We start from the raw sequence: 121,896 nt of genomic DNA on the forward strand, positions 1-121,896 counted from the left end.
ACTGCTAGTAAAAACTACGAGTTGTCCTGAACAAAACCAACCCTTATTCAGCTCTATCGATAGAAAATGTCACGGGTCTACAAAAACATTTTTTTAAAAAAGCAAGTTTGGTATCATTGTAATCAAAACCACCAAAAAAAAACAGTTACACTATATGGACACTGCAGAAAATCAGCCCCGACATCCGCTTGTTACATGTGGATTTTTGTGCAGATTTTGTTGTGGAATCTGATGCAAATCCGCTCAAAACTTGCCACGGGAAATTTGGTGTGTGAACGTAACCTATAAACCAAGAAATAGAAAGCAAAAACAAAAAAATTCTAAAAAAGCTGTGGGGCGAGATGTGGGAGGGGGATCCACGTCACTTGTCCTGGGAGGAATACTGTCAATGGCCAAAAACATTTTTCGCACAACAGGCATTATTGCTAGTTCAATAATTTTAGTAATACGTACGGCAAAATGGTGCCATTAAAAACTACAACCCTCACAAAACAATCCCTGACCTGGCTCTATCAACAGAAAGCTAAAAAATTATATTTGACTATGAAAATGAAAAAAAAAAAACAAAGAAAATAATTTTGCTGCACCAATAAGGCCAAAACTACCTGTTTATTTATATATGTATGATGATTCCACCACATACTGTAAGGCTGGTTCACACGGGGCGGATTTGCCGCGGAAATTCTGTGTGGAATTTCACTGCGGCAGATCCTCCTGCAGCGGCTAATCCCGGGATCAGCCAGCCATGTGGACGAGCTTTGTCAATAATTCTCGCAGCGGGCTGTGACCCCTGCCCCCACAGTGACCCGCGGCTCACTTCCTCCGGGGGCTTCTCTCTGTTCTGCGTTGTGCAATGAGCACAGCAGGCGTGTCAGAGATGACGTTTCTGTGTGGGCGTCTACAAGGCTCGCACAGAAATAGGACATGCAGTGATTTGTTTACCGCACATGGTTTTCACGTGGTCAAATAGCGGCTGATTGCATAAACCAATGCAAGCCTATGGCAGCGTGCACAGGCGGAATTTCCACTCGTCTGCATTCACCCTAAGGCCGAATGTACTCCTATTAGTCCCTGCCAGAAGCAGGTCTATCGTGGTGCCGTTAGTTTTCAATGACAGGCTTAATACACTAAAATAAAAAAGTATTGCTGTGTATTATAGAAGCGATCAAACGATAACAGGCTCAAGTTCAAAGGCAGACTAAGCAAGGATCAATAATGCTTTTTTTTTTAAAGAAAAAATAAAAAACTTTGGAAACGCTTTTTACTACATAAAAAATGCATTATTATGGCTAAAACACATAAAAAACTACACATTTATTGCTCCATCAGTAATGAGCCCGAACTCTAAAATAATTGCTATATATCGCACATGACAAAAACTGAAAAACCACTATAATTGCAGGTTTTTTTGTTGATTCCACCTCCTATGGGTGCATTCAGATGACTGTATCTGGGCTGGGTTTTCATGCCCAGCTGATATATGGCATCTCTCTCTGCAGGGGGCTAGGCTGGAAGAGCCAGGAGCAGTGCTCTGAGCTCCAGCCCCCTCTCTGCCTCCTCTCCACCCCCCTGCACTATTTTCAAGGAGGAGAGGCGGGACAGGGGTGGAGCTAATTCCCGAAACTTAGCCCCGCCCCTCTTCCGCCTCCTCTCATTGCAAATAGTGCAGAGGGGCGGAGGGGGGGTGGAGAGGAGGCAGAAAGGGGGCGGGAGCTCAGAGCACTGCTCCTGACTCTTCCAGGCCCCTCCCCCTGCAGAGAGACGCCATATATCGGCCGGCGTGAATACCTAGCCGATATACGGTCGTCTGAATGCACCCTTAAAAAGGAAAAAAAAAGCTTTTATGTACCCCAAATACTGCTAGTAAAAACTACGAGTTGTCCTGAACAAAACCAACCCTTATTCAGCTCTATCGATAGAAAATGTCACGGGTCTACAAAAACATTTTTTTAAAAAAGCAAGTTTGGTATCATTGTAATCAAAACCACCAAAAAAAAACAGTTACACTATATGGACACTGCAGAAAATCAGCAAATACTCAGTTTGCTGAACGGCATGCTGGGAAGGGCATGGGTGAAATAAAAAGCTGCTCATTTTGTAATAACTATTCATTCATCGGATCGAGCCCTTGTGGGACGGACTGGAGCGATGGGTACGACACGCCACCCACGTCCATCCTCACAACAATCTCTTCTCACAGCCTTGTATGAGGAATGGCGGCTACTCCTGCCCAGACTTACGGAGAACTTATGGAAACTCTGCCTCGCGTGCTGCCGCTGTAATACAAGCAGAAGGAGGGCCAACATGTAACACATGGATACTGATGTGGATTTCACCCCCATGTTTGAAGAGGTGAAAGCCGAATGGAAAATCCACAGCATAACTCTGTACCAAAATTCGCCCCGACATCCGCTTGTTACATGTGGATTTTTGTGCAGATTTTGTTGTGGAATCTGATGCAAATCCGCTCAAAACTTGCCACGGGAAATTTGGTGTGTGAACGTAACCTATAAACCAAGAAATAGAAAGCAAAAACAAAAAAATTCTAAAAAAGCTGTGGGGCGAGATGTGGGAGGGGGATCCACGTCACTTGTCCTGGGAGGAATACTGTCAATGGCCAAAAACATTTTTCGCACAACAGGCATTATTGCTAGTTCAATAATTTTAGTAATACGTACGGCAAAATGGTGCCATTAAAAACTACAACCCTCACAAAACAATCCCTGACCTGGCTCTATCAACAGAAAGCTAAAAAATTATATTTGACTATGAAAATGAAAAAAAAAAAACAAAGAAAATAATTTTGCTGCACCAATAAGGCCAAAACTACCTGTTTATTTATATATGTATGATGATTCCACCACATACTGTAAGGCTGGTTCACACGGGGCGGATTTGCCGCGGAAATTCTGTGTGGAATTTCACTGCGGCAGATCCTCCTGCAGCGGCTAATCCCGGGATCAGCCAGCCATGTGGACGAGCTTTGTCAATAATTCTCGCAGCGGGCTGTGACCCCTGCCCCCACAGTGACCCGCGGCTCACTTCCTCCGGGGGCTTCTCTCTGTTCTGCGTTGTGCAATGAGCACAGCAGGCGTGTCAGAGATGACGTTTCTGTGTGGGCGTCTACAAGGCTCGCACAGAAATAGGACATGCAGTGATTTGTTTACCGCACATGGTTTTCACGTGGTCAAATAGCGGCTGATTGCATAAACCAATGCAAGCCTATGGCAGCGTGCACAGGCGGAATTTCCACTCGTCTGCATTCACCCTAAGGCCGAATGTACACAGCCCGGTCAGATTCTGACTGCGAAATCTCGCAGTGACCCCCACGTACTTGTCATGACGTCCTCTCTGCTCTGCGGATGTGCTGGCTGGCGCGCCGCCACACATGCATAGTGCAGAGAATGACACGCCGTCGATGACATGGATCCGTGGCAACTTGCCATGGAACGGATGGCTTCCATTGACTGCAATGCAAGCTGTCCGTGCGAGGTCCGCATTAGAATAGGACATATTGCAATCCCCCCCCCAGCGAATGCTCACTTCGGATCCCGCAATGCAAATACACCCGTGGGCATTGGGCCTACATGAAAGTCTTGTAATCATTAACACACTTGTTTATATCAGCAATCATTTTAGCAATTCATCTGCCCATGTAACGGAAACCGATGCTTCCCAACAGCCCACATTACTGAACACCAGGAAGCACCAGTAAAAGTATTGGAAGGTGTACATACATGTGGCGTGTATCCCTAAGGGATTCCTGTTGGTGCAGTCACTGTAAAATACAGGCTTGCCCAGTTGCAATCTATTAATGGGTCCATCTTCAAGAAAGGCCATTAATAGTAGATCAGTGGGGCTCCGCTGCCCAGGACTCCCGCTGATCCCCACTGCCGTGGCCAGGCTTGGTAATGCAGGCAAAGTTCTTACTTCAATGGCAACTTGGCCTGCAATCCCGAGCCTGGGGGGGTCATACTCATGAGCGTTTTTTTTGCCTACATTGCACTGCACCATGATGCGAGAAACAGATCACAGCATACTCTATTTTTGGTTGTGCCCTCCAATCACTCATTGTTTTAAATGCTCAAATGCTAATGTTTTAAATGGGGTTGGCGGCAGCATCACACTGCGTGCTAGGTGCATGGAAGTGCCATGTGAGGTCTGGCTACTTCTCTCAAGTGATGCAAGGCTGTTTTGATATAAAAACGCATTGCATCTACAGGGATATCGCATGTTGGCGAGCGCAATATTGGACCGTGATTCATGGCCCGATATCGCACTCACCTGAATGAAGTTAGCCTTAGTGTCCAATGCAGCGTGAGTTATAATGGAAATCATCATGGAAAGCGTCCGCAGCACCATTATTATTGGTTTTGAAATGTAGGTGTGAAAAGAACATGAATATCAGTGTGCTGATGTAGTTCACACGCCTGATACTGTGATCAATGGGGGAATTTAGTAGATTCATCTGCAGACCATGCAAGGAACCAAAATGTAGTGGGACTCACCATTGAGGGAGTACAAAAATACTTGTGGTGAAATCGCACGTTTCTGAGAACGAAATCAGGATGGGTTTTGCAGCCCGATATCACCATACGCACCCTGTAATCCAAGATTATACAAATTATATGTCAAAGGCTGTATTCACACGGCCGTATATCGTGCATTTCAGTCGGGCGCTTTTACACTGCCGCCGGCTGCATAGACTCCTGTAGGAGCCATTGACAGCTGACGGAGAAGGGAGGCGGGAGCGGAACTGCTAAACTCCCACCCTCTTCCCTGCTCCTCTCTGCCCCTTTCTGGCTGTTTGCAATGCCCCCTCCCATTGCTAACTGCGACAGGTGACGGGAGCTTAACACACTAGCTCTCCCCCCGTCCCCTCCCCTTGCACAGAGCTGGTGAGGGGGAGGTAAACTGTCTCACCCCGCCCAACGGCATTCCAGGCTCAGCGTATATGCTCTGGGGCCTTGCCGTCTAAACAGATGCACAAACATTAGCTTTGTGCGCCCGTTCACACATTTTTACAGTGCTGGTGGGCGCACGTAAAAACGCCAACGGCTGTGTGAATAAGCCCAAAACATCAGAAACAAAATGAAGAATCCATTCTGTTACTTTATTTTAGCATAAAAACACTAATTAAAAAAAAACCAACTATAAATAAATAAAAAAATGTTGTTTTTTTAAATTTTTTTTACTCCCAATGAAACTAAAATAGTCAGTGAAAAAAAAGATATAAAAAAATAGACCTATAGGGCACGAAAAAAATGGAGCAAAAATAATTTTGGTAGCTGCAGGAAGAAAAAAAATAGGGCAGTAAAACCATCACATGGGTAAAATCCCTAAAAAGTGTCTGGTCCTTTGGGACAAAAACACCCCGGTCCTTAAGGGGTTAAAATCAATCACAAAACCGTATAACCCTTGCAGCTTTCACATGGATTTTAGTAGTTTTCTTGACTACATAAGGAGAATATACGTCTAACGTTTCCTTCTGGCGGCCGAAGAGTTAACTATTCTGGCGATTATGGCCGTGGTTTCATTCTTTCTAGCGTTTAATCAGGGCAAAGGTTAAAGCAATAGCAAGAAATCCAGTCGCTACTCATTTAATGGACACCAGTAAAAAACACACCTGCCATGTCCCCTTCTGTAGACAATCAAGGATTTATTGGTGTGACTTACGCCCGAGAGGTCAGTGCATTGTCCTGTGATTACAGGCCAGGGGTTCACATGTCAATAAGGATAAAGACTACGGCGCAAGTCCTGCTACTCCGGCTGATCGAGTAGATGTGGTTTCATATATAGTATGGAAGGTGTATCTAAATGCTCGAGTGCATGAACATAAAGGCATCTACTGTAACCCATTCACACTAAGTCATGACAATTACTACATGGGCGATGGCAAAAGGAAAACTAAAAATGAGGAAAATAAAAAATAGACTATCCAAAATCATCACTTCAGTAAATAAAGTGAAAACAAGAATATTCCAATAATCACCTAATTTGAGGGACCGGACCTAATTCGTTTAAATACATTTCTGTGTTGTGGATTGCGCTTAAAATGTTTCGCAAATTTTACCAATGCTGATGTTAATTCTGGGGCAGAAGTTTTCGACAGATGCCGCACCAAACTTAGGATCCATTTACACGGAACGATGATCGCTCAAACGACAGTTTGAGTGACAGTTCTAAGTGATCATCTTTGCATAACTCCAAGTAGCTAATTCGCTACTAAAGAGTTAATGAAGGCAGAGCAGGATACCGCCCCCATAGCTCTGAGAACAAAGCAGCTGTTTTGTATATGCAAACAGCTGCATTGTTCTTGGTGCTTTCAGCTGGTGTCCTGCTGAGAACTGCTAGCGGGATACCAGCTGAAAGAATGCCATCAGCACTGCCTGCTGGGATATCAGCATGTGGCACTGAAAACGCTCATCACTAATTTCTAGCTGGCTGGAAATAAGCAATGAACGAGCAGTGCACAATGGCAGCACGTTTAGACGCAACAATTATCGCTCAAAAGACGGCTTTTGAGTGAATTTCGAGCGATAATTGTTGCGTCTAAATGGACCTTAAAACTGTTCTTGAACTACACAAGTCTAAAGGCGGTTTCAGACGGCCGTATGTACAACTACGCTCGCCGGTATGGCGTGTAGTTGCACATGAACAAGTTTTTTTTATTCTCGTCAGCCATTCAAAAATTCACGCCATAGCGCAGGAGTTTGAAAAAAAAATGGTGGAAAGATAGTTAGTTACTACATGCAGGAAAGATAGGGCAAGTAATATCTTTTCTCGTCCGTACTATTAACGGATGAGAATCCCAGTAGTGAAATCGAAACAACTTAAATCAGTGGTTTCGTTTTGTCCCATCATGAGGCTGTGATTATCATGGCCGCATAATGGAACTAAAAAGCATTCCCTAAAAGCCTAGAACAGGGGTTTCAAACTCATTTTAACTGCGGGCCACATCAGCATTAGGGTTGCCTTCAATGGGCCATCTTTAAGGGGTCATTTATGGGGGCGCAGTTGTGCCATGTATTAGGTGTGTATTTTTTATTACATTGATTTGCATTTGGGTATTCAGACATGCGTTTTCCACGCATGTGGTAAAAAAATCATAGCATGTCCTACTTTGGTCCACATTACAAACTGAAATTCTAAAATTGCCCAATCAAGTCAATGGGATGGCATAAATAGGCGGCGAATGCACAGGATACACGCGCTTTCACATTAATGCAGAAGAAATTTATGGGACTTTTCCCCCCCTATGCATATGAAAAACATGCAAAGAAAACACAAGAAGGTCCAAGTTTGTCTAAAAACACTGCACATTTCACAGACTGAAGTTGCATACACCCGTGTGAATGACCTCCTAATTTAAGTATTCCTTCACATGGCTATGGCGCTCCATGCACTATGATGGCATTTCTCCTCTTCTACTTCTTTAGCACGGAGCTTCCTACCTTGGAGGGTGGCTAAGGTGCCTCGGTAGGGCTGTCAGAGCTGGTCCACCACAAGTGAGTTGCTGAACAGAGTGGTGTGGAGGTACGTGCCAGAGCTGATAATGCAAGATGGCACCCACTCTCTTGGGTGGCACTGCTTTCACTGCCAAGCACGGTCTGGTTTTCCAGGGAAAATAGAGAGCCGCTTCACCTGCATCTGGATCTCATCGTGGGCTACATAAAAAGACATGTAGGGCCAGATTTGGCCTTTGAGTCTGACAGATGGTCTAGAAGATTGCTCAAAAATGATCAACTTCATATGTGATTGATTCATATGAGTTTTCTTCTCTGTCGACGGTGGATGTGTAAGTTCATGGCATCCTATGTAGCGTAATTGCTATAAACATTCCATGATGAGGATGGACTATAGAATGCCTCAGCTCACATGTAGTTCATGGTTTTTGGCCTTTTATGCTTCTCATCGGTCTTGCATCTGCAGTCAAAATTCTTCACTAACATCACCCCCGTACAGACAACCATTGATCAAAGACAGTACATGGTTTGTGTTCTGGTATAAAATGTCTTATACCATGTACATAGAGGTAAACTACCTATACCTTACTGTACCCCGCTGTGGCATCTCCAGAGGCACTGACCATATGTATATCACCAGTGCACTACTAAGGCAGTCATGAAATCACAAGATACTCAGAGTTCTTGAAGTCGGGAGTGGTTTAGACTACTGATCTCTAGTTCCACAGAATGGTGAGAACGATGGGCTTGACCTGGTGGAGGCTGTCCTGGACAGTGATGACTTTACTGAAGAGCGTATGAAGCCAAGTAAACACCTTTGACGCATCTTCTTACACTTATTCTACATAATCAGAGTTGACAACTGTCCATAAAGCACAATCTCAAGAACAGGAAGCAAATATCAAGACACGGCCATTACAGGAGAGCTGGACAGGACTGTAGAGGGGCAGCAACCCAGCATCTGCTCCATTTTGCAAGGAGGAACAGGTGGAGTACCGTCAGAACCCAACATCATGACCTCCAGCGGACGACTGGTCTAAAGGTTTCTGACCAAACCATAAGCAACAGACTACATGAAAGCCCGGTGACATCCTGTAGTGGGACTTGAACTCACATGCCAGCACTGTGCAACTTGATAGCCATTCAGCAGAGAACACCAAAATTGTCAGGTCTACGACTGGCGACCCATTCCTTTTATAGAGGAGTGCAGGTTTACACCGAGCACACGACAGACGTGAGAGTCTAGAGACAATGAAGAGCGTTGAGATCCAATGTGTGATTTAGGCTTCCTTTAATTTTTTTGACCAGTGTATAATAGAGAACGCTACGCCATGTTTATTGGTTGTGACATTCACATCCTGGGGTAAGCATATATTTACATATGAATATCTCATGGCAAAATACTTGTGGAAGGCACAGACAATAAAAACAAAAGGGGCAGGGATAAACTATATAGATGAAGCAGTACTCCCTCATCGATCAGCAGCATGGTAAATACAATGAGGGGAGGCGATAGGTCACTGGTAGAGATGAGCGAGCGTACTCGGCCACGCCCCTTTTTCGCCCGAGTACCGCGATTTTCGAGTACTTCCGTACTCAGGCGAAAAGATTCGGGGGGCGCCGTAGGTGAGTGGGGGGTTGCAGCGGGGAGTGGGGGGGAGAGGGAGAGAGAGGGCTCCCCCCTGTTCCCCGCTGCTACCCCCCGCGCCGCCACGCCTCCCCCGCCCCCCCGAATCTTTTCACCCGAGTACTGAAGTACTCGAAAATAGCGGTACTTGATCGAGTAATTGCTAGAAACGAGTACGTTCGCTCATCTCTAGTCACTGGCTTTTCCTACTTCACTTCCATTAATATTTTTAGCACATCACATTTTAATATGTCTAACCTACATTTCAGGAATTGTACCTTCACTAGTGTTTTTTTGCAGATCTGAAGTGTGTGTGTGTGTGTATATATATATATATATATATATATATATATATATTATATATATACATACACACATATACACATACACACACACAGATTTGATAACTAGAAGTGTATGTGAATTATTTTTTTGTAAAACCCCATTGACACCCCTGGAAGTCCTCGAGTTCAGCACTGCAGGCCGCCTTGTGAATATCTTGAATGTGACCATTGATGGAGTAGTTCATTACTTGGGGCCACACTGTCTCTAAAACCGGGCCCATTTCAAAAAATTGAGGCAAGCTTTCAAAGGAAAACCAAAAACTGACAAATCAGGCGAGCAGACCGGCTGAGAACTTCAGAGTCAGGCTAACTTCACAAGGAGAGTGCGATATCTGGGTGTGAATCACGGCCTGATATTGTGCGTGACGACATGCGATTTCCCCACGGATGCAAGGCGTTTTTATATCAATACCACCTTGCATCACTTCAAGGAAGTAGGATCACGCAGTGTCATCCATTGTGTCCATTGGGGACCCTGCATGGCCTGCACCTAGTACATAGTGCATATTGAAAACAGTGGGTGATGTGAGGGCATGCCCAAAGATTGGAGGTGCTGCGAAAAAGAAAATCACTCGTGTATAACCCCATTCAAAAGAACGGGGTTTATATTAGTGTGAGATTTTCTCAGGCATGTGAAAACGGCCTTAAGACCTGCCAATGTCTGATGTGTATGCCGAACTTGTCATGAGCACTACTGTTCAAAGAGTGCCTCAACACTCGGAAACTACGGGGCACTGCAGATCTGGGGAAAATCTAATTTCAGTTACATTTATGAAATGGAACACATAAAAACGAAACTGATGTGATAAAAGTTGTGTTACTCAAATAGTAGGTGAAATAGGAAACACCAAAGACCTACTAACACCCTCTGGTACACGCGCACACACTACTACTAGCACCCTCTGGTACACGCGCACACACACACACACACACACTACTACTACTAGCACCCTCTGGTACACGCGCACACACATACACACTACTACTAGCACCCTCTTGTACACGCACACACACATACACACTACTACTAGCACCCTCTTGTACATGCACACACACATACACACTACTACTAGCACCCTCTTGTACATGCACACACACATACACACTACTACTAGCACCCTCTTGTACATGCACACACACATACACACTACTACTAGCACCCTCTTGTACATGCACACACACATACACACTACTACTAGCACCCTCTTGTACATGCACACACACATACACACTACTACTAGCACCCTCTTGTACATGCACACACACACATACACACTACTACTAGCACCCTCTTGTACATGCACACACACACACATACACACTACTACTAGCACCCTCTTGTACATACACACACACACACACACATACACACTACTACTAGCACCCTCTTGTACATGCACACACACATACACACTACTACTAGCACCCTCTGGTACACGCGCACACACATACACACTACTACTAGCACCCTCTTGTACACGCACACACACATACACACTACTACTAGCACCCTCTTGTACATGCACACACACATACACACTACTACTAGCACCCTCTTGTACATGCACACACACATACACACTACTACTAGCACCCTCTTGTACATGCACACACACATACACACTACTACTAGCACCCTCTTGTACATGCACACACACATACACACTACTACTAGCACCCTCTTGTACATGCACACACACATACACACTACTACTAGCACCCTCTTGTACATGCACACACACACATACACACTACTACTAGCACCCTCTTGTACATGCACACACACACACATACACACTACTACTAGCACCCTCTTGTACATACACACACACACACACACATACACACTACTACTAGCACCCTCTTGTACATGCACACACACACATACACACTACTACTAGCACCCTCTTGTACATGCACATACACACTACTACTAGCACCCTCTTGTACATGCACACACACATACACACTACTACTAGCACCCTCTTGTACATGCACACACACATACACACTACTACTAGCACCCTCTTGTACATGCACACACACATACACACTACTACTAGCACCCTCTTGTACATGCACACACACATACACACTACTACTAGCACCCTCTTGTACATGCACACACACATACACACTACTACTAGCACCCTCTTGTACATGCACGCACACATACACACTACTACTAGCACCCTCTTGTACATGCACGCACACATACACACTACTACTAGCACCCTCTTGTACATGCACGCACACATACACACTACTACTAGCACCCTCTTGTACATGCACGCACACATACACACTACTACTAGCACCCTCTTGTACTCTTGTACATGCACGCACACATACACACTACTACTAGCACCCTCTTGTACATGCACGCACACATACACACTACTACTAGCACCCTCTTGTACATGCACACACACATACACACTACTACTAGCACCCTCTTGTACATGCACACACACATACACACTACTACTAGCACCCTCTTGTACATGCACACACACATACACACTACTACTAGCACCCTCTTGTACATGCACACACACATACACACTACTACTAGCACCCCTTGTACATGCACACACACATACACACTACTACTAGCACCCTCTTGTACATGCACACACACATACACACTACTACTAGCACCCTCTTGTACATGCACACACACACATACACACTACTACTAGCACCCTCTTGTACATGCACACACACACATACACACTACTACTAGCACCCTCTAGGACATGCACACACACACATACACATACACACTACTACTAGCACCCTCTTGTACATGCACACACACATACACACTACTACTAGCACCCTCTTGTACATGCACACACACATACACATACACACTACTACTAGCACCCTCTTGTACATGCACGCACACATACACACTACTACTAGCACCCTCTTGTACATGCACACACACATACACACTACTACTAGCACCCTCTTGTACATGCACACACACATACACACTACTACTAGCACCCTCTTGTACATGCACACACACACATACACACTACTACTAGCACCATCTTGTACATGCACACACACACATACACACTACTACTAGCACCCTCTTGTACATGCACGCACACATACACACTACTACTAGCACCCTCTTGTACATGCACACACACATACACACTACTACTAGCACCCTCTTGTACATGCACACACACACACAGACTACTACTAGCACCCTCTTGTACCGCTCACTTTCAATCAGCATAAAAATCATTGCTGCTAGGAGCTTTAACAACCCTAACGGGGACATCAGCGCTCATGCGGTCGTTTAGCCGACCGTTGTCCCATGTATATGAATTAGTCTTAAGATGTACCAGATGTATCACATTGGCTCATGCAGGATAATAAATGTGTCTCTAACTTTTATACCACCTATTAGTTGGCTTCGTTTATGCCAGCTTTTGTGCCAAATATCAATCTCTCTGATGAATGGAAAGATTCATTTACGATATCCAGCAGACGGTTTCTATCATGTACATTAGGTGTACACCAACCTATTTTATGGACTGAGGGTTAGTAAAAGGGTAGAAAGAGAGAGTGACATGACAGCAAAACAGGGCTTTAGAACAATGTCTGGGAATTGAGAACCAAGCCAGAACCCATAGACACACTGTCCAACACTATGTCCTCGCTCTACCTAAAACTGAACCTCTCAAAAACTGACCTCCTCCTGATTCCACCCTCCACTAACCGACCTCATCCTGGTTCTCAGCTCATTCTGCTTTAGCTGAAATGTTGTATTATCTGGCACTTCTGCGCTAGAAACACCTACGGTACTTTATTATCATACGTTCCAGATGCCAGAATGAAGGAACTCCGCTATGAATGATGTTATGTATACGGCCACTAGACTGTTGGAACAAAAACGTACAGAACCTGCTTCTTATTAGGGCAGAAGAGGAGCGATTCTACTTGTTTAATATTTCACTAGGCTTCCCTTTGTTCGCTAATCCAAAACACGTCATAACCTTGGAACTGGACCTGCAGATGCGAACACATGGCACATGACAGATTCTTCTGCCTTGGTTCCTTGGGGTCATGTTCTCCGGTCAGCAGTTCCGGCACGGCTCCTGTTCTTTATCCTTGCATCCCTCCCAATGATCAGCCTGCTCCACTGGCGTAACTATAGGCGCGGTTGCACCCGGGCTCAGGAGCCTTGAGAGGCCTTATGGGCCCCCTTTCTCCATATAGGTCCAGTACTATGAATAAAGCATTATAGTTGGGGGCCCCGTTACAGGTTTTGAATTGGGATCCAGGAGCTTCAAGTTACGCCTCTGCGTTAAAGGGTTTAGAGAAACTTTTGCACCCGGGCCCATGAGCCTTTAGCTACGCCCCTGGCCTGCTCATTTAATGTTCTTCACACTCCTTGCACAACATTGCAGGGCGAGCGCCCACTTAGCACACAAATCAATTCCCAAATGAACTGTGAGAAATCAGCACTATGGAGCCTTTATTTTTTTATTTCAACTCTCAAGACAAGTCAATGGTCAGTTATATGGATGTTGAGCGTAAGTGTTTATGTCCAAGTACTGTAGAAGATGATCACCCATCACATCATAGTTTTACTACTGCGAAGGCATCATTCACTTCTAGGTTACGGTAACCAGTAGTCATTGTCAATTTCAACCAGCAACACAATAACTGATATTATGAAGGCAGTTGCCAGTGCATAGCAGCAACCATGTTCTAGAAGAGCCACAAGTTACTCCACCAGTCGTGGATGAGAGCCACTCTTTGTCCTCCCTGTGACGCCATCCATGGAAGTTGCCCAATACGGCAGGATAAAATTACAGTATAAAAAGCGAGCTCCAATTTCACATTTTGATTAGAACAACTGAATGACTTCATCCCACTCATCAACAGGCCACACTCCATTGGGCTGAACATTGGAAGGGGAGGATTTCCAGTCCCAGGATTTAAGGGGAACATCCCAGCTCTTGCCATAATTAGCTTCTATATAGTCGAGAGTTTCACATGGTACCCGGACCTTAAGCTCCAAAAACTCTGTCCAGCAAAGTGTAAATTTTGGGAACAGGTATCTAAGAAACAAAAATCATATATATAAAAATATTAAAATAAAGTATTATATTCGCATTCTGTAAATAGAAGTAACCACAAGTTAGAGCATTTCCCCAAGGAAGACATACTAGTCAAAGCCAAGGACAGTGACAGGGGTCTAAATTGCTTTATAAAAACATAATTAAGAGTTGTGTCGAATGCTAATGTTACCATACAGCGCGGCGCGTCGCTCCGGCGTCGGCTCCGGCGGCCTGGAGCCCTGTGTCGAGGTTATCCCAGCAGCTGTGGGCGGCGGCATGGGCGTGTCCGCCCGTAGGGTGCCGCCCGCCCTCCTCCGTTCTTCTTATACAGCGGTGGGCGGAGTTGCCTCCTCCCACTCTCCGCCCCTGGGCGGAACCTTGTGGTTAAAAGACTGGCAGTGAAGTGAGCTCATTGCCAGTTATTGGTTCTGCATGCACCTAGCCAGTCTGTCTGCGGTTCGCCTCAGCCAGTCCCTAGTTGTCGGTCAGCTTCCTCTGGTCCCCTATTACTCTGTCTGTTTGTGTTGGTTCTGTTTGCCTCTAATCTAGTCTGGCCCAGTCAGTACTAGTTGCTATCCAGCACCCTGCCAGTTTGCCTGTGAGTCCCATCTCCAGCCTTGTAAGTTTTGTTGGTCTGATTCATCTGCCTCCTCTGTCGGCACTCTGTTCCCCCCATTAGGTAGTTTCCTGCTTGTCAGCCGCCAGGTCCCTAGCCAGGGCAGGGACCGCCGTCCAGTTGTCCGCCTGGGGTTAGCCAGGGCCGAGGCAAGTAGGCAGGGACAGTGGGGGTGCGGGAGATCAGGGCACCCCAACTGGCGCTCGGGGGGCAGAGTGCCGTAACATAATAACTGGCCCTTAAAATACTGTTTTTCTTTTCATGGCGGCGATCAGCGCCCTTGCAAACCAGCTGCAAGACCTGGTGCCGGTGATCCGGGATTTGTCAGCTCGCATGGTGGCCCAGGAGCAGTGGGCGTTGTCGCAGGAGCAGAATGCCGTTACCAGTCCCGAACCCAAGTGCCCTCTTCCCGAGGTGTTCTCTGGGGAGAGGAACAAGTTTTTCGTTTTTCAACAGGCGTGTCGCCTGTTTTTCCGGATGCGTCCCCGCTCTTCCGGCTCGGAGGTCCAGAGGGTCGGGCTCATAATGTCCCTGCTGCGGGGCTCTGCCCAGACTTGGGCCTTTTCCATTCCCGAGGGTTCCCCCTCCCTGCATTCGGTGGACTCCTTTTTTCAGGAACTCGGGGGCATCTTCGATGAACTGGACAGAGTGGGGTTGGCGGTTTCACGGTTGCTGGCGCTGCATCAGGGGTCGCTTTGTGTGGAGGATTATTGCTCCAGTTTCAGACGCTATGCGGGTGATACTGCATGGAACGATAGCGCCCTGAAAGACGTTTTTATGCAAGGTCTCTCGGACGCGGTCAAAGAACTGTTGATCTCCCATCCCGTTCCCGGGTCCTTAAAGGAGGCTATGGAGTTAGCAGTGAAGGCAGATAGGAGGCTCAGGGCTGGGAAGCAAGATAGACCGACCCATAGAGTCAGGGAGGTCATTTGTCCTGTCCCTTCCCCGCCCGTACCAGTCTCTGTTCCCGAACCTATGGAACTGGACCTGCTGGACCCCGAGGAGCGACGCCGGATTCGGTTATTACATCATCTCTGTCTCTACTGCGGGAAAGCTGGACATCGGGTGATAACCTGCCCCCGGAGGCCTCAGCGTCCACAGTCTGAATCGGCAGAAAGACTTCCAGTCCTAGGCGATTGCAGGGAGGGTCGCCTAGGACCTCAGGTACGTCCTAGACTTCTGATACCCTGTCAGGTTAGATTCCGGAACTTCTCCCGCCTAGGGCAGGCGTTTATTGATTCCGGAGCAGCTGCTAACCTGATAAGCATGCGTCTCGTTGAGCCCCTGAGGGCTGAATTTGTGGCGCTAAAGACGCCAATTCGTTTTGCTAGCATTGATGATACTCCTCTTGCTTCGGGCTTGGTACGATGGAGGACCCCAGTGTTACAACTCACGGTGGGGGGTCGCCATTCGGAAGGTCTATCGTTCCTGGTAATGGAGAATATGTCGGTAGACATGATACTAGGGATGCCGTGGCTGGCGTTGCACAACCCCCAATTCGATTGGGCCACTGGCGAGCTAACCCAGTGGGGGCCATCCTGCCATAGCCATCACACTTCCCTTCCTCCCTGCCCAGTCGATACCGCACTCAGTCCCCGAGGTCTCACGTACCTTCAAACCCCGCCCGCCCCCCCTGCTGCTGATGTCGCCACCGATGCCCTGCATAGGGGACGGAAGAAAGGGGTGGGGTCTCGTAGGCAGTTACGTTGTGAGGAGAGTCTGTCGGTATTTGAGCCTTACAGGGTGGGACAGAAGGGGTACCGGTCCTCTGGAAATCGCAAAAGGAGGGGTCGCAGGGGGTTCCATAAGTCGTTGTCGAAACCTGTTGTCTCTTCGGTGATGCCCACCTCCGGCCCCCCGCCGCCCACCCTGGTCTGTGATGAAGTTGAACACGAGGCTCAGGAGATCCCGGATTCTCGCCGGGGTACAGGAACCTTACAATATTTGGGGCCCCGGAAGAGTTTTTTGGAGTATGATAGCTCAGATGACAGTGATTTTAAAATTGGAGTTGCCTCATATTTTGAAGACAGCGTCATTGGGAGCGAGGATGGGACAAGAGAGAGTGGTGAACGTTCGGGCATTGACTCGGAAGACGACCTGACTCGGGAGGGTCACATTCTCGGGTTGGTACAGCGTTTTCACAGCCGTTTTTTGGATAAGCCTGGTCGAGTTTCCGGGGGCCCGGAGGTCCCCCGTCAGAGGGGGGGTAATGTTACCATACAGCGCGGCGCGTCGCTCCGGCGGCCTGGAGCCCTGTGTCGAGGTTATCCCAGCAGCTGTGGGCGGCGGCATGGGCGTGTCCGCCCGTAGGGTGCCGCCCGCCCTCCTCCGTTCTTCTTATACAGCGGTGGGCGGAGTTGCCTCCTCCCACTCTCCGCCCCTGGGCGGAACCTTGTGGTTAAAAGACTGGCAGTGAAGTGAGCTCATTGCCAGTTATTGGTTCTGCATGCACCTAGCCAGTCTGTCTGCGGTTCGCCTCAGCCAGTCCCTAGTTGTCGGTCAGCTTCCTCTGGTCCCCTATTACTCTGTCTGTTTGTGTTGGTTCTGTTTGCCTCTAATCTAGTCTGGCCCAGTCAGTACTAGTTGCTATCCAGCACCCTGCCAGTTTGCCTGTGAGTCCCATCTCCAGCCTTGTAAGTTTTGTTGGTCTGATTCATCTGCCTCCTCTGTCGGCACTCTGTTCCCCCCATTAGGTAGTTTCCTGCTTGTCAGCCGCCAGGTCCCTAGCCAGGGCAGGGACCGCCGTCCAGTTGTCCGCCTGGGGTTAGCCAGGGCCGAGGCAAGTAGGCAGGGACAGTGGGGGTGCGGGAGATCAGGGCACCCCAACTGGCGCTCGGGGGGCAGAGTGCCGTAACAGCTAATTTGGTGAAATCCTGGAAACCGGAGTCTATGAAGCATCCAGTAGGAGGGCATCCCTTGTGATGGAGTCCTAGTCAGTTAGGGTGGTTTCACATCTGCGTTGGAACCTGCGGTTGGAGGTTCGATCGCAGGTCTGGCACAAAATACTGGAAAAAAACAGACCCCATCGCTGTTCGGTTCCATCATAAGACTGAGCTGTTCGGCCCTGGGATTCCCCTTTCCTGCTCCCCTAATGGAAAAGGAAACCGGAACCCCCAATGCAGATGGGAAACCACCCTTATAAAACAAGTGTGAGATTTTGTAGCATTATGAAAATCAGTGTCCCCGTGGACATTAACAATAGGGATGCCTTGGTGACCAGGAGGGGGCCAGTATATCCGCATTCTGACATACCTGTTACCAAGGGTGATGTTTTCCATGCCAACAATCAAGAACTGCATGAAGACTACCAGGGAAGAAACCATTTTGGGGAGATACAGAGTGACAGCAGACCAAAGGGATGTTCCAGGAGTGAGTAATTGATGGCTCATCATTAGGATAAGTCATCAATAAGCAGGGATCTGCTGCCCAGGAAGTCTACTGATCAGCTGGTTGTCGGGCTAGCATACAGAGCTAATGTGTTGCCAGAAGTACACAGCTCCGTACACACTGCAAAGGCGCAGGATGGTATTGGTATCACTAAAACGGGAACTGTGCCTGCAGTACCACCATGGACCACTGCTGAGTGTATGGAGCTGTGTGTTTTCAGCCTGGGAAACAGCTGATCAGGAGTCCTGGGTGTCGAACCCCTACCAATTAATTGTTGATGACCTATCCTAGGGATCTTCTTATTGTGGACTACCCTAGAGACTATTTCAATCCTGGAAAACCCCTTTAATAATTAGTCACAAATCTAAATTTTATCCTTCAAGTCGTCCTAAATCATCTACACAGATACATTCTCTATGGCCGGTTTTTTAGTAACATGTTAAGCATCTTTAGCTATTTTGTACTTCAAAATCCTTTAGTGAGATCATTATAATTCCACAATACTTTCATGCATGACCTCCAAACATGCATCTCCCAACACGGTCCATAGACCATTTCGAGGGGTTACCCTACAAAACACGCGACTTTGTTTTTCCCTACTTTGGATCACATGGACAGATGTAATCTTTATGTGGAGCTTCTAACTGAAAAGGTAGACAGCAAACAGGATGTGAAATGATATAAGGTAACAAAGTTATGCTAATTTTGAGGATATACAAAGAAAGCTTCTACCAGAAGAATTACCGTATATACTCGAGTATAAGCCGAGTCAATAAGTTTTACCACAAAAAACTGGTTAAACTTATTGACTCTAGTATAAGCCGAGCTAGACTGAAGTATATACAGATGCTCCCCTACTTGCGAACATGACCCGTTCCAGGAACCTGTTCGCAAGTCCAAACAAATGTTTGTATGGAGCGGGATCGTGGGTGGATCCAGCTCCATACAACGTCGGGTGCCGGCTGTTCTTACAGCGGACACCCGGCGGCTGCAGTTTCGACGAGCCACGCCGCTCGTCTGAACTGTTAACACTTTAAGAGCTGTCAGAGCGGTATTTAAAGTGTTAACAGTTCCGACGAGCGGTGCGGCTCGTCGAAATTGCTGCCGTTGGGTGCCAGCTGTAAGAAACAGCTGGCACCCGACGTTCAGGGCGCCCCTACAGTGTCCTGCGATGAGATCGCGGGACGCTGTGCGGTTGCTAGGCAGCCGGGGACTTCCTGAAAGGCCCCAGAGCTGCCTATGCAGAGTGCCCATCAAGTGCACGGCTTGATAGGCACTCTGCATAGGCAGCCCTGCGGCCTTTCAGAAGGCCCTGGGCTACCTAGCAACCTCACAGTGTCCCGCGATCTGACCGGACAGCTTCTCTCAGGCTTGATAAAAGCCTGCCCGGTCCCTGCACAGTATGATGTAATGCCATAGCATTACATCATACTGTGCAGGACAGATTGTTCGCAACTTGCGAAGTTCGTAAATCGAACGGTCACAAGTCAGGAACTATCTGTACTAGGTTAAAAAAAAACAAAATGCAATAGTCACCTCTCAGTCGGCGTCTGTGTCTCTGGAACGATGATCTCCCCAGCAGTGCAGCAAGCTACTTCAGACTTCTCCTTGCTGACATCTCGCTGCTCGGCTTTGAATTCCCCCACCGTCAGCGCTGTGTAATTAAGCGATGTGGTTGGATCGAGCGCCAGCCAATCACAGCCGGAGCTCGATAAACCAATCACAGCCATTCAGTGATGTCATACACTGAATGGCTGTGAATGATCGAGCACCGGCTAATACTCGAGTATATACGGTAATTGCTCTTCAACACATATAAGACGTCAGTAATGCTAGAAGCATAAGAAAAGTTCATACTTAAATTTCTTGCCACTTTTGGCTTGTGTGCCGCCATTCCACATATAATCGTCTTCTTCATAGAAGAAAAAAATGTCAAGTTTCACATCATCTTCCCCGAGAAAAGAAAGTTCCAAGCTATCCTCAACCTGAAAATCAAAAAAATCAATTATTCCTGAATTGTCCAATCACAGATTTTATCGTCTGTAACATTACTGAAAAGTTAGGCCATCTTCTAATACTTTTTGCTTTAAGTCTTGAGCATCTCTACATTCCGTCCGTGAAAGGGAACGTTCATTGCTTGAGGCCGAAACCTGCACCTACTAAGACTAAGGAGCCTGAAAACTGGATGCATCATGCCGATTCTCCATGACTTATCACAATGCATGTGACCTATGGTTGGAGACAGTAGGTGACCTCATGCAGCCCGTACCACCCTTGGCAGCTCATCCCCTCCTAAACACAATTGGAGACCCAGGTGTTAAAACTGGAAGGGATACGTACTGTGCGATTCTTTGATGTGAAAACCAGCTTTAAAAGGGAGTCCGTCCGCAGTTTTGACCTTTCAGTAGGAGAGAGGAGATATGTTTAACCATACCTTCTTAGTATCAGCTTCACTAACGGGTTTTAATCCAACGTGTGCAGCTCCCAAAAGTGCCCACTAGAGGTGACCTCACACTGAAGTGTCCGGGGCTCTCTGCAATGAGTGATCCACACTCCTTCCCCGCTGCTCTTAAGGGACATTACAGCCTTCATCCAACAGCAGAGGGGAAGGATTGTGGAACACTAACTGCCGAGTCGAGGACACTTCGATGTTAGGGACCACCTAGTGGGCACTTGCGGGAGTGTCACAGATCAAAACGTCTCCTTCTGGGTCTTCCTGATAATGGAAGTGCATACACAGGTATGTTCAAACAGGTTGCCAGGTTTCCCATCCGCACTTCTGGAGGATCTAAACTGCTGACAGATGGCCTTTAACTCTTTATGAAGAGACATTGTATGTTCTTTGGGAATCCCAGAGAGGTAGTTGGAGTCTGATGGCTTTCAATTGGTTCTTCTACTGAGCCTTATTAAATAAAAGTTAGAAATGTAGACCACCAGTCCCTGCAAAATGTTCTAGGGCACAAAACGTTTACGTGTAGATGGGAGTTTGGCACAACTTAGATGAGACAGTCTATTTTTGATACGTTTTCCCATAGTCCTTCATGTCTTTTGTATTGTCTTGAAATCCATCTGCTGGACTCTCTAAGCCCGTTGGGCCTGGACAAAGTTTTCACACAGGGCAGTACAGATGAAGAAACTTTGGTGTCTGCCCCAGTCATTGAATGGACCTTTCAAAAATTCATACTGCAGGAACAAACCCAGTCAGATGAGTGGAGCGTGTCCAGCCCCGGACAATGATTGAAGAATATCATCAGCATGTAAGACATAAGCCCAGCGGCATCTTCAGTGTCTCTGCCCGAGGTACAGCCGAATTTATTAATGACTCGATTTGCTTCTGAAGGGGCTTTGTTTGCTCCCATTGCGGCCTCCAAATGTAAAAAAATTGTCTAAATATCCAAGTGTTGTCATTTTTTAACCCCTTAAAGACGGCACTTTTTTCATTTTTTCCTCCCTACTTTCAATGTAAGATATCGGACGGCTGTTTTTTGCGGGCAGAATTGTATATTTTAGTGGTACTATTTAATGTACTAGAAAATATTCTAAAAAACCCTTAAAAAATTCCAAGTGGAAAAAAATGAGGAAAAAAAAAAGCAGCACAATTCCGCCATCTTTGGGGGAATCCTTGTTTCTACATACTGCAGGAAAAACGACATGATGGCTTTATTCTATGAGTCAGTACGATCACTACGATACCAAATCTATAAAGGTTTTTCAGAACTGAAGGCGGTATTTAAGGGCTTAACAGCCGCAATCAGCGGGAGCGCTGCTGGGAGCTGTTGCCGGTGGGTGTCAGCTGTGGGAAACAGATGATACTTGCTCTGTATGGAGCGGGATCGACACCCACTTGCCCCAGATTCCCCTCCATACAAAACGTCAAACGCACATGATGTTATTGTACATCCTGTGTTGTTAAGGGGTTAAACTCTCCTGATGCAACTACTTTCTATGATTTAATTATGTGACATGCTGTTTAATGCCTGGTGATCCATGTCAAAGTACTAACGACCACTTGTCCGTGAGTGACTGAGTTACATGCTCTGCCCTTGATCACATGACAGGGATGTCATCAAAGTCCTTCATCGAGAGTGAGTTACATGCCCCGCCCCTGATCACATGATGCTGACATCATTACAGGTCCTTCATCTCAGGGAGTAGCTGAATCACTGGCGCTCTGAGCTCCGCCCCTGATCACATGACAGTGATGTCATAACAGGTTTTTCAATATTTCAACCAACTCCAACTGTCATCACAGGTCCTTCAGTGAGTTACATGTGATGATGTCATTCACTATATATCTATATATATATATATATATATAAAGACGAAAGCCCTCACTGACTGACTGACTCGCCAAAAGTTCTCCAACTTCCCGATGTCGTAGAAACATTAAATTTGGCACAAGCATTGATTATCTCCAAAATAGGAAAAGTAATTGGGTCCCAACTCGATTATTCAATTCTATGTGCAAAAGAATTGGCGTCGAAATTTTACGTACATAATCTAAATCTCTCACTTCCCAATGTCACAGAAACTCGAAATTTGGCAGGAGCATTGATTATGTCATAAATAGGAAAAGCTAATGGGTCCCAACTCGATTATTCAATTCTATGCGTAAAAGAATTAGCGTCGAAATTTTACGTACGGAATCTAATTCTCTCACTTCCTGGTGTCATAGAAACTCGAAATTTGGCACGAGCATTGATTATGTCATAAATAGGAAAAGCTAATGGGTCCCAACTCGATTATTCAATTCTAACTGCAAAATAATTAGTGTCCAAATTTTACGTATGAAATCAAATTCTCTCACTTCCTGATGTCATTTTATATAAAGGAAATGTCGCATGGTTACCTCCCGTGGTGTTTCCTGGGTAACGCAAAGAACTATGCAAAATGGAGAACATATGTTTTTCCGGTATCTCTAAAGTAACCACGACTTCATAAGATTTTCCGTGTGAACACCAGATAAATGCCAGTACCAATTAACTCAGGCGAAGCCGGATATATCAGCTAGTCTATATATATATATATATATATATATAATATATATATATATATATATATAAAGACGAAAGCCCTCACTGACTGACTCACCAAAAGTTCTCCAACTTCACGATGTCGTAAAAACATGAAATTTGGCACAAGCATAGATTATCTCCAAAATAGGAAAAGTAATTGGGTCCCAACTTGATTATTCAATTCTAGCGCAAAAGAATTGGCGTCAAAATTTTACGTACATAATCTAAATCTCTCACTTCCCAATGTCATAGAAACTTGAAATTTGGCACGGGCATTGATTATGTCATAAATAGGAAAAGCTAATGGGTCCCAACTCGATTATTCAATTCTATGCGCAAAAGAATTAGCGTCCAAATTTTACGTACGAAATCTAATTCTCTCACTTCCCGATGTCATAGAAACTTGAAATTTGGCACGGGCATTGATTATGTCATAAATAGGAAAAGTCAATAGGTCCCAACTCGATTATTCAATTCTAAGTGCAAAAGAATTAGCGTCCAAATTTTACGTATGGAATCTAATTCTCTCACTTCCTGATGTCATTTTATATAAAGGAAACGTCGCATGGTTACCTCCCCGTGGTGTTTCCTGGGTAACGCAGAGAACTATGCAAAATGGTGAACATGTTTTTCCGGTATCTCTAAAGTAACCACGACTTCATAAGATTTTCCGTGTGAACACCAGATAAACACCAGTACCAAATTAACTCGGGTGAAGCAGAGTATATCAGCTAGTTACATTATAAGTGGTGCATTGCGATACCAGAAACATTTGTACTACAAATAATACCAATAACTAGTCCTTAGTATATGATCTCCTGGTATAATAAAAATAGAATATGCAATGGATACTTGCAAACAACCCATCAGGTACATGTACATACTTCTGTAGTGGCATTTACATTAGACTGTTTGTTACAGAGCTCCTGCTGCTGTTTTTGCAGTAGTGACGGTTTATTTAGATGGATCTGCATAGGACGGGCTTGAATTTTACATTAGGAAAATTAATTGCTGTAAATACGATTGTCTGAGTCAAACTCCCTTTGCTATCAGACGTCTGTTTTTGAGTGATGTCGGCAACATAACTGTTAAATAGCGCTGCCATCTAGTGGGGCTTTTTAGAATACATCCATTCTAGCTGAACTATAGCAATACATTGATGCAAAACTTAAAGGGGTTGTCTCGCGAAATCAAGTGGGGTTATACACTTCTGTATGGCCATATTAATGCACTTTGTAATGTACATCGTGCATTAAATATGAGCCATACAGAAGTTATTCACTTACCTGCTCCGTTGCTAGCTTCCTCGTCGCCATGGTTCCGTCTAATTTCGGGGTCTTCTTGCTTTTTAAGACGCGCTTGCGCTGTGCGGTCTTCTCCCTTCAGCTCTGCTCGGCAGCATCGGCGTTTTGGCTCCGCCCCCTTGAAATCATTGCGTAGCTCCGCCCCCGTCACGTGCCGATTCCAGCCAATCAGGAGGCTGGAACCGCCACACGTCATGGGGCGGAGCTACGCGATGACGCGTACAAGGGGGCGGAGCCAAAAACGCAGATGCTGCCGAAGGGAGAAAACCCATCTGCGCAAGCGCGTCTAAAAAAGCAAGAAGACCCCGAAATTAGACGGAACCATGGCGACGAGGACGCTAGCAACGGAGCAGGTAAGTGAATAACTTCTGTATGGCTCATAATTAATGCACGATGTATATTACAAAGTGCATTAATATGGCCATACAGAAGTGTATGACCCCACTTGATTTCGCGAGACAACCCCTTTAAGTAATGGTCCGCTTAGACGAGCCAATTTCTCATTTGAATGACGTCAGAGTTCACTTGGCTATCCTGTTTATACAGCAGATACATCATTCAAACGAGAAACCGTTCAGTTTGTCACAATCCCTGTATAAGTAACTGAGAGGGAATGAGCAAGCGCCCGTTAAAGTGAATGAGCAATGCTTATTTTTAAGCCTACGAACGAAAAGCGAACAATTATCTTTGATCGTTGGCTGCGATTGGACTGAAGATTGTTGACTTTCGCTAATTTGAACAATTTTTCTACAGTCTGTAGACCTGAGAAGTGTCCCATTCATTAGAACTCTTTTAACTCAAGTCTTAAAGGGGTTGTCTCGCGGCAGCAAGTGGGGTTATACACTTCTGTATGGCCATATTAATGCACTTTGTAATATACATTGTGCATTAAATATGAGCCATACAGAAGTTATTCACTTACGTGCTCCGTTGCTAGCGTTCCCGTCTCCATGGATCCGTCTAATTCTGATGTCTTCTTGCTTTTTTAGACACGCTTGCGCTGTGCGGTCTTCTCCCCTTCTGCTCGGTCCAGGCACGAGCGGCGCTCTGGCTCGCCCCCTTCTACGCATCATCGCGTAGCTCCGCCCCGTCACGTGTGCCGATTCCAGCCAATCAGGAGGCTGGAATCGGCAATGGAACGCACAGAGCCCATGGTGCACCATGGGAGAAGACCCGCGGTGCACCATGGGAGAAAACCGCAGTGCATCCCTGGGAAAGGACCGGCGGCCAGCTTGGGAGAAGATTTTTTAAAGTCCTTATTTCGTCGGATCGGTAAGTAGCAGGCAGCTTAAAAACCACTTTACTTTGCTATTTTATGGCAGGGGGGTGACAGGGGGAATGGGGTAAGGTAAAATTTTGAGGTTTGCCGCGAGACAACCCCTTTAAAAGGGAATCGGTCAGCACCTTTGAGCCCCATAAAATAGAACAGCCGGCAAAGCCAGACCACGAACCTTGCCAAACTTGTGCTTGAGTGGGAGTCCGGCCTTCTGGAATGCTGAAACTAGATCAGGCTTGTAGTTCTGTATAAAGATGCCCAAATCCACATCTTTACTGTAAGGAATAATATTGCACTGCCGATACCAACCTAAAAGAGAATATATATAACGGTTAGTAATAGTGATCTTCAGGCCATTATACACTGATGGATGCTAAACCATTTACGATAGATCTGGCAAACCTCATATGTAATACCGTGTAGAGATATATACAGTATCTATTCAATAGCTTGTATATAGTCATAGAGAAGGTTCATACAAACAAATATAGGGAGGGAGAAAAAACAGAACGATGGGTAATCAATCATATAATGAATAGTAAAAAAAGGCACCCCTTAATGACCAGACACTATTGAGGGATTTTACCCATATGTTTTATATCATTTTTCACTGACTTTAGTCCATTTGTTAGTTTTATTGGGGGTAAAAAAGAGTTTTTTTTAATTTACAGTTTATTTTAGTGCAAATATTCTAATAAAAAAAAAATACAAGTACAAGAATGCGTTCCTCATATTGTTTCAGAAGATATGTATAGTTTTGGATTACAGGGCGCATACAGCGACGGTTTGGGTTGACTTCGGATAATTTTCTGTTTGTATATATTTTTACTTTATTCTGTAATTTTTAAAGTTATTTTTGTAATTTTTTTTTACCATCATATAAGACCTCTGGGGGTCATTCACAAGTTTTCCACTTGAGCTGGGGCATCCATAAGAGCAGCATCCACAGGAGCCCCAGTTACAGGGAAAACATCCCCCTGTAGTGACAATAGTCACTTATAGAGCTGATCTGGGACTGGTAGGACCCTGCAGCCTTACTGTAACAAGGGGCACCCTGCGGTTATGTGATACTTCCACTTTCACTTTTTAGTACATAGCGCTCATTGAATGTAGCTGGGAAAGGAGAAGGCAGAAGCGGTTGAAAACCCAATTCTCCCTTCTCCTCTGGGTCCTCAGCTGTGACTAACATGGCCTGCTGCTGTGTGATCTTCTGTCGGATGTGCATCCATGATTCAACTAGTCTTGGTACACTCATGTTGGCTGTTTCCGAACCACGGCATCAAGTGTGACCCTTTCATAAATGCTGGCACCACTTCCCCAGGCATCAACCATCTGCCTGAAGTCAGCACTCAAGTCTTCAGGTCTTCTTATGACGGTTATATGTTGCCTCCTACTGCGCAGAGGAGGGGTCAGCACATTATGTGAGAGCAGATCGTGATACAGCCATCACCTGGTACCGTGCTACTGGTCACAAGGTGTCATGTGCCAGCTGCTCCTAGTGCAGCGATCGTTCAGCGTATAGAACATATATTACTCTAGGACACCCAAGCTCGTCTTTTCTTAGATAGTTGATGATGTTTCAGCCTATGTGATGACTTGATACGTATCTAATCTTTTTTTTTTCTGAAGGACTCAGAATACATCATTACATTGTCTTGTATGGTAAATCAGTTGGTTTTGATTTAGTTTGTGGGCATTTTCTTTGCCAACCTGGGTAGATTGCCCATTCTTTTGTGTCATGTTGTGGGTAGCAGCAGCACAGGTTATTGTATTACCTAAACATGTCCCACTGCTGATCCAGAAACCCACACCCAACGAGTCCAACGTTGAAGCCGCCAGGTGTAAAAGTGCTTTGGCTTTCTTTCTGAATTCAATACCATCCAGTGAAGTGTCATCAGGATAGAGCTGGGGGAAAATATAAAGCATTTCAATACGTGATCGTTAAGCCTTTGATTCGCCATAAAGAAGTCATTTATTTGACAATCTGACAATAAAAGTAAAGACGACTCACTGCACGGCTCATTCTCATGAAAAGCACTGGTGAGAACACCCCTATCTATATTGTTGAGCTGAGAGCAGATGAATAACAGACTCCCATGTGCCCAAGTCAGTTGGATGCCATGTACAGTATACAGCCTCCCATGTCCAGTCCTGGGAACTGTGTAGTGCAGTGATGGGCAACCTTTTGAGCTCGGTGTGTCAAAATTCGCCAAAAAACGGAGCATAACTCGGGTGGTGTGTCACTTCGAGAAAAAAATCCATAAATTCGCGATATTTATAGTTTAAATAACAAGTATAACTATTTAATAAACCCAAAACACCCATAGCACAGGCCCTCGCCTCTCGCTGCCGCCCCCTCACTTATCTCAGTAATGATGAGCCCCCAGCAGCGACACCGCCACCCAGAGCGGCCCCCCAGCAGCGACACCACCACCCAGAGCGGCCCCCCAGCAGCGACACCACCACCCAGAGCGGCCCCCCAGCAGCGACACCACCACCAAGAGCGGCCCCCCAGCAGCGACAGCACCACCCAAAGTGGCCCCCCAGCAGTATCTGCCCCCCTTACAGCAGCCCCCCCCAGCAGTATCTGCCCCTCTTACAGCAGCCCCCCCAGCAGTATCTGCCCCCCTTACAGTGACCCCCCCTAGCAGTATCTGCCCCCCTTACAGCGGCCCCCCCAGCAGTATCTGCCCCCCCCCCAGCAGTATCTGCCCCCCTTACAGCGGCCCCCCCAGCAGTATCTGCCCCCCCTTACAGCGGCCCCCCCAGCAGTATCTGCCCCCCTTACAGCGGCCCCCCCAGCAGTATCTGCCCCCCTTACAGCGGCCCCCCCCAGCAGTATCTGCCCCCCTTACAGCGCCCCCCCCAGCAGTATCTGCCCCCCTTACAGCGCCCCCCCCAGCAGTATCTGCCCCCCTTACAGCACCCCCCCAGCAGTATCTGCCCCCCTTACAGCGGCCCCCCCAGCAGTATCTGCCCCCCTTACAGCGCCCCCCCAGCAGTATCTGCCCCCCTTACAGCACCCCCCCAGCAGTATCTGCCCCCCTTACAGCGGCCCCCCCAGCAGTATCTGCCCCCCTTACAGCGCCCCCCCAGCAGTATCTTCCCCCCTTACAGCGCCCCCCCAGCAGTATCTGCCCCCCTTACAGCGCCCCCCCCCCCAGCAGTATCTGCCCCCTTACAGCAGCCCCCCCAGCAGTATCTGCCCCCCTTACAGCGCCCCCCCCAGCAGTATCTGCCCCCCTTACAGCACCCCCCCAGCAGTATCTGCCCCCCTTACAGCGCCCCCCCAGCAGTATCTGCCCCCCTTACAGCGCCCCCCCAGCAGTATCTGCCCCCCCTTACAGCGCCCCCCCAGCAGTATCTGCCCCCCTTACAGCGCCCCCCCAGCAGTATCTGCCCCCCTTACAGCACCCCCCCAGCAGTATCTGCCCCCCTTACAGCGGCCCCCCCAGCAGTATCTGCCCCCCTTACAGCGCCCCCCCAGCAGTATCTGCCCCCCTTACAGCGCCCCCCCAGCAGTATCTGCCCCCCTTACAGCACCCCCCCAGCAGTATCTGCCCCCCTTACAGCGGCCCCCCCAGCAGTATCTGCCCCCCTTACAGCGCCCCCCCAGCAGTATCTTTCCCCCTTACAGCACCCCCCCAGCAGTATCTGCCCCCCTTACAGCGCCCCCCCCCCCAGCAGTATCTGCCCCCCTTACAGCGGCCCCCCCCAGCAGTATCTGCCCCCCTTACAGCGGCCCCCCCCAGCAGTATCTGCTTCCCTTACAGCACCCCCCCAGCAGTATCTTCCCCCCTTACAGCGCCCCCCCCAGCAGTATCTGCCCCCCTTACAGCGCCCCCCCCAGCAGTATCTGCCCCCCCTTACAGCGCCCCCCCAGCAGTATCTGCCCCCCTTACAGCGCCCCCCCAGCAGTATCTGCCCCCCTTACAGCGCCCCCCCAGCAGTATCTGCCCCCCCTTACAGCACCCCCCCCAGCAGTATCTGCCCCCCCCTTACAGCGCCCCCCCAGCAGTATCTGCCCCCCTTACAGCGCCCCCCCAGCAGTATCTGCCCCCCTTACAGCGCCCCCCCCCAGCAGTATCTGCCCCCCCTTACAGCGCCCCCCCAGCAGTATCTGCCCCCCTTACAGCGCCCCCCCAGCAGTATCTGCCCCCCCTTACAGCGCCCCCCCAGCAGTATCTGCCCCCCCTTACAGCGCCCCCCCAGCAGTATCTGCCCCCCCTTACAGCACCCCCCCCAGCAGTATCTGCCCCCCCTTACAGCGCCCCCCCAGCAGTATCTGCCCCCCTTACAGTGCCCCCCCCAGCACTACCTGCCCCTCTTACAGCAGCCCCCCAGCGGTGACTGCCCCCCACGAGACCCACGTACTTACCTCGTGGATGCTCCGCTCCTCCTGTGCCCGACGCGCTGCCAGCAGCGATGATCTCCGGCACACACTGTGACGTCAGTGTGTTGCAGGACGCCTCTTCCCCTGGAGGCTCCCGCGGAACCAACAGGCAAGAGACGTCGGGGGAACGGGGGAGGAGGATCCTGGCTGCACACTGACATCACAGTGTGCGCCGGGATCAGCGCTGTTAGTAGTGCTGGTTAGTGAATATCAGCAGGGGAGTCCCGGCCCCTGCCGGTATTCATTAACTGGGTGAGCGGCCGCGTGTCAGCGACTATGGCTACGCGTATCAGTGCTGACACGCGTGTCATAGGTTCGCCATCACGGGTGTAGTGGCTGGTTTTAAGCAACTACTGAATGTCCTGTGTTGCAACGCAGTACCAAAGATGGCCACTGAGGGCTTTCCTGGCAGGTTGCAGTGGGAGATCTTTGGGTGGTTTCCTATTTGCGTTGGGGATTCCGCTTTCCTTTTCCTTTCGGGAAGCATTAAAAAGGAATCCCCGCAGCTGAACGATTCCCTCTCTGGACGGAACCAAACAGCACCGGGCGGACGCCACTGACTATAATGGGGTCCTCCAGCTTTCCGTCTTTTGGGCAGAAGAAAAAGCGCTGCATGCAATGCTCTTTTTTACGCCATTTTCAGCTGAATTGGTGACTGAACCTTCGGCCGGAGGCTCCGACGCAGATAGTAAACCGCCCTCTGGCACGGAAAGTGTTAGTTCTGCCAATTAATCAGCAGACAGCTGTGTCGGTATGTTTATGGATAGAAAAAGTGCAGACTTGCTGTCCATTGGGGTCCATGACATATCAACGCCTGTTCCATTTACTGGTCCACTGTGGTGAGAGACTGCAGAACTCCTGCTGACTGCGGGAGCCACGAGTCTGACAAAGGAGGCTAAACCCTGGATGGGTACGAGTCAGGGACATTTGGTTTGTTATATTTAGGCACTATGCATGGTTAGTTAGGATATAGGGATCCTGCATAGCTTATGGCCAGATTCTGATGGCATGAACACTGTGATGCCTAAACAACAGTGTGAAGATTCCGGTGTGTTGATGTGTAAGTGTTACTTGTCGCACAGGGTTGGGGGAAACCTTGTTTCAGGCCAGGGCGGCTGTAGATTACTCTCCCCACCTCTCTCCATTCACTTTACACAGCGGCCGTTCAGTACTGAACGGCTGCTGTTTACACTGAACTCTCATCCTGCAGGATTTTATCCTGGAAGAGGAGTGTGTATAGACAGTCTCTCCCGGCCCCGCCCCCTCTAAGTACACTTTACAGAAGGAGAACATGCTGTACTGTAGAGGGACTTAGAGGGGGCAGGGAGAGACTGTAGATTAGTTCAATGGAGGTGGGCGTGTCATGTGTGTGTCATGGGCGGGGCCAGGACGGGAGCTGAGCGAGGCCAGGAAACCCTACTTTTTCATGTTTGTGTGTTTTGCTGCCATCGGGAGCACACACACAGAGGGGGTAAGAGCCCAGGGCATTGTGGGAAGACAGCACAACGGCACCATCTTTGAAAACTGCATTGAACATCAGATATCAAAGTAAAAGACAGACATTACAGACGATCTGCCTGCCGGTTTGAGCCCCTGTATGCTGTGTGTTACGATGCTTAGTGAAAGGGAAAAATCAATTTCATAAAAAAATTTCACCCTGCGTGGTGAGACAACCCCTTTAAATGAATTCAAGTCTCAAGGACTAGATGAATTACATCCCAGGATACTAAAAGAAGCAGCAGGGGTAATTGCTGAACCCCTCGCCATAATCTTAGAAAATTCCTGGAGAACAGGAGAAGTCCCAGAAGATTGGAAAAGGACAAATATTGTCTCTATCTTCAAAAAAAGGCAAGAAGGTGGATCCAGGAAACTACAGGCCTGTGAGCCTGACTTCTATACTGGGAAAGATCTTTGAACAAATTATTAAACAGCATGTATGCAAGTACTTGGATGAAAATGGAGTAATTAACCAGAGCCAGCATGGGTTTGTAACAAACAATTCATGCCAGACTAATCTAATTTCCTTCTATAACAGAATCACCGACTGGGTTGATCAAGGAAATGTGGTAGATATAGTATATCTTGACTTAAGAAAAGCATCTGACAAAGTATCTCATACCATACTTATTGAAAAAAATTACCAAATATGGGATTGACAAGTCAACCGTTAGGTGGATTCACAGCTGGCTGAGTGATCGTACTCAAAGAGTAGTTATAAATGGCTACACATCCAAGTGGAAGAATGTATCAAGTGATGGGAAACTGATCAAATTTACAGATGACACAAAGCTAAGAGGGATAGTCAACACTAGAGAAGAGAAAGAGAGAGTATTTAAAAAGAACTAGAAAAGCTTGCACAGTGGGCGGCAACTAACAGAATGGTATTTAACAAGGAGAAATACAAAGTCCTCCATCTGGGCAAGAAAATGAAAAAAGCAGATACAGAATGGGAGGAATTGGGCTAAGCAGCAGAACATGGGAAAAAGATTTAGGTAAACTAATAGATCATAGACTGAACATGAGTCAACAATGTGATGCAGCAGCCAAAAAGGCTAAACACAATTCTGGGATATATTAAGAGAAGCATAGAGTCTAGATCACGTGACGTAATTATTCCCCTCTACTCTTCCTTAATCAGACCTCATCTGGAATACTGTGTTCAGTTCTGGCCCCTCCACTTTAAAAAAGACATAGACAAATGGAGCAAGTTCAGATAAGAGTTACCAGGATGGTAAGCGGTCTGCAAATCATGTCCTATGAGGAACAGTTAAAGGATCTGGAAATGTTTAGCTGTCTACAAATATCTGAAGGCTGAGAGGAGACTTAATAGCTGTCTATAAATATCTGAAGGGCTGTCACAGTGCAGAGGGATCAGCCCTATTCTCATTTGTACAAGGAAAGACTAGAAGCAATGGGATGAAACTAAAAGGGAGGAGATACAAATTAGATATTAGACAGTGAGGGGGATCAATGAGTGGAACAGGTTACCACAGGAGGTGGTGAGTTCTCCTTCAATGGAAGTGTTAAAACAGAGGCTGTACATACATCTGTCTGGGATGATTTAGTGATTCTGCACTGAGCAGGGGGTTGGACCAGATGTCCCTGGAGGTCCTATCCAACTCTACTATTCTATGAAATTATTTTTGTATTTCTACAAAAAAAAAAATGCTCTGTTTACATCTACACTATAGCTTTCATTTATAACAGAAGCCATTACACTGTGCCAAATTCATTATATTGCAGATCCAAATGGTGCCTGAGGAATTCATTTCTTAAGGGTTCCAGCTCTTTCTTTCGGGTTTCTCTTGTTTTAAAGGCAAGAATAGAACCTCCGATGGAAGGACCAGATGCAAACAGAAGAAACCAGGTAAGTGGAATTTCTAAGGCTGCCTGTCCACGGACAGGTTTTCACTGCGTTCCCCGCGGCGATTTGCCGCAATTCTCTGCGGTCAGCCTATCTGTCAGATAGGCTGACCGGCGGAGATCCATCTCCGCTGCGGGATACCGCAACGCCCGGGGACAGGCAGCCTTATCCGGCAACAGATTCTGTTTACGAAAGTCTAATATTAGTCAAATAAGTATTCTTTACATTAATGTAACAACATCCAGAGAACCGACCTTTCTGTATGTAGTAAAATAAACCAACCTTGAAAAATGACCGCGCTTCTTTGTAGCGGCACTCTAAAAACCTTGAATGGGAAATCTCAGATAAAAACTGTGAGGCGTCTCTTGGGATCTTCACCTTTAACCCATCCACAGTAATCTGGACCAGAGCATCACTGGAAAAAAAACATGTAAATTTTGTGTCGTCACCCCAAATTCTAAAATCCCTTTCAATATGGTGACTTAGTTTCCCTACAGCATTTGCATCTCCCGGTAATCATCACACGGCTGACAATACCTGGACTGTGTAACAGAGCAGCTACTTGATGATACAGTGAAGAACATAGAGAGTGATAGGTAGCACAAAGACTAGAGATGAGCGAGCATACCCGCTAAGGGCAATTACTGATCGAGCACTGCCTTTAGCGAGTACCTGCCCGCTCGGAAGAAAAGGTTCGGCTGCCGGCGGCAGGGGAGAGCAGGGAGGAACAGAGGGGAGATCTCTCTCTCCCTCTCTCTCCCCCCCGCTCACTACCACAACTCACCTTTCACCCGCATCGGCAGCCGAAGCTTTTCTTCCGAGCGGGCAGGTACTCGCTAAGGGCAATGCTTGATTGAGTTATTGCCCTTAGCGAGTATGCTCGCTCATCTCTAGCAAAGACTCATATAGAGGTAGGAAACACAGATGCAGCAACAACATCTACACTATTTGGTTATCTCAATCGTTGCCATCGCCGCATTCAAAGACCTTTAACATATTTTCTTTTTTTCCGTCAATAGCGCTGTGTGCGGGACGAGTTTTAATGGTACCCTTTTCAATAGCTTTCTGTTCAGATTTTGCAAAGGCGAGATTTTTTGCAAAGTTACCCATTTTTACCAGTCTTTTGCTGGTAATTTTTATTCATGGCATACAAAGTGCACGTTAAATAACTTTTCGATGTGTCATTATGAACGTGGTGAGATTTGTGAAGTTTTTTTTTTTTTTACATAGCAAAGGGGGAAACATGGGATTCTGACGGTTTTTTTACTATCTATCTATATATATATATATATATATATATATATATATTTTTTTTTTTTTTTTAATACTTCAACTTTTTATTTTTGGCCCAGTATAGCAGTGTATTATACAGCCTATGAAGCTCAACATATGGCATAGGCCATATTTAAGCCTCCAGGTGCCATAGCAACCCATTAGTCACATCGTGCGGGTCCAGTGAGCGACACAGGAAGCCCTTTAGATGCCGCCGTTGTATTGACAGTGGAATGTAAAGGGTTAAACAACAGGGATAGGTGGTTTCTCTGGTACTTGCAGTTTGAGCAAGTGCTAGGCTGTCATCTAATAACAGAGCACCGGCTTCCCTTAGCACGGGAGACCCGTGCCAGGCTTGAGATGCGGCGCTGCAAAAAGGCGCATGCATTGGCATAAGGCCCATTAGCGTCCGCTGTAAAAAGGTGCACGGGCGGTCGTTAAGGGGTTAAAGAGTTTAGAATAATCTCTATCATAACCGAAAACTTCCAGCCTTACCTGCTGTAGGCCCCAGCATATCGGCCAAACTGAAGCTTTCGGAAAGGTGCAAACTTTCTATCCATATTTCTCTTCAATCGTAAAGGACCGTGCCAGAGGTAGTTACCGCTCCTTTCATAGAACACTACCAAATGTATTGTATGAGCCGCCATCTTGAATATGTAATGAAGAGGTATTTCTGTGCCTGAGAGATCATCCATCCCTTCCAGTCGGGGATCTCTTCCATCGTATTTCTGCCACTGGAATCCCAATTTCTCTGCACCTCGAAAAAGATTTCCCTATAATGATAAATAATATGAAATATGTCAAAAAAGGACGAGATCAAAAATCATATTAATGCAGATTCAGAAATGCTGCGGGCGCCACAGTATAACAATGCATGTCTACGCAAAAGCTGCAAACGATCTGTTTATAGACACATATTCCGGTAATCGTTAATAAAAGGAGTCATAGTAAACAATTGGTATGGAGTAATCTGGGGAAGGTGGGTGACAGCCCATGCAGCAGCTGTGATGGAAGCCAAACTAGTAGTCATCGAGCCTTACAAAAGTAGACATCACCAAGTTAAAGAAACTACACTTGCGCAATTCATGTGAGCGACAACATGGCGGCTCTATGGAAGATGAGTACAGTGTATCACGCTGTAACAATACGTTCCTGTGAGCCTGGCCTTTGAGTGTTAAGGCCTCATGTCCACTCAAAAAATACAATCCGTGCAGAATCTGCCACGGATTTCGCGCGGATTTGCTTTAAATAGCATTTTTTTTGCATGCAGATATTCGCACACATTGCTATCAATGTGATAGCAATGCTGGCGATCCGTGCGGATTCCGCGGCAAATGGAGCATGCCGCGTTTTTTTCTCCCGCGCATGAATAACGCAATTCTTTTAAAATACCATCCGCGGGTGCAAAAATCAATTTAATGGACCCGCGGATGGCAATAATTCCCTATGGGCAAAATCCGCTGCGGATTCCATTTACCCAGTGGACATGAGGCCTTCGAGTCAAGTTAAGTTTGATGACTTGTACTGCCAGGGAAGGGTTTGTAGACTGCTGTCCTGTTGTAGGAATCAGTAGGGGTCCCAGACCCCCCCCCCCCCCCCCCCGATCAAAACTTTTGACTTGTCCCTTAAAAGTTTGTGCAAAGTACAGTTACTATACCAAGGATATACAAGACATTATCTGTCAAGAACCTGTTGTCAGAGCTGAGGCCGATTGATGGAAGAGGTCGAGGCATCCTCCCCAATAGTGCCCATTATCACTAACAAATCAGGTGCGCCAACATTCCACAGTGTATGCCAATAACATACATTGTGCAGAACACCCAAAGCCAACCCTACAGCCACTGCCATTATAAAGCAGGGACTAAAAAGGGTTTGAAGACCTTGATTTAATATCACCAGCATAGGCCATCAATGTCTTATTGGTGGGGGACGGACCGTTGTGACCTTCGCTGATCGCTACAATGAAGTGGCAGTGGTACTAGCAAAGCAATAACCCCCTTAGGCTCTACTGGTTTTTCTCTTACATGGCTGTTACTTACTGTCAATTTAGAGAGCAGATACACCTTTAATGAACTTATTCTAGTATATACGGTGATTACAGAAACTCCTAAGTAATTGTTAGTATTATACCAAGCTGTCTCTCAACTATCTATGTGCAATGGCAAACCACCCCGCAAAAACACTCTGCCAAGGTGATGTCACCCTAGGAGTCAGTCCTGACTCGGTGCTTGTACCAGGGGACGTTACCCTTTTTTACCTTCAGGGATTCTTCAGCCTCCACTGCACTCGTGAAGCATAAATATATTTTCACATGACTTTTCAGAATAAGCTGCCCAGTACAGTATATGTACATGAGGAGGAACAGGATTTCTGGGCATCATACGACTTGTATCCTGCATGTTTTTCTAGCGGTTTTCACACAGTAGGCTCAATAAATACAAAGTTCCTTAACTTTGCTTCTACTATTGATTTATGGGAAAAATGTAAAGCTTAGTTTCTCTTTAAAGGCCCTTTTACATGCAACAATTATCACTCAAAAGTCATCCAAACAGCCGAAAACGAGTGATAATCATTACATGTAAACGCCGGCATCGCGCACTTGTCGTCTGAACGATGGATTTTAGTTTACTTAAAATCCATCTTTCAGCTGCTGAAAGACAGAGCAGATATTCTGCATGCTGCATGTTTACACTAGTCGCGAGGAGAACAGTGGAACGCTGCGGCAGCCGCCAGGAGAGCAACGTCATGTGCTGCGGCAGCCGCCAGGAGAGCAACGTCATGTGCTGCGGCAGCCGCCAGGAGAGCAACGTCATGTGCTGCGGCAGCCGCCAGGAGAGCAACGTCATGTGCTGCGGCAGCCGCCAGGAGAGCAACGACATGTGCTGCGGCAGCCGCCAGGAGAGCAACGACATGTGTTGCGGCAGCCGCCAGGAGAGCAACGACATGTGCTGCGGCAGCCGCCAGGAGAGCAACGACATGTGCTGCGGCAGCCGCCAGGAGAGCAACGACATGTGCTGCGGCAGCCGCCAGGAGAGCAACGACATGTGCTGCGGCAGCCGCCAGGAGAGCAACGACATGTGCTGCGGCAGCCGCCAGGAGAGCAACGACATGTTTTGCCACCACCGCCTGCAGAGCAGTGCAACCTGGCGGCGGCTGCCTGGAGAGCAGTGCAACCTGGCGGCGGCTGCCTGGAGAGCAGTGCAACCTGGCGGCGGCCGCCTGGAGAGCAGTGCAACCTGGCGGCGGCCGCCTGGAGAGCAGTGCAACCTGGTGGCCGCCGCAAGGAGAACAATGAAATCTGTCGGTGCTACACTGATTGGTTCTTGAGCACAGCTGCTCAGCCAATCAGAGCTATCGGTTGCTGGCGGTGGGGTTTACGAACCGTTACCAGCAAGTGATCTGTCGCGGCTGAGGACTAAAGCAAGAGCGTAGGAGCTCCGCAAACCAGTGTGAGGGACCCGGACGGAGTCTGCTAGCTAAGTATAAGACATCCCCTGAAAATAAGTCCCTGTGCATCTTTTAGGGCAAAAAATGAATAAAAGTTAGGGTCTTATTTTCAGGGAAACACGGTAGTAATTCTATAATTAAGTTGTAAAATGGTGTTCAAAAAGGTAAACGTACATTAGAGGGGGTTTTCCAGGCAGTGCCAGCTGTTACTGCCAGGCTACACCGCGGTTGGAACAGAAGCGGCTATAGCCTGACCCCTGTGTAATGGCTGGTGCTCGTAACTGCAGGCACAGTTTCCATTGATTACAATAAGAGTCTACAATTATGAGCGCCGACCACTACACAGGGGTCAGAGCAGCGGCTTCCGTTCCAACCCTGGTGTAGCCTGGCACTGACAGCCGGTGCTGCCTGCAAAACCCCTTCAAGTATTAAAGGAACTGCTGTTACTTTTTCACACTTGTTTACAAACTTTTCATACAGACTTTACGATGAAGCTATTATTTCTATAATGAAGCGTCCTTACTTTATGCTCCCATATCCTGTCTAGTAGCCCGAAAGTGGTGATGTCTCTCTGCTTGCAGAAATACTGACACCCGGGTGGCATGCTTTCTGGCGAGCTTCTCAGCTGTTCTACATTTTTACTTAGAAGTCCCAAAACCTGAGAATCCACTAAAAAAACTGGTACATTGTGGTTGGAAACCAGATTTAAGAAGGTCTTCAGCACTCTCTGTTGGGAAGGAAAGAGAAAAGAGACATTTAACTCATTACATTCAGAAATTAGATTTTCTTCATAAACCTGCCACCAGGTGTATGCTGGCCGAACCATGGGGAGCGTGAACCTGGGGCAGGTATGTACAGCGCACTCATCCAGGTCTTATTCTGAACTACTGCTGCTGCGTTTCAGAAGACGCTGCCCAAAGTCAGAGCCATGGGGTGGCGCCGCGCAGCTTCTCCCTGCCCACATCATATAGAGCGACAGCTTCTCCCTGGCTGTGTATTGGGAGAGAGCTGTCACCCTAGATAAGTTTTTCTCCAACTCCAGTCCTCAGGGTCCCCCAACAGGTGATATTTTCAGGATTCCCTCAGTATTGCACAGGTGGCGTAATTATTATCAGTGCCTCAGACATTGCTACAGGTGTTCTTACTATAGGACTGTGGTCGCAAACCTACAGCACACGTGCCAGAGGCGGCACACAAAGCCCTCCCTGCTGGCACGCGTCGCCGCCGGCCGCTCACCACATCAGTGAATACCGGCAGGGGCCGTGGCTCCCCTGCCGGTATTCCCTCACTGTGCTGCTAGCGGCGCTGATCCCGGACACACTGTGACGTCAGTGTGCAGCTGGGATCCTCCTCCCCCCTCCCCCAATGTCTCCTCCTAGGTTCCGCGAGAGCAGGGAAGGAGGCGTCCGGCAGCACACTGACGTCACAGTGTGTGCCGGGATCAGCGCAGAGCAGCAATGCCAGACAAAAGAGGGGCGGACCTTCCACGAGGAGGAGCGGGTAAGTATGTGGGTCTCGGGCGAAAGGAAGGGGGGGTCACTATCATAGTGGGGGCCGCCGGGAAAGGTGTCACTATCATAGTGGGGGCCGCCGGGGGGTGTCACTATCATTATGGGGGCCGCCGGGTGGGGGGGGGGTGTTACTACCATACTGGGAGACACCGGGGGTGTCACACTTGCCGCAGATCCAGAGAGGCGAGTATGGGGTTATTGGGGGTGCCATGTCGGATTCCACTAGTGGAATCCGACACGGGCGTGGGCATGAGGCCTAAATCAGACATGTTGTTGCTTTTAGCTTACCTATATTCCTCAACTTGAAGAGCGCCATTAAGGTATATGCAGGCTACCACGGGACAATAGTCTACTGAAGCTCACCGCTCCATGAACATCTCAATAACATTTTTTTTCTGTTTTTTGACACATTTCCTAACACTGGTGTATCACTCAATGTGGGGGACTGAAGAGCCAATCAGTACTCGTCACTGATCACCAACACTTTTGAACAGATAATAATGCCCTTACCAATAAACGCACATAATGTGAGTCTGCCCCCTCCCTTTCCTGATAAAAATCGAATTTCTCGTGTCCACTGAGGTGACCTAATTGTGGCAGAGCAAGCTTATAGGGGTTAACCAGGCAGCGCTCAGTGGGGTCAGAGCAGAAGCGACTGCTCCAACCCCTGTGTGGTGTCCGGCACTTGTAATTGCTAACGCAGGACTCATTGAAATCAATGGGAGATGCTCTTGTAATCGCAGGTTGGGGTCCTATTGATTTCAACAACAGCTGTGCCTGCAGTTACAAGCGCCGGCCACTACACTTTTTTTTTTTTTTACAGGCCAAGTTGTATATTTTAATGGTACTGCTTGATGTATTGCAAAGATTTAAAAATAAACAAACAAAAAAAAGAATTGTGCAGTTTTTTTTTCTTGGCCGGGGGGGTGGGGGGGGGTGGCACACTTTCATGACGTCTAAATTGCTTTATACTGTGGGTCAGTACAATTATAGTGATATCAGATATATCGGGTTTTTAATGTTTTACTAGTTTTTAATAGTAAAGTAACTTGTAAAAAAATTGCTGTCCACTGCCAGATTCTGACACCTATTTTTTGTCGATAGTGCTGTGTTAGGGCTTGTTTTTGGTGAAGCAAGCTATAGTTTTGTTATTGGTCCTATTTTGGGGTACATAACTGTTTTTGATCACTTCTTATTCAGTATTTTGGGAGACGAGGTAACATGAACATATTGTAGATTGGGGTCAGGACCACGATCTTTTCTTCTTAGGGAGAGCACCTAGAAGGTGAGTGAGGAGACTTATAAGGCCATTCATGCTCCTCTGGGTAATATGCAAATAAGGGAGATGGAATAATACCTCCACAGCGCCATCTATTGGAAGACAGCATTTCTGCAAGTCAAAGGTAGACTATACAAGCCTTGTAACAATGACTGGGAATTGTAGATTAAAACGTATAGACCTCCATGGAACATCCAAGAACTTGACTAGAACCTTCAAAGAACCACGCCATCTACTTACCCAGTGTGTATTGTCTTGTGCCGACGAACCTCCTTTCAGCTTGGAGAAGGCAGAGCCGTTCTAGACCAAAGATACATTACATAAAGAGATTAACGGCAAAATATAAACTGTCTGGCAAGAAAGTTCTAAGACTGCGCTTGTGAACAGAAAATGATGCAATGAAATCCACAAAGAGAACATCTGGAAGTACATCAAGATTTTATGGCAGACCTGCAGCAGATTTCACCTCTCTTAGGCCAGATTCACACGGGCGAGCACAATATGGGGCTGAGAACTCGCCCCGCTATCGAACTTGTCAACGTGCTTTTCTCACGGTGTGACATGGCGATGTGAAAGGATCACAAGTGTTTCCCATTGACTTCAATAGGAAACATCACACAGCATGCAAGTGCCATGAGATGGCTTTTCAGGTCCCAATGAAAATAATGGGTGAGGCGTTCCGAGGGACACCCAATGACAGAGTATGCTTTTATGAATAAATCCATCCAAAGGAATGGATTTCATATTTGCATCACGTTGCACAAAACTTGCCCGAAAATATATCACCCAGGTGAACAAACCCTTAACATTCCGCAGCAACATGCAGGGAAGAAAAATAATCCATAGTTCTTCTGGATTATGAAGTGCGCAGTGCACTGATTGGGTTTTCCAAAACACACAACAAGCAGCACTTGTGCAAGTATCCGAACACAACTTCTAATCCATGACAGATTTAGCTGATATTGGAGATATATATTTTTACTACTCATTTAATTAAAGGGGTTATCCCAAGATAGACTCATCACCTAACCACAAGATTAAGGCCCCTTTACACACAACGATTATCGCTAAAACGGCCGCAAGACGGAACGAACTCTCGACTTTTTTGAATAAAATTAATGGCTTTTAATCATCTCCATTTCCTCCACTGGCTAAAGTAAACTCAGTAGCTGCCGTCTGCTCAGCTTGGCGTGTGTTTATGCGAGGGATTATCTGGGCGGCAGATTTCATTGTCTTCTCTGGACATTAGTAAACAGTATACTCATTATGTATGCCAGGCAAACACAAACCATCCTGCAGCTGCTCAAAAGACTGGACGAATTAAGTGGTCAAGTGATGGTTTTTATGCAGGCTAAAAACCAGCGCTAGACGACAATCGAACGAATAGTGCACGACTGCCCGTGTTTACACGTAACGATTATCGCTCACTTTCTGCCATTTAAATGAATTTTGAGCGATAATCGTTGCGTGTAAAAGGGCCTTAAGTGGTACAAGTCTGATGAATGGGGGTCTCACCACTGAGACGCTTATTGACCCTGATAAGATAGGTGCCATGTCCTCCTTACTGCAGGCTTGTGGCACCCCACCTCCCCATAGTAAGGAGCAGATTGAATGGAGAGGCTATCATGTATACGTGATACTGCTCCATTCATCTTCAATGGGACTGTCGGAGATAGCTGAGCGCTTGTACTTCTGCCAGCCCCCTTGAAACGAATGTAGAGGCACCATGCAATGCGAGACTGCAGCTCCATTCACCATCCACGTCACTGTCAGTGGGTGCAGTGTGCCTGCAGTGAGGTGGGACAAGACACCCATGTTCAGGATCAGTCTGGGTCACAGCAGTGAGACCCTCACCGATCAGACTTTTACCACCTATCCTATGGATAGGTGATATCTTTGGATAATGGTGGCTTCACATCTGCCTTTGGGGTTCCCCTACCTGCTTCGTTCGGGGAGCAAGAAATGGGAATCCCCTCGACCGAATGGCTCCGTCTCTGGATTGAATATAATGGGGTCTGTCCAGCTTTTGGACAGAAGAAAATGTGCTGCATGCAGGGTTTTTGAGCCGGATCTGTGATGGAATCTCCGGCACAGAAGTGAAGTAAAAAAAAAGATAAAATAGGTCAACACTACCCAATGGAAATATATCTCAATAGAAATATATAGGTGCACGTTAAACCATGACTGCAACCTACAGTAGAGGTAGGAACCCAACTTTCCCAGGTTGAGATTTACTACCTGGTGTTAGCGTTAGGACTAGAGATGAGCGAGCATACTCGCTAAGGACAATTACTCGATCGAGCATTGTCCTTAGCGAGTACCTGCCAGCTCGGAAGAAAAGGTTCGGCTGCCGCCGGCGGGCGGGGAGATCTCTCTCTCCCCCCCGCTCACTGCCGCAACTCACCTCTCACTCGCGCCGGCAGCCGAACCTTTTCTTCTGAGCGGGGAGATAAGGACAATGCTCGATCGAGTAATTGTCCTTAGCGAGTATGCTCGCTCCTCTCTAGTTAGGACCCATTTGGGCTTGGTCACCTGAACGTTGGTAGATAGGCCAATGTAATTTGATCGAATTATATACCAAGAGCCTTGCATTATTTAATGTGGTTAGAGTATTGATTGCAGGTATGTAGACCTCTGATAGTAAATTAATTTTGCGTGCTGTTGCCATTTTTGGTTTCTGCAGAAGTGAAGTCAGTCTCACCCCTTTAAGATCATGCTGGAATGAGAATAGACAATGTAATGGCGCCAAAACACATCTCATACTCTCTGCCCCATACTACATGGTGTTATTGTATAGGATAGGTTATTAGGTATTACCTTTGCTGATATGTAGTATCGGTAGTAGTACAGCTGGAAGAGAAGAAACAAGGTACTTGCAGCCGTCAGCACAGCCAGCACCACATTCTTGTTGACTCGTTGCATTATCCTGGACTTGCAGAGGTGTGATGGCAAATCATATCAACCGCGGTCATCATCGTCCCGTTACATGAAGCACGCAGCCACAGCTGTAATAGGACTAGTCCTGTAATGGCATCAAATACACACAGACAGGTAAGCATATGTTTTATCTATATAGCAGAGGCCACAAATATAAACCAAGACTGAGTATACAAAGCGGAGCAAGACAGCAAAACGACATCAGGAGGAACAGAACTACTGAAATCAGTCAGGGAGGGTATTGATTTTCCTTAAGGAGACACCTAGGAGGTGTGAGGGGACTTATAAGGCCATTCATGCGGCTCTGGGAAATATGCTAATAAGGGAGATGGAACAATACCTCTGCAGCGCCACCTAGTGGAATACAAAGCATTCCTGCAAGTCCATGTTAGACTCTTTAGACAAGACTTATAAAATGACTGGGAATTGTAAGCAATCCAAGAATCTATACACAGACAACTGTTTCGGGATCTTTTCCCCTCATCAGTGTGCAGTTGGTTTCTGGCTTAGCTAGCGAGAGGCCTGTGATGTGGGACAGAAATGCTATCTTTTCTCCTTAGAGGGAGCACCTAGAAGGTGAGTGAGGAGACGTATAAGGCCATTCATTCTCCTCTGGGTAATATGCAAATAAGGGAGATGGAACAATACCTCTGCAGCGCCACCTAGTGGAATGGAAAGTATTCATGCAAGTCAATGTTAGACTCTTTATATGAGCCTTGTAACAATGGCTGGGAATTGTAAGCCAAGCCAGATATGACCCCCGCTGGAGGAGGATACACCTCATGTATTACATGCTGTAATACATTTGGTATGCCCAAAACACTATGGCAGTTCTAAGCTGAAGTAGATTTCTGCTATAACTTTCGCCAACTTCTGCCAGGCTGGACTGCCACAAAAAACAACCCCGATCAGACGAACGGAACGGATCTTCAAGTAGCAGAAGCTTCTATGCCAAATCTGCGGTTTGTGACCCTCCAGATTCTGCACGTCTCATCCAGCTGCATCTGTAGCAACAACAACATTCTACAAACAAATCCCAGGCCAGTTATAGTAATGTCACACAGATATAATAGAGGAGATCACAGCTCGTCCTCCTGACTGTATACTGACGGTTTGTAGCTTATTTAGGTGGATGTAGCAGGTAATGATAATTAAACTGTTCCTCCAGCAGGCAGAAATGGTATAACCTCTATAGCTAATGCAGTGCTGATGCATCATGGGATTGATGTGAATCTGAAAGTTAGTGGTGCGTCAGACATGGGGGGGGGCTGTACTGCATGGTAACTGGACAGAGTGTGACAGGGGAGGGGGCAGGGATGGAAAATTTGTGTTTTTGCAGGAGTGGCCCGTTAACCGATAACAAAGACCCGGAGGAGAAGGCAGAAGCAGTTTTTAACCACTTCTCACTACACTGTTGTGTGTTACACTTAATGAGCGCTATGTAGGGAACAGAGAAAGCAGAAGTGCTGCTTCTACTATTGGACCTGGCGATAACGTGACCACTGCGTGCCCCCTGCCACGGCAGAGCTGCAGGGTGCGAGCAGACCTAGATCAGCTCTGTCAGTGACTAATGTCACTACTGAGGGATGTTTCTCCCCTGTAACTCGCGCTCCCACGGATGCGGCTCCCATGGACGCCCCAGCAACAGGGGGAACGTATCAAATTTTAAAAAATAAATAAATAATGAAATACAATGTGAATGACCCCCAGAGGTCTTACATGACATCACAGGGGACAGAGATGGTAAAAAAGTGAAGTACAAACAAAAAATTACAGGATAAAAAAAAAATACATATTTAAAAACGACCCACCGCTGACGCCAACCTAAACCGGCGCCGTATGGGCCCTGCAATCCGAGACTATACAAATTATATATCAAAACATCCGAAACAAAAGGAGGAGCGCGGTCCGGGGCTTTATTTTAGCGTAAATATACTAATTAAAAAAATAAACAAACATCTTCGCTTTTTACCTCTAATAAAACAAAAAGATGGGGAAAAAAATCTGTGAAAAAAAAACAAACAAGATGTTTAAAAAAAAAAAACGGCCCTGAACGGCACGGGGGAAAAAATGCTGCAAAGAAAAAAAAAAGAAAAAAAGAAATCGTGCAGTAAAACCACCAGATGGGTAAAATCCCTAAAAAGTGTCTGATCTAGAGATGAGCGAGCATACTCGTCTGAGCTTGATGCTCGTTACAGTATTAGGGTGCTCGAGATGCTCGTTACTCGAGACGAGCACCACGCGGTACTCATCTCAATTAAACGAGCACTGACCATTGAATTCAATGGAGCCGGCAATACAGCCGGCTCTATTGAAAGCAATGGGCTGCCGGCGAGCGCGGGATGAATTGTCGGGAAGGGCTTAAAAATATAAGCCCTTCCCTGAAATTCATCCAGAAATGTGTAAAAAGTAAAAAAAAATATATACTCACCTTGTCCCGGCAGCCGGAGTTCAGCCGCGTCTGGCCGGCAGTTCTCCTGAGCTGCTGTGAGTAGTATTCAGCAGCCGGGGATTTAAAATCCCCACCTGCTGAATGAGCTGCCTCTGATTGGTCACAGCCTCACCAATCAGAGGCAGCTCTCACTCACCCATTCATGAATTCATGAATGGGTGAGTGAGTGCTGCCTCTGATTGGCTCAGCGCAGGGACCAATCAGGGGCAGCTCTCAGCTGAATGACGGCTGTATTGCCGGCTCCATTGAATTCAATGGGCTAACATCGTTCTTCTCTGCCACAGCTGTTACAGCTGTGGCAGAGGAGAACGATCTTTACGCTGACAGTGGGGGGGGGGGGGCACTCTTGCCGCAATTGTGGCTTAATAGTGGGACCTGGGAACTTGAGATGCAGCCCAACATGTAGCCCCTCGCCTGCCCTATCCGTTTCTGTGTCGTTCCCGTCACTTTCTTGAATTACCTGATTTTCACAAATGGAAACCTTAGCGAGTATCGGCGAAATACAAAAATGCTCTGGTCGCCCATTGACTTCAATGGGGTTCGTTACTCAAAACGAACTCTCGAGCATCACTGAAAGTTCGACTCGAGTAACGAGCACCCGAGCATTTTGGTGCTCGCTCATCTGTAGTCTGCTCCTTTAGGACTGAAACACCCTGGTCACTAAGGGGTTAATGCGGTATGGCAGCGACTCTCAGGCTACAGTCACGCGGCTGCGGATAATATTGCGCCGAGTGCGATTGTCACGACGATGCGAAGCGGTCTTTATTAAAAGCGGCATGGCTGCTGTGAGACTGCGCCGCACACGCATCAGGGGAGCGTACGGGTTTCCGGTTGACTTCAATGGGAAATATCGCACGGCGAGCGGGCGCCATGGCTTTTAAACATCCCATTGAAATGAACAGGCGAGGCGGTCCGAGGGAACATCCGTACATAGAGCGTGCGCCAATTTATGAATGAATGGATTTCATATCCGAGCGCATCGCATCACACAGAAATACTGCTCATGTGAATAAGCCCCTAGCGGGCATCTATCAGGGCAGCCTGCAGTCCTTAATACCACCCAGTCCCGGCACTTTACCTGCGGTCGTAAAGCAGAGAGCCGTAAAGATAAACACTCTGCTTCTCCTAACGGTATCCTAGTGAGGGCAAGGACCTGTGATGACGTCACGAGCACATGACCAGTCACGTGTGTGGGCAGAGTCAGCGGCTCCTCCTGCTTTCTGCTTGTCTTGGCCGTGCATGCTGCCGTGAGCTGCATGTAGCAGAGCTGCCTATGTGATGTCGGTGCAGCAGAGCTGTGTGTGTCACAGTCCCAGTCATTGGGAAGGCCAATTAGTGTAATTAGTTCAATTAGTGTAAAATTTTCCTGGGAAATGGTTTTTATCATAGGGATCCCCTACCAAAAAGGGGGTGTGGCTAGATGTGTATTGCAGTGCCCCTATAGTAATAGCGCCCCCTCTCTGTGGCCCAGGTAGTAAGAAGGTCTCCCTTTTTGCCCCTTTCAGGAATAATGCCGCCCCTAAGGCTAACTTCACACGGGCGAGTGCAACATCGGCCCATGAGTTACGGCACGGTATCCTGCTGGCGAACGTGCGATTTCCCTGCGGATGCAAGGTGTTTTTGTATCAAAACCGCTGACATCACTGTCAGCCGCAGCAGATTGTTGGGTTTCTCCCATTGTTTTTAGTGATGAAGCCTCACATGGCACCGTTGGCACCTGGCCCGCGGTATTATTATTATTATGATGATGACCCACTTGAAAATGATGCGGGGAAAGAGTACGCTCAAAGCTAGGACGCGCCGCGACGTGTTTCCCGCAGCGCGGTGCAATGCTGGAAGTCGCTCACCTGTTAATATTTGTCCAAGATCCGTACGTCTCGCAACACACAAATATCTCACGCAATTTTCCCGGCCGTGTGAATACGGCCTTATTGTCCGTTCATTAAACATGTCCCTCGTTCCCCCGGTCAGTAATAAGGATCCCCCTTGTAGCGCTCACCTCCATCGCTCTCAGCTGCTCCGCTCCGGCGCTTCTTCTTTCCACTTTAGTCTTGCCTGACTCCCGGGTGACACGGTCATACTGTTTTATTTTTCAATTTTAGGCTCTTTGGGTGGGATTTTTTTTTGGGGGGGAGGGGGGCTTGAAATATTAGCCCTACCCCATAAATAAAACCTATCTGCATAAAAAAAACCAAAAAAATCCATCACCTAGCAGCCGCTGTCCGCTCCGCCACACTTCTCCTGGCAGCTCCCTAGCACTTGCTTGTAGTGTTCCCCCAATGCTTCCTGGTCAGGGGTTCAAAAGCCCCGCCTCCAGGAAGCGCTGGCACTGATTGGTTCTGGAGCGCCGCTGCTCAGCCGATCACTGCAGCGCAGTCGGACTAGTGCAAGCAACACCCCGGTAGGCTATGACAGCCGTACTGTTCACCACTAGGAGGCGTATGATCCTGCAGAAGTCATGGCCAGGAACAGTAGAACTGAAGATGGGCCGGAATGAGAAAATATAGAGGCCAAACCAGAAGACCAAGTTAGACAACCGCTCCAGGGGGCAGCAAGACCTAGACCATAAAGAGGGAATCAGTTTAGGGCTGGGTCACACGAGGCGGAGTTGCCGCGGAATGTTCGTACAGACTTTCTGCACGTAAATTCCACGTGTGGCTCCTCATCCCAGGATTAGCCAGCAAAGTGGATGAGATTTGCAAAAACGTTGTCCACACGTTGCGACCAAGCCGCGCTGAAATTGCCATGCGACGTGGAAAGCAAAGATGCGGCATGTCACTTCTTTCTCCGTTTCCGCAGCGGCCGGTCTCCTCTCTCTGCGGATAGTCGAGCAGAATGCCGACAGCAAAGCCGCTCCAAAAGGCTGTGGGTTGTGGGTTTTGAAGCTGCGCTTATCCCGCGTGAATCTTGTGTTTTTCTGTGCCGTCTTTCCGCAGCATTTCGTCCCGTGTGAACCCAGCCTAAGGGGTATTCCGGCAATCTGCCACGTCTCCATTTAGTCGAATCATAGCAGCGATATACTGTGACCGGTATTGGGGCAAACAGAACACCCCTCCATTTTGGGATTGGTGGATGAAAACTGAAAGAAAATGCCACATCCCATTAACGAAGACCCCGCTAATCAGAATAGAACTTGAAGCCAGAGTTCCTGTAGAGTGAGGGGTACAGGGGCCACACAGATTAAAGGAACATGGGCTAAACCTGCTGGTTTTGGCGGCTCTAGCTGACCAGTTGGATCTTACCACCCATGTCTTTGTTCTCAGGAGATAAGGCAGCGGTCTTTGCCCCTCTCTATATTCAGAGCACATGCCCACTCAGCCAAGCGTGCCGGGCATTGTCCGAGGGCCGTCAGCTGAGCAAGCTGCTGTGTATGGGCAGCTCACAGCAGAAAACAGACTGCCTGAATACACTGAATGTAAGTGTCCTGGCGTTACCGGTTATGAAGTCATCTGGGTAATACCGCTGACATAATGGCCGGTGCGGGAGAAAGGGAGATAAGTGGTATTCAGCTGATGAGGTATGCCTAAATAAGTGACCTTCACAACCCATGAGGCCAAGCAGACACAGCACTCAAAGCCTTCACCCAAGCACATCCTGCAGGGGATCGTCAGCATTCCATGGCACGGACAAATAGTTAATAACTTTGGCAGGAATGGAGGTAGGTCATAGTTAGCACAGATTGGGATTTCTCGTCAAATTCTCGATCCGGTACATATGTCACATGCAGCCCATCCCATATGAAACTATTGGTTTTAGGATGGCTTTTCAAAATGGCCTGGGTGTTGGATATCACCCCTCATAGATTTGTACCCCTTCCCCTTAGCAAGATGCCACAAACACAGGATGGCGTTCCCAACCACAGTTTTCCATTTATTCAGGTGTCTCCATAACTTTGGACCACCCTGTGGACAATTGTACCCCGTTTTGCCAAAAATAGGACCTACCCTGATTTTTTGGGGAGGCTTCAAATATAAGCCCTACCCTGAAAATAAGTCCTATCTGCATTATATTAAAGAAAAAAGAAATGCTTACCTAGCAGGCTCGGTCAGGTTCCTCCTGCTGCTATCCAAAGCTCCGCCGTGCCTCCTGTAATCCTCGTTCACCCACAGATGATCATTTCCTTGTTACGGGATTCATAAATCCCACCTCCAGGAAGCTATGGCCCTGATTGGTTCTTGAATGCTCCTCAGCCAATCAATGCAGCACTTGATGAACCAATGCTATGGCTGTGATTCGTACATCAAGCGCTGCATTGATTGGCTGAGTAGCAGTAGAAGAACCAATCATAACCATCGTGTTGTGGAGGCGTGATTTATGAATTAGTCAATACAGTCTGCAGCCGAGCTGCGGAGAGCAGTGGGAGGGATCTGGACCGAGCCTGCTAAGAATAAGACATCCCCTAAAAAAGAACACCTAGCGCCTCTTTTTTTTGGGGGGGGGGGGGGGAGAATACTCTAAGACAGGGTCTTATTTTGGGGGGAAACACGGCAGCAGCAACACATAACACTGAGCTACATACTAATAATACATCTCTCAGAAGCCCTTTAGATTTAACCATAATACGGTATGAAGAGGCACAGCTACAGACCCAGGATAGCGCCAGATCACCTTTATTCTTGTTTGCCCTTGGAACATAGGAGCCACAGGAAGATCCAGATGAATATCCCTCTCACTATTACACACTATCCCTATACTGCATACAAATGAATTACCCGGACAAGGGCGCCCCCCACGTTTCAGTGGCTAAACCCTGAGTCTATCCACTATTACGCCCTACAGGTGCCTCAATATAGTCACGGTCCCAGTTTTCCTGTTTATCCATTGGCTGACATTTTCCTTACACTTGTGGCACGGAGCATTACGCACTGTGGAATCCTCGAAATCAGTTTCCCAAAGTGGGCTCCATGGTCATGTGATGCACGTTGCTATGCCAACTGCAGGTCCTGGATGTTCAATTCCTCAGTAGAGGCTGTCCGGACACCACTACAGCGGTGAGTAGAGCAGGGGCTAATGGCGGATTATAATAGGAGCGATCATCCCAGGCCTGAAACTCCAAGTGGAACCACTGCCCAAAATGAACAAGACATCTAATAGTGAAACACATCAATGGAATAACAAAGCGACTATACTGAGGTACCCAGAGGTGTAATAGTGGATAGACTGAGGTCTTTGCCACTGAGAAGTTGGTTGCCCTTCTCGGGGCAGTTACTCCATTTCCAGGCAGTACAGTATGTAACAGAGAGGTATATTTATCTGGCTCTCCCTGTAGCTTCTATGTTCCAAGATGAAATAAGAATAACAGTGATCTGTTGGTGCTGGGAGTGTGCAACTGGAGCTGGAACGTTTTATATTACAGTTATATAAAAATGTCCCCTGACATATAGCATTATCAGTATGTAGCCGCGGTTTATGTATTATGTCTAAATTTGTATATAAAAAGGTATTACATGTTTGGGTTGTTTGTATTTGGAGATATATATAATATAAATAATCTATATCTCTCCCCACACTTTGCTTAAAAAGTGTTTATTGTAATTGATTTATGGGATTAAAGTTAGTTTAATAAAAGATATATTTTATTAGGGTTATTTTGGTCATTTACATAATGTAATAGACAGAATATCAGTCCCACTTCCTCAGAACCCAGCAGGGCTGTATAGAAAGAATATACTTGTACTATACAATATAAATGGATTCCTGAGGTACAAGTATAAGGACCTGCTATAAGAGGGATACATTTCATTTTGGACCCCGATCTATTACCGAGCTTGGAGAGCAGCTCCAATCATTCTCCCCCCTCTGAAGAGCAGCGCATCACCCCAGTAAGAGCGGTATCATTTGCTGTGGCAGCGCAGTAGTAGAATTGGACACTTGTTGCCAGGTCCCTGCTGCCAGACAATTTGTGCTCCGTGTATCGAGATGTGACCTTTTCTTAGGTCCTTTTACACGGGTCACTAGCTGCTGTTTAGAGGAGCACACATGAACGTGCTGGATGTAATTTGCTCATTTGTCCCCAATACTGCAACAACTTTGATTTTTTTTCTGCCACAAAACGACCCAAGCAGCTGAAGAACTGGCAACATATATACATGGCCGGATATTCAGGAGAACATTTGTGCCCGATTGCCAAGGCCCCTTTTACACGGGCCAATAAAAGTTGGCAGCACCAGTAATATCATTGCAGAATCTCAGAACCAACATCCCAAACACATAACTGTACATCAGTTGTGCTTTGCTTGGAATCTTGTGGCAGAGATTAGTAGTAAATGAAGCTCGTCAGCTGCCCACACCGTGGTTTCTTCTGGACACAAAGGATGGTCATCCAGGCTCGTGGACGAGGCCATTGTAGCAACATTATAAGAAATCAGTCTTGGAGATCCAATGTGTATGACTGAGCTCTACTCTAATCTATTCTGCTCTACAGAACCAACAAGGACCATTATGGGACCTCTCACAGAGCACGGCCTATTTCGTAGCAGCGTTGCAGAATACATGCCCTCCTGCAGAATATTCAGCTTCAATATCCACACTGCCAATGCACAGATTTTGATGTGGAATTGACAATAGCCTAATCCTGCACCAAAATCCAGTTAGTGTGGATTGTGATTTGGAGTTCCGGGATGGCATATATTCCACAATGCTGTTGTGTAGTATTCTTCCCTGTGATAAAGGCCCCCAAGGCCGGCTTCCCATGGACATATTTGCGTGCGTACAACGCAGAGAATAGAACTCATTGATATCAATGGGTTTGTTCACAGCTCTGTATTTTGGCTGCACAAAAAAAAAAAAAAAAATACATGTTCTATCCTTCTGCATATTTGTGCACTAAAGGTCCCCATAGAAATCAATGGGGAGATGGTCAAACACAGTTTCAGATGTGGTGTTTTTTGTTTTGTTTTTTTTACAGCAGAATTAAAGACAAATTAGCCATTTCAACTTATGCAGGCAAAACACACGGTAAAATACGCAAACATGCGCCAAAAAGCCTTGTTCATAGCTAAAATAAGTTGGGCTAAATCGTGTGCATTCGAATATACGCTCATGTGAGGTCGGCCTAATAGAGCCATCAGAAGGATTAGACGAGGTTTTGTCTCTGTTCACGCTGCCATTAGAAACTGTACTGTTACTCACATAACTGATAAGAACCAAGTGTGTGCTGGCCTCCAACAACTGTACAACAATGGTATATAGATGGTAAATCCCATATAGAACTGTAAGGAAAGTGGAACTAAACCTTATATAGAAGGAACAGTCATACCACAAGGTCATTTATTTCTGCTGTGCGCCCAACGTTGTGTGTTACAGAATACTAAGTGAATACATTGCGCTGGCGAATGATACAAAATAACGTTACACTTTGCCCATACACCGCTGCCCGGGGCCGTCTTTATTCATCTCGGAGTTTACTGTGAAGGGCTTGGGTTTACATGGAGATGTGCGAAGAGATAAGGTAACAATCTGCAATCCCCGGACTGACATGGTGGATACAGTTAGGTTCTTGTACATAATTCTTGCCGATTCTATATAAAACAATGGAGAACAACCACAAAACACAAGGAAAAACAAAAAGGAAATCAGAGGTCACAAGGCAATGAGTGAAACGAGATACATGGGGAGATAGAAGGAAAAAAGTGAACTGCTCTCTGTATCATCCGTGTATTTACAGCCGGGCTTCATTACTTGAGATTACCAGATTCAGTTGGGAAGGATTGCCATGATCATTTTACATTTTAGTATATATGTCAGAGGAGATACATACACAGCGGACACATCTTATATACATAATGAAGCCTGGATCTCGGCGACAGAGACTTCCATGCGGTTACAATACGTGAGGATTTAGAACTGCAAAGCAACATTATTTCAATTCAAAATGCATCTTAAAGTTGGTAAAACACAATTTATGTCTGCGCCCCATAATGGTCTTCAATGAGAACCAGTCACCAGGACCAGATTCCCTTAGCGAAGGTCATCTGAACATTGTTCTATACAGTACTGCACAACGACAAAGTGGCCAAAGTGCCAGGCAAGGAAAGTGCATATAAACTTGTCTCGCCCACCAGTAACCCCACAAGAGTCACATGACCCATTTTCAAGTTGCTCAGGGGAGGGTCTTCATAACTGGGAAGGGCCTATGTGCCGAGCCATTACAAAGCCCTTTGCTTAGCACTGTGGAAGGCTGTTTGGTGGATACAAGTGCACTTACTACTTCACCATTATTAGGGCCTCTTAAAGATGTGTCCTTGTTCTCATACTTACAATTTACGATGCACATTTTCTCACTTGAGGGTACAGGTTCTGTAGGTTTCTGGACCAGTTATTTAAAGGGTACATTCATGAAGAAGCCATTGAGCTTCAGAGTTCTCCTATGTCTTCTCTGCCATGTTACAGATATAGCGTAGCTGCTGGCTCACATTACTCTTGGCACTCCTGTGATCACAACCCTCTCGTGGAGGGAAGACTATCTGCTTCAAGGGAATGTGCCAACAGAAAATGACCTACTATATACATCAAGTGTTTAGGTTAAAACATATTTTAAACAATTTTTGGTGAATTAAAAAAAAAAAAAAAAAAAAAAAAACACCACTTAATTTTTAATGTCACAATCTATATTAAAAGAAAAAAAAATCATGAAATCCTACAGTTTTCACCTTAACAACTAAGTTTAATAATTTGCTAATGCTTCCTGTTCCATAGAGAAAACTTTTCAGCAGTCATCTCGTTATCGCAGGCAGGGCTACAATGAAAGGTGACACCAATACATTGTATAACTAATACTGGATCATTCACAACTGATGGTCACAGCTTACCTACTCCCCCTTCCCTGCACACTGACCGTTGCACAGGTTACAGGACAAAAACACTCTCCCAGAAACGTTAATGGGTCCCCACTTGTCTGTTGTGCGATAATTATATTTGGGAGGGGTTTTTTATGCAACTTAAAATTATAATCCTCCTTTTTTTTTTAGTCATGTCCGTATGTGTTTTATGAAGGCTGGAAGGGGGTAGAGCCTCTAATGAATATTAAAAGTGTGCCTAACTTTTCAGGTAATTTTTTAGAACAAGCCTTGAGTACATACAGAATTATACTATATCTGGCTATTATTTGACTTGAATTCTGCCACTTTTAGTAACTTTCCTCTCTGCAGGCTGCATCTCTTATTCTCAGCTTTCTGGTGGGTCTAGACTAGCTGCTATGTCGTCTCCCATAAACAGCACATATAGAAGAACAGGGTGCAATGCCAGTAGCTGCGAGACACCACAATTAGCTGCAGCAGCATTTGAGTCAACTCCGTCTATGCATCCCTCCTGCAGCTCACTTCTCCTCCCCGCTCTCCTTTCCATAGACTTCTATGAGCAGCATGACACAGCAGTGAGCAAAGTTCCACCCCATTTCCTGTAATCCATCTCCGTGTCTGCCACAAGAAAGGACTTCACATGACAACAGTCAGCGGAAAGCAAGTTAAGAAGCGAGACCCCTAGTCGCCAGCACTCCAGTGTTTTTTTTGTGCATAAAAATGTCATTTTAGGTAAATACAAGATGCAGTTTTGTCAATTATGACATGGCTGTCACATAAGCACAAGTTTGTTGAAAAGTTGATGACTATTTAAGCAGCTTTTTCTGCATGCCGACAGCTGACTACGTAGTTATACAACCTGACATTTACAGCTGAGGAAACGTGAATGTAACTGGTCAAAGCCCGTCCTGAGAAGTCTATAGCCTTCACCAACACAGACTCAAAGGGGTTAGCCGGTGATTTAAATTTCTTACCGAAAAGAGCAGACTGCCACTTACCACACAATCTCTTGTCGAAACACAACCGTATCGCGGCCTCCATTGCCTGCGACATAATAGAAGAACTGTTGGCTCATTAAAATAATTAGGCAAGGCCCTCTTTCTACTACCAACACCGTGACAAAAAGAGGGCCTACACTAGTTATTTTAACAAGCCGAAAGCCTGTTCCTTTCCTACATCACTGACAATGGAGGCCACGATACCATGTGACCTCTTGTTGGAACTCCACTGGATTTGGCAGGTCTGACTCTGCGTTCCGGTAGGAAATTCAACCAAATAACCCGGTAAGAGAGAGAGTGCGCCTTTAAAGTGAAGTGTCCTAAAACAGTACATTAATTGTATACTCCAAACAGAATCCATTATAAAAAAAAAAAAAAGGCTATCTGATTTAAAAAAGGAGTGACAAATGCTTTTTAGGGAAATGTAAGGGCCTCAGTGACCATCATTACTTAATCATTTCCAACCCAATCTTGGATTCAGGGTTTCCTAAAAGGCTCTCTCTTTTTGCTGTTATACAACGGTGCCATCTGCTGGCTAAAGCCGGTGTGTGTGCTCCAGAGAGGTTCCCACAGCAGAGTGGCTGGCAACAGACGGTAAGAATACCCTATCGGACGTCTTCTGAAATTGGAGTGTACGAGCTTCAATCAGAATGTAGGAAGGCGTCAGATGGTGGATTGGAAAGGGTTAAGAAGTGGGTTCTCTGGAATTAAAAGTCATGATACGGTTACATTTAAGAATCCTATTTGATTGGATGAGATTTCTTCAAACGGAAATGTTTTTTCCTAAACCTTCGGTACACTTTGGTCCTATAAGACATGATTCCTTCAACCGAACCGCTATGCACTCAAGTCTACCAAATCCAATCAATATGGGAAGCTTCCCATTTAAAAAACAGTTACCTGAAAAGTTTTTTTATGCATCAGATTTGTTTCCCAATGGCCTGAACACCGAGCACCTCAGGCCGGGAACCTCAGCAGATCTACAGCAAATTAAAATGGAGATAAGCCTTTAAAATTACATTTGTTCTACAAAAACACTGCATCCCACCCAGAGAGTACAGAGGTGGGTATATGTGGAAACCAGATCATTTAATATGCCTAAGGTGAGCTGCACAGGTATCATCAAGCAATCTAGATGTATTGGCATATCTCTCTGTTTGCTTAGTCCCTTGTTAACACAGTCACTTGTTAAAACTATTTGCAGCAGATGCTAACGTCGGATCTGAGCAGCAAAGTCAGGCACCAAGGACACTGCAAGCGTCAGAGTGGCAGCAGGCAAGTAACCCGGTAATGATCAGTTTGCTTCTGCGTTTGGTGAACAGCAACCGTGATGTTACTAAATTAAATAAGAAATTACTAGCATTCCACTCAGACCAGAGCAAACGTTTCATTCCATTATCTCAAAAGCGTTATGTTATTGTGCAACGCTGGTTAAGCTGCCGGATGAACCGCTCATTCCGTTTTCGGTCTTCTGAAGCGTTTTGACGGCGCTTGGAACTTGTAGTCCTGTGCATACTGTGATACCGCCACACCACACCTGTAAAGCAAAGAATTGCATATTATCAGATTTCAGGAGAATTTTGCTTGATTGGATTTATTCTAAAAGCCCTTTTACACGCAACGGTTATCGCTATAATGTGGCCAAAAGACTGAACGAACTGACATTTTTGCATAAAATTACATGTACAGATGATGATGGCTTGAATCATCTCTTTTTTCCTCATTAGCTAAAGTAAACTCTGTATCAGTTGTTTGCTCAGTTGGGTGTGTGTTTATGCGAGGGATTATCTGCCCAGCAGGATTCCATTGTCTTCTCCTGGCATGAGTCTCATTATGTATGCAATGAGTTGGCAAGCCGCTCAAAAGACTGGACGAATTCCATTCAAATGGATCAAATTTTGAGCGGCTTGACAATGGTTTTTATGCGGGCTAAAAACCAGCGGCAAACAACAAGTGAATAAGTAGTACATGAATGCCCACATTTACACGTGACGATTATTGCTCACTTTTGTCCATTTGAGCAATAATGGTTGCGTGTAAAAGTGCCATTATTACTTATATAGTGCCAACGTATTCTACAGCTCTGTAGAGAAATTACCATGTGATGTCTTTTAGGCCACCTGCACACGGCCGGGTGGGATCCCGCAGTGGAATTCGACCTAGTGCCCGGAGGGTGACCCCAGCGTACCTGTCCGGCATCTTACATACTGCACATTTGCACCGGCCAGCACATCCGCAGCACAGGAAAGAAACCGCTGCGCCATCGCTAGGCATAGGCTCAGATCCCGCAACCGTTTTGCAATGATGGCACGAACTGCTTAAATGGTCTTCAATGGAAGCAGTCTGTGTGGAGCCCCCACAAAATCACAGCATGCTGCTATTTGTTTGCCGCGACCGAAAAATCACAATCGATTTACACTTGTGGACGTGAAATTGTGTATTTCCATAGCATTCAATGCAAATCTGCCCGTGTGCTGGCGGCCTTAAGACCCCATTGAAAAAAATGGGCGAGGCATTACAAGGGAACGCCAAAAAGATAGAACATGCTGGGATAGAAAAATTGCTCGTGTGAATAAGTCCATTCAAAAGAATGGAGTTCATATTCGTGTGAGTTTTGTGCGTGTCTTAACAGTTACACGACATTCTCACCCATGTGAATAAGCCCTTACTTTAAGGAAAAGGTTCAAAGGTTTAGAAAATAAATATACAATTCTTCTCTCTCATACACAAAAATAGAACGGCCGGTTTATTACTAACCATGAATCCAGGGACAACTGGCTGCGTAAACTTAGTTTTAAAGCTATACAATAACTGCTTTGTGTCTCCGTTGTAGAATAAGAGTTGACCTGGAAAAAAATAAAATAAAAATTAACAAACAGGCACATAAATACACAAACTTTCAATAGTAGAATGCATTTTATAAACCTGCAACAATGAAAGAAGGAACTGAAATTGTGTTAGGCCGAATGCCGCCGGACGGATTATCGCTGTGGAAATCACGGTCAGACACCCGCCAAGATTTCCGCAGCAATGTCGGTCCATAGACATGCTGTGTAAAACGATTCCATGCCCCATGAGCGGAAATCAGCTGCGATTTTCTGCTCGCGGGGGGAGAATCGCAGCATGTTCTAATTCGTGCAGAAAAACGCAGTCAATGGAAGCCGTCCGTCCCACAATCTGCTGTGCCCACAGTGCAGAGTAAGTATAGCGGGAATCTGCGTCATACCCCAGTGCAGGTGAGTCATGTGCTGCACTGCCCAACACTCACAGCGGATCCGGACAGGTGAGTATAGGGTCTCTGGGGGGCGCTGGGTCCGATTCTGCTGTGAGATTTTGCAGGCGGAGTCCAACTCGGCCGTGGGCAGTAGGGCCTTACTCATATTTTTATGCCCTTTTGAAAATCTGATAGTTGTCCATTATATTCTGGAATATTAGGCAGCATGGATCATTGCTGGCCAGATGGGAAAGCATTTAGTGGATAGATACCCCACATTCTCTGTTCTTTATATAAATATACCCTTAGCAGATTTTCAAAAGGGCATAAAAAGTTTCCTGTCAGTCAGCAATAGGAGAAAGTGTTAAAAAGTCCCAGAATACCCCTTTAATAAAAACATTGATAAAAACATTACCTCCATCAAAGTCGCAGTATACCCCTATCCTATCCGGGACGGCTACCTCCAGGGCTTTGGCTTTGTTGTTATGCTTGGCAGCAAACGTTGTCTGTAGCCAGTTGTTGACGTATAGGCACCAGCTGATATTGGTCTTTCCTAGCTGGTCAAACTTGCCAATGGTTCTGTATGTGATGCCCACGCTGTAGGATTTGCAGTCCTTTTGCGCCTTCACCTCCCAGTAATGTTGTCCACTTTCAATTGCCGTGTCACCTGTTTGACCACACAACAGTCATTAACGCACAACTCTGTTAACGGATCTAATGGTTTTACTGGAAAGTTGTACATTTTATCATCAAGGAAACATCGGAGTATTTTATATCTCTAAAGGACCCTTTCCGTTAAAGTCGTTGGCTCGTCAGCACTGCCCCCGACCGTATATCCTATTAAGGCATTGGATGTCTTGTGGGGAAGAAGCCCTTAATCAGGGACTCTAGCAAACTTATGCCTCATGTCCACGGGTGCATTTGATTTGCAGAATACGCAAATCAGGCCGCCCATAGGGAAGCATGGGCATCCGCAAATTAATTATAGCATGCGGATATGATTTGCAGACCTTCTGGTCCGGAAAACAAATCACGGCACGCTCCATTTCTATGCGGCTCCCGCACTGACGGCTTCTATTGAAGTCAATGGAATCCGTGCGATCCGCGGCCTGCCCGCAGCTAACACTGCAGACGTGTCGCAGGTAAGCAGAAGTTTAAAAAAGAAAAAAGGGCACTGTGCATGTGCGCCGCCTGGCGAATCTGCAGTGCAGAAGAAACACGACCTGGAAAGGAGGGAGAAGACCCGGACAGGTAAAAATTGTCCTTGGCTGCAGACAGGGTCGGCTCCCGCGGCGGGCGGGATCCAACCTGCCCGCGGACATGAGGTCTTAGGCCCGAATGGTTGGCCATGTTATACTCCATCAAGCAAGCAGGTGGCGACAACTTTTCCCAGCCAAATCAAGTGGTTGTCCAAGTCTTGGCAGCCGGACCTGCAAGTATCAGCTATTGCAGCGCCAATATTAAAGGAGTTGTTTGCAGGCTAGGCCGTGTTTCCATGTGGCATTTATAGCGCGGTCTTTACGCATATTTATGGCACTCAAAAATGCCGGCTGAAAACTGCAAACGTTTCACTGCAAAACACTGAAGTTTTGTGATGTGGATTTCAGCAGATTGAAATCCAGTGCATCACCTGCAGCCGGCCAGGTGCTTCACCTGTAAAAGCTGATTGGATGAAAGCCGTCTGCAAAACTGCAGTCTTTTGCAGTAAAATGCAGGGTTAATTTTCAGTGTAATTAACGCATATATCAAAAATACTATTGGAACACCATAAAATATGCTAAAATAAAGCTACCAGCTCCATGCGGAAACAGCTTTTAGGATACTAAATGAGTATTGAAAACACCAACTGTGGTAAGGTATATACATCTCTTCAATGTATCGAGTACCAACGATACTCTTAATTTAACCCCTTATTGATCTATGATATACACATCCATCATGGGTAGAGGTTACTCGCTCTTCCTTGATATCTATATCTATCATGGAGACCTTGTGGGTACTGCCACTGTACCAGAGATGTCAACGACAGGAGCCTGGCAACTGCGGAGATTGCAGATAGTTATAAATCTGAGCAGTTTAACCCCCCTAGATAAGACGTTAAATGGTTACCGCCGCATGCAAGTGGTTAACAAAAGGGAGGGAGCTCCCTCTGTCAGCCATCGACTCACTGTACTTTACAACAAAAAAAAAAACACAACTGAACACTTCCCTGCATTTGCAATTCACCCATACTGAGCTTCATAATGTTTTACTCCAGTTTGACACTAGGTGGCGTAACACCAAGTCCATTAAATCTACATGATCTTGTATAAAATAACCCATTCACGATATTCTTCTTAGGGACAAAGTTCATGTTTGAACAATTCCGATACTGAATTTTGGACCTTTAAATCTTGCACACTAGGTCAACACATGCATCACTCCCAGAGGACTTTTAACCCTTTCCAATCCAATTTGTATCCTGGTTTTCCAAGGGGGCTTACTCTTTTTCTGCGGTTATACATTGGCACTATATGTTGGCTAAAGCCAGTACTGCATGAGGTGACACATTGGATAGGCTCCAACAGCAGAGAGGCTGGCAATATACAGTAAGAGAACCCCAACGGACATCATCCAACATCAGAGCTGTACAGCCTTAAATCATAATGTCTTTAGAGGTCAGACAGGGGATTGGAAATGGTTAATCCCATTCCTACTTCAAACACGCTTGTTGTGTAAAGTGTTCTCTAATTCTTGCCCAGATGTGTTGCCTGCGCTGCTAAGCATCTTTGAACAGGATGAAATTAGTCTATCCCGGCTGGAGACGTGCCGCTGTCTTCTAGGTAACACTTGAGTAGGTTCCAAGAAACCCTCGTTGGGAGACACCGCCTCAAGGTATTGTTGGTGGACACCAATGGGTCTGTACAAATAGTGACACCAAGCCTAATACCACAAATATCCATAAGCAGCCGTGGAGAGGCTATTAAAGAGGCACTAATAGAGAATACAGTACATAAGTGGCAGTACTTACCTAACACTGTATAAGACTCTCCGGTGAAGCGATCTCTGCTGCCCCTCCCCATCGCTGGCCTAGAAGTCACCGATGTTCTCTTCGGTGATGGAGTTGCACTTCTATAAAAGGAAGAATCAGAACAAAATGTGATTTATGAGGGGATTATCACCATCCATTTTTTGTCTGCAGCCACTTACCTGCCTGCACTAATGGAGTGTAGCCTGCGTTTTATTAAAATGGTCTACGAATAAGCATCCAGTCTTACTGTAAACACGGGTTCTTATTTGTCTTTCGGACCAAAAATAAAATATGGCGCTCGTTCGTTGCAGACACGGCCGACGTGTTTTTGTGAATAAGGAATGAAAGATTCAAAGACGCCAACAGTCTAAATAACTCCCCCTCTGACCTGCCGATTGGGACAGTGTAAGGGGGGGCATTCACAATTTGCATAAGAATCTGCATGTCTAATAAGCATTATTTTGGGATGCATTTTGCGGTAAAGTTTAGCCACTTTCAAAACCGCATTAAATTCTGCATGTTAGACAGGCGCAGTTTCACGCAGAATATTTCTCTACGTATAACAAAATATTCCACCACGTACGAAAGTACCGTAACCCCTTAACGATGAAGCTCGTTTGACATCATTGAATGGCTGTGATTGGCCAAATAAAGCCGGAGCTGCGTTAACCAATCAGAGGATTATCTTTCTGGAGGCGGGGCAGTCTATTACAATCTAATCAACCAAATAATTTGGGCGACTTCTACAACAAAGCAGTAATAGCATACGTTAGGTTTGTAAATGTAATAATAAAACAATATTTTGACATTTTGTTACAGTTCTAAAGACAATAAAATACTATAATATGAGCTACACTATTCTTTAAGAGGGATATTATACACATAGATCGACAATGGCATTAAAACCACTAGAGGGCCCATTTACACGTAACGATTATCGCTCAAAATTCATTCAAATGACTGAAAATGAGCGATAATCGTTACCTGTAAAAGTAGGCATTGTGCAAGGTTTGCTTGAATGATGACTTTAAGGTGAACTTAAAATCCATTGTGTAGACACAGAGATGAAGTGTCTCTCAGTAGACCGCACGCTGTTATCTCCACGGTATTGGCAGATAACACTAACTTGCCGGCAACCACGAGCAGAAGAATGCAGCTTTGTGCACAGCTGGGCATGTGATTAATCACACGCTGGGCTCTGCAAACAGCTCCTGGGGCCCTTTTACATGCAAAAGATGATAACGTGTTAACGGCTGTTAACACTTTATGCAAATAGATCGCAGAATCTTTCAGTCGTTTGAAAGATTATCTTTGCGTGTAAATGGGACTTAATAGGTAAAGTGAATAATATATGCATTATCATGACAATGGCACCTGTCAAGGGGTGAAATATATTATGCTATATCCCCACAATGCAGTAAAGGCTTGCAGCAGAAGCTCTGACCACCTGTGGCAACAAATGGACACATAATCTTGTTGGCAAGACTGTACGGCCATTGGATGTTACAAGGTTTTGGCTACATGCAGCTATTGCATTGTGGGACTGCAGCCTTTAGGCAGCAAATGGACAGTCTTTCTGAAGCAGATGTGTTTGAAGCAGATAAAATGGGCCAGATAAAGAGGCCTTTTGTCAAAGTTACTTTGACAAAAGGCCATTCTGTGATGACTAGATGTCTGCATCAGAGCATCTCCAAAATGCCAGGTCTTGTGGGTATTCCCACTATGCAGTGGTTAGTACTTGTGAAAAATGGTTCAAGGAAGAACTGGTTAATTTCCATCAGAGTCGTGAGAAGCAAGACTCGGTCTGCATGGTCTGATCCCACAGAAGAGCTACTCTAGTACAAACTGGTGAAAAATAATACTGCTGGCCATTATAGGTAGGTGTCAGTGCAGGTAGTGCATGGCAGCTCATGGGGCTGCTCATAGTGCCCATGCTGACCCCTGTCCACCAAAAGCGTCTATAATAGGCATTGTGCCGAACCACATTTTAAGTCATGTGGATGGTTGAGTTGGCAAGTGTTGTTTACCTGAGGAAGAAAGGCCAGCGGGATGCATTATAGGAAGAAGGCAAGTCTATGGTGGCAGTGCGATACTGTAGGTAATGTTCTTCTATGAGTCTTTGGTCATGGCATACATGTGGATGTTACTTGGATGCATACCACCTACCTAAACATGTTGCAGACCAAGTACACATTTACACTGCAGCTGTATTCCCTGATAGAAGTGGCCTCTTTCAGTAGGATAATAGACCCTGCCACGCTGAAAAAAAACTGTCCAGGGATGGTTTGAGGAACATAACGAAGAGGTCAAAGTGATGACTTGGCCTCAACTCCAAAGATCTCAATCAAATTGAGCATCTGTGGATGTACTGGAAAAACAGGTTTGATCCATGGAGGACCCACTGCACAAGTTACATTACATAGAGGATCTGATGCCAACGTCTTGGTGCCAGATACCACTGGACATCTTTGGGAGCCTTTTGAAGTCCATGCTTCATTGATTCAGAGAGATTTTGGAAACGGCCCTACACAAAAATACTCCGGTGATTTAAAAGTTATGGCTGATACGTGTCAAATTGTGATGTTATTTGTGCCATTCAAACATCAGCCATACCCAGGAAGATGCCACCTACACCAATGTTAGGCCAGACCTCTCCAAACCACCAGGTGCTCCAGGGGACACCGGTGTAGGAAAAGTTTGATCCGGTGTGAAATTCTGTGGGCATCCTCTTGACTTATCATTTGTTCACCTATAAACTAGAACTGAAATATATCTACAGGCTTCCCTCATTGTCCTACTGATCTGCTATTACATAAGGGTAATATTTAGTATATTACTGCTCATTGGTGACACTTCAAAAACAGCAACCACATCCAAAGTGCAGCAACAGGCAGAATGCAAAACAAAGAGCCGTTCAACAGGCCAAATTCAATAGTCACATTCCAAATGCAAATTAAACGTTTGAGAAGAGGACTAGAACATAAAGTTTAGGCAGGAGTTACTTACCAAATAAAAGGGTAGCAGACGAAAGCATGAAAAAGAAATAAAGATACAAGCCAGGCTAAGAACCAAAATGTAAACACAAACACTTGTTCAGTTTCTGGAGAGCCCTCCTCGGGGGCCGGCCTGCCTCCCTGGACTAGGAGGTGACGGCAGGGACCCCGGGGCACTTCCCTAGAAGATGATCATTTGTGGGCAACATCCTTACATTGTGCAGATTACCACTTATGACTGGAGGAGGCGTTTGTAAATTTGGAAGTATTTGCCCATAAATGATGAATGCAAACAGGAAAAAATATGTTATATTTCCAGCAACAGAAATCCAGCAGCCTGCCAGAGATAAAGGAAAGCAGAGTAAGGAGCGAGGCGTACCTACTTCTAAGAAGCCGCAAGTAAGCTTGGAAGTAAAACTAGGCTTAAAAAAGGGGGCTGTCCCAAATTTTAACCCCTTAGTGACCTATTTTGGACATAAGGATGCAAAGATTTTTGGGGATTTTCATCTCCACTTTTCAAAAAGTCATAACGGTTTTCTTTTTCCATTGAGACGACCGTATGAGGACTTGTTTTGTGTGACGAGCTGTAGTTTTTCTCTTATTGGTACCATTTTTTGGAGAGAAGGGCGAAAAAACACCTCAATTCTGCCAATGTTTTTTTTTTCTTTTACAGTGTTAATCATGCAGCATAAATGACAACATAATTTTTTCTGCACGTTGGTACGATTACAAAACCAAAAAGCTCTATAAGGGCTTGTTCATTGTGTGATAAATTGTAGTTTTTATTCATACCATTTTGGGGTACATAGGGCTTTTTTAATCACGCCCATTGCCTTTTTGGTGAGGCAGAAACTAACTAAGTGTTTTGGGTCTGTTTTTTTAGTATTTTTTTCCCCATGCAGGATCAATAGTGTGTTCAATTTATGGTACAGGTCGTTATGGACGTTGTGATACCAAAAATTTGCATTTTTCTATTTTTTTAAAGAGTGGAAAGTGGGGGAAAAAAATTTTTTTAATCTCTGTACAAGACTTGAACCCATGATCATATGATCGCTAGAATACATTGCAGCATGTCCTTACTGCATTGTATGATCGCCATTGGTAGCGATCATATGCCATGGCAGACATGGATGCCATACTATGTACAGGACATAAGTTTACGTCCTGTTGCCTAAAGTACCAGGCAGTGTAAGAGGTTGTCCAGTTGTAAACTATTGATGGCTTTTCCTCAGGATAGGTTATTAACCCTTTGCAATCCACTGTGACGTCCGAAGACATTCTGATTGAAGGCTGTACAGCTCCGATGACGGAAGACATCCGGCAGGGTATTCTTACTGCTGATTACTGGCCGCTCTGTTGTCGGGGGGGGGGGGGGGCTCTCCAGCATGTCCCATACTGCAGTACTGGCTCTAGCAAGCAGATGGCGCCATTCTATAATGGCAGAAAGGGAGAACCCCCTAGGAAACCCTGAATCTAAAATTGGATTGCAAAGGGTTAATAGTAAATCAGCAGGGGTCTGCCACCTGGGACCCCTGCACCCAATCAGCTGTTTGCCAGGGCGAAACACACTTAACGTATTTCTCCAGAAAGCAGACACCTCCATTTTCACAGCAGTAGTTTGACTGGATACTACATGTAAGTTCCCATTCACTTCCATAGGACCTTTACTGCAATACCAAGACAGGCCACTGCAGTGGGAATGGAGCTGGCTGCTTCTTGTAGAAATCAGCTAATTGCAGGAGTGCAACAGCCCAGCGAACAGCTGATTGGCACGGGCCCTGATCTACTATAGATGATCCATCCTGAGAATAGGCCATCAATAGTTTCCCACTGGACAACTTCTTTAAAAACGTATCTTTTATCCACTGGATAAGTGTTTGATTGGTGGAATCCAACCACTGGGCCCACCACAGTTAAGAAAAATGGGGGACCCTTTTGCTCTGTACGAATCGAGTAGCGGCCGATCATGCATACTACCTTCCATTCACTTCTACTGGATTGCTATATAGAATCAGTGTACAATGCTTAGTAGCCTTCTGGGGTCAGAGAAGACTGGAGTAGCAGCGCACATAGTAAGGGAGAATCTCAAAAAGTTGCAAATCACTGCCCATCTGTGGAGCGAGCCATAATTTGCACTTTTTACGTCAGAATTGTGGTATGCGGCCCTTAATAAAGTCTCTCCTTGGCGCTTTAAATCTTCACAATTTCTAAGATCTCAAGATTTGTCATCTGTATGGAAACATTTCCCGCTTCCACTCGGAGGCCGATCCTCTGCAAATCTGTCCGTTGCATTAAAGCCCCGTCCCGTGTGAACTCAACCCTTTCCTATAGCGTCATAGTTCGAATGATGTAAACCTAATCCTTTAATTGGGCGAACCAGAGAGAAATGCTTTCTGTGATCTAAGGAGAGGCTGGCTAGATTGCTTGCATGGAGGAGGAAGAAGGAAACTAGTGTTAGAGACGGTTTTATGCTAGACATTCCAGGCAAGCCAGAAGATGCTCCTAGTGCTATTCAGAACTACAGTATCTTCACCTGGGGTTGTTCTTCAAGGTGACATGGCCACTGTCAGACAACAGAAACAAGCACAAGGATGAGTTACTGGCAGAGTACATGAGCAGAATGATATATGAATGGAGACAACGGATATAAAAGTTCATTGGTCCAAGTTTTACTAATGTAGTCCGAATGGCCAGTAACAAAATGTTATAAGAGGTGCGCGACTCTTCATAAGTTTGGCGCATCTTCGAATATCCGTGTGCAAATCTAGACTTGTGCTATAATTCACAACAGTTCCTGGCATAAACTATTACAAGTGTGTAGATCCGCAAGGGTCACACCACTCATTACATACCGTTAAATTAGGAATATATATTATTGAAAAAATATACAGAACACTGCGAATGAAATGCGATTATTGGATGTAATTATACTACTTGGGTCGCTTTCTCACGGCCAAGAAAATCACGCAAGATTTGTGCATTGAGAGACGCACATAACTAGCATGAATATGAGCCCATTCCTTTGAATGGGGTCTTATATAAATGAGCAATTTTCCCCTGTATCGCAGTGCGGGAGAAAAAAAAAAAAGGCAGCATATCCCATCTTTGGGCGTTCCCTTGGAACGCCTCACCCATTGTTTTCAATGGGGCTGGGAAGCACACAGCATGGCATGCAATGTGCACGCGAGTGCGATGAGAGGTTTCCCACTGAAAAAAATGGGCAACACTTGCCGATCGCCTGACTTGGCTGAAAGCCGTGCCGGAGGATCGCAACTGCAATGAAGAAATGGGAGACGTTTTTGACACAACCGCCTCGCATCTGAGGGGACATTGCAAGTGCGCAAGCTCGACATCGGGCCGAGGTTCACAGCCTGCTCTCACACTCGGCCGTATGAAACTAGACAATCTTCATTACATTAATGTGAACCCAACATGTCACTAGGCAGGTCACTATAAAGTAAAGGATACTCCTCCTGCCAAGAAACACTATGAACCATCTAGACCAGCGGCTTCGCAAACTCCAGTCCTCAGGGACCCCCAACCGGTCATGTTGTCAGGATTCCCTCAGTGTTGCACAGGTGATGTTATTATGGTCAGGGCCTCAGACATTGCCACAGGGGTTCCTACTATAGGAGATTCTCAAATCATGACCTGTTGGGGGCTAATGAGAACTAGAGTTTGGGAAACACTGATGTAGTATTTTTTAACTAAAGTTTGGCCTTCCCATCAGCTTATTATAGCAGTTTATTAATTTGCATGGACGTCTCCCAAATGGAAGCCATTGAAGTTGTTCTTAAATGACCAAGCCATTCTTGTTTCTGATATGTAGCCTATACAGATAGATGATAATGCAAGGAATGATGGGAAAAGATTTCTATAGACAGAATGAATGCATGCAGTGAACCAATCAAATCCACTTCTGCTTACCTGCCTTTGTTCTCTTTTCCTTTCACTTTACTTTCTTGACTTTTTCCAGCCATTGGATCCCACTCAACGCAGGAGTCTTCGACTTTCAAGTTAAGATGGGCTGAGGTGTTGTCCAGACCAAAAGTCAGTGCTGAAGTACAAGAAAGACACCGAGTACAAGGATAACATTTGTTTTATGTAGGGGTCTATTTGACTTTACAGAAGCACACCTTATACTATTACTGCTGGCTTATATTCCTATCAGGGTTCCCAGCAGGGCTCGTACGGTTGGCTCCACTACTCTTGCCAACCAAGAATCAGAGTCTTCTGTGCTTTTTTATCCAGTTTAAAGAGGTTGCCTAGGGAGGCAGAATCCTTACCCAGACCTGTAGTATCGGAGCCTCCACTCCGGCCTGGTTAGTACACGAGGTGGTATGGACTCTCTGTGTCAGTCACGTCATTGGAGGGGGCTCAGACTGTTCAACTTATCTTAACTCCTAAGGACCGAGCACGGAAAACATACAGCACTTGTCCCGGACTTTAATCCCGGCCAATAGCAGTAGGACGGCCAAGGATTAAAGCCTCTGCTCCTGCAATCAATTTTTAACCACTTCTGTCTTCTCCTTTTCATGCTACATAGTACTAAAGAGTGAAAGTAGTACTTCCACTATGTGACCCGGTGATCACGTGACCGCCGGGTGCCCCCTATTACAGCAAAGCTACAGGGTCCTAGCTGACCCAGATCAGCTTTGTTAGTAACTCTTGTCACTACACGGGGGATTTTTCCCCTTGTAACTGGGGATCCTATGGATGCCCCATCTACAGTGGAAAAGTATAAAATAAAAAAAAATAAAAAAACACAAAACACAATGTCAATGACCCCCAGAGGTCTTCTATGACGTCATGGGGGTGATAGATTTTTTTTTTTTAACACTTATTTGTGAAACTAAGAATAAAATAAAAATATATACAGTACATATAAAAGAAAATGACAGACCACTGGCGCAACCAAAATTGTGGCCCTGTAATCAAACACTATACAAAATGATATATCAAAAGCAAATGATGAACCCATTCCCATATAACAATTTTAAAATTAAAGTATTTAAGCTAAAATAAACTGATTTAAAAAAATAGATATTTATTTACTTAGATTTTTTTTCTCCCAATAAAACGTAAAAAAAAAACAATTATACATAAATATAAATAGAACTAAGTGTTAAGGGAAAAAAAAGCAGCAAAAATTATTTTAGTAGCTGAAGAAACAAAGAAACAGGGCAGTAAAACCACCACATGGTTAAAATCCCTAAAAAGGGTCTGGTCCTGTAGGGGTTAATAAGCCAGTCTTCTTCTCCGTTGCTGATCTTTTGTGGACAAGTCTATGAGCCCGTCTTCAGCTAGCGAGCAGTGACAGTGCTCGGATGAGGGCTGCTGCTGGTTTGTTCTAGTCTCAATACCTAGCCCCCCACTAATCAGAACCTTTGACATATCATGGGGGCACGTCAGACAATTTTGGAAAGGACAGTTCCACTTTAAGTATTCTTCCAGTTACTTCTATAGCCATTCTGATATTATAAGGAATATTGCAACCTTTCACAACGCCGGCCTGCGATTTTGTCACTAAGATATTCCTGTATTCGTCCAGCTGGAATCTTGGTAAAAAATGTTAAAATCAACATTCAATAATGAAGTCAAGAAATGGACAAATGGAGAAGCAAGTCAGGTCTTTTCTCCGAGGCTTTCCAGCGCTCACCAGCGATCAGTGCAAGTCACAGTCTGACTCCGACTAATGTGAAGTGACTCTCTGGCGTGAAAGTTTGAGAACAAGTTGACAAGTCTTCAGCCATCTCGGTTCCCTCTCCATCTAGGCCTTATTACCGCAGTTTACAGAAGTCCTCAGGGGAAATTATTTTCTACTAGAAAAATTTTCTTAACTCCTAGATTACAGAAGGGCTTCTCCACTCATCCCATTAGGGTCCCCAGTAACCCCAGTGCAGGGGGGGGGGGGCTTTCATAAGATAGAAGTACAAAGCCTTCTATTATAAGCAGGACTTGAAATTCTCTACATCATCATCGAGAAGTCATGCGAAAAAATAAAAAATAAAAAAAATTAATATGAAGCTGCAGCAGTAAGGCCGGCTCACACGACCGTATCGTAATACGCTGTGTAAAATTCGCAGCATTCTACTGGCGTATGGAGCTGAGAATTTTCGCATTTATGTTCGTGCATACCTGAGCGTGTACAGCGTATTTTAATATGGGTTTAAACTATTGGTGAATGTAATAAGCACAGTCCATAATCACATCATATCACATACTTTATGACTGCGGTATTTTTCTTATTTTTGGACACGTATTATCAGCATAGTGTCCACACGATATAACTATTTGCCCAGTCTGGCATAGAAATTTGGTTGCCATCAAGCGGACACTTTGTTCGCTTTGTTTCTCATATAGAAAAATTGGTGCTTTATATATCAATACACCTTTCCCCAATAATAATCTACCCTTAATCTCGTCCTTTGGACGATTGATATTTGTGTCATTGTCTGTAATTGTATGTCTGTTTAGTTCAACCACCTCCCTCAAGGTTAGTGGTTTTTAATAAATTATTATATCAATAAAGTTTATTTTAGTCCTAAGGCCTTCCAGTGATAAGGTCCTATTTGCTCAAGAGCCTTATTGCCACAGTGATTTGTTTTACAGCGTATTTTACGCACGCTTTCCTGCACTGGCTCAGGTCTCCTAGCAACATGCATAAAAAAGCTGCACATACGCAAGGTTCAGCCTATTTACCCCTTCATGTTGATTCAGAGGAAAGCAAAAACAATAAACTAGAAACCAGTTTCCAAAAATTCTTTTCCGACTCCAATCGGAATAATCCCCGGATCACCGACCCTTCTGAAGTAATCAGTAATATGATAATGCTCAAGGAAGGCGTCCAGGCCCCTCTTAGATTTTTCTTTAATCAAGTTCACTATTGGCACATCCTCAGGCAGATAGTTCCATAGTCTCACTGCTCTTACAGTAAAGAACCCCATTCCATTTCGGTGTAGAAACCTTCTTACCTCTAAACATAGAGGGTGCCTCCTTGTTCCAGTCACAGTCCTGGGTAGAAACAGATGATGGGAGATCCCTGTATTGTCCCCCAGACATATTTAGGGCTCATGTACACGGGCAGGTAGGATTCCACACACAGGAGCCCACAGCAGAATTCGGTCCTGTCTGCGGCCAAGGACCCTGCTTACCTGTTCGGGTCTTCTTTTTTCTGGACTGCGGATGTGTGTGGAAGACAGGGGCCAACACCCATGAGGGGTAGAGCTTTTTTTTCCAAACTCCTGCTTTCCCACGGAATTCGCGGCCTGCCCACAATGTCAATTGTGGACGGGCCACGGATTGGATGGCTTACATTTACTTCAATGCAAGCTGTCCATACAGGAACCCTACTGAAATCAAGCATGCTGTGATTTAATTTCTACACACAAAAGGTCCGCAAATAAAATCCACATGCTTTAATTCAGTTGCGGATGCCCATGTTTCCCTATGGGTGGCTTAAAGGAGATGTCCCGAGGCAGCAAGTGGGTCTATACACTTCTGTATGGCCATATTAATGCACTTTGTAATGTACATTGTGCATTAATTATGAGCCATACAGAAGTTATAAAAAGTTTTATACTTACCTGCTCCGTTGCTGGCGTCCTCGTCTCCATGGTGCCGACTAATTTTCGCCCTCCGATGGCCAAATTAGCCGCGCTTGCGCAGTCCGGGTCTTCTCCTCTTCTCTATGGGGCTCCGTGTAGCTCCGTGTAGCTCCGCCCCGTCACGTGCCGATTCCAGCCAATCAGGAGGCTGGAATCGGCAATGGACCGCACAGAAGCCCTGCGGTCCATGAAGACAGAGGATCCCGGCGGCCATCTTCAGCAGGTGAGTATGAAGACGCCGGACCGCCGGGATTCAGGTAAGCGCTGTGCGGGTGGTTTTTTTAACCCCTGCATCGGGGTTGCCTCGCGCCGAACGGGGGGGGGGGGGGGTTTAAAAAAAAAAAAACCCGTTTCGGCGCGGGACATCTCCTTTAAACTGCAGATCATCTGCGCGGGGATTCCACAATTCAAATCGTCCAGTGGACATTGGTAAATAGCTCATTATCCAATAAGGCCCAATCTAGACTGCAGAATTCACCTTTGGTTTCCAGTGTGACCGGATCCGAGTATTCCCCTGCTACGGCTTTGTTGCATGCACGGACTCGGCAGTTCATAAATTTGGAGTCGAACTTCAAACCTGTATGGAAGTATAATGAAGAGAATGAATCTGGAGTTGAGGTTTGGAGAGTAGTAGTGATACTGACTACAGCTTGCACATAGAATAATGAATGCAGCTCTGGAATATAATGCAGGCTGTAACGCAGAATGAGTAAAAGATAGTTACAGAGATATCCCGGGTGAAAGGGGTTGTCCAAGATATATTACTGAAGCCCTGTTCCCCATGCTAAAACACAACTAACCAGCATATCCTCGCCTCTCCCTGCCCCCGCTGTGTCCTTCGCTGCTTTGTTTGTTTACAGTCTGCAGTTCCTCCCATTTTTCGGAATGTCACAGTCGCTGCAGCCAATGATGGAGCTCAGTGATCGAGCGTTGAGTTCTGTCATTCGCTGCAGTGCCTGCGACATCCCATTAACAGGGTGGGGCAGTCTGTAAACGTGACGTCGGAGAAGACCCGGAATATGTGTGCTTACAGCGTTAAGAGACGATTAATCTCTGACTTTGTATGTCTCCAAGTTGTGTAGTCGTCAAACTTACCAGAAAGTGTGTGCTCCGCTCCCTTTATATTATCAACCATCTCCCAACACCGCTCATCTTTAACCCGAGGAAGTCCATCATAGTTGGTTTTCCTATATTCCAGAACGTAGTGGTCGATCTTGTTGTCTTCTTCTGGCATTTTCCATGCTACTGTTACACAGTTATCAGCTACTATACAATCCGCCGGATCTATCTCTGGTGCTTTGGGTACTGGGGAAGGAAGAAGGACAATGTCATCTCATGAAAAACTATTTGGATATAATTGTTCAATACTGGTCGGCTTCCTCTAGCTTACCCCCATACACAGGACATTGTCAGAAGAGACATAGAAGACCAACCCGCTTGGTGAAGTGTTACAGACATCGGTGGACTCTATATACCCCGTCTGGCAAGATGTGTATGGATACAACACTAATGCTCCTTTTACACGGGATGAGCTGTCGGGCAGACGATGCCCAGCACCTCGTCCCAGTGATGCTCGCTCCTGTGTAGCACTTGTGTCACTCGAATGTGCAAAAAAGTTTGGCTGATTAAGTCACTCCAAAGCTGAAGCCATGACTAGTACCAGAGCGAAACTATGGGAGGAACTTTACAGCCACGAGGATCTGCTAAATCGCTAATGGCAAATATATAACCTTATCCCAATAACAATGTTGCTCCTCGTTCTGAAAGCCCGAGCTGTAATGAGGTTTCTGATGCCCTTATGCTTTAATCCGTGATGGGCATAAAAGGACAGAGAAGGGCAGCGCCAGCATACTGTTACAGAATTAGCATCGTTTGCCCTGAAGAAAGCGAGCAACGAGATGATCAGATCCAAAAAAGGAAAATAACCTGATGAATTATTGAACATTGAGATAGCGGCTGAGTGAAAGGGATACAATAATAGCAGGTACAATGTTCTAGAAGTATGGATACTTGCACAAGATACAATTCTGGGTAATATGGTGTAATGTAGGTGGAACAAATAGGGATGTGAAAAGTATTATGGCCAAAGGACAATTATGGGGCATCAGCAAACCAGGACAGGGATTGGACTGACGTCTAATGGGAAGGACACACAAGACAAGCTCTAGAGCGGTGCAAGTAATTCTGAAGATGGGTGATAGAATGCATGCAGGGATCCAGTCATTTATTTACATAAAGCAGGATTTCCCATTCTAAAGGTTTGTAGCTCATTGACTGAACACGTCATAGACATCTAATTGGAAGGGATCGGACTGCTTTCTCAAGAGGAAATGTATGCATGCTAGCCACCGTGTTTTCCATTCCCTATATATACAGCAGGAACAGCAGTGAACCAGGTACTTGACAAGCTTGTTTTCTGTACTTTAAAAGGTGTTTTCCAGGAGCAAAATATTGGTGCCCTATGCCCAGGAGCCAAATGGCATATATGTAATGGCATGATACATGAGCCTTCATCACACACATCTCTGCAGATTACCTGGTGTATGCGCAGAACACAAGCCATGTGATGTGAACATAGCCTGAGAAGCACTATGAAAAGCAGCTAGTACCATGTATCCACTGCCACAAATCCCATTACCTGGTAAGAATTTTAAGGATTGGAGCATTTGCCTTTCCTGGGAGAAATCCACCATCAAATGTGTCATGTTGTCACTGAGCTTTGGTTTCAGTGAGAGACGGAAAGCGGCGGCCATCGTGACCCTAGAGTATTCGAGAATATGGAGGAAGACAAACTGTTACACTGAGAATACTTGTAACAAGAGATCATACTGTAAGAATGCCAACTAGATCAGTAAGACTTCTCCCGCTAGCTTGTGGTCTCTGATAAGGGGAAACAACACCCCGAGACCAGTAACTGAAACAACTGGTGCTTACTGTAAGCAGCATACGGCCCACCACATTGCCAGTTGACGGTAGTAAATTGTACTAACTACGAAGTTTATAGTTGATGAGCCAATGGGAGAACAGGCAGAGGCTATACTGTATGAGACTGCTAACAGAAGTGGAATCCGATGGGCAGGTTGAGAGTTTACAATGGGCAAAGTTTGCAGCAAGCATTGTTAGTTTTTACAGAAAAGATGCAAAAGTCCATAAGGGGGGAAAAAAACCATTAGTTTTGGCACGTAGGAATAGCAATGATCTCGGATTGCTTATGGGTGGTGGATTAGTAATCATCATCATGTCTATGGCCACCTATAGTCAGTAAAATGATATATACAATGAATTATTCTGCATCGTTGGCCATTGTTCTGCTCATTTTGCTAAATCTTCACTAACAGCCTAGGACTAACTGTCCTAGGAAAACACAATCAGTGAATGAAGTTCTATACTTCAATGATCTGTATACAGAATATAGGTTTGTGGGTGAGTAAAGCTGGTACTATACATTAGATATTAAAAAAAGTGAATATGGCTGATGCTTAACAGTCAACCACATTACAAGTATAGGGAAAGCCCTGCAGTCCCCCAAAGTCTCCATTCCAAGGAAGGATCACCATATTGGATTTTAACATGCCCAAAGCTGTGCTCCGTCAGGAGACCTGCTGCTGCCAAACGTGCAGCCCCATCCATAGTGGAATATACATGCATGCTCAGCTGATGTAGGCATACATGTCTATAGGAAGGTCAGGACCGCTGGCTGCAGGTGGAGTTTGCCAACAGGACAGGAACCAGAAGGAGTTGGGCTACATCTGAAGAGTGGACCCCACTAGGGTGACCAACTACGGCATATGTCACACGTGCTACATTAATGCAAGGGTTTATAAGGGTTGTCTGGTATTCATGCGAGTGGGGCTGAGCGGCAGTACCAGGCACAGCCCATGAAAAAAAAAAAAAAAGACAATTTCTGGGATAAAAGTAAACCAAACACCTCCTCGGGTTTTTGGAAACTTGTGCTTTTGTTTCCAGCAAAATCTAAACAAAACAAAACAAAACAAAACAAAAACAAAAAAAAAACATACTTGCAACAAAAATCAAAAGCGTCGCAAACATATTACAGGATTTACAATGACGACTTTGACAATAACGGATCACCAATAGAACGGTTTCCGTAGAACACAAAGGGGCACATTTCTGATTGGTTTTACGTCAGTTTCTGGCATAAAAAAAAAGAATGCAATTTTTTGCACAAACATGTATTTTCACAAAAACGTGCAACTTTTCTCCCTTCCGCGCCAGACCCGACAATTTTTTGGAGAGTGGGCGGGACATGGCCATCCTGAATTGACAGATTTATGTACAATTTACACCAGAAACTGGTGTCCACTATACCAGAAACATACGCCAGGTCGGGGCTTGCGTACATTTCTGTCTAGGTGCACGGAGCTGCCAGGGATGCATTAATACATGTGTGCCTCTTTATGCATTAAGAGGAACAGTGCGCCCGGGGAAATTGTACTAAGCCTGGTGCTGGAAATGCTAGGCTTAGTAGATTTCCCCCCCCCCATGGCATGTCAGTGTAAATCAGACAGGACACGAACTGGTGTCCATGCCCCTAAGTCCTTTGGCACTGCTCTTACTGGCACAACGTTCCAGGCCGATCATCATTCAAACCAATGGCAGTGGGATTTCTGTAATGATTGTTTTGGTGCGATTCATCCCACATTGAAAACTGTGCCAGAAAAGCCACACATGGTTCTGCCCCTATGCGGCTCCGAGATCAGGTCAGGAGACCCGCAGTCCGGCCGGGACACGTGTCTGCATTATGGATGCATAAAAGCAGACCTAAATGACATCTCTGAGCAATGCCAAAGGACTGGACGGCTCCATCAGTGACAGACTAGCATACAAAGGGTTACAAAATATGAAGGCTTCAAACACACACTTATGGTTAAAAACAGATAAAAGAGGATAATGGTACAGTACCTATCCTTGATCTGTCTGGCAGCCTTGGTGCAAGAAGGAGAAAGAAAGGAAAGTTAGTGTATCCATGCAAGTGAAGGGGGCCGCAAGCTCCATGCAGGATCTTAGGGTAACAAACGCCCCTCGCACCCCCGTCCTGTGACACGAGTGGTCATTATGGAGGCCAGCTTTTCAGAAAGACAAGAAACAGCCATGTTACACAAGTTGTTAGATGTGGTTAATCGTCAGGCATCAAAAGGAAGGAGAATAGTACATAAACACTTGTGGGGTCCTGGACTCAGGGAACAGAACGGTTCCTGCTGGTGGAGGCCACGCTCCGCAATAGGTCACTGTTCAAATGTGTATAAAAAGGTAAATAACTTTGCAAATAGTCTGCTTAAAGGGTTTTTTCACTAATACCATGTTTCCCCCAAAATAAGACACTGTTTCATTTTAATTTTTGCCACACAAAGGGCACAGTGTCTTATTTTCAGAGGGGGGGGGGGGGGAGGGGGAATATACTCACCTGGTCCGCAGCGTCCCGATGGCCTTCGGCAGCGCTGCGGTGAACTGCTGTCATTCACTGAATGACTGATTAGCTCATCAAGCGCCGGCTGTGATTGGCTGCTGGCGCTCAGTTAGCCAATCACAGTGCTCACTCTGCTGGAGGCGGGGTATTCAGAGCAGACGGGAAGAACTTCGCAGTTTGCCGCCGGAGACCATCGAGACACCAAGGACCTATTTTCGGAAGAGGCCTTATATTTCAAGCCTCCCCCGAAAACCCGGTAGGTCTTACTATTGGGGTAGGACCTATTTTCGGAGAAACATGGTAGAAGTGGAGGTATGTCCCTAGGACAGTGGTGGCGAACCTATGGCACACGTGCCAGAGGCGGCACTCAGAGCCTTCCTAGCTGGCACTCGCCGCCGTCGGACGCTCACCACATTAGTAAATACCGTCAGGGGTGCCGCAGCTCCCCTGCTGGTATTCACTCAGCAGCGCTGCTAGAGGTGCTGATCCCGGCGCACACTGTGATGTCAGTGTGCAGCCGGGATCCTCCTCCCCCTCCTCTGTTGTATCCTACTTGGTTCCACAAGAGCAAGGGAGGGGAGGTGGTGTCCGGCAGCATGTCACAGTGTGCTCCTGGGATCAGTGGCAGAAACAGCGCCAAGCAGAGGAGCTGGGGGGGGGGGGGGGGGATTTGGGTCTCAGAGGGGGGCGCTATTACTACTGGGGGCCACTGTGGGATGTCGCTATTACTACTGGCTACTGTGGGATGTCACTATTACTACTGGGGACGCTGTGAATTGTCACTATTACTACTGGGGACCTCTGTGGGGTGTCACTTTTACCGCTAGGGCCGCTGTGGGATGTCACTATTACTGCTGGGGGCTGCTGTGGGATGTCACTATTACTACTGGGCTGATGTGGGATGTCACTATTACTACTGGGGCCACTGTGTGGTGTCACTATTACTACTGGGGGGCCACTGTGGGATGTCACTATTACGACTGGGGCCACTGTGGGATGTCACTATTACGACTGGGGCCACTGTGGGATGTCACTATTACGACTGGGGCCACTGTGGGATGTCACTATTACGACTGGGGCCACTGTGGGATGTCACTATTACGACTGGGGCTGCTGTGCGGGGTCACTATAACCACCAAAGCCGCTCTGAGGGGGGGGGTCACTATTAGCGCTGGGGCTGCTCTCGGGGGGGGGGGGGGTCACTATCACTGCTGGGATATGTTTACACGAGGTGGAAATGCTGGAGAATGTCCTCAGCGGAAATTTCCGTGGCAAATTCCACAGCATTTCCGCATCCAAAAGAAGTCAAAATCTGCACCCTGTCTATTTTGAAACAGCCCTGTCCTTTTAAGAACGACGGAGGTAAAATCATACGTCGTGATAAGCCCCGCCCCCTGACATGTTGGCACTTTACAATAAATAAGTGGGTTTTGAGTTGCAGTTTGGGCACTCGATCTCTAAAAGGTTCGCCATCACTGCCCTAGGATATGCCAGCATTTGTGCACATCGGTCTACCAGGATGTTAATTCAATCCACAGATTTTCCCTCCATATTTTCGAGCCTCAAAATGCAGCACTTTCTCGTCCGTCCAGAAGTTGGGCAGATAACAGAATGAGCAGATTCCAAGTTTACAGTTACAAGGCTTCCTGTCTAAAGCTAAATAATGGTGTTTCATATTTGCTGACACTTTACAGAAACTAGAACTATGGGATATGGTTAAAAGTGAAGTTTTCCTTTCTATGCACTGTCTTCAGCCCATTCTCCCAGTGATGAGAGTGAAACGATGTATCAGGACAGGATGCTTCTTTATATTTACCTATTTCCAGGGACTGAGTAAATGTGACAAGCATTGTAAACAACTCTTCTCACATCTCTAAGGCTTGTGTTTGATTAGTGATGTCATCGCTGCGCTCCACTGCCTCCCAATGCCGCCTACTAAGCTATTCATTGTGCGCTCTCTCTTTTTTGTCCATCTGTAGGATTTTTAACAGTCAGCCTTGTTTCAAAGAACAGGCAGGCTGAGCTTATAACTTGCTTGTATTGGTCCGGATTCAGGAGGATTTCTAAGACAAAGCTGGAGGAATGCATTCTCCCAGAATATTACATATCTGACACAGTGAATGTCTTCAGATCTGTAAGATACAATGTGGCAAGGTTTCATCCCACACTGTGTTTAGTAGAAACCTGTCACCTTGGAACAGGGCCATAAACTAAGTTATGGTGCCGCTTGGGTAGCTGATGAGGAGTTTGGGGATTTTTTTTTTTTTATACTCGCCTGCTCCCCAGTTCTTGCGCGGTCTGAAAATTGGACTCTTTCGGACTGCTGTTTGCACACTTTCACATAGAAGCCTAGGGGAAAGAGTGCAAACAGCGATCTGAAAAGAGTCAGATGTTCATGCACGGTCTGAACTTCACCAGGAACACCATGGGGGGGGGGGGGGGTATAAAAATATATCCCCCAGCTCCCCGTCACCTACCGAGCCGGTCCTGGTTTTAAACGAGCGGGTGACATCACAGCTGGGTCTTTCCTGCAGCCTGTTTAGACAGACAGACACACCGTTGGCTCGTTCAGAGGAGCGCCATTCAGTTTCATTCACATTCGCTGTATAAGCGAATGTGACAGATTAAACGAGCGCCGTTTAAACTAAACATCCGTGTGCTGGCCACATGTGCAACTTACTGAACACGGAGAGCACACGGACACATTATAGTCAATGGGGATATACAGACGTGGGGTTTAAGTAAAACACTTGTAGCATAGCATGTCCTATTCTGGTCCGACTTCTCGGGTAACAGTCACCCATTTAAGTTAATAGGGGTGTAACAAAAACAGAGCGCACGTGGTGGACATCGGAGTTTTTCACTAATCACTGCTGAGCATTTGTAATTCAGCCTCTTTCAATAATTTTTTTTTGTGCACAACCCCCCCCCCCCCCCCCCACAAAAAAAAAAACACAAATGAGACACGGATCACATAGGGATGTAAAAACCAGACATACACGCACGTCACACAGACACACGCATTAACATGGGGCCATTTTCAAGCAATAAAATTGCACAAGCTCATGTAAATAAGGCCTGGGGGGAGGGGTACCTGCTGATGGAGTTACAGCAATCGGCTGCTAAGGAGAACCTGGCAGAACTTTAAAAGTCATGCGGCAAATGTCAGTGAATGGAAGACTTACTGGTCTTAACACTGGGGTCCTTCACAGTTATTTCTCCAGCGGCATCGTATCACTTTACAAAGGTGAAACTGTGCTAATGTCAGACCGCATGCCCATCTGTCAGCAGGAGATCTGTCCGGATGATCTTGGCAGCAATGACATTTACTAAACCGCTTCCTAAAGCGTTGCCACTGGCTGTGAAGCAGCTGACCATACGGGCATGCTCACACACATCCAACATAGGGTTACCAAGAATCTGCATGCAAGTTAGTTGCTCAGGCTAGTTCGCGTGCGGATAACCAAAGGCAGTTTCCATATCAAGAATTGACAGGTCACTTTTCTCTGTGACAAGGCTTTGATATTAAGCGAATAAACTATGGCGCTCATGCTCATTCAAATGAATGGGACGCAGCGGAGGCTTGTAGGTTCCCATAGGTAATCAGAGAGGAACACCATAACACAATTTTCCTGGCGCCCTGACTCCTTATGAAATGACCCCTTATAAAGCATTCAGAAATAATAGCTAATTTTTTCTCATTTTTCTCATTTCTAAAGGGTCATTTTGTGGGTGCTTTCATTGGGCATCCAAATGCCACTGTCTTACCGTTGGCATACTGGCAAGATTGCGCTTAAACAAAGAATGATTGCAATCAAGCAGAACACTGAATAGACTTACGGAAATATCTAAATCAGCCTCAGCAGTGAGAGATTCCTTTAACCCCTTTAGTGGCACGCTCGGAAAATCTCTGGGGCTTGCTGCACTGACCATGCAGTTAAACCCTGGAAGATTTCTGTGGACAGTGCTAATGCTGAAATGCTGGCCAGGACCCACAGTTATTGTGCTACTGTACACGCTTGCCACTTCGAATTACCACAGGAAAATCTCAGGGGCTTGCTGCGCTGACATGGTAATAATAAACCTGCCACTGAAGGGGTTAAGTGTAGTGCGACTTGATGCTTAGGCGAAGTACGGAGAAGAGTTATTGCAGATCTTTTTATAGTGGAACGAGTGGTGTGAAGGCTGTCTAGATGTGTTCCTTCGCCCCCAAGGACGCTCAGCACAGGCTGTTCATGCCCCTACGAGTAGCATCATCTAAGTGCATACGTAAAGAGTGAATGTCTTTAGGGTTTCTCTTCAAAGTCCCCATTTCTGTACCTTGGTAAACTCCTCAGCGTCCTTTATGTCCATACTCCGTGAAGCAAACTCTAATAGCTCCTCTGAGCTCTCCAGGGCATTCGTACATTGGGACAGCTGATTCTAGGACAGAATGGAAAGATGAGTGGGAAATGTCAGTGTGAGCTGCGAACGACATTATGGGATTGAAAAGCAAAGACACACCAACACTTAGAACCTGGTACTTATTCAAATGGCTCAGATCTTCAGCTCTGCTCCCTTAACCGCATCTGGCATTTAAATGCCCCAATCATTGTTCAGGGATCGCGAGGGGTCATTCGGTTGCCATGGCAGCCAGGGGCATTCTAAAAGTCCCCCAGGGCTGCCATGAATCAATGCAGTATAATGCAATACTGTGGTATTACATTATACTGTATGAGCGATCAAATGATTGCGAGTTCATGTCCCTAATGTGGAATTTAAAAAAAATAATTTTTTTTTTTAAGTCTAAAAAAATAAGTTAAAAAAGGTCTTAGAATTATTTGAAAATACTAAAGTTTAAAATCCTCAAAAACAACAAACCTTTTTCAATGTTAACAGTAGAAAGAAAAAAACAAAAAAACACATTTGACATTACCGCATCCATGAACGTCCAATCTATCAAAAGTAACACAATTATTTATCTTGCATGGTCAACATTATCAGAAAAAAAAAGTTACACCAGAATTCCACATTTTCGGTCACATAGATCAAAAAGTCACATGAACGCCAAAATTTACCAATAGAAACTAAAAAATCTGCAAAAAAAGAAAAAGAGCCCTCGCACAACTTTGATTAGACTATTCCAAGACATTGCCATCTTTCCTCTTAAGGCCCTTTTACACGGAGAGAATCTCCCGATTCTCGTTTTCCCGATGCCACGAGCTGAGGACATCATCCGATTGTAACAATTTGGACCATTTTGCCCATTACACAAAGCCTAAATCCATTAGAATTCCAGATTGTAATGCGACCAGCCAACACACTGAGGGATGAATGCTTTCGAAGGGCTTCAAATATACATTTGACTGTAGCAGCATACGTTTGTTGTAAGCTGGATAAGCGATATTTACTGACAATCTTAATGAAAACAATGATTTATGTAGACATAGCCAATTTTGATCAAAAGGTACTACTAGTCTACTATGCTACAACAAAATGGTGTGCAACGCACACCAGCTGGCATATGCCGAAACGATTCGGTTTTGGCATATACTGTAAGCATAGTGCCCTATGGATATACATGGTGGGGGATGAGGCGTGAGCAGAGCCAGTGACTGAACGCTCTCCTGATGTAATACAAAAAGTGACATAAAAAGTAACAAAGTACACTCTCACCTGTAACTCATGGGTTTTGTGGGACTGTTCCTGTTTTATACTGTTAGTCATGCTCTCCTTCATCTCATCGAGCACAGAGTAAAGGCCATCAAACTCTTCATCCAAGTCTGACAGAACTTTAGTAGAGTTTGCCTTAAAAAGAAAACCACGACAGACATCACCAATCGCCCTTTATACATGATTTATCTATGGCCTCTAAAGACAATAAATCTAGAGGCTGAATCTATACCAGCATTGGGGTAGTCTACTTTCCATTGCCAGTTTAACTAAACCTTCGGATCTGCTGAAGGGCATCATTTTAAGGGCTCGTACAACCATTTTAACACCCTTTTATATTTCACAGATGCCCATTCTGTGTGGACCCTCCTTGTGATGCCACTGACAAATAGCAGAAGGCATCCCACTCTGCTTCGTTGTGCTCCTTTTACACTGAACCAGAATCAGCTTGTTCTGCAGCCTGCTCAGACCGGCATATTCATCGTTGACTCGTTCAAAGAGAATCATTTAAACGCAATGATAAGTGAAGGAGCCAACTATGATTTTTATGCCGGCTGAAAGTGAACGCCGAACGAGAAGTGAGCAGTTGTCGTTCAGTCGTTGGCTCACATTTAGACTGAATGAATATCTTTCACTTTTGCTTATTTTAACGATATTTTTGAATGATAATCTTTCCATCTAAACGCAGCTTTAGCTGACAGTCAGACACGGCTGTTTATCGGACTTTGTCACCACCGTAGAAGTGACTGATGTCTTTTAGCCAAATAGGACACCAGATGCAATGTTCCTGTTGATAAAGATGACTTCCAGGACCGCTCCTAGACAAGAACGTAGGATGTAAAAAAAGGCTAGAAGGCAGAAACATTAAAAGAGGAATTTCCAGGGCATGGCCCCCTGCACACGGGTGGAAATTCCCACCGAATTTCGGCCCGTGCCCACCTACATAGGAGTGCATTACAACACGAAATCCTATGCACACAGCCATACTTTGTCCAAGTACAAACACGCAGAGGCCCGCACAGAAATGTCAGTAAAGACCTGCCGGCTCCGCTCTGCGCATGCGTCGGCTGGGCGGCAGTGGGCACATAACAGAGCTTCAAAGATGCCGGAAGCGGGTTAGCCGCAGGGTTCTGCAGGGACACGGGTCTCCATTCCGCAGGATCTGACCCGGCCGGCTGCAAGCGGCCTTAAAGAGGGGGAATCTAGCACTGTTCTAGATCTACTGGAACCTAGAACATGCAAGTCACTACAAATACACCTATATGGACTTCAGGGTAGAATAAAGGCTGCTGTAGGTTTTGATCGATCGAATCTGGTATGACATGTAAAAAAAATGCTGCAGCCTCTCAAATCCGATGGCTAATCGTTATTGACAAATACAGGGGGTAGTAAAAATGACGGATCCAGTGTTCTCTCTCAAAACTGGTGTCCTAGATTGAAAAAAAAAACAATAGAGTACTTGTGCTACATGATGGTAGGGCACATGGGCCCAGGACATGGATTTCAATTTTGTGTTGTGGTCCCTGTAAGAGAGAGAAAGTAAAATCCACTTGTGAAGTTGATAAGTAGCATGTGAGGAGCTTGTCTACGTCTGGTGGGACTGCTGCTATGAGTGAAGTAAGGAAAGTGTACTCAAACTGGCCTCCTACCATACATGCATGAAGCCATCACTGGACCAGTGTTCATTCCTGGGAGTCTCAACATGGATCTGTATCTGAATCTCCTGCTGATGGCGGTGCCCGACTTCCTGGATGATCCACCCCTATCGTACATGACAAGGCCACTTTGAGGATGCTTTCCTTACTTCAGTTGTAGCAGCGGTTCCACAGTACTTAGAAACGTGGAAGCGATTTCTGCTTCTCACATGCTACTCTTCAACTTTGCAATTGGGTTTTACTCACTCTCTCTCTTGCTCTCTTACAGGAAGCACAATACAAAATTGAAATCCATGTTCCAGGGCCCCCAGGGACCTGAGCACCAAACAATCGTTGAAGAGTAGCATGTGAGAAGCAGAAATCGCTTCCGTGTCTCTATAAGTACTGTGGAACCGCTGCTACAACTGAAGTAATGAAAGCATCCTCGAAGCGGCCTCCTCCTGTACGATAGGGGCGGATTATCTAGGAAGTCGTCCACCGCTGTCTGCTGGAGATTCAGATACAGATCCGTGTTTAGAATCCCTGGAATGAACACTGGTCCAACAATGGCTCCATGTATGTATCGTAGGATAAGGAGGCCAGTTTGAGTACACTTTCCTTACTTCTCTCATAGCAGCGGTCCAACCAGACTCGGAGAAGCTCCTCACATGCTACTTTTCAACTTCACAAATGAATTTTACTTTCTCTCTTACAGGGACCACAACACAAAATTGAAATCCACATCCATGCCTTCCTATACAAGTAGCCATTGTTATTGCAATACAGAACACCAGCATGGAGATACAGCGCTGGATCCGTCTTTGTATATTCAAGAGCATTCCTAGCAATGATAACTAGTAGAGGGTCCCTGACCGATGGAGCTCCTTTCTAACTGCACTGCAGCGCGGAACAACAGAAACCATACATGGGTGTAAAAGCAGTGGAGAATGTGGTCCTACTGACATAATTAGAACAGGACCACTGATGAACAAGACTTCGTAACCCTGTTGTCTGGCTGATGACAAGTGGGCACGGTGTACCGAGCCCTGAACTCCATCCAGTTCAGTAGGCCATAAAGTGGGCATTTTCAGTATACAACAGGTTAGTCTTTTAGAAAGTGGGATTATAGTGAATCGGTCATGTCAGCCGCTCTTGAAATCCCAATATGACACATCCAGTGTTTTCTAGTGATTGGATCTGCATAACTCAGGAGTGTCAAACTTAATTTCACCGAGGGCCACTGCAGCATTATGGTTGCCTTCGAAAGACCGTTTTTGCTGCTTGTCCACGGGCGTAGCACCGCCAGGGAGCAGGAAAGAGCTGACGGTTCTCAGCACTGAGCCTATCTGACAGATAGGCTCACTGCAGAAAATCGCTATGATTCTCCGCTCATGGACAAGGGGCTGTGCTTTCCATAGCAACCCTATGGAAAGCGTTCACTGCGTTCCCCGTGGCTGGATTATCGCCTCGGAGAACACAATGAAAATTCGCCCGTGGACAGGCAGCCTTATAAGGGCTCATTCACAGGGGCGCATTTGTGTTTCACATTAGGAGCATTTTTTTTACATGCATAATATGGATATATTATTATTTATTTATTTTTTTTAAAGATTGTGATTGTAAATAAATATAAATAAAATCACAAATATTACAAAAATGTAATTTATAGAACAGGTCATTTTCCGATGACACATTCCCTTTAAGCATATCATTAGATTTTTGATTGGGCACTTACCTGCACACCTTTCAGTACATGACTTAGCGTGTCTATGAAATTCTGAATTTCATCATTTTTATTGGCGAGGGTTGTGATGATCCTTTGCAAAGCTTCCTAGAGATAAAACAGAAGTGGATTGCAAGAAATTAGCAATTAAAGCCATTTAATATACTTCTCATCACAATAGTCCCATATAGGATAGAAAGGTGGCATAGAATTATAGACGGCACCTATAGGGATAGCTTCTGTCAGCACTACGAGGGGACATAACAGTCAGATTGTGCGGATAGCGTGAAGTCACAGATTACAGAGAAAATCTTATTATTCTACCATCTAAGCAGTAATCCCTCCCAGGACAGTTTAATCTACAAACCGCGCCGATCCGGGAGAGCCCTCCTGCGGGCTGCAGGTCAGCTAAGGACTGGACTCCAAAGCTGTTGGGAATATCGATGTACCTACAAGTACAGAACTAGTTACAGGGAAGTAAAACCTTACAGCAGCGCTGGATCACGCGTGATACTTGTGTTTATTACTCTGCCTCTTCCCTCTAAACAAATGTTTCAACAAGAAAACTAATATTTGATTAGCAGCCTCCGGGAGGAGATCACCTGCACACTTAGGAGAGAGGTCAGGAGCCAGAACTGTCCTTTAGGCATCATGCACACGGGCAGATTTAAATTGCGGTAGAATCTGGAGATGGCATCTGCCTCCGGGTCCCGCAGCAGTAATCCTCTATAGCATTCTATGGAAAAATAATGCACACAAGCGGAAAACAATTGCAGTTTCCACTCGTGGATGAAAAAAATAAAAATGGCAGCATGCTCCATTTTCCTGCGGCTCCCACACGGATAGCCTCCATTGAAGTCAATAGAAGCCATCCGACCCACGGCCTGTCCACAATGCCGCGGGAAAAGCAAAAAAAAACAAAACAAAAAAAAAACAAAACACATTTGTACTGCACATGTCCAACGATGATCTAGATGGTCACCCGCCGCAGTCCGGGACGGATTCCATACAGGATTCCACAGTTGGAATTCAGACCTGCCATGTGTATTCAGCCTTAAAGGGCCACTTCAGCAATAACACATTTTTCTATTGCTGACCCCTCACCTGATCTCCTGTCACACTCTGGAGGTCTCCACTGTTTACTCCAGTCACTTCCATGCAGTGCAGCCCCCTGTCTGATGTTCATCAGCCATGATCTTTAGGCTGAATTTTTTTATTACTTTTAGTTTCTATCCCATTATGCATCGGCATCAGCTATGGTTATACGATTCTGGGGACAGTTTCACTATAATCACCGTCTATATTCACCTAAATAAGCTACATACTATAAGTATACAGTCAGGAGGATGAGCTGTGATCTCCTCTATTATAATTGTGTGACAGGAGCCTCTAATCATCATCAGTAACTGTGATAGGAGTGTCTGTGCCCTCCTGTAGGTAGTTTCAGTGGTAGAGCCATGCTGCAGTATCACACAAACTGAGACTCTGACTAGAAAATTAATACATAACCCCCAAGCTGATTACAGCTGGTCAGAACCAATATCACATAATCTGATAAAAAAAGACAGAAACAAACAACTAACCAAGGTAGCATTAGCCCACTTATGTATACTTGGGGAATAGCTGCACAATACAAGAATTTTTTGGTAAAAAAAAAAAAAAATTCACGAGAGTGGCCCTTTAAGAAGTCTGGTACAGGTGTAGAAAAGTTTTAATGGATCGTGATAACTTTCTGTGACAGGTTATCTTAAACTATGAAAAAGCCATTATCTTATAACAGAAGCCATAGTAAAACAATTGAAAGGGTAAACAAACAGTGGAACAGAAAGTTGTAACTTAATAGAACATGTTAAAAGTTATGTGAAAGTATAACTAAACTTTATGAAAACTTTTGATAGATCATACTGACGTGTTAGAAGTTTTGACCAGCTGGGGTCCGGGTACTGAGACCCCCACCAATCACTAAAATAAATACCGCAGGTAGATGCTGTCATTTCCAGCGGTGTACGGACTCCAGAGACTTTTTATGGGGCATTGTACACTGCTCAGAGCCGTGATGGAAACAGCCAAACGGGCACAGCGCTTGGATGATCGCCTGCATCACCTAGAGTGACAGCATTCACCCTATACACAAACAGGGAGAGAGCCGTCACTCTGGGTGTGACAAGTGGGGAGAGGAGACATCCGTATGGCTTAGAGCTGCGTTCGGAGCAGGCCTTCAAAAGTTGGTTTATTATGAAGCACTGCTGCGTTTCAGAATATGGCCTGTATGTTCGCGATGTACATACTTGTTCCGGGTTCATGCTGCCCACAACTCAGACAGCAAGAATCTGGTGACAGGTTTCCTTTAACTCAGAATTCAGTGATCAGGTATATGAAAATAGGCTATGGAGAATCCCTTTAATAAGTGTCAGTCTTGCCTAAGGGCCTAAGTGCCGCAACACATTGAGCCACTGCAGTTCTGTATCACAGAGCTATAAGGCAATCCGTGTGGCACAGTACGGTGCCTATGCCAGGATGCTTCGCGGATACCTCTGGAATAAGTAATTTTTCTTCTGGATTTATACAGAATGTGTGAAAAAGTAGCTGTGTGCCACCTATATAATATAGACAAGATAAGAGTACTGTATTTTTCAGACTAAAAGACTCACTTTTTGGCAATATAAAAAAAAATAAAAAAATAAAATAAAAAAAAACTTGCCAAAATGTGTGCACATCTTTTGATCCGATGTCAGGAGGGTCTGGCAGTACTAGACCTCTCTGACTGTCTCCAATGATCATTAAGACCAGCAAGAGCACCAGGAAATACTTTACCATCCCCGCAGAGCTCCAGTCCCGGCACCGCTTATGATCACAGGCCCTGACCGCCAACACTTCCTCCTAGCATCTGCATGTACAGGAAGTGCAGCAACGCCGACACAAGAGAGAAAAGTGTCAGAAGTCAGAGCCTAAGATAACCAGCGACGTCCAGACTGGAGCTGCGCAAGGAAGGTAGGGTACTTCCTGGTGGGGTGCTCCCCTACCAGAGGCACTCAGGCACTATTACCACTGGGGGGGGGGGGGGCACTATCACTGCTGGTGCCACTGGGTGAGCCATTACTGGGTGCACTTACCACTGGAGGCCACTTTACCTACCTCTGGCACTATTACCAATAGGGGGGCACTGGAGGTACTATTACCAGTAGGGGGGCACCATTACAGCCACTATTACTGCCACGATCCCTATAGGGCAACTGAGACCGGGCAGAATTCCTTTTGGGGCCTCTGCGGCTATCCAAGTCCACTTGAAACTAAACCTTCTACTTCTTTAGCCCACCAGGGAAGTTTTAATGGTTATGCAATACGTTCATCCTATTTCTATTGTCTGAGCCTGGGTGCGCCTTATAGTCCTGCGAGTCTAAAAAATATGGTATGTACCTCTAGAGTAAAAGTAATTCTTCACATTTCTGAGGGTCATGATCCAGGTTATGCACTATACATTACAGGTGGCTGCGTATGATCAGTAATTGATGGCATATCTTCATGCAACGCCTTCACCTACTGTAATGGAAAAACCCCATTTAAGAACATACAGCCCCAGATTTATGTGCATGGTACTTGCAGATGGCCAATGGAAGCCATAACTGCAACTAACACATGGACTGCATGAAACCAGTGCAGGGAGTACACCGTGTCCGAGTTTCGATAGTGTCACATCATTATGGGTATATCAGCCCCTGGACCAGGAAGGTTTCATAGGGTATTGGTTTTCTATTTGGACCATGCTGTTGAGCCAGCTGTCAGTGCAGTCTGCAATAATTGGGGCTGAATTAACATTACAGATGAGACCGCTATAGGAGCGGATGCCGTTCTGTACGGCACTATATTTAACCATTTATTGATTGCTCATCAGCCGATGTAATAATGGATCATCAATGTACCCTTGTTGCATTTTGTGTGGGCACAGCATAAATCTAGTCCAGCTCATAAAATGCTTACGAAAGACAGATGGGTTGGAGGACGGCGCCTCCTAGATATACACGACGACTATCTAGCTCCATGGTGGGGGTCTAAGATGCAGAAGCATTAGGTCCACAGAGAATTATTAAGCGTCTGTTCCAATTAAAGGGGCTTACTAGGGAGAATACTATTGATGACCTATTATCAGGTCCGTCGCTCAGGACCCCAACCGATCAGCTGATTGTGCCGCAATTACAGAGAGGTTAGAGCAGAAGTTTCTGCTCCGACCTCTGTAGTGGCCGGCGCTTGTAACTGCAAGTGCAACTCTCATTGAAATCAACGCAAGCCTTCTGCATTCCCGTATTTTCAATTACCTAATGCACAATTGGTCTTGGCTGATACGTGATCTGCTATGACTGTATAAGGCCCCCTGTCCACGGCAGTGTATTACTGCCGGCAAATCACGCCGACTGGCGCTTCCCATAGCATTGCTATGGAAAGCACCAGCACCTGTCCACGAGTGGAGAATCATTGCGATTCTCTGCCCGCGGCGGGCAATTCGCAGCATGCTGCGAATTGCCCCGATTCTACGCGGTCAACCTATTAGATAGGGCTGACCAGCGGAGATTCGGCGGCGGCTCCCACGGCGGAGCTTCGCCACAGGATACCGCATTGCCCATGGACAGCCGGCCTAACTCGCTACATGAAAGAGGACTTCGCAACTTGTATCTTGTTTTGAAACTGAAAAATGTAACAAATATTGAAAGAAAAAAGAAACGTACCCCTGTGTGTCCTTATGGAGATCTTGTGTCATCTTTATTCCATGTAGTTGGACATAATCATACTATACAGATTCCCAGCTTATCAGTAGCACTGATCTACAAATAGAGTGCGGATACAAAGTGGCACTTGAGCCAAGTCCCCTCTGTGTAATCCGCACACGTATCTGGCCCCATTACCCCCTCGCTCTCCAGGATAAGTGTATGTACAGAGCCCCGCAGACCGGTCTCTGGTTTCCCTGCATCAGATATAAACCTCTTGGCTCGGTGAAGGTTTCAGCAGTGCCTCTATAAATAACCGGGCGCTGCAGACGTCCATCTGTCAACGTGACACGGCTTTTATAGGAGGCTGTCAGTTGTAATCCATAGGTGACATGTATACCGAAGGCTAATTCAGGCTCACGCGGTGTCAGTGGGGCCGCTCTCATACAGCCATATTGTCATTGCATTTGACACAATGCCAATAGCCCATTAATTTTGTATTGGACCACTCAAGCCCAAGGTTTTTTTTTGCATTCGCATTACTACCGCAAAGAAAATCGCAGCATGCTGAATCGTGGTGCAGCAATTGGCGGCACATGTGCAATAGATTTGTGCATGTCACAACGGCCCACACTGGTACGTTTTGCTTGGATGAATAAGGCTCTCTTCACAGCTGCGTTGGGGGCTCTGTCACATTCGAAAGCATGTAGGCTGAACGTATATTTTTTCAGCAAAACAATGGACACTTCAGCGAAACCAGACAGCTTGCGTAATAAGTAAATGGAGTCCGTCATGTACCACTGATATCCATCATGTAATGTATCCTGTACTGAACTGTGCTTTCCGTAAGCAGCACTTTAGTTTGTTACTGTATTACATAGTGAAAATAACCACAGAATACAGTCAAGACGACAGGGCCGATCAGTCAACTAAGCCTTAGGTAGAGTGATTTGCTCAATAACGGTTAGGGGCGGCAACCGACGATCAGCAATAAATTACTACATCATCACTGATCAGATCTTTCATGCGGACCTAAAAATCGTTTGCTGCAAAGGCTTTTGTATAAGCAGGTGTCGTAACGATTTTCTGGCAGACGGGTTGACTACCAAAGAGGTGCGCTTATGATGCAATGGACAATCAAAACTGACCAATTTGTTCAGTGTAAATGCACATCATGTGAACGATATACAATCGCTCCGTACCGCTTGTCACACGCTCGTTTCTATTTATCTTGCAGTATAAGAGGGCAGAATATGCTGCAGAGTCACCATTTCCAACTCCTGGCATCATGGCGTCCAGTATGGTAGAGCTGATGCCAGGGGAACACTGCAGCCTTCGATTGGCGACTTCCAGTGACAGCATCTGCCACAACAAACACTAGGACCATATAAATGAAGGGCTGCCTGCTTAGATGGGCCGATCCGTCATTCAGTTTTCTGCATGTAGCAACGGAACGATGAATAAGCAACAAACGAATTCTCATTCGTCATTCAGTCGGGGTATACGTTTACACTGGATCACAGGAATCCGAACGATTATTAACCTGTCTATAAGTTATAGTGCTCATAGGAGAGGTCCCAAGAAGTTTGAGGATGTTCTTTACATACTTGCCAAGCTCCCCGTTCCAGCGCCATTACCTGTTGAAGTCGGCCCGGACAGGGCAGTGGACTTATCTCCGTAGGCTGCGCACACACACCTCTTTGCGCATGCACAGCCTGAAGAGATGAGCGCACTGCACTGGATGACAGCACAGGAACAGGGAGCCGGGTATGCAAAGAACATCCTCCGACTTCGTCAGACCTCTCCTAGGAGCACTATAACCTAAGCTTATTGTGACATAGGTAATGGACAGGTCCCCTATACGACATCCCACTCCCACACAAGCATGTTCCCTTGTTGACCAAGGTACAGTGGAGGAGACTTTTTATGTGCATTTGCTTTATGACTAGGTCCAAAACTTGATACAACAATGCAACAAATTTGGACACATTTCGATACATTAGTAAATCTGTATCTTCCAGGACATGGAGAACTATTAGGCCGGCTTTACACTGCAATACTTGGAGGCTGCAATGTTCAATGTGAGTTTATGGGAATGAGTTAATCTCTTTGGATAAAGTTACAGTAGAGGAACATTAGGACAGTGGCCGGCCTCTCCTGCCCCGGCACTACCCTTGTCAGCTCCATCCACTTGAATGCGTTTGATTTGCCATCTCCCGGCACCAACCATAAGCTTATTGGTGCTAGTTTCTTCACAGAACAGACCGCAGCCTCCCGACCCACCGTGCCTATAAGTTAATCAGCCGCTGGCACCAAGGCTTTCTTCTAAGGTTGACAGGCCACTTGACACCTCTGGCCTAATCAGCCAAGAAGGACTCATTAACATACGGCTCTTCTACCAACTAATTGGGGCTTCAGGTGGCCATTAGCTTAGATTTATTAAAGCATGGTACAGATGCCATCTTTGCCCGGTGGCAGATTCCCTTAGTCTGTCCCACCGGCATGAAGGAACAATATCCCCCCACCCCCCCCCCAATATATGACACTGCTTCCTAGCAGGGTTCTGTCACTCAGGATTCCGCATCTCCTCCAGCGGCGCTCACATTGTCATGCATGAGGCATTCTCCTTCCAGAGCCATTACTGCTACCCTTGACGTTAATTGGGTTTTTGGACAGCTCCTCAGTTGTGAAAAAAAGGGCTGCACCTCTAGGGAATAAAAAGCATTTTAAGATGTATTTAAAGGTGGTGTGCTTCCAAATTAAACTATTCTACTGACTGGGGATACAGATGGGGTATTCTTTATTCAAAAAGCGTGCGCAATACGCAGCGAACATACGCCCGCGTAAGTGAGCCCTAAAAATGGTTGCATTTGTGGGTTAAAATATAAAAATAAAGCATACTCACCTGTCTTCGGCCTCCCTGGGTGCCGCTAAAAGACTCCGCTGACCTGTCCCCCATCGGATGTCAGATGACTGCTGCAGCCAATCAGAGGCCACTGTGAACTCCTGGCGTCATGGCGCTCAGGATGTGAGTGCTGATGCCAGGCGTTCAGAGGGGGACGCGGCAGCCTTTGCTTGGCCACAGCGGTCACCTGACTTCTGACGGTGCAGCGGAGCTGGTTAGTGATGCCCATGGGGCCAAAGACAAGTGAGCATGCTTTACCTTTTGTACTTTAACCCATGCCCAGCAGCAAAAATTAAGTTTGAAGCCGCACAACCCCTTTAAAGCGGACAGATCAGGATATCATGCTGACCTGTTTATGGGCAATGTATTTTAAGGACAGGTCCGCTGCACTACTAGCTTAAATGGCACATCCCCTCCCCCACACCCCCACCCAACTTGTGTGGTTTGTCCAATACAGTTATGGTAGCCATCATGTATATATACATGTACAGAGTGGGCCACCGAAAAGTAGCCCGGGACCGCTCTCCATGTTGAAGTAGTTTTCTGGGTCTTTTACTACTGATGGACCATTCTCAGGATAGTTCATCAATAGTTGATCAGCTGGGCTGCACCGCTTGGGATCTCCACCAATCAGCTGATCGCCAAGCGCCCCGTCACTGTGGACAGCGCTGGAAGCAGATAGCACTGTCTATATTACAGCAGCCCAAGTTTGGTACTTGCAGGGACAAGCTCCCACTGAATGCAATAGGATCTGTGCCAGCGGTACCAACCTGGGCCGCTGCAATGTTAAAAGTACTATCTGCTTCCAGCACTTCTGCACCGACAACGGGTCCGACAATCAGTTCAGGGAATCCTGAGTGGCGGATCCAACACCAATCAACTATTAATGACCTATCCCAGGGTTGGTCATCAATAGTAAAAGCCCCAGACAAGCCCTTTAAACAAGTGTATATTTACCATATATTTCCTTTACTGGGTGGCGTAAGATTATATTGTATTGCCATCATGCCGAATTTTAAAAAGTAACACAATCTAAGAAACATTTTGGTATATATATCTGTAGTAACAAGACAGATCAACTGTAAAGGGAACATCCGCAGGGTTTGCCATTAACATATGATTGGCATCACGAATACTCAGTGATAAGAATGCCAAACGTTGTGTCCTCCAGTTCTGGTGAGGAGGTCATCCCAGATGTGGAGGTGTGCACCGGAGGAACATCAACACTCACTTGGTTACTTCTCCTCAAGGCAGAACTGGAAGCCTCTAGCCACAATGCAAAATCTAATAGGGTCCTCACTACCATGACACTAGGGGTGTCTTCTCAAGTTTTAAGAGTGGCTATTGGGCCACCTTAGGTCCAAGTGGGACTGCTAGCTCTACTCCTTGCAATAGCTCCAGCCCCGCTTGTCCTTAGAAAGGACTAGTCACACGGGACGGTATAGGCTGCACTATGTACTGCGAGCCGCTGCCAATTCTCCACCAAAATCTGTAGGCTACTTGCTTATTTTGATGCAGAATTGAAAATGGCTTAAAACCTGCCTGCGATTCTGCATCAAAATCCATGGGCTAAACGGAGCAGGAAAGGGGAATCCGCAGCGCAGGTGTGACACCACCCTTAGGCCAGGCGTCAGGCAGTGTTTTACCGTTGGGAACCAGCCTATTGCCACAATCTCGTAATATACATGCCTATCTCCCGCACGCTGTCGTGTACAGTCCCCGTTATTTTTGTTTCTATTTCCCGTACTGTTTCACAGCGGCACCTATACCAGCCGCCCATACGCATCATAACTGTATGGGCAGCGGTGATTACGCGCCCATAGAGAATAGGCCCTCTCGTGCGTAGTATGCCGCAAAATAGAGCGTGCTGCGATCTTTGGTGCGCTCACGTCATTCCTACATACAAATGTGAGCGGTCTGCTTAGGGCGATACATGGTAATCACACCTTACTAGATGTACAACTACAACCCCCACCGTCTGCCGTTATGGAACAGTTTGTCATATGTCCGACCACCGTACTACAGTAAATGACTAACATCTTCAGAGACGCCGAACTAATGAATGACAGATTAAAATGGATTAGTTCCTGGTGGCAGATGAACTCGTTAATTGAATTACTCCAACCTTCCCCTCCGTCTCCAGTCACAATCACTAATCTGGTCAACTTGGCAAATCCTGTAGAGATGTCTTGTGTTATTTGCCAACTGGCCCTTCTGATAACATTATGCAGACATGACATTTCTTGTCCGAGGGAAGAATCACTCAAGCCGCTTCAGGAAATTTGGGAGCATGTTTACTCTTTGTCAAAATTCTTGGCAAGAATTGTCACCACAGGGCTCCCATCCAAGTGTGCGCTGGCAGACAGCCGACAGGACGGCCAACAGCCTACCGATGCCTCAATAGGCATGGCCTGGCACGGCTACCTGTTTACCTGGCATTGTTGGCCAAGTGTCTGGGCAGTTATATAATGGCAGTTATGGTGCTTTTAGAACAAACGATTATTGATTTAAAAAAACAACAACTTTGAAACGAGCGAAGTGAACGATAATCGTTTGGTCTAAACGGGAAGCAACAACTAAGCGACAAATGGGAATTGTTCACTTTTCATTCATCGTTGATTTTCTGCAGCATAAAGGTTATTGTTGGCTTACTGTTCGATTCACACAGCATTCAGTCAATCTGATCTGAGAGAAGCTCGTCAACGATGTATCTGCCTGTCTAAGCAGGCCGCACGAGAGCAAACGAGACAGCGATGACGTCACTCGCTTGTTTAAACAATAATCAGCTAGAAGGACCCTTAGACGGTTAGAATACAGGTATGCCACATACACTTCCTTAATAAATAGCATCCCCATACCTTTACTATTAAGAGCCATTTACATGGGCCAATTATTGCGCAAAATATGTTCAAAAAAGCGAATTTGCACAACTATTCATTTGTCGCTCACTTTGAAGCAACATAAAAATAATCGCTGGATCGCTGACTTCTCGCTGAATGTAAACGCTCCCTGCTTACTATAGAATGTGAATCGCTGAGCGATAAGCCAGCGATGAAGTCTGTCTGTCTAAACACTCTGCATGACCGCTAACAACCTAGCGGTGACGTCAGCACTTGTGCAGTCTACTAGAAGACGGTCATCCCATGTAAGTGAGCCATTACTATCGCTTCTGTTTTCTAGTTAGCTCTCAACCAATGCCGCCTTATCTCCCCTCCATCCACATCGGCCCCTCTCCTTCCGCCACTCATGTACAGGTCACACGCTCCCCTCACTTCCCTAAATCGCGTTAACCCATCTGATTCCACAGTGACACAGAAGGGTTGCTCCCACTAATCTCTCATCCATCTCCTCACTCTCTCCATCTTCCTACTACTACCGTGCTTCCCCGAAGAGAAGACACTGTCTTATATTAATTTGTCCCAAAAGAGGCACAGGGTCTTATTTTCAGCAGGGCTTATACTCACCTGGTCCGCGGTGTCCGAGTCCCTCACACAGGTCTCCAGCGCTGCGGAAGGCTGCCGTCTCCACTGCTCTGACGAAGAACTCTTTTTCTGGTTACAGGGCTTTGAATGGCCCGCCTCCAGCAAGAGTGTGCTGCAATTGGCTCCCGAGTGCTGTTGCTCAGCCAATCAGAGCCGGCACTTGATGAACCAATCACAGCCATTCAGTGATGTCATTCACTGAATGGCTGTGAATGATCAAGCGCCGGCTCTGATTGGATGGCATGCGATCCAATCACAATACTCGCTTATTGGAGGCGGGGTATTCAAAGCCCTATTACCAGAAAGAGTTATATGTCAGCGCAGAGCAAACGGCAGCCTGCCCCAGTGTCGGAGACCAGCACAAGAAACCCAGACGCTGGAGACTAGGTGAGTATTGATGGATTTTTTTTCATGTAGTTTAGCTAGGTCTTATTTTCGAGGGAGGGCTTACATTTCAAGCCTCCCCCAAAAATCGGGCAGGGCTTATTTCTGGTGAGACGCGGTAACTGTGGGGAGATCTCTCCTAACCCTGACCCATCTTTTATTTCCACTAGCTATAACCCCTTTGATCCCACTAACATTCACTGTTCACCCTCCCCGGTCTCTTTTAAATGTGTGCTCTGGAACGGTCAGTCAGCATACCCCCCACCCATGACGACTTCATTACAAAGTTCCTAAACCTGCTGGCTCTCACAGACACATGGCTCCTACAGTCTAACATCACCTCCCTCACTGCTCTAACCTATGGTGGTCTACACTTCTCCCATACCCTGGACCTAAGAACAGGCATGATGGAGGGGTATGTGCTTGTCTCTCTCCACAATGCACGTTCCAGGTCATCCTCCCGAAATCCTCACTCACATTCGCCCTCCTTTGAGGTCCACACACTCAGACTCTTCTGTCCACACAAGTGGTGGTCGTCTACCAACCCCCAGTCTTCCCCAGCCTGTTTCTCAATAACTTTGCCGCCTACCTCCCCCAATTCTTACCCTGTGAAATCCCAACTCTCATCTTGGACGACGTCAACTTCCACATTGATGACCCCATCTCCCAGTCTGCCTCTCAGTGCCCATCGCTCCCTTCTACCCTAGGCCTGCCACAGCTTACCCAACGCACAAACATGGCAATATGTTTGATTTAGCCTACTTCCATCTTTGTTCGGTGTCGGACTTCGCAGACCCCTCTCTTCCACGCTCCAATCACAACTTCATCTCTGTTTACACACGATCGAGAAAAATCGCTCAAGATTTGTGCTTTGTGAGATGCAGGAATATGAAGCCTATTCTTTTGAATGGGGTAATACACAAGAGAGCTTGTCCCCCACATCACACCGCGATGTGGGAAGCAGATCGCAGCATGCCCTTGCATCGCCCACTGTACTCAATGGGGCCGTTGGCACCATCGCACCACATGATGTGAGGCGGTTTTGAGATACAAAAGCCTCGCATCCGCGAGTAAATCACATGTTGGCGAGCGCGATATCAGGCCGTGTGAAGTTAGCCGTACTGCCAAGTATTCTGGTCTTTTTAAGGACACTCCCATCTACCCCACATGGAAAACTTCAGGCTGTTCCATACTCTAAGCTTGTACTGTACAGAGTATGAAGAGTACTTACCCCTGTAAAGGCCAGAGTGTTTTGGTCCTAAAGGATCAGACACTTCAGCAATTTTACCCATGGGGTGGTTTTATTGCCCTATTTTTTTTTTTACCTGATCTGCCAAAATTAATTTTCTTGTCACTTTTTTCTTTCCCCCCATTACTTATAGAGCTATTTTTTAATACTTTTTTAATGGATTTTTTCCCCCCTTTTTTAAATTTAATTAGGGATAATGTGTACAAAAAAGTTAAAAAAAAAAAAAAAAAAAAAATATTTAAAATGTATGGTTCTTTATTTTCAAAATTATTTCTATTAAAATAAAAGCACAGGAAGGGTTCACCGTTTGTTTTGGACATTTCGATATATAATTCGGCATGATAGATGGGATTATATGGCGACGGTTCGGGTTGGCGTCGGCAGTGGGTTACTCTCTTTTTTTATATAATTTTTTTTATTTTACTCTGTCATTTTTTTTTACTTATTTTTGTAACTTTTTTAAACCTCCAAGTCCCCCATGATGTCATATAACTGTGGGGGTCATTCACGTTGTATCTTTCCCCCCACACTTTCTTCAACGGGAGCATCCATAGGAGCCACAGTTACAGGGAAAACCTCCCCCTATAGTGGCAGTAGTCATTGTCACTGCCAGAGCCGGTCCGCTAGGAGCCTGCAGCTCTGACACGACGGGGATCACATGACCATGCCATTCCCCGCACGGGACCCAACGCTCGATTCCTGTATCCTCTACATAACCCTCAATGAGCGCCATGTAGCGTGGAAAGGAGAAGTAAGAAGCTGTAGAAAACCGCTTCCGTCTTCTCCTTAGGGTCCTCGGTTGTCTGTCTCTATAGTTACATGCAAAGGTAAACAGAAATATTATAATAAGTTAAGATAAACATCTGTCAACGTTACATTCAGCCCTAATGCACATGGGGGTATGTGCACTGGGGGGATCTGGAGCTCCGCATCCCGCAGCAAATACAGCCCATAGGACATGCATTGAAAAATGAGCGGAAAACTGCAATGTTCTGCTTGCGGGGTGGAAATCGCAGCATGACCTATTTCAGTACTAGCCTCGCACGGCCGCGTCATCGCTGACGCTCCATCTCTACACTGCTCATGTGCGGCTGCTGGCACATCCATAGCGCAGAGTGAAGACACCGGACGGGTAAGCCGGGCTCACTGCAGGGGCACGGGTCGCATCCCGCTGCGGGGGTCTCGCAGTCAGAATCCGTCCCATCCGTCTGCATTCGGCCTTAAGGCTGGCAGCACACGGGCGAATTTGCACTGCACAATCCGGAGCCGACATCCACATCCAGATTCTGCAGCAAATTCTGCCCATAGCATGCTATGTAAAAGAACGCTTTTTCTTCTACACGAGTGGAAACCAATTGTGACCCACAGCCCGTCCACAATGACATACCCTAGAGACGACGCAGGAAAAGGAGGGATTTAAAAAAAACCAAAAAAAAAACATGAACTATACTGTGCATGTCAGACGGTGAGCCGTGTGGGCCATCAGCAGTACAGAAAGAGGAAAAGAATGACAGGTATGAGTGGATGCCGGCTGGGCACAGAGTCGGATTCCGCTGCGGGCTCCCACATGTGGAATCTGACCCGGTCGTGTGAAGTAGGCCTTCAGTAGAATGCCATGCAAATTTTATTTTTTAAGTCTTGGTTTGGGGACACAGAAAACAGGAGGGAGGGGGAAACGCATCCCCGCTCTGAAAAGAGCAGACCATTCAAAAAATAACCCCACGGCGCACTCCACGAGCATGTGATTCGCGGGCACGCAGTGTGCCATACGCGGTCTCTGCTAATAGCGCATATGGCTGGAAAAGGTGTAAACCTCCAAGAAAGGACCCGCAGCGTTTTACGCATACGGCCGCAGACATGAGCCCTAGTTTATGTTCACTATCCGCTGCTACAATTAGTTGGTTTGTCTGGGTCCCCTCATTGTTAACGCCTCTCCAGTCTGACTAGTAGAACAGAAGAGGTCCATAATAGGACATGGGGAGGGGGAGCTCTTGGCTTTAAGACTTTGGAATAGTTTCATACATTGCTAAAAAGTCCGACATCTAAAAAAGGTTAATTTGACTTTTAAAGTTTGGGAAAAACCTGTTGGAGGCGATGGAGGTAATATAGTCCATTACATGTGCTTATTGTTTGACTGCACACAGAGAAGAGAGCATTCACCAGCAATACCGGAGGAAGGTCAGGCGATGGATCAGGGATGACAAACTCAATAACAGAAGTGTAAAGTGAACTGGAAGCTTTCATCCTCAGCAATAATCTCCATAATAATGGAGCAGTCTGGAAATACCGCCATCCATGAGCGTCATTAGGCTACACCTGAAGGAACAGTCAAGAACACCTCCCTCTGTAGGCAAAATGACCAAAGCTGCCCGAGGACTTTGAAGAAGGTCAGACTTGATGAACATTTTTATTTTTTAATTAAATAAAAGTATAAACAGTATCCGTGCCAAGACTACCAAAACTGGATGTTGCTACCGGATGATGGCAGCTACCAAGCCATTCTATGCGCACAATAACCGATGTCCACAAACACCTAACATACATCAAAGACATCCAAGCGCAAACAGGTAAAAACTAATCCAAAGTAACGGAACCACGGGCGCGTGTCACCATAACAGCCTAGCCCAAATAGTTAGCATATCTCAGTATGGATCACAGATTTCACATTCTTCTCACACATGTTCATTGTCTCCATCCTCCCAGGGACGTCGAGGGAACAACTGCTCCACACAACGCATACTTCTGGCTACTAAAATCAGCAGTTAGCGGTCATACAGAGGTTTGTTTTTCCTATGATTTTCCTAAAAAATTTTTGCTCAAGTAATACGGGTGTAAAAAAAAGCCACAAGTTTAAAAAATAAATAAATAAATAGAATCACAGCATGCCCTAACTTGGCGTGTAATAGGCGTGCCTACCTACCAAGATAGCGTATGGGGATTGGCGCGCACATGCACGTCATCGCGTCCGTGTGAGCTCGGCCTCATTGAGATTGCAGACTGACACTAGAGTAACAAGATCCCCCGTTTACATTTGTGTATTTGCAAATGTTACAATGTTGCATAATATGATCGCTCAGCAGGTTCCCAGCGTGATATGCAATATACTATACTGTATGATATATATAGCGGAGCAGATGAAACTGTATTCTGCTGAAGCTATTCCGGCCGTGTGGGACAGGAAGCAGGCTTCATCTCTGCCAACATCTATAGTCTAAACCCACAATAAAGCTACTATGTGTGCAGCAGTTAAATATACCAACATGGCTATAAACTGACTGAAGTGAAAGGGAAGCATCACAAGAATCTCGGACATGTGAACAAAGCTCTATTAGAGCTAATATAAAATTAGGGCATTCGCACGAGAATAGGCTCATTGAAAGGCAGCCTTAAGACCCATTTAAAGCAGTCTTTTGAGAGAGAATCGTTGGGTCTAAATGCACGGACATCAGGCAGTTTTTACACACGAGACGTTCCTAGCTCAATTCTAGTTTTCTTGAATTGAGCGATGAACTCTTATCAGCCATGCAGGCTGTTATCACAGTCGGCAGCGCTGATAAGATTCTTTCAGCTCATGTCCCTTTGGTAGTTCACAGTGGATACGAGCTGTAAGCCTGGAGAACAATACAGCTATTTGCTTATGCAAAACAGCTGTATTGTTCGCGGAGAGATAGCAGTGGTGTCCCGCTCCACCTCCATAGCTCTTAAGTAGCTAATTAGCTACTATAGACTATGCAAAGTTGATAGCTCAAAACTAAGGTCAAACTGTCATTTGAGTGACTTGAGTGATCATCTGTCAGTGAAAATGGGGTCTTAGAAAAAGTGCAGACAAAGTGCTGCTATGGAAGGACATATGTAGAAAACGGATTTTAAGCCCATAATGCTCTCATTCCCTGAGATATTAATACTACAGATCATATAGTCACTAGTGGGCAATTTCCAACTTCAGACAGAAGTACCCTCCACCAGCGACATCCTTCCTTGTTTCTTCTGCATAAACGCAGATTTTTACAAACCCGTGTAACAGTGATAAAATTTGTGCAATTGATCCCCCATGAGTGAACACACTTAAAGGGGTCGGCCACCTTATATGTCAGGAGTGCAGAAAAGCAGATATTATTTCTGCTGGTAACTTACTAATATAGTTAGCTGGAGTCTGCCATTCGCTTTCTTTATGAAGCCATTACCCTTGCCACGTACCTTGTACCAGAGAGGGCTGTCACTCCGTCCTGAAAAGGTCTAACAATGGGAGGGGGCACAGTATGCGATCCCCTCTACCAGCACCTCGGGCTCTGCACCAGTTTCCTGCAAGCGCAGTGCATCGGCATGGGAGGTAGAACAAGGAGGTCACACATCAGTACCCTTGCATCGGTGGGGATGTTCAGGATGGAGGGGTGATGCTGTCAGGAAGACTACTTCTGTGGTGAGGGGGCATGGCTTCATAAGACCTGCTAATTACATTGTCCAGCCCCTATTCGGACGCCTCTGCCCTGTGCCAGTCACTGGCTGCCTCTTAAATACAGAATTCAATTAAAACCGACTACCATCATCCATAAAGCTCTCCATAGCACCGCGCCACCCTACATTGCCTCCCTCATCTCAATCCACTACCCAGCTCATGCCCTCCTCTAACAAAATCAGATTAGGCACCCCTTTAATTCGAACCTCTCATTCCTGCCTCCAAGACTTCTCCAGAGCAGCACCGCTCCTCTAGAACGCGCTACCCAAACTATCTGGGCAATTACGGACACACAAAACTTCAGGCGTGCTCTAAAAACGCACCTGTTCAGGGAGGCATACCATATACCCTAAACCAAACTCCTCTGTACTCCCCCTGATAACATGCTCCCTGACCTACTGACTGCAATCCCTGCCAGCCGTAACTAATCGCCCCCTGCAGTTATAACAATTCAGCCACCACACGGCTTAAAGTATGACCATTGTCTGTGTGTATAGCACCCCTCACTCTCCACTTCACCATACCGTGCACATCTCCAGCCCTTTACATTCTGTATCACCCCATTACTTGTAGTATGTAAGCTCGTTGGAGCAGGACCCTCACCCCTATTGTTTCCATCAACTGATCACTATATGTCACCGTGATTTTAGTATTTTTGTCTTTCTGTATCCTCCTGTTTTTGTAAGCGCTGCAGAATATGTTAGTGCTATATAAAGATTATTAGTATTAGTAAGTGGCTTAGACTTCTAATATAGAGAGTGGGCTGGCCAACCCCTTAAAAGGGGCACTAACATTTCACACGACTTCTGCTCATCATTTCTGTAATATACTTGCATTAAACATTTTGTTGCTTTACCACTGTAAATCAGGCTTGAAGTGGCTGCCGCTAGGGGTCTCCCTTCCAGCTTCACTGCAATCCACTCTGTTAGGTACATACCTTCCTTAGTAATAAGGACACAGAGGTTCCCAAAGAAACAGGGGAGTGGTTATCCTTGCAGGCTGACAGATCTGCAGACACTGTGATAGCAATCTCCACAGTTTCTGCCTCTCATGCTGTTACAGAGCGTGGGCATACACACTATAGTGGGATTACTGATTGGACCAGAGTGCATTGCAACATGAGAAGTAAGGGCAAGGAAGTCAGGACATAAACTACTGGCAGAATGTTAGGCAGTGCCCAGTAGTGTAGAGAATAAAAAGTGGTCCTTTTGAAAACTCCCACTGAGAAGCTATAGATCAATGTATAATGGTGGTCCACATCTTTTTCTATTCTCTGGATTGATTTTAATGGCCTGTCATCTTGCTCTGCCCTGGTAGCAGAACTCCAACCCATTTGTCCAGGGGGGGGGGTTAAATATCAGGAGACTACACAAGGGTCCGTGTCTTCTATTTGGAGCAACTCCTTTAAAATGTTGAAACTTTTCATAAAGGGGTTCATTCAGGATTAGAAATAATACAAATAGACAATGGTCTGTCTACTATTGCAACTCAATCCCTATGGGCAACAGTGGAGCTATTTTTTTTTGGGGGGGGGGGGGCACAACCTCCTTTTTTATAATGCTGGACAATGCTACATCAGGTTCTTCTAAAGGGGTTACCGGTTACTGAACAGCACTGCAGCAATAGCTCTGAGAGTCTTAGGACAAGCAGGGCAGTACTTACCTGTCCTCCGCCGCAGGGATCCAGCAATTTTGGCCTACCGTCCTCCCGGTGATGGTTGTGGAAGAAGGCATCAGCAGAAGTCGTCTGGTTGGAGCCAGAGGCCGCAGCATCTCCGTTCTGGACTCCTGGCATCATGGTGTCTGGAATGAGAGTGCTGATGCCTGGAGAACGGGCGGTGATGCTGTTGCGTCTGATTGGCCTCAGCAGTCAGGTGACTTCAGCTGACGATATCAGCCACAACAATCACCGGGAGCAACAAAGACGGAACCCCCCGGCAAAGGACGGGTAAATACTGCTGTTTGTTATGTTAAGACACTTGGAGCTATTGCTGTAACAAACAACCCCTTCAATCAGTCCTTCGTTTTCCATTTGTTTGGCAATTTTTTCTTTTAACACACATTTTTAATAACAGAAGTTGGGCCCCCACAGAGTAGATGGCACTGCCAGTACAGTAAGGGTCTATGTGACGTTCGATGTCGGACCCCCAGAGACTAGATGGCACTACCAGTACAGTAAGGGTCTATGTGACGTTAGATGTCGGACCCCCACAGAGTAGATGGCACTACCAGTATAGTAAGGGTCTACGTGACGTTAGATGTCGGACCCCCACAGAGTAGATGGCACTACCAGTATAGTAAGGGTCTATGTGACGTTAGATGTCGGACCCCCACAGAGTAGATGGCACTGCCAGTACAGTAAGGGTCTACGTGACATTTGATGTCAGACCCCCACAGATTAGATGGCACTGCCAGTACAGCAAGGGTCTACGTGACGTTAGATGTCGCACCCCCACAGAGCAGATGGCACTGCCAGTACAGTAAGGGTCTACGTGACGTTCGATGTCGGACCCCCACAGAGTAGATGGCACTACCAGTACAGTAAGGGTCTACGTGACGTTCGATGTCGGACCCCCACAGAGTAGATGGCACTACCAGTACAGTGAGGGTCTACGTGACGTTAGATATCACACCCCCCACAGAGTAGATGGCACTGCCAGTACAGTAAGGGTCTACGTGACGTTCGATGTCGGACCCCCACAGAGTAGATGGCACTACCAGTACAGTAAGGGTCTACGTGACGTTCGATGTCGGACCCCCACAGAGTAGATGGCACTACCAGTACAGTAAGGGTCTACGTGACGTTAGATATCACACCCCCACAGAGTAGATGGCACTGCCAGTACAGTAAGGGTCTACGTGACGTTAGATGTCGGACCCCCACAGAGTAGATGGCACTACCAGTATAGTAAGGGTCTACGTGACGTTAGACGTCGCACCCCCACAGAGTAGATGGCACTGCCAGTACAGTAAGGGTCTACGTGACATTTGATGTCAGACCCCCACAGACTAGATGGCACTGCCACTACAGCAAGGGTCTACGTGACGTTAGACGTCGCACCCCCACAGAGCAGATGGCACTGCCAATACAGTAAGGGTCTACGTGACGTTCGATGTCGGACCCCCACAGAGTAGATGGCACTACCAGTACAGTAAGGGTCTACGTGACGTTCGATGTCAGACCCCCACAGAGTAGATGGCACTACCAGTACAGTGAGGGTCTACGTGACGTTAGATATCACACCCCCACAGAGTAGATGGCACTGCCAGTACAGTAAGGGTCTACGTGACGTTAGATGTCGGACCCCCACAGAGTAGATGGCACTGCCAGTACAGTAAGGATCTATGTGACGTTAGATGTCGGACCCCATACAGTAGATGGCACTGCCAATACAGTAAGGGTCTACGTGACGTTCGATGTCCGACCCCCACAGAGTAGATGGCACTGCCAGTACAGTAAGGGTCTACGTGACGTTAGATGTCGGACCCCCACAGAGTAGATGGCACTGCCAGTACAGTAAGGATCTATGTGACGTTAGATGTCGGACCCCATACAGTAGATGGCACTGCCAATACAGTAAGGGTCTACGTGACGTTCGATGTCCGACCCCCACAGAGTAGATGGCACTGCCAGTACAGTAAGGGTCTACGTGACGTTAGATGTCGGACCCCATAGAGTAGATGGCACTGCCAGTACAGTAAGGGTCTACGTGACGTTAGATGTCACACCCCCACAGAGTAGATGGCACTGCCAGTACAGTAAGGGTCTACGTGACGTTAGACATCGCACCCCCACAGAGTAGATGGCACTGCCTGTACAGTAAGGATCTATGTGACGTTAGATGTCGGACCCCATACAGTAGATGGCACTGCCAATACAGTAAGGGTCTACGTGACGTTACATACTGGACGCCATAGGTGCGAGTCAGACCACTTATACATGTGCAGTCAGACAATACAACAACCCTATAAATGTGACATTCAGCACCATGATTTGTTAAACTTTTATGCTATTTAAGCTGCGTTGCTTTCTTTTTTCTACAGCGGCCTGACCTTAAGTGCCCAAGGATAACCATATTATATATATATATATCCGGCTCCCATCCTTCCTCCTTTATTTGTAGGGGCCCCTCTTAATTCTTCCAACATGACTGCTGATCGCCCATCCCTACCCGATGCACACTTTGCATTAGTAGACACTGAATGACAGGTGAGAGCTGGCCAATCAGAGCAGCTTATAATATGTACCACCAGTGCTTGGCGGATATCTACTAGTCTAAGAATCGCCACGCCCGTGTCTCAGAATGAAGAGGATCCCAAAAAGAAGCGAGTTGACAGCAGGTAATATCACCCACCACCCTGAGCGTTTGTCCTGGGACAGGAGGGGCGCTATAAAGAGACTCGGCCACCTACAGTTAGCACTATAAGCTAATGGGCTAAGAGTAGGTGACCTGCGGAGTCCGGACGGACGTGCCAGGGCTCGCTCACACAATGACGTGCATACTTGCTCCAACCCAACCATCCGCATACACTTCCATGCATGCCAGCCTAATTCGCACCAGGACTGCGCACGCCGCAATTTGTTTGCGCATTCATTTTCCACATTGTGCGAGAGACACAAATTAAAGTCAGTGTGAAAGTTGGTAGTGCGTAATACGCCGCAGCACCCACTCATGTGAGAGCCGTTATACTTACCTCTCCCGTAAGTACCCCGCTGTCAGCGCTGGAAGCCACCAGGTAGTCCGCCTGTCCTCATTTTTTTAACAGGTTAAGTGGCAGCAGAGCTCACACCTGGGGAACAACAGGGGAGGCAGGTATAAAGGCTCCTGCACACTGGTGAGGGCTATAGCGGGTTGGTATTCACGGCCCGATAATCGCCCTCGCAGTCCTTCTGAAAACCCCTGGATGTGAGGCGATTATACAAGGAAACGATTCGCATCCCTACGGGGTTCCCTTCATCTCCACCCCGGCTGTCACAGTCGCAGCAGGGAATCGCGATGTTCCCCCATTGTTTTCATTTGGGCCAATGTAGCTGCTGCCAGCCCCATTAACCCCTTCCCGCCCCATGACGTAAGGGTACGTCATGGGAGCAAGGTACTCCCCGTAAAATGACGTATCCTTACGTCATGGGGATAGCGCAAGATCATAGCAGATCTCGCGCTATCCCGCAGCGGGAGCCGGATGTCACTAGTAGCCGGCCTCCCGCTGCGACAGCGGGGGGCATTGGAGATGCGCCCCCACCCCTGCTGTTAACCCCTTCCCTGCCGCGATCTAAGTGTTCACAGAGGGAACGCGTTCCCTCGGTGACTCCAGACGGCTCTCGCGATAACATCGCGAGAGCCTGGCTGGTTGTCATGGCAACAGGACGCCAGATATCAGCGTCCTGTATTGCCATAGCCTGTGATCGCTATAGTAAGCGATAAGGCATGGCAGGAGAGAAGTCTTGCCAGGCCTTATCGTAGCGATTAAAAAACTAACTTTTAGCATTTTGCCTGCCAAAAAACGCAATGAGTGATAAAAAAAAATGTGTGTACCCCAAAATGGTACCAATAAAAACTACAGCTCGTCTCGCAAAAAATAAGCCCTCACAGAGCTCCGTACATAGAAAAATAATAAAAAAAGTTATAGGACTTTGAATGCAGTGAGTTTAGAAAAAAATAATTTCCAAAAAAGGGTTTTTATTGTGGAAAAACCTAAAAAAAATAACAAATTTGGTATCGTTGCAACCGTACCGACCCGCAGAAAAAAAATGTATTGTGTCATTTATGCTGCATAATTAACGCTTTAAAATAAACCCCAAAAATCTGTCAGAATTGATGCGTTTTCTCTCCCTACAATCATAAAAAAAAATAATAAAAGTTTTACAATACAGTGTATGTAACCAAAAATGGTAGCGATAAAAACTACAGCTCGCCACGCAAATAACAAGCTCTTATACGGCCGCGTCGACGGAAAAATAAAAAAGCTATGGCTTTTGAAAAATGGAGATGAAAAAAAACCCAAAAATCGTTTGGTCCTCAATGCTAAAATAGGCCATGTCATTAAAGGGTTAAAAACATGTGGTACAGGCTGAAGGAATCCCCTGCCACAGCCATCACAGCCGTGGAAGGAGATCGCGCTGTTCTCTGTGGGGCCGGTGGCAGCAGCGCCGGCCCTGATGAAATGAAGGGGGCTGGGGGAGATCGCTGAAGGACTCCTCTGCTGCAGCCGCGGCAGGGGATAGTCATGTTCTCCCATTGGTTTCAATGGGGCAGACACTGCTGCCGCCGGCTCCATGGAAAGCAATGGTCAATATTGCCAAAAGAAAGAACATGCTGCGACTTGTTTTCAGCACCGCATCACATCGCGGTGACATGCAGGAAGACACTGCAGATGTGAATGAACCCGTTCAGATCTGTGCGTCTCGCAACGCACAGATCTCGCACGATTTAATCGCCAGTGTGGAGGCGCCCCAATCATTGAAGTACGGTCTTACTGTATGTCTCATGGATAAGGAGAAAGGTCTTAGACCGGCCTCATCTAGACCAGCGCCTGTTACTGGAGCAGAACAGCGGCATCAGTCCTGGTGGTCCCTACTGCAGGACATCACCTTCTCAGAAACGTGCCTATCATTAACAGGACTCACAAGGCGGACTGGGAACACAAAGTGACCTTAGAATAAATATACGGAGTGCCTCATGCTGTAAGTGGGCCAAATCCAGCAGCAAGCGGGCCAAACACACGTAGGCAGGAGAAGGCATACCTCCAGCCACGGCCACCTTGGCGGTAGGAGGGCACAGGCGAAGGCGGCATGCATAGCTCGTCAAACGTTTTCTACAAAAACTGCAATTCTGAGGCTGGGGATTGGCCACAGCAATCATGTGACATGGCTGTGCGCTAGCAGGGGGACAGGAGTGATGCATGCCGCAGCAGCTGGGAGGCGAGTAGGCAGCTATGTTTTGCCTGCACTACTACACACACTGCAGTCTGATACAATATGGCGACACTTGATGTGCGTTCTGTAGATAGTTTGCAAGGTCTCTATCCCATCAACATGCGCAATTGATGAGCACACGGTGCCTGCACTGCATATCGGTATATTATTGGATGATATATATATATATATCCTCCACATGGCAGTTTAGCGTCCATTATCATGATGTCCATATCAGTGGGGGACAGAGGTTATCTGAGGGCTTCAACATCAAAAATGTGTTAGGAGGCAAAACCAACCAAAGCAGAAGGACTTCAGGCCCATTTAGACAACAATTATCACCCTAAAGGTCTTTTGTGCGATCACCTTGCGCTCCCAGCGGAGGATGCAGAGCGGGGTGTCCCCACTTGTTCTCTGCATCCAGCTGTTCCCCACTCCGGGCACCTAACTGTCATACAGCCGAGCGCTCCCAGCAGTGTCCCCGCTTGTCTTCTGCATCCAGCTGTTTCTGCACGGAGCGCCCGGCTGTTATACAGCCCAGCGCTACGAGCGGGGTATGGAGAACACAGCTGGACCGCTCTGTTCTTTATACCTCGCCTGTCATCACGGAGTGGGATACAGCTGAAACAATAGTATCAGCTGTATCCCGCTGTGAACTCCTGATAAGGCTGATCGGTCTCTTTCAGCATGCTGAAAGACAACGGTCAGCGACTGCTTAACGAAAACTGCACAATGTCAGCGTAGTCACACACAACGATTATTGGTCAAAAGACGGCTTTGAGCAATTTTTGAGCGATAATCGTTGTGTCTAAAAGAGTCTTTAGAAAACCCGGCTGAGATGGAACAAGATATATATATATAGATATATAGATATATATATATATATATATATATATATATATATATATATATATATATATATATATATATATATATCTATATCACACCTGCAAAATGTGACAACACAAAACCATTTATCTCAATGGTTTCGTTTTGACTAGCGCTCCAGAAAACATGGACCGTGCGCCATCTTTGTCGCACGCAGTGAAGGGGGAGGGGGACTGATCTTTCAGTATTTGGGGGGGGGGGGGTTGCTTGCACAGAAAAAAAAAAAATCTTTTGACAGGTTCCTGCGCTAATACGCTCTGTATCAGCGAGCGCATCTGGTTGTGCCGCTAAGGCCGGTGTCACACGAATAGATTTCTATTGCCGAATCCGCAGTTGGCGTCAGCATGGAGGAGGTATGTGAAAAAAAAAAGTAATTAAATTGCTTTTTCTTTCACACAGAAACAAATTGCGTAAAATTATATATATATATTAGCACACGCTATTTTGCTGCAGATGGCCTCCACTGAAGTCCATGAAAGCCGTCCAACCGGCAGCCCATACACAAATGACACAGCAGACGGGCTGCAGGCACCGGTGTGATCGCCGGCGACGGTGCGGGACATACAGATATTTAGACCGTCAGCGAGTCACCCAGTGGTTGGCTGCGCCCAGCCGGAATGTTACTGTTTTTACCAAATCCTAAAAATCCCCCCCCCCCCCCCTTCTCTATTAGGCGGCCTCACGGGGGGGGGGGGAGGGCTGGGCTCGGGCACGCAGAGTCTGCGCTTCCAAAACGCAAAGTACAGCAGCCATTGACTTCAGTTGGTTGGCTCACACGGCGCTCCTCCTGGGCATTTTGATCACACGACTCCCCCCCTAATCGCGGACGCACTATCCTCCTGCACAGAAGGAGTCCCCCACAGCAGTCCGTGCGGACGCACAGACACGCGTGTAGCACGCTCGGGGACGCTGCATAGAGACCGGCAAAAGATCACAACTGCAATTCAATAACCAGTTAGCCATTTCAAAGGGCGCCCATTTTTGTCCGGCGCACACACGCCTCGTGTACAGAAACAGGACAGTGAGATACGCTGACGGGCACGCAAAGAAGGATTCTTACCGCAATAACGTTACACTCACTCGCACACAAATACACATCCGCTCGTGTGAAGGGGGCCTAACAGGGCTTACCAAGCAGCAGCAGTCCGTACCGGTGTACACCGGGATCAGTGCGGGAGCTGCAGCTCCGACCCCATGTAGTGGCCGCGCTCGTAATTCCAGGTGCAGCTCCCATTGATTTCATTACGAGACGCTTCGTAGGGCCAGGAGACTTTCCCCTGACCGCGGGGTATGCCGGCACCGACAACCTGGAAGACCCCCTACCACAAACCGTATAAACACGATGACGGTCTGATTTGGCGCTGACCGTGTCGCACCGCCAGCGCATGTCAGAAAATAAATTATTGTAATGATTTAGCCATTTTTTTGGACCCGCCTGTCCGCAGCTACTCTACCTCCACCCGCAGGCCGCCTCGGAGCCCCGAAATGATAGCCGTCGCTACCCACGTCACGCCAAGTAAGCCACGCCCACACTGCACCCATTGTGAGCGACAAACAAATTTTAAAAACATGTTTCCGGCGATTTCTTGGTATTTGACGACTACGAAGCAAGTGGCTCGTGTGCCATCCAACAGCGCCAAGCGGTGCCCACCCTGCAGCGCTTGTTATACGCAGCGGGCACCACACAGGGCATCATTAATGATTGGGTGGCCTATGCAGATGCCCAGCAGCACCACCACCATAACAGTGCCCACTCATCCATGCAGGTGGGCACCAGTACCAGGGGGCACAGAGGATGCCACCACCACGCCCAGCATCCCTGCACACAGCCTCCTCCCTCCCACCAGCCATTGTCCCTGCAATGAATGAACAGCCAGCAGTGCGCTATGGGGTGAGCCGGGCGGGGGCGCCGCCATCAGCACGGAGGCCGGAGCTTACTTTCTGCGTGTCCATGGCCGGCTGCACCGGAGGATGGGAGAAGCAGATAAAGGAGCGGACTTGTGCGGACCAGCAGCCCCGCCCCTCCTCACAGGACCAGCCAGGAGCAGCGAGACGTGGAGGACCGAGGTAGAGCGGCCCTGCCGGCACCAGCGAGTGCGCACACACTGAGGACAGACAACGCCCGCCGGAAGTCACTTTGTCTCGGCACTTCCTGCTGTCAGCAGGCAGGCGCTTTCTCTGGATTGTCTTTCTTGCCGCTTCTGGTGGCTAATGACATTTACCTGCAAGGAAAAGGGGGACAATTCCTGTTAGTTATAATACACGGATTTGATGTTAAGCCACGCCCTCTGTGCCCCCTCTTAGTTCTCCACTGTGTCGCCTGTGCTTCCCTCAAATCCCTCACTCACCCTCCAGCCGAGCGCCATTCACACAAGTCTGTGTCTGTATTTTTTTTTTAGGTTTGCGTGGTCATAAGCGTAATTCTGTAATGTTTTTGCGCTACGGACAAGGCTTTTTTGCGTGCATCCGTGTGTTTTACTGGACTCTATTTCTGCTTGCACGGTTGCAAACAAAGCACTGACTGAAATGGCTAATTAGTTCCAGATGTGTTCTTGCAGCGGAATTGCGCAGTGTTCCACGCATCTCCTTACGTATATACCGTCCCCCAGTGACCTTTATGAGGATTTTCACTACACAAAAGATAGAGCGTGTTCTATATTTTTTGCACACACAAAATACACGCATATGAACGAACCTGTAGAAAGCAATGGGTTCTATTCACCGTATTGTGCATCTGCGTGACGCCACCCTTACGGACTGTATAGAACACCATTGGCTTGCATTGGTGTATTCAGATGGGAGGGGTTTTTTGCGGACCGGTCAAGTAAAACAATCACATTTTAGTCCATATTTACAGACCTTAATTACCCATTGAAATCTGTGGCATCACATAAAATGCTGCCATTACACAGAGCGGCACGGATACCCACAAGGTTGTTCTGCCCATGTTGCCAGGAGACAAGAAATATCACCCATTGAAATCTATGGGATCGTGTAAAAACGCAGCAGATGCACAGTTATATGCGTATTCACTGCGATTGTTACACGTGTCTCCAGGAGACAGTAGGGAAACTGACAGCAGTTGGGCCTTTTGCGGGGTTTTTTTTTTTTGGCATGTAGGAAAAACATGATGAATACAGATGCAGTATGGATATAAACGCATATACACACAATGAAAACCATGCATTTATCACAGAACTAAACGGCATATGCCCGCATAAGTGATCCCTGAGGCTGAGCACATCATCACCTCTCATCCCCACCCTGATCTTGCAGAGGTGTCTGGCTTCCACCTTTCCATCCTGCTCCTACAATTCTTGGGCTTGAACTGTGTATCTATCCGCTGACATCATTATGGATAGATAAACTCTTGAACGGCAGGGGTCACAACAGGGGCGGACATGGAACTCATTGGGGCACCAAAACAATAGAGTCCAGGAAAAATGCAAAGTCCTACATTTGGGCAAGAAAAATTAAAAAGCACATGCAGAATAGGAGGAATTGGGCTAAGCAGCAGCACATGTGAAAAAGACTTGGGTATACTAATAGATCATAGACTGAACATGAGTCAACAATGTGATACAGCAGCCAAAAAGGCAAACACAATTCTGGGATGTATTAAGAGAAGCATAGTCTAGATCAGTGTTCCCCAACTCCAGACCTCAGGGACCACCAACAGGTCATGTTTTCAGGATTTCCTCAGTATTGCACAGGTGATGTAATTATTGTCAGTGCCTCAGACATTGCCACAGGTGTTCTTACTATAGGAGATCCTGAAAACATGACCTGTTGGTGGTCCCTGAGGACTGGAATTGGGGACCCCTGGTCTAGATCACGTGAGGTAATTATCCCCCTCTACTCTTCCTTAGTCAGACCTCATCTGGAATACTGTGTCTAGTTCTGGGCACCCCACTTTAAAAAAGACATAGACAAACTGGAGCAAGTTCAGAGAAGAGTTACCAAGATGGTGAGCGGTCTGCAAATCATGTCCTATGAGGAACGGTTAAAGGATCTGGGAATGTTTAGCTTGCAAAAAGAAGGCTGAGAGGAGACTTAATAGCTGTCTACAAATATCCGAAGGGCTGTCACAGTGCAGAGGGATCAGCCCTATTCTCATCTGCACAAGGAAAGACTAGAAGCAATGGGATGAAACTGAAAGGGAGGAGACACAGATTAGATATTAGACAGTGAGGGTGATCAATGAGTGGAACAGGTTACCACAGGAGGGGGTGAGTTCTCTTTCAATGGAAGTGTTAAGTGTTCAAACAGAGGCTGGACAGACATCGGGGATGATTTAGTGATCCTGCACTGAGCAGGAGGTCGGACAAGATGACCCTGGAGGTTCCTTCCAACTCTACCAGTCCCTCTCCCACACCAAAAAGAAAATTCTATTCCATAAAACAGCTTTTCTAGCGCGGTGGGCTTAGATACAGCGGCTCGGCTCTGAATAATACATACACCAACTTATAAATACCAGTTCTATACAGTGATGGTGATTACAGTGCAGTTTTAAGATGATGGAAGGAGTTTCCCCACTCCTTTTAATAAAGTGTTTGAGTAGCCATTGCAGCTCAGACGGCTGTCGAAGTTAAGCCCCGCCCCAGGCAGCGGCACGACCAGGAGAGAGAGAGAACTGACAGAGGCGCTCCAAGTGCCAAGAAAAGGAGAAGAATAAACAGTTACAAAAGATCCCACACTCCAAAGTGTGTGGATAGAGGAGTCATAGAAATTGTGTCAAAGTGAGGGGTTCGCCTCCTTGGTGTGTGGGATCTTTTGTAACCTGTTTTTCTCGATTGCGGCCGAGGTACAGGCGTACCTTTGATATCTCACAGGCATTCTGCAGACTTTTCAAATGCCATATGGAATTTAGTGGTGGAGCTAACAAACGCTACACTACTAGAAAGGCGAAGTAGGACCAGTGGTGCCGCGGCCTGTCCACACCAGGTGAGTAAGTTTTTAGTCAGAACACTACTTTCTTTATTCACCTTCTCGCAGTGCTGTCCTAGACTAATTGAGAAAAGGACAGGAGGTTCTCCGAGCACCAATAAGGAGGCCCCGCTCCATTTGTGACATGAGGCAACACACAGTGTGTTAGAGGAGAAGACGAGGCCTGTTTTGAGCCAGACAGGTGATATATTTACTGAAGGTGTGATGCAGTATAAAGACTCTTAAAGAGTCCAGCTGCCATGGAAAGAAAGGGCAGCAATATAACCAAACTATGGGGCGCCCAGGAGCCTCGAACATGACAGAGTGGGTGCAGCACATGCCTGTTGTAGAGGCTGTTACAGCAGCCGTAGAGAGTGAGTGGGGGCCAAGTAAAGGTACGTTCCCATGTAGTGGAAAATGGTGTAGATTGTCCACAATGCACAATCCCCACCAAATTCTGCATCAAAACTGCTACTAAGGCCGGCTGCACACGGCCGTGACGGGCTCCGTCACGGCGCTCCCCCAAAGACCCCAATACTTACCTCCGGATCTGGAGTCCCACATCCCGTATTACGCGGCGGAAATCCGTACGTGGGAAGGAGCCCTAAAAATGAGCCAAAATCAGATTTTGAAGCGGACTTTGATGAGGAGCTGCAGCAAATTTCACCCTTTGAATTGAAAACCAAAAAAAGTTGCTTAAATTGAACAAGACACAACTATAACGGCAGAGAACAGCGAGTTCCCGCTGCTGAACAGTCAAGAGTCCGAGAGATGCAGAGGCTGATCTGTGTGAACAAGCGGTGACTCTGGAGGGAGAAGAAAGAATGGCTGAGAATTGACAGACCGTCATGCGATCAAAACCTACGATACCGAGGGTACTGGTAGAGGATATTGGTAAATACATGATGAAAGGTTAATTACTAAAAGGCCGCCTTCACACGACCAAATTACTATTGTGGAATCGGCGACCGCATGGAGGATCAGCAGCAAATCGTACGCAGTGAAAGGCATGTAAAATAGTTTTTTCACTCATATTCGCGGCTACGAATTGCATATTCCGCGAGCGAAGGAAAAATCACAGCATGCTCTACTTCACTGCCGACTCGGCGCGGACAGCCTCCATTAAAGTCAATAGAGTCTGACCCGCAGCCCATTCGCAATTACCAGTTGCGTATGGGCCGTGGGTACCTGCATCATGACTCGGCGTAGGAAATGCAAAAATTGAGAAAAAATCTGTACTGCGCAGGACAGATGGCGAGCTGCCATGGTCATGCGCAATGAAGAAGCCACAGGTACGTGGGGTCACCAGCAGGCTTCACAACCAGAATCCGATCCGGTTGTGTGAAGCCGGCCAAAGGCCAGTTGTATAAGTAGCCATTTGCTGTGTTGAAATATTGGTAGTAAAATGTAACCTCCTATTACCTGCCTGCCTTTATTATACACACCTGAGGTTCGGTTAATTATAATATTAATGAGTGAATGGTGCTGAATGAAGGTCCTACCCCTGACACTATACACGTGGGTTTCATCCTCATTCTACTTACGGTTTCTGGTAACTTTGGGGGCGCCCCCCCTTGGTATGGTTACATCATCATTCTTTCTTCTCCTCTGCATGCACTTGCAGTAACTCCTGTTGCAGTATGTGCGGTAGTCTGACCGGCATCTCTCATCTTAGTAGCTGGCTAGGTCTGTCTTGTTTTAATTGTGCTTGTATTTTTTATTTTGCTGCATGTTTATAAAAGTTACGTAATCTCTCATTTTGGGTGTGTGCTGTCCTTTGTGTAGTTGGTTTGAGTCTATAATTTAATGTCATCCTGCTGCACCTCTGTTTTTACTATGCAGTGGTACCCATCATTTACATTGTTTCATATACAGGATGTGGCCTAATGGGGGCCTCATATGTGTCTGCTCATCAAGCACAAGTTATTCTAAAGGTACTACTAATCCCCTATAGAGACGACTTCACCTTTGTGGGAACTACTTGTAATTATTAGGAAATTATAGTACCAGCGTTTCCAGTGGCACAATGCGCCACTTACTGATAGAATATAGTGAAAGGGATTGGAGTTGTAAGCAGTTGTAATAGATCGCTCTGCTACATGCATGTCAAACACACACACAGCTCTGCTACATGTGCATCACACACACAGCTCTCTTACATGCACACGTCACACACACAGCTGTACGACATGCACGCGTCACACAGCTCTGCTACATGTGCGCGTCACACACACAGCTCTGTTACGTGCGCACGTCACACAGACAGCTCTGCTACATGGGCCCGTCGCACAGACACAGAGCTCTGCTACATGCACATGTTACACACACACAGCTGTGCTACATGGGTGCATCACACAGACACAGAGCTGTGCTACATTGGTGCATCGAACAGACTTAGAGCTCTGCTACATGTGCATCATGCAGACTCAGAGCTCTGCTGTATGCGCATAGCACGTACACATATACAGCTGTGCTACATGCGCATGTCACACAGACAGCTCTGCTACATGGGTCCATCACACAGAGACAGAGCTCTGCTACATGCGCATGTTACACACACACAGCTGTGCTACATGTGCGCATCACACAGACACAGAGCTCTGCTACATTGGTGCATCAAACAGACTTGCTACATGCGTATCATGCAGACTTAAAGTTCTGCTATATGCGCACAGCACGTACACACATACAGCTATGCTACCTGCACATGTCACACTCACACAAGAATCTCTGTTACCTGCACATGTCACACACACACACGAATCTCTGTTACCTGCACATGTCACACACACACAAGAATCTCTGTTACCTGCACATGTCACACACACACACACAAGAAGCTCTGCTACATGCGTTTGTCTCACACACAGAGCTCTGCTATGTTGCAGATTGCCTATCAACCCATGCCTGTGCAATTGCGCTTTTTCTTATTAACACGCCTTCTCCAAGAAACAATGTAATAAAAAGCGATCAAGAAGTCGTATGTAGTCCAAAATGATACCAATAGGAACTACATGACGGCCCACAAAAAAAGATCCCTCGCACAACTAGGTCAACGGAATAATTAAAAAGTTATAGCGGTCAGAAAATGGTGGCAGAAATTAATTTTATTTTTTCCTAAAAATAGTTTAGATTTTAGAAGCACGGAAAAAAGAAAAAAAAATCTGGTATGGTAGTAATCGTACTGATCCTGCGAATAAAGTTATCATGTCATTTTTGCTGCAGTGTGTACATCATAGAAACAAGACCCCGTCCCCCCAAAGATGGCAAAATGTCGCGATTTTTTCCCTTTCACTCCACTTAAAATTTTTTTTAAAGTTTTTCAGTACAATAAGGGCTCCTTCACACTGGTGATTGCAATATCGCCACGGGAAAAATCACATCAAAATCACAACTTTTTCCCGTGATTTTTGAGCATCACTGCTGCATTTCCTCACTAAAACATCGCTGTCGCTCCCAATTTTCTCATGCGTCTTAAGGCCTTAGTCACACGGGTGTTTTTTCCCGCGATTTGCGGATCGCATGACGGATGCACATCCGCAAATCGCGTGACCAAGGCCAAAAAAAAAATTAAATAAATAAAAAATCGCCCGAAAAATCTGCTCCTAGCCGCACTTCATTAGAAATGGGCCGGAGCTGTCCAGTGCATTGAATTCAATGGAGCCAGCAATACAGCCGGCTCCATTGAAAGCAATGCGCTGCGGGCGAGCGCGGGATGAATTGTCGGCCCTGCAATTCATCTAGAAATGTGTTAAAATAAAAAAAAAAAATGTATACTCACCTTTCCGCTGCAGCCGGAGTTCAGCCGCGGCCGCCGGCAGTTCTCCCGAACTGCTTCTCTGTACTATTCAGCAGCCGGGGCTTTAAAATCCCCGCCTGCTGAATGAGCTGCCTCTAATTGGTCACAGCCTGACCAATCAGAGGCAGCTCTCACTCACACACCCATTCATGAATTCATGATTGGGTGAGTGATTGCTGCCTCTCATTGGCTCAGCGGGACCAATCAGGGGCAGCTCTCAGCCCTTCCCGACAATTCATCCCGCGCTCGCCGGCAGCCCATTGCTTTCAATGGAGCGGCTGTATTGCCGGCTCCATTGAATTCAATGGGCAAACATCGTTCTTCTCTGCCACAGCTGTTACAGCTGTGGCAGAGG

The 121,896-nt window shown here is 46.3% G+C and overlaps 2 protein-coding genes across 4 annotated transcripts; both read right to left on the reverse strand.

Moving 5' to 3' along the window:
* Positions 1-13,924: 13,924 nt before the first annotated feature.
* On the reverse strand, positions 13,925-47,919 carry FKTN (fukutin). The gene is made up of 10 exons (XM_066604320.1): positions 47,862-47,919; positions 44,212-44,416; positions 41,635-41,694; positions 39,128-39,331; positions 35,653-35,930; positions 34,168-34,300; positions 27,904-28,033; positions 26,304-26,437; positions 20,391-20,518; positions 13,925-14,530 (listed from the first exon to the last, which is right to left on the reverse strand). The coding sequence occupies exons 2-10, from the start codon at positions 44,314-44,316 to the stop codon at positions 14,317-14,319; spliced, it is 1,386 nt and encodes a 461-aa protein (XP_066460417.1). The 5' UTR covers positions 44,317-44,416; positions 47,862-47,919; the 3' UTR covers positions 13,925-14,316.
* Positions 47,920-54,147: 6,228 nt separating this feature from the next.
* Positions 54,148-114,864, reverse strand: FSD1L (fibronectin type III and SPRY domain containing 1 like). 3 transcript variants are annotated; one of them, XM_066604322.1, is made up of 14 exons: positions 114,755-114,864; positions 87,853-87,948; positions 84,487-84,618; positions 83,152-83,253; positions 78,327-78,349; positions 76,042-76,163; positions 74,499-74,708; positions 73,882-73,980; positions 69,724-69,853; positions 68,330-68,359; positions 62,804-62,904; positions 60,209-60,460; positions 59,337-59,425; positions 54,148-58,116 (listed from the first exon to the last, which is right to left on the reverse strand). In XM_066604322.1, exons 1-14 carry the CDS (start codon positions 114,767-114,769, stop codon positions 57,994-57,996), a joined length of 1,524 nt encoding a protein of 507 aa, XP_066460419.1. In that variant the 5' UTR covers positions 114,770-114,864; the 3' UTR covers positions 54,148-57,993. The 3 variants fall into 3 exon arrangements, with proteins under 3 accessions (XP_066460419.1, XP_066460421.1, XP_066460420.1); XM_066604324.1 differs by lacking the exon at positions 68,330-68,359 and having other exon boundaries at positions 62,804-62,901; XM_066604323.1 differs by lacking the exon at positions 68,330-68,359.
* Between the last annotated feature and the right edge of the window lie 7,032 nt (positions 114,865-121,896).

Source organism: Eleutherodactylus coqui, chromosome 5, assembly GCF_035609145.1.
Source record: "Eleutherodactylus coqui strain aEleCoq1 chromosome 5, aEleCoq1.hap1, whole genome shotgun sequence".
In the NCBI taxonomy this organism is placed as follows: domain Eukaryota; kingdom Metazoa; phylum Chordata; class Amphibia; order Anura; family Eleutherodactylidae; genus Eleutherodactylus; species Eleutherodactylus coqui.

Bases quoted from the DNA above. Each gene is read 5' to 3' on its own strand.
- FKTN (XM_066604320.1), bottom strand. From the start codon at position 44,316: ATGCAACGAGTCAACAAGAATGTGGTGCTGGCTGTGCTGACGGCTGCA. The intron at 34,301-35,652 runs GTAAGGCTGGAA...TTTTTTTTCCAG, and splicing joins TATGCTGGGGCCTACAGCAG to TGATGCTCTGGTCCAGATTA. The intron at 14,531-20,390 runs GTATGAACTTTT...TTTGTTTCTTAG, and splicing joins AAAAGTGGCAAGAAATTTAA to ATACCTGTTCCCAAAATTTA.
- FSD1L (XM_066604322.1), bottom strand. The intron at 84,619-87,852 runs GTAAGTGCCCAA...TTTCTTTTTAAG, and splicing joins ATGTACTGAAAGGTGTGCAG to GCAAACTCTACTAAAGTTCT. The intron at 74,709-76,041 runs GTAATGGGATTT...TTCCTTCCCCAG, and splicing joins ATCCTTAAAATTCTTACCAG to TACCCAAAGCACCAGAGATA.